This window comes from Carcharodon carcharias, chromosome 16 (genome assembly GCF_017639515.1).
Source record: "Carcharodon carcharias isolate sCarCar2 chromosome 16, sCarCar2.pri, whole genome shotgun sequence".
Classification (NCBI taxonomy): Eukaryota; Metazoa; Chordata; class Chondrichthyes; order Lamniformes; family Lamnidae; genus Carcharodon; species Carcharodon carcharias.
The window spans coordinates 81,420,501-81,561,555 of NC_054482.1; the positions used below are offsets into that span (position 1 = coordinate 81,420,501).

General features: G+C 41.8%; 2 protein-coding genes across 3 annotated transcripts; one reads left to right on the top strand and one right to left on the bottom strand.

Moving 5' to 3' along the window:
- Window positions 1-1,528: 1,528 nt before the first annotated feature.
- On the bottom strand, window positions 1,529-46,267 carry zte38 (zebrafish testis-expressed 38). The gene is made up of 11 exons (XM_041207823.1): window positions 46,220-46,267; window positions 42,220-42,364; window positions 38,283-38,346; window positions 29,695-29,731; window positions 29,428-29,448; window positions 25,627-25,653; window positions 25,448-25,515; window positions 22,952-22,971; window positions 14,368-14,496; window positions 9,196-9,431; window positions 1,529-2,023 (listed from the first exon to the last, which is right to left on the bottom strand). Exons 1-11 carry the CDS (start codon window positions 46,265-46,267, stop codon window positions 1,529-1,531), a joined length of 1,290 nt encoding a protein of 429 aa, XP_041063757.1.
- A 6,262-nt stretch (window positions 46,268-52,529) lies between these two features.
- On the top strand, window positions 52,530-109,928 carry dmap1 (DNA methyltransferase 1 associated protein 1). Of its 2 annotated transcripts, none has more exons than XM_041207529.1 (11): window positions 52,530-52,632; window positions 57,177-57,284; window positions 66,159-66,250; window positions 76,670-76,865; window positions 77,415-77,573; window positions 82,221-82,388; window positions 83,911-84,096; window positions 89,956-90,027; window positions 100,238-100,310; window positions 102,442-102,737; window positions 109,345-109,928. In XM_041207529.1, exons 2-11 carry the CDS (start codon window positions 57,186-57,188, stop codon window positions 109,402-109,404), a joined length of 1,401 nt encoding a protein of 466 aa, XP_041063463.1. In that variant the 5' UTR covers window positions 52,530-52,632; window positions 57,177-57,185; the 3' UTR covers window positions 109,405-109,928. The 2 variants fall into 2 exon arrangements, with proteins under 2 accessions (XP_041063463.1, XP_041063464.1); XM_041207530.1 differs by having other exon boundaries at window positions 109,733-109,928.
- The last annotated feature ends 31,127 nt before the right edge of the window (window positions 109,929-141,055 follow it).

The following is a 141,055-nucleotide window of genomic DNA, read 5'->3' on the forward strand; positions in this document are numbered from 1 at the left end:
ACTTATGAATTTTAAAATATAAAAGACAGTTCCAGAAGCTTCCACAGGAACCACAGTCCAGGTGTAAAGATATGAATAGGGCATGCCTTCACTGGGCATGACAGATTACACATTTTCTAATTAATTGCTGGACATTAACATTTGTGTATATATTGATGTAGTAGAATATTACATAGTTATCCTTCAATGCATGTGGCTAGTCATCTAACTCAAACTATAACTTTTTATTATCATCATCCACAATCACAGTAAGTGTCAACTGTGGTTTTACTCACCAGGAGTTAGCTTGTCTTGATGCTCTTGCAAATCAGTTTGATACAGATCTTTTCCTTCTTTTACTGAAAATTACGTGCATTCATATAGACAGTGGTGTAATGTTAATGTCACTGTAGTAGTAATCTAGAGTCCCAGACTAATCCTCTGGAGACATGGGTTCAAATCCCACCACAGCAGCTGGTGGAATTTAAATTTAATAAATATATCTCGACTATAAAGCTAGAAACCATAATCAGTTGTCATAAAAAACCCATCTGGCTCGTTGATGTCCTTCAGGGAAGGAAATCTGCCATCCTTACCTGGTCTGGCCTACATGTGACACCAGACCCACGGCAATGCGGTTGACTCTTAACTGTGCTCAGAAATGGCCTAGCAAGCCGCTCAAGGGCTTGTTCAAGGGCAGTTAGGGATGGGTAATAAATGCTGGCCTTGCCAGTGACGCCCACTTCCCATATTTATAAGACAAAATTTGCTGCAGCGTATTTAATGAAAATTATTTCTTAAACAGCACCCTTCTAGAACAGCAACCATTTCAGGCTTTAAGAAAGGATAGTTGCTCATCGTTGTCGTCGGTGGTCCCTCGAAACCAAGGATGACATCTGTCAGGCTTGGTGAAACTTCAGATGACTAAGGAGCCCAATTCTGGATCCACATATTCTTCCGCAGTGGGGGCACATTGATGGGGAGAGGAAATTATAGCCCTGGAATGGCTTCCTTCTCCTTCCTCTGCTGCCGCTGTTCTGCCTCGCTGTCGAGTTGCTGAGCCTTGACGTGGATTGCGCCTTGATGGACCAGGTGGTGCCATGACGGGCGATCGGCAGCATCCTCCTCCCAGTTACCAGTGTTAATGCCTCCCATGCTTTAGGGCGATCTTGAGCATATCCGTATACCTTTTCCTTTGGCTGCCATTTGAGTGTTGGCCAATGGAGAGCTGTGAAAAGAGGACCTGCTGAAGGAGGGAGTTTTCGGATATCCGGATGCAATGGCCCGTCCATCAGAGTTGGTTCCGCAGGAGCAAGGCTTCAATGATGGTAGATGCAGCTTCACAGAGGATACTCGTGTTAGTCTGGCGGTCCTTCCATTTGATCCCCAGGATTTAACGCAAGCACCGCTAATGGAAGCTCTCAAGGATCTTAATGTGGCGTCGATAGACTATTTCGCTGCAATAGAGGAGGGTGGTCAACGCAACGGCCTTATAAACCAGAACCTTTGTTGACTTCTAAAGGTCCCTGTACCTGCTGTCAAAGATATGTTAGCACAGCTTGAACAAGGCAGCACTGGCACAGTTGACTTGGTGTTGGACTTCCTCATCGATGCTAGTCCCTTGAGAGAGGTGGCTGCCAAGATAAGGGAAGAGCTGTACATATTCCAGAGCCACCCCATCTATGTGGATGGAGCAGGGGATGCTCAACTGGCCAGGGGAAGGTAGGTGAAGGAACTTCGTCCTAGCAATGCATAAGGACAGGCTAAGCCTCTTATACAAGGAGTTGAAGAGGTCAAGCATCTTTTGCATGTCCTGTACAGAGTGAGCCATCACGCAGTGGTCATCTGCAAACTGAAGGTCACGGATGTCCATGGTGGTGAGTTTTGTTTTTGTCCAGAAGCAACCAAGGTTGAAGAGCTTCTCGTCCAGACGATACTGAATGCTGACACCAGGTAGTAGGTAATCTCGGATGAGGTGGACGATGACGGTCAGGAAAATGGTGAACAAGGTGGAGGTGATCACACAGCCTTGTTTGACCCCCGTCTGGAGTGAAAGGTGTCAGTTCCAGATCATCCAGTGAGGAATATGCAGACTTAGAACCAAAGTAGGGTACAGATGACAATTATTCTGCAGTTGGCCATAAAGAACTAAATAAGCTGAATGACCATTACTCACTCCTAAGAATGCTGATCTCGAAATCACACTGTTGTTTTCTCTGACTGCCTGCCTGCCCTACATCAAGTTTCGGAAGGGTGACCCAAGATTTATTTTTGTTCAAAATCACCAAACTGATGTCTTGGGCCTAGATATTTGAAAACAGGCATACAAAAGGGGTAGGGCACATACTGCACACACCTATTCATGTTAAATTCACGCTGGAACCTCATTGTAATCAGTTAGAAGTGCAGCCATTCTTACCCATTGGCTGAACTACTTTTTGGGCAGGGGGTGCAAATTAGACATCTTTGATGATACAATGGCATCCTGCACCTCTTAATTGGAAGGTGCATTCTGGATGCAAACTCAAGGGAAACATATCTAAAACTGGAAATTGTGCCCTCAGATGTTGCTTTGAAAACCCTGGTCCAGGCAGTAGAAAGAGGAGGGAGATCCTGTTACTGCCAGAGGGAAGAAAACCCTCCAGACAATATTTGCATTACCAGTGGGAACAGGTTTTAGAGGGGGTCAATTCCTAGAGCTTGGCTCCAAGGACATGATTTCAATGCTACAAAAAGTTCAATGACCTCATCAAAGTTGTCAAGGTAAGAAGACTCTTTGCTCACATCTCCACCACTTCCATCCTCACTACACTCACTTCGGGCGCAATTGTCCCAGATTTGCAGTAGCGGACGGGAAAAATAATGTTTTACCCACTGGTAACAATGGAGGCTTTTCATGCCATATCGTCCCAATTCTGCCTCATTAATTATTCATTCCCGGGAAACATGCCGGGTCACTGGTGGGGTGTCTTCACATTCCACCACCCCACCGTCACATCAGGCCATCATTTAACTTGGCACCATATTTAAAGGTCACCCCTGCCAATCTTCAAAGGGTAGGAAGCTGCTGCAAAGTAATGGCTGCCAAAGGGAGGAAACGTGCTGCCCCCAGATTTAGTGATGCCTTCCACGAGCGCCTACTGGATAGTGGAGGCACACCACAAAGTCCTCTACCGTCGTTCTGGGCAAAGGCCAACAAGCAAGGTCACCAATCTAGCATGGGAGGCGGTGACAGTGATGGTCAGCACTACATGTCCTGCTCTCACACTTTCCATCTGTTTTCATGCAGGAGGAGCTGGCTCACAACAGCAGGGAGAGGTCCCAGATGAGGGGTGGAGTGGCCCACATTAGGCCTCTCACTCACTTTGAGGAGTGTGCCATCGTGCTGACTGATGAGGATGTAGACCATGCCTGCGACAGTGGGGATGGCGGCAAACGTGAGGATCCTGAACCAAATCATCCCTCTCTGTGGTCAAGGGGGTGGAGAGGAAAGTCCAGCTGTGTTTGGGAGAGGAAGATGTACCACAGGGTGGGAGAGGAATGTTTAGGATCGACTGAGAGAGGAAGAGGTGTTAGGATGGGGTGAGGTTGGGAGGGGGGGAATGAAATTGTCAGGATGGGAAAGTTCAGAGGGATGAGGGAGTACTGGGGTGGAAGAGGGGGTAACAAGGGAGAAGTTGGCAACTGGGGAGGTAAGCGTAAGGGGGGTGGGAAGGTGTAAGAGAAGAGTTCGGATAAGGGGAGTGTGGAGAGCAGAGGGTGTCCTGGAGGAGGAAGGAGTGCGGAGAGGGGCAGGACTAAGGATGGTGGAAGAAGTAAGGCTACAGGAAAGAGTTGGGGGGTAGGTGGGGGCGGGGGGAGAGAAGGACCAAGGGTGGCGGAAGGAGCAAGGGTGTCCGAAGGAGTCAGGAAGGGGGAAGGGCTAAGCAAGGGTGAAGTCCGGGGTGGGGGGGGGGCACCAAGGGTGTGGAGGTGGAGCGCGGGGGTGGGAAAGGGGTACCAAGGCATGAATGGTTTCAAGGGATGAAGGAGTTGCAATGGGGAAATGGGTCTTTGGTGGGGGGGGCGCGAATGTCCAGGTGAATGTGCAAGGCAGGGCTCTGATGAATCCATGACTGGCTCCTGGGGTGCGAGCTTGAGGGTGGGTGTGGAATGAGGGAATAGTGAGAATGCCTGAGGGCGGAGTGAGGTGGTAGGGTGAGGGTGCGACAGTTGCAGTAGAAAGGATGGCAAGGGTGGTTGGTGAGTACTTGGAGGCAGACACGAACCCCGGGGGGTGGGAAGGAGGTGGTCAGGGAGATGAATGTGGATGGGGGTGGGATTTTTGGGAAGGGAATGTGCACGTCCATCTGGACATCCTCGAAGGAAAACAGTTGTGGCTGGTTGGTCATGGAGGGGAGGTGGAAGATGATGCCAGGGAGGCCAGCAGTGATGGGAGAAAATAAATGGGTGACTGTGGAGGGGAAAAGACTGGGGAACGCACGAAAAACCGAATCAAGGCACGCTGTCTAAATCGAAAGTGAAACAACAGTCGTGGTGAACTCAAGTGCTGCATGAAAGTGTGATCATTGGGTGAGTGGAGATGTAGGTCAGCTCAGATGGACAACTGAAAGCAAACCCCGGCAGACAGCATTGAAAATGTTCAGGACATTGAGGTGAGTGTGATATGTGGAGGATTGTGCATGGGAAAGTATTTGCACGAGGCTCCGAAAGGCCATGCCACACACACACTTCTCCAGAATCACTTGTTGGCCAGCTGCTCCCTCTGCAGCGACAGAGGACGAGGCTGATGGGCTCACAGGCAAAGGGGACTTGAAGGGAGAGAACGGCCTCTGAGATTCCTGAGGGGATAATCGAGGGGCGTCCAGATGCTGCTCCTTCTCCTTCCGGGTGCCCAGGGGCCCCGGCCTGATTTCTTGAAGGGATGGAACATCTGGAGGGATGTCGAGGTGCCCCGTTTCCCTCTCATGTTGCCACTGCAGGAGCTCATCCTTGTCTCCCATGATGGAGTGCAGGTCTGCACACATCTTCAAATTCTGCTGGACCAAGATCTCCATGGCATCTGCCATCCTCCCCATGGAGACCTCCTTACACGCACATGGGGGCATCACTTCATCAGAGAGTCTGACTCACATGCCACTCTGTTAAGGGCTTCCAATAGCTCTGCGTGACGTTCCCTTGCCTTCTGCTGAAGCTCCAGGATAAATTGGAAGGCCAAATACAGAGGTGCGTCATCTGACTTGGACCTCACAAATGCCTCTTCTCCAGCAGTCCTCTGAGGGCTGGGGAGCTCAGCCAAACCTGCCTCCTTCTGCGGACATGTGTCCATACACTCACCACCAGATTGTAAAAACTCGAGCCTGCTGTAGATCTAGGTCCCATCGAAGCGTGTCTCTCTGTGTGCTGGTGTAGGGTGTGGGTAAGCATTGTATGGGTCTTCCAGGCTGCTTATTTCCAGCTCTTCAATGGAGGAAGTGTCCTCTTGGCTAGGAGTGAGGACCTGGGTAGAGCTGAGGGACTGGCTGGCTTAGGGTGTTGGTTGCTTGGCAGAGCTCCCTGTGAACCAAAGTAGAGATAATTAGTGCATGTCAGCAGAGTCAAAAGCAGGAGAGCATTCACATTTTCATTGAGAGAGAGATGATGTGGTGCAGGATCCTCATGAGGGTGTTCGCCAGTGACCTCACCGGCACAGCTGGCACAGTCCATGTCCTCAGCAGTCAGTGCAATGGCACATTCCTCAAAGTCAGTGATGTGAGCAGGTTTCTCCTGTGTGGAAACAGATGAAGAGTGTGTCAGCAGGACACATGTCACTGCGTGGAATGTTTGAGATCCCTGTGGATATGTGATGGGTTTGTGATTGTGTGAGTTGAGAGTGATGAGAAGAGTGAGCTACTCTGGCAGAACAGATAAGGTCATTCATCCTGAAGTTGCACCAGGTTGCTGTCCTCTTTTGCAGGGCATTGGCGCTGACCATCGCTACCACTGCCTCCCATGCTGGATTGGTGATTAAGCTGCCCATCCTGTAGCCAGAGCTGGGGTAGACGACATCATGGTGAGTCTCCATGGCATTCAAAAGGTGCTCAAGGGACGTGTCACTGAAATGTGGAGGCTGCAGTTTTTTTGCCTCTTGGGGCCGTCCTCTCTTCCATGCGGCAGTCCTGGGCTGGAAGCACTGAGAGGTATGCGCGCAGCTGCACTTTAAATGTGGTGCCCTGCATGTTGAAGCAGCAAGGTGATGGAGTGGCGGGTGAAGCGACATGTTTCCTGGGAATGTATAATTAATGCGGTGAGTTTGGGACGAAACGGCGTGAGAAGCCGTCGGGTAAAGTGTTATTTTACCCACCCACTACCGAACTTAGTGCAAATCTGTGACGATTTCGTCCAGTGTCTTCCAGCTTCAGTGACAAGCTTTCTGAGTCCTCCCACTGCATTCCCCACCATGAGCAGTTCAGCTGCACAGAGCCAGCCCACGAGTGATTCAGGAGGGAGAAGTGTGTCTGTGGCAGGATCTTTCGGAGCCTTTTGCAAACATTCTCCCATACACATGGATCCTTCTTCCATCACATTCATCTCAATGTCCTGAGCATTTTCAATGCTGCCTACTCTTTCAGCTGTCCATCTGAGCTGACCTGCATCTGTGCCCACCCACTGATCACATTCCCATGCATGCTCCCACCCAACATGAGTCTCACTTCACTTTCGGTTATAGAAGCATGATGCTGGTAAAATTTGTCTTCAGCTGCCCTGTCCTTTCCCCTCCCCAATCACCCGTGCCCTTTCCCTCATCACTGTCGACTCCCCTGGCATCACCTTCCATTTCCCCACCATCACCTACCAGCCAGAATCCTTTTCTTTTGGAGATGTCCAGGTGAACATGCACGTTCCCTACCTTCCCAAGAATCCCATCCCCATTGACCTCCCCAACCTCCTCCTCCCCGTCCCCAGGGTCCACGTCTATCTCCAAGTCCCCACCAATCACCCTCGCCATCCCTTTTACCACTACTGTTGCACCCTCACCCTCCCACCCTACTGGCTCACTCAGCCCTCTCTCATTCTCACCATTCCTTCCTACCATGCCCACCCTCATTTCGCTCCCCAGGAGGTAGTCATCGACTCCACAGACCCCTCCCTTGCACGTTCACCTGGACGTTCCACCCTGGCTCCTTCCTCCCCCCTTACCCCTTCCTCCCCTGGACTCCTTCCTCCCCCTGCACTCCTTCCTCTTGGGGATTCCCTCTCCCCTCCAAACTCCTTCCTCCACCCGAAGTCCTGCCCCCTTCCGAACTCCATCTTCCACCTGAAGTCCTGCCCCCCCCCACCCCCCGAACTTCTTCCCTGAAACCTTGCTCCCCAGTTGCAGTAATCTCCTTCATTACACCCTCTTCCCCAGTACTTCCTCCCCCCACAACCTCACACTGCCCCGACCCCATTGTTGCCCCCTCTCAACATCATCTCCCCTAACATCATCGTTTGCCTCCCTCCTAACCCCAGCCCCCTGACACTATCATTCACCCCCTCCCAACCTTGCCTCCAGACATCATCGTTCCACCCTTCCCAACCTCACCTCCCCCAACACAGCTTCCCTTCCCAGTCCAACTTACAGCTTTCTCTCCAGCCCCTTGATGATCACCTGTAGCAGCCTATGGCCAAGATACTGATGTCCTGGAGCAGACCCTCAACGGTGACATTTCACCTTCTGTGAGCTGCTTAGTGGCAGAGCCACGTCCATATATATCCACCCAGCATGCGATGCATGTTCCTCCAGGGTCTCGATGCTGTAGGGCTCCAGCATCTTCTGTTCCTCCGATGTCTGCGATGTGGGCACGGCCCTGACATTAAATCCCGATTTCTGCACGTCAACATGTGTTTTCCCGTCGACATGGGCGGTAAATTTGATGTTTGGGGGGATGATTCCGGTAAGCTAGGCTTATAATGATACGGAGATGTATTAAAATGAAATTCCCAACACGGCAGCAGGAAACGCGACCCGCCATTGACAGGTAGAGCAGATGATTGCAAACTGGTTTCACAACGTTGTGAAACCGATTTTTGGCCTTCCTGTTATGTTGTCCGATCACACCTGCCATGATGCCCGATGCCAATGGGCACAGAAAATTCTGCCCACTGTCTCATAATCACAAGCTGATCATTTTGCATTCTTCATTTCCCCACACCTCCAAGATGGTTACTAGTACACTTCCTTCTTTCATGCAACAGAAGGTTGCACACGATTGCAGGCAGGAGACAGCCATTGAAGGAGGCTGAGAACACCTGCACATCCTCTTTCCCATCAAAGAAAGCATGCTGGCCACTCTGGTTAGGGGGAGAATCATGGCCATTGTGACTTACAATGCTGCAGAATACTTTATGCAGGGTTTCTTCACACTTTATCCTCTTTTCCTCCTTCTTGATTCTATCTTACCATACACACTATGCATGACAATCTGAAGATTCTTTCATCAACAGTTCAATTCCCTCTTCATACTAAAAGTTAACTTACATCCCTTTCGAGACAAGATGTAGTGATACCTGTTACTTAAAGCAGAGAAGCGCAACCTTCCTGATGATGTACCATCACTCAATTTGGCAAGCCTAGTTAAATAGATTAATTTGACATTTAAATAGTTCTGAGTGCATCCTGGATACCTATGGAGCAGCCTCATCATTTTGGTGCACTTACAGCTCCAAATGAGTGTGTGCACTATGCTTGCCATATTGATGTTTAGCACTCATTTTGCATCTGGAAAGCAGATGTGCCACCAATGATTTTCTAGGCCATCTTCTTTAATTCCTACTTGCACTCACAGTTGTTGCTCGCACTAAACAACAAACCTTATGAAATTTTCTGCAGCTCGGGTAGTTGGATATTGCAACCACTGCTCATTTGTTCATATGCTAGAAATGATCATACCTGTAATAGTTTGGTAGAATGGAGTATCTTCCTTTACAGTAGTTCTGTCCTGCACCAAAATAAACAAAACGCTATTAAGACACAGATTGCAACATATCAAAACATGTTAGCAATAATATATGCTTGTAGAACCGTGAACACCATCCCTGCAAGCTAGAAGGGTCTAATGTTTCTCTTGCTCTGGAGAAGCCATAGAATCAATTTTTATGAGACATCTTTCTTGTTATATTTGTTTCTAGTAGAAACTCATTGTTGTACAGATAAGTAACATTCCAAAATAAACAGTAGTAAGCGTTGGCACTCACATTTGGGGCAGATTTGACTTCCTCCATTCCCTGCAGTGAAGTTTCAGTTTCCTCATTCAGCATGTTCTCTTTCTCAAGCTGTTCCATTGTCTCTTTCTCTGTGGTGACTCGCACTTTCATCATATGGAATGGAGTGGGCACATCACCAACTTTAAAATGGACTGGGGTTCCTTCAAACCACACAGCATCGCACTCGCCTTGTTTAAACCCTGGTGGCTGGTAATCAGGAGGTGTCACTGTGAAGTGGAAAATAGATGGATTCTGATTTTTTTAAACCACTATTTATTTAATAAAATTTAAAATAAAAATTAAAATGTAGGGCAGTACTTCATAAATTCTAATGTTAACCTATTTACCAGATCAGTCATATTCTGATTGGATTGCAAAACAGGGTCAATGGATTACACCTGCTCTTATTTCTCACCAAATACAGATGCTCATCCTACCATTTGAATTGACACAGAATTTTATAATTATTTACTGCATTTACTGAGAACAAAAACAGTGTAAGGCCTTAAGTCTGTTTCCCAGTTAAAATAAGGAAACAGGATAGAAATTAGGGAAAATGAAAGAAATAACGTAAATCTGAAATAAACACAGAAAATGGTGGAATGTACATTAGGTCAGTCAGCAAATGTTAAGAGAAATACAGGTTATGATGTTTTAGCTTTGTGATCGGAATTGAACCACTGATTAATGGTGATTAAATAAGTTAAACAGAATTTTTACTGCATGGTATTCTGGGATTTTTTTGGGATTGAAGTCCCCACAAGGGCGACAAGATAACTCAATGTTCTGGCATCAATATACATCATCAAATACTCAAACAACCTCACTCACCACCTTAGCTCTCTTATTCTCTCATAGTACCTGGGTGCTGGCAACATTTGAAAACACTCAAAATTTTTCTTTACTTAAAGCCACTTATTTTTCCTGTTATTCTGCTTGTCTTCAAGGGCGCTTCTTTTAAAGGCACCTCTCATCACCACAGGATGCATGACTTTATACTGCAGAGATCTCAATTACACTCACAGGCCGGTAAAATTGTTTTTATCAGCCTTCTCGCCATTGTTCAACATTGGTGAAAATCCTGAGTCTTCAGGAAGAGGAGGCATTAGATTTAATAGGCAGATAGACAGAAGAATCTATAGGAGTGTCTAAGGTTGGAGATTGGCAAAGGCTGGACAAGGCTCATTATATGTCGTGCAAAAGCAAAATAATGCAGATGCTGTAAACGTGAAATAAAAACAAAAAATGCTGGAATAACTCAGCAGGTCAAACAGCATTTGTGGAGACAAACAGAATTAATGTTTCAGGTCAATGACCATTCATCAGAACAGCCATTACACGTCATATTTGCTTCCTGTGCTTTTAAAATATTGAAATTCTCCATGGAAAACTGGCAGCTGAAGTGAGGCAAGGAGAGCTCTGGAGAGAAGGCAAGTGTCTTCACAGGTTTGCTTGTGGGCCAGGAGCTCCCCTCCCACCGTCCCTCATCAGACTCCATGCCCATCATACGTGACCCCCGGGGGTCAAGGACTGGACAGGGTTGGGGATCAGATACCCCCGCCTCCACTTCCGGGATCGTGGATCAGACTGATCTGATCCTGCAGACTGCTCCAGAATGCTCCCTGTCTGATTGAAAGCCAAGTTAATCAGGCTGACTTCCGGGCAAACAGAGAACCTGTTTTACAGAGAAATTATTCCTTACATGCTAATTTCCATTCTGGGCAGAAAACCTATCAGGCCGAAAAAACACAAGGGGCTGAATTTTCCCCCTGTCAGAGGGAAGTTGATGGGCGGGCACGTACAGGCGGGCTTCCGATCGGCTTGCCCGGTCGGAGGCATGGCACCATTTTACGTGGGCGGGCCAATAAAGGCCCAGCATGACATCCGCAGGTAAGCGCTATGCACTCCTTGAGTGGGCTGGGGGGGGGTTCCTAAAATTGAGAGTGCGCTCTTTCACGTATGCGCACGAAAGAGCGCACTCATCTCCCTGAGGCTAAGTGCAGCCTCAGGGAGATCGGCTCTACATGTAAAAAAGATAAAATTAGAAAAATAAAAATTCCCTTACATGTCCCCTCATGTGACAATGTCACATGAGTTGGGACATGTCCATAATTTTTACACAATCTTTATTAAAATTTTTTAAAGCTTACATGAAATCTCATCCCGCCCGTGGGTGAGGTTTCATGTTTTTTCTAGTTCCTGCTGGAGCTCCTGGCCTGCCTGCCAATCTTACAGTTGGATGGGCAGGTCCTTTAATTGCTTAATTGATCCTGTCAATGGCCTCATTTGGCCATTGACAGGTCAGTGGGCACGCAGCTGATTGTGCTGCGCTCCTGCCTTCCTGAAAATTTAAATCAGTCGTGGTGACATCGGGAGTTCCCCCCGACGTCACCACGCATCATTTTACGCATCGGCGAGTGGGCCCCGCCCCCGCTCGCCGACTCGTAAAATTCAGCCCATGAAGTTAAAATTAAATGGTATATAGGGAAACCCGGACTTCCCGCTTTCCCCTCCAAAACTACACTTACATATCCTGCCCCTGTTAATAATTAGGCCACATTTCATGCTTTTCATGACGCATTTTTCATGACCTTTCATACTGCCAGATCAGCTGAGTATTTCTAACGTTTTTATTTCAGGTTTCTAGTATCCACAGTATTATGTTTTTATGTATGTAAAATTAGCAATGTCCCTGAACAAGAATGGCATGCAAAGAAAGAATGTGGAAATCCTGTAAGGCAATGGAGGAAAGGAAAAACACAACTTTAGCAAATACCATTGGGGGACAACTCCCACATCATGTTATTGTTCGACTGCAGTTGATCCAAACACCATAAGTGGGTGCTATGGATTCAGTAAGAACTGAATGAACGGGGGCACTGATAGGGCAATGAACAGGATCCCAAATGAATGGTGCCAGTTGTACTGATGAAGCATCCTCATGGATATAGGCTGGAAAGTTCAGGTAAATATTACAGGAGCCAATGCCATCTCAGACGACAAACAATGAAATACACGTGCAATGATAAGGACCCACAAAACTGTTTTGAAATCAAGGTGGTTGATAGCTATTGTTGAAGAATTTTGTGAGAAGAGTTTTGAAGATAATTATCTTCTTTGGAGAAACTGCATGAGCCAGGCAAAATGTGGGAGAAACTTGATGAAATAAGTAATAATGAACAGTGAGGAAGTTGAAGGAAAAAAAGCCTACCATAGCAAACTTGTCCAAAAATTATTTTGTAACTGAAATTTCAATGTTCATTCACTCCTGGAAGAAATAAATGAACACTGCAGGATGGGACAAGCCTTTTTATACTGTTTGGGAGTTGGGATGGCGACATAGGAATACTTCTAATGCTAAACAACATCTTACAGAGAAATTATCATTACATGCTAGTTTCCAAGAGGTGCAAGCCCATATAAGTATCACATGAGGGATGTCATATTCATAATTTGTGTCCCTGACTGCTGAGGGAGGCAAATAAGGAGATCGCAGGGGCTCTGACCCAAATTTTTAATTCTTCTCTGGCCATGGGGGAGGTGCCAGAGGACTGGAGAACAGCTAATGTGGTTCCGTTATTTAAGAAGGGTTGTAGAGAGAAGCCAGGGAACTACAGGCCAATGAGTTTCACGTCAGTGGTAGGGAAACGATTGGAGAAAATTCTGAAGGCGAGAATCTATCTCCACTTGGAGAGGCAAGGTTTGATCAGGGATAGTCAGCATGGCTTTGTCAGAGGGAGGTCATGCCTAACAAATTTAATTGAATTTTTTGAGGAGGTGACCAGGTGTGTAGATGAGGGTAATGCAGGTGATGTAATTTAAAAGGATTTGAGCAAACCCTTCGACAAAGTCCCACATGGGAGACTTATAAAGAAGGCAAATGAGCATGGGATACAGGATAATTTGATAAGGTGGATTCAAAATGGGCTTAGTTGTAGGAGACAGAGGGTGATGACAGAAGGCTGCTTTAGTGACTGGAAGCCAGTGTCCAGTGGAGTACCACAGGGATCTGTGCTGGGTCCCCTATTATTTGTCATTTATATAAATGACATAGATGACTAAGAGGGGGGTAGGATTAGTAAGTTTGCAGATGACACAAAGATTGGCCGGGTGGTTAACAGTGAGGTTGAGTGTCTTGGGCTACAGGAAGATGTGGACGGGATGGTCAAATGGGCAGATAAGTGGGAGATGGAATTTAACCCTGAAAAGTGTGAGGTGATACACTTTGGAAGGAGTAATTTGACAAAGAAGTATTCTATGAACGGCATGACACTAGGAAGTTCTGAGGAACAAAGGGACCTTGGCGTGTGTGTCCATAGATCTCTGAAGGCAGAGGAGCATGTTAGTGGGGTGGTGAAAAAAGCATATGGAACACTTGCCTTTATCAATCAAGGCATAGATTACAAAAGTAGGGAGGTCATGTTGGAGTTGTATAGAACCTTGGTGAGGCCACAGCTAGAGTACTGTGTGCAGTTCTGGTCGCCACATTATAGGAAGAATGTGATTGCACTGGAGGGGGTGCAGAGGAGATTCACCAGGATGTTGCCTGGGATGAAACATTTAAGTTATGAAGAGAGGTTGGATAGACTTCGGTGGTTTTCGTTGGAGCAGAGAAGACTGAGGAGGCGACCAGATCAAGGTGCACAAGATTATGAGGGGCACGAACAGGGTGGATAGAGTGCAGCTGTTTCCCTTGGTTGAAGGGTCAGTATTGAGGGGACATAAGTTCAAGGTGAGGGGCAGGAGATTTAGGGGGGATATGAGGAAAACCATTATTACCCAGAGGGTGGTGACGGTCTGGAATGCGCTGCATGGGAGGGTGGTGGAAGCGGGTTGCCTCACATCCTTTAAAAAGTACTTGGATGAGCACTTGGCATGTCATAACATTCAAAGCTATGGGCCAAGTGCTGGCGAATGGGATTAGGTAGGTAGGTCAGTTGTTTCTCACGTGTCGGTGCAGACCCAATTGGCCGAAGGGCCTCTTCTGCACTGTGAGATTCTGCGATAAGGATATTAATGAAACAAATATAAACCAAAACACTGCAAACAATGCATCAGTTAAAACCTTCATAAGGGAAGTTAACTGCATAAGTGCATGAAGCAGTCAGGAAGAAATAAATGCGTGGGAGTCAAACAATTCTTAAAATAATAAATGAAATTTACCTTCATCATAATAGAAGAGTTTCATTGTCAGAGACACATCATTAGGAAGAATTTCAAGGCTCTGCATCAAGACAAACAGCTTACGGATGAGCAGAATGGAAGCTTTCTTTGTATCTTGAAGGCTTACTTGTTTGTTTTTGCTGTACAAATTTAAATAAATTTGGGGTGAATGCCCTTGCAATTTTTTAGTGTATTTCTGGTGCACAAACTTTTTCTGGCAGAAGAATTGTACATAAGCCTACTGTGCTGGTTTTCTACCATTAAACCACCCTCCCCTTATATTCCATCTTATTACAGAATCACAGCGTGCAGAAGAGGCCTTTCGGCTCATCGAGTCTGCACCATCACATGAGAAACACCTGACCTACCTACCTAATCCCATTTACCAGCACTTGGCCCATAGCCTTGAATGTTATGATGTGCCAGGTGCTCATCCAGGTACTTTTTAAAGGATGTGAGGCAACCCACCTCCTCCACCTTCCCATGCAGCGCATTCCAGACTGTCACCACCCTCTGGGTAAAAAAGTTTTTCTTCATATCCCCCCTAAACTTCCAGCCCCTCACCTTGAACTTATGTCCCCTCGTGATTGACCCTTCAACTAAGGGGAACAGCTGCTCCCTATCCACCCTGTTCGTGCCCCTCATAATCTTGTACAACTCGATCAGGTCGCTCCTCAGTCTTCTCTGCTCCAGCGAAAATGACCCAAGTCTATCCAACCTCTCTTCATAATTTAAATGTTTCATCCCAGGCAACATCCTGGTGGATCTTCTCTAGACCCCCTCCAGTGCAATCACATCCTTCCTATAACGTGGCAACCAGAACTGCACACAGTACTCCAGCTGTGGCCTCACCAAGGTTCTACACAACTCCAACATGACCTCCCTACTTATGTAATCTATGCCTTGATTGATAAAGGCAAGTGTTCCATATGCTTTTTTCACCACCCCACCAACATGCTCCTCTGCCTTCAGAGATCTATGGACACACACACCAAAGTACCTTTGTTCCTCAGAACTTCCTAGTGTCATGCCGTTGATTGAATACTTCTTTGTCAAATTACTCCTTCCAAAGTGTATCATCTCACACTTTTCAGGGTTAAATTCCATCTCCCACTTATCTGCCCATTTGACCGTCTACTCAACCTCACTGTTAACCACCCGGCCAATCTTTGTGTCAGTCGCAAACTCACTAATCCTACCTCCCCTTAGTCATCTATATCGTTTATATAAATGACAAATAATAGGGGACTCAGCACAGATCCCTGTGGTACGCCACTGAACACTGGCTTCCAGTCACTAAAGCAGCCTTCTGTCATCACCCTCTGTCTCCTACAACTAAGCCCATTTTGAATCCACTTTATCAAATTACCCTGTATCCCATGTTCATTTGCCTTTTTTATAAGTCTCCCATGTGGGACTTTGTCAAAGGCTTTGCTGAAATCAATATAAACCACATCAACTGCACTACCCTTATCTACACACCTGGTTACCTCCTCAAAAAATTCAATCAAATTTGTTAGGCATGACCTCCCTCTGACAAAGCCATGCTAACTATACCAGATCAAACCTTGCCTCTCCAAGTGGAGATAGATTCTCTCCTTCAGAATTTTCTCCAATCGTTTCCCTACCACTGACGTGAGACTCACGGGCCTGAAGTTCCCTGGCTTCTCTCTACAACCCTTCTTAAATAACGGAACCACATTAGCTGTTCTCCAGTCCTCTGGCACCTCCCCTGTGGCCAGAGAGGAATTAAAAATTTGGGTCAGAGCTGCCAATGATCTCCTCTCTTACATCCCTCAGCAGTCTGGGACACAAATCATCCGGACCTGGAGATTTGTCCACTTTTAAGCCTGCCAACAACTCCAATACCTAGTCACTCCCTATATCAATTTGCTCAAGAACCTCGCAGTATCTCTCCCCTAGTTCGATACCTTCATCCTCATTCTCTTGGGTGAAGACAGATGTGAAGTATTCGTTCAACACTCTGCTGATGTCCCCTGGCTCCACCCATGGATTGCCCCCTTGGTCCCTAATGGGCCCTACTCTTTCCCTGGTTATCCTCTTCCCGTTGATATATTTAGAGAATATCTTGGGATTTTCCCTACTTTTACAAGCCAGAGCTTTCTCATATCCCCCTTTGTTCGCCGAACTGCTTTCTTAAGCTCCATCCTGCATTTCTGTGCTCCACTAATGCCTCCGCTGATTTGCTTCCGTTGTACCTGCTAAAAGTCTCTCTTTTCCTTCTCATCATATCCTGAATATCTCTGGTCATCCATGGTTCTCTGGGCTTGATACTCCTTCCTATCACCCTACAGGGAACATGTTGAGCCTGTACCCTCCCCATTTCCTTTTTGAATGCCCCCCACTGCTCCTCTGTAGATTTCCCCACAAGTAGCTGTTCCCAGTCTACCGTGGCCAGATTCTGCCTTATTTTACTAAAATCCACTCTCCCCCAATCTAAAACATTTTTTTGCAACTTGTCTATTTCTTTGTCCATAACAAGCTTAAATTGTACCATATTGTGGTTGCTATCACTAAAATGCTCCTCCACCACCACCTCAGCCACCTGCCCGGCTTCATTCCCCAGAATTAGGTCCAGCTCTGCGCCGTCCCTTGTTGGACCCTCTACATATTGACCTAAAAAGTTCTCCTGTACACATTTCAAGACATCTACTCCATCCAAGCCCTTAATGCTTCGTCTATCCCAATTAATGTTGGGAAAGTTGAAATCACCTAATATAATTGCCCTATTGTTGCTGTTTTTACACACCTCCCCAAATTGTGCACATATTTGCTCCTCAAATTCCTGCTGACTATCTGGGGGTCTATAATAAACACCTAACAACGTGGCTGCCCCTTTTTTATTCCTTAGCTCTACCCACAAAACTTCATTCGATGCTCCCTCCAAGGTATCATCTCTCCTTACTGCAGTAACTGACTCCTTAACTAACAATGCAATGCCTCCTCCTCTTCTACTCCCTCCCCTGTCTCGCCTGAAGATTCTATATCCTGGAATATTGAGGTGCCAATCCTGCCCCTTCCTCTTACTTGTGCCCTTTTCTGTATTTCTCCTACGAGTCTTGTGTGCCTTTATTTAAATCTATCAACCTTGAAATTACACCACATATGTACTTAAAAACACCCAGAATCTGGGCCCAAAGCAATTACATGGTTTAAACACTTGCGGAATTTTGGGCGTAAATGAATTACTTGTCCAACTACAATATTCTAAAGTCTCTTTGATCATTTACACTGGTCCATCGAACCCTGCACCCAAATGAATCTAGTCCAACAAATCTGGCTAAGTCCCCAACTCTCAAATGTGAGTAACTGCCAAATGTGGTTGTTTGGGGAATCTCTTAAATCAGAATCTCTGAAATCAGATTTTTAGGTGCAGCAGGAAATAAATTAATTTTCTGGTCTTTTAAATGCAATTTAAAAAAGTCCTCACCTGTGACCTACTCTGATTTTTCTGTTTCTTTGAATACATTTGTATGGCATCAGTGCTTTTCATATTGAAAATTAAAAAGTTTCCTCAATTGTAGGTTCTTAAACATGCTGAACCTGATGTGCATGAGTGATGATCAAATGAGTTGAAACTCAAATTTTAAGACTCAAGGAACTCATATCCTAACTAACCAGGACATTCTCCAACGCTACTAGCAACAGCTTGATATAGTCATACTTATTGAATCATACCTTAAAGACAATGTCCCAGACACCATCACCCTCATCATCCCTGGGTATGTCCTGTCCAACCGGCAGGACAGACCCACCAGAGATGGTGGCACAGTGATATACAGTCGGGAGGGACTTGCCCTGGGAGTCTTCAACATTGACTCCAAGTCCTATGAAGCCTCATGGCATCAAGTCAAACATGGGCAAGGAAACCTTTTGCTGATTACCACTTACCACAACACCCCCTACCTCAGCTAATGAATCAGTACTCTTCCATTTGGAACACCAACTGGTAGAAGTACTGGGGGTGGCAAAGGCATAGAATGCACTCTGGATAGGGGACTTCAATGTTCAACACCAAGAGTGGCAAGGCAGCACCACCACTGACTGACCTGACCAAGTCCTAAAGGACATAGCTGCTGACTTGGTCTGTGGCAGGTGTTGAGGGAACCAATAAGAGGGAATAGCCTGCTTGACCTCGTCCTCACCAATCTACTGTCACAGATGCATATGTCCATGACAGTATTGGCAAGAGTAACCACTGGACAGTCCTTGTGGAGATGAAGTCCTGTCTTCAAATTGAGGATACCTTTCACCGTGTTGTATGGCAGTGTGCTAAATGGGATAGATTCAGAAAGGTCTAGCAACTCAAAACTGGGCACCCAGGAGGTGCTGTGGGCCATCAGCAGCAGCAGAGCTATATTCAACCACAATCTGTAGCCTCATGGCTTGTCATATCCTCCAGTCTATCATTACCATCAAGCCAGGGGATCAATTCTGGTTCACTGAAGCTTGCAGGGTGGCATGTCAGAAGTAGCACCAGGCATACCTAAAAATGACATGTTAGCATGAAGCTACAACACAGGACTACTTGCATGCCAAATAGCGAAAGCAGCACGCAACAGACAGAGCTAAATGATCTCACAACCAACAGATCAGATCTAAGCTCTGCAGCCCTGCCACAACCAGTCATGAATGATGGCTGACAATTAAACAGCTAACGGGAGGAGTAGGTTCCACAAATATCTCTATCCTCACTAACGGGGGAGACCAGCATATCAGTGCAAAAGACAAGGCTGAAGCATTTGCAAATATCATCAGCTAGAAGTGCTGAGTAGATGATCCATCTCGGCCTCCTCCTGTGGTCCCCAGTATCACAGATGCCAGTCTTCAGCTAATTTGATTCACTGCACAAGATATCAAGAAACTGCTGAAGGCACTGGGTACTGCAAAGGCTATGGGCCCTGGCAACAGTGCTGAAGACATGTGCTCCAGAACTAGCCGTGTCCCTAGTCAGGCTCTTCCAGTACAGCTACAATATTGGCATCTACCCGGTAATGTGGAAAATTGCCAGGTTTGTCCTGTACACAAAAAGCTGGACAAGTCCAAGCAGCCAATTACCACCCCATCAGTCTACTTGTGATCATCAACAAAGTGATGGAAGGGGTCATTGACAGTGCTATTAAGCGGCAACTACTCAGCAATAACCTCTTCACTGATGCTCAGTCTGGGTTCTGCCAGGACCACTTCACTCCTGTCCTCATTACCTTGGTCCAAACATTGACAAAAGAGCTGAACTCAAGAAGTGAGGTGAGAGTGACTGCCCTTGACATCAAAGCAGCATTCAACAGAGTGTGGCATCAAGGAGCCTCACCAAAACTGAAGGCAATGGGAATCAAGGGAAAAACTCTCCACTGGTTGGAGTCCTAACTAGCACAAAGGAAGATGGTTGTGGTTGTTGGAGGTCAATCATCTCAGTCCCAGGACATCTCTGCAGGAGTTCTCAGGATAGTGTCCTAAGCCCAACCATCTTCAGCTGCTTCATCAATGACCTTCCCTCTGTCATAAGGTCAGGGGTGCTGATGATTGCATAATGTTCAGCACCATTTGCGAATCCTCAGGTATTGAAGCAATAGTGTCCATATGCAGCAACGCCTGAGCATTATTCAGGCTTCGGCTGATAAGTGGCAAGTAACATTCGCGCCAAACAAGTGCCAGGTAATGACCATCTCCAACAAGAGAGAATCTAATCATCTCCCCATGACATTCAATGGCATTACCCCACTGAATTGCTAATACCCCACTATCAACATCCTGAGAGGATTACCATTGACCAGAAGTGGAACTGGACCAGCCATGTAAATACTGTGGCTACAAGAGCAAATCAGAGGCTGGGAAACCTGCAGTGAGTTACTCACCTCCTGACGCCCCAAAGCCTGTCCACCATCTACAAGGTATTATTCAGGAGTGTGATAGAATACTCTCCTCTTGCCTGGATAAGTGTAGTCCAAAAACACTCAAGAAAGTTGTCACCATCTAGGACAAAGCAGCCCACTTGACTGATAGCTTTTACATCAACTATAGTGTTCAATCCCTCCAATACCAATCCTCAGTGGTAGCGGTGTGTAACATCTACAAGATGCACTGTAGGAATTCACCAAGACTTTTTCTAGGGTTGCCAACCCTCCAGGGTTGGCCTGGAGTCTTCAGGAATTGAAAGTCAATCTCCAGGACATTGCTGTGTGCAATGCTAGAGAAAAATCATCGGGACATTGAAAAATATTGTTTTTATGTCATTTTCTTTGAACATTTCTCTTTACCAGATATAAAAATATTGAAAATGGGGAATAAAAAGGCGGTTTAACTGACAGTCAAGCATCATCCAATTGGATAATGAGTCTTTTTGCTTTCCAATTGGCTTAGGAAAGTAGTATGTCACAAGGGTGAATGTGTTGGCCAATGAACCGCTACAGTCATGTGATGAAACTTCCAGGAATGCATTTAATTACAGTTGGCGACCCTTACTTTTTCAACAACACTTTCCAAACCTGTGACCTCTACCAGATGCATGGGAACACCACCTGCAAGTTCCCCTCCAAGTTACACAACGTCCTGACTTGGAACTTTATTGCCATTCCTTCACTGTCGCTGGGTCAAGATCCTGGAACTTCTTTCGCAATAGCATTGTGGGTGTACCTATACACATGGACTGCAGCGGTTCAAGGTGGCAGCTCACCACCACCTTCTCAGGGGCAACTAGGGATGGGCAATAAATGCTAGCCCAGCCAGTGAAGCCCACATCCTGTGAATGAATTTTTAAAAAAATCCCCAGTTTCAGTTGGGATGCAGCTGACATATTATTTGAATTCAAAATGTTTAAATAGTGTACAGATCTATGGTTTCTTGATTCAGATGTGTCTTAACCAGATAAACAAGCCATAAAAAATTGTCTCGAAATTGGGAACAAAGGTCTACATAGGCTGAACACATCAGGATTAACAGAAGAAGAGCTAAAGGATCCCAAAAGATATGGACTACATTGGAAGACCTGTTCAGAATCAGGTTAAACTTCCATAATCATCAACTAGAGTTTATGTCATTTCAACAACAGCCTACAGAATCCATAGACCACTTCGTCAGCAGATGCTGACTGCATGTGCTGTGATTTCTCAGACACAGAACTAGCAGACAGAATTGTTGAGTTGGTCATCCCAGCCATTCCCATGGAAGCGTTCCAGAAAGATCTGCTAGACAATCCCAAAACATATATCATTGAAGAACTACTCAAGGATGGAGTAGATGTGAAGCGAGCCTTGCAGGTCGACAAGCTTACAGGTCCACCAATTGTTGACACACTCGCTAGAACATCTAAGCCCAGCAAGCCATGTGGAAGGTGTGGTCTTGTGCATGCACCATGGGAATGCTCAGCTTTCTACTAGTTCTGTAAAACATGTGGCAGAAAGGGCCAGTGGCAGCAGCAGTGCACTAGAGCAAAGGCTGATGCAGCTACAAAGAGCCATGCACTGATCCAAACAGACCGTACACAACAGGTATCTTCAAGCAATAAGAATGACTACCCGGTATCCTGTCAGAAACATATACATAAGGTGACTGACAAACCAGAAAATGACGGTGATGTGAATGACGAGACGAAGAACAGTGAACACATATTTCAAACCGTCAATCTCCCGGAAAACACAGATACCATCTCACTGTCTGAAGTGTTTGCCAAGATTCTAATTATCTGCCCGAAGAAAATTGGTAACTACTTGATATTGGCCAAGATTGACATGGTGACAAGTACCAGTATACTACCCCTACGAATTCTAAAAGACATGTATCTACAGACATGGAAGGCCATGGCGAAACCTACTACTTTCAATGTGTAACGGTTCACTAATTCCATGTGCAGAATTGATCATCCTGGAGTGCAAGTACAATCAATCCTCCTGGCTGCCACAGATGTTCTACATTGTAGATACTAAAGACATAGTGATCACAGGTCTACCAGCATGCCTTGACCTCCTACTACTAACAATCTATGGAATTAATCAGACTTTACAGGGCAGATCTATCACCTCAGTTCAGGACCTAACATTGGAATATCCAGAATGTTTCAGCAAAATTAGCAGTTTCAAGGGAGCTGTAGCATTACACTTGCAGGAGAATGCAAGTCTGTCCATTGATCCATCACGTAAGTGTAGCATCCACTTACAAGATAAATTTAAGGCTGAACTAGGCAAAATGGGGAAAGACAGAATCATTAGAAGAGTATAAGAACACAGTCTGGTGCAGCTCAATTACATGTGCCATAAAGAAAGACAGATCATTGAGAGTATGCCTCAATCCACGACGTTTAAACGCAGCTTTGAAACATCGCCCTTACAAAATACCCACATTATGAGTTAAATCCAAGATTTGCAGGTGCAAAATTCTTCTCGAAGCTTGATGCCAAACAACGCTATTGGTTGGTGCATCTCGTGGAGAAGTCCCAAGAGCTTACTACATTTCGTACCCATACTCATACCCAGATGATACTGTTTTAAACTACTTCCTTTCGGGCTGTTAGCCAGGATCTCTTTCAAGCTCACATAGGCCGCATTACATGCACTATGCCAGGCTGCATCTGTATCGCCGATGACATTGCTGTTGTGGGCAGAGTAAAGCAAAAACGTGACCATAATCTGCATTTATTGATGCAAGTGGTATGTATTGAAGAACTGGTGTTCAACATTCTGAAGTGTGCCGTCAACATGCAGATCAATTTCTTCGGTTCTATTTACTCCATTGCTGGCAAACGTCCTGATGCAAGTAAAATAGAGGATATTAAAGCCACGCCAACTCCTCAAGATAAGGACGATCTTCAAAGATGTCTGATCTCTTTAATATCTTGTCTCTATATATTCCCAATTTCACTGAAAAATTTTAATCGCTAAGGAAATTGTTGAGAAAGGACGTGCCTTTCCTGTGGCACAAAAACTTCTTCAAAGCATTGAAACAGGCATTATCAGAAGCACTGACTTTGCAATTTTGTGATCCTAGGGAGGTAGATGCTTCATAGAAAGGTTTGCGAGCATGCATACCACAAGAAGGAAACCCAATTTCATTTGCTTTAAAATCTCTTTCTGTAACGCAATCCAACTACTCCAACATGGAGCGAGCAACATTAGCTTTGATGTATGGAATCATGTATTTTCGTATCTATCTGTTTGGCAAAAGACTTGTGGTAGAGGCCGACCACAAGCCACTGAAGATGATTTGGCAAAAGCAATTGACCAGTGTACCACCAAGATTGCAACGTCTCTTGTTAAAGACTCATGGTTACGAATATGAGATTAATTACAAGCCATGTAACTTGATGGCCACATCAGATACACTTAGCAGACTGCCTAACCCAGCGAAAACAGAAGATGTATCCTTGGATCTACAAGTTGACTTCACTGACATCAAACTTGAAGATGTTCTCCAAAGTCATCTGATACATTTTGAACAACTCAAATGACAGCAGCTACAACGGCAAAAGATTCTACACTATAGAAACTGTGGAAAACCATCATTGAAGGATGGCCTGATTCAAATCAGCATATCCACAAAGACGTGAAACTATTTTGGCCTTACTGGGACAGGCTAGGCATCTTCCGGGGAGTCATTTTTAAAGGCAGGCAGACCATCATGCCGGAATCTTTGTAACCTGATATTCTTCAACAACTTCATCACTCACACATGGGCATAGATCAGATGAGAAGACTCGCAAGAGAGAGACAGTCTATTGGCCAGGTATGACATTGAAGTCGTTGTCAAGAAGTATGAGGCATGTCAAGAGCATATGCCAAGTCAGCACAAAGCATCATTGATTCCTCATGAAGTTCCTACCCATCTTTGGTCCAAAGTCGCATCCGAACTCTTTCATGTCCATGGCACTGACGTCATCGTCATCGTCGTCTACTTTACCAAGTACCTAATTAGTCGCCAAGTGCACAATATGTCAAGCACAACTATTGCGCACGCTTTAAATGCTATCTTCAGTTTAAATGGTGTGCCTAAAGAGATCATTACGGAAAATGGTCTGCAATTTATTGGTAAGGCATTTCAAGATATGTGCGTGAAGTGGAATATTGATCACACTACTTCTTCTCCTCACTACCCTAAATTTAACTGAATGAATGATTCCCATGGTGAAATCCCTACATCTCAAATGTAGCCAGACCAAGCAAGATCTACACATTGCAATATTACATCTGAGAGCAACACCTTTTAAGTGCAACTATTCCATCACCGGCAGAGCTCATGTTTCACAGACCAGTGCATACCAGTCTACCTACTCTTACCCATTCTACTCTCCAGAAACTAGAGAGCAACTTTTAAAACTGCAAGAGAAGATGACCAACAAGCACAATAAAAATGCGGGTCCAGAATTGCCAAGTTTACAGTTGGGACAACAAGTTCGCATCCAGGATCCCACAGAAGGTATGTGACAACCAGCTGAGGTGACAAGGATTTGCTCAGAATCAAGATCTTCTGAAGTAACTATACTTCAAGGCGCAACAGTGAGACATAACCAAGGACAAATCAGATCCATTCCAGCTCAACTATTGTGCAGCTGCATAGAGGACTAGATCCCAAATGCAACAAGGAACAACATTCAAGATTAACAATCCTACAGATCACTGAGCAATTAAAGACAAGGTTATCATTACAAGATCTGGGCATATTAGCAGATCACCTCTATGCTTTAGAGACTCATAGATCCATCAGTTCTATACGTTTATGTTATGGTAACTAAATATGAAGATATATTATAAATAGTTCTACTTCTCTGGAAGGGGGAAAATATCTTTAAAAAAAAGGGGGTGTTGCAATATGCCTTTAAGGGATTGTAGCATGACATCACTAGGTCTTGAGATCCAGTTTAGTTTCACTTTTGCTTAGAGCAGAGACAGCTCGGTTGATGTTTTCAAGCTTTGTGCCTCTGTATAAATGTTCCCATGTGCCTAGTCTCAATAAATAAACCCACTGCATTTTTACATAATCCCTCATGAGCGATTGGTGCCTTTATAACATCATAAAATCATGACAATAGGATAGATAGAAACATTTACTCACATGAAGTGCAGTTAATTACCTTAAAATATCCAGCTTTGGTCCATCTGCAGTGTATTTGAATTTAAACTGGTAAGACTCAATTATGCTCTGTAGATAGACATGGGATTAAATCCAATTATAGTTATCTGTTGTTTGTACTCATAGGCAAAAATAAAAAATTGTATTATATAAACATTTTCACAAAGTATAAATGCTTACATTTGGATCCTCGGGATCTCTATGAACCTAAAAATTCAAATTCACAAAATTTGTACTTCAAGGAGAGCATATTCTTAAAAAAATGAACATTTAAATAATTGTTATAGCTACAATATACAGATAAATATATTCATATATATGTCAAGAATATTAAATAATCAATGAGGAATGACCAATTTTCAGTCAATATTCAAGCCTTTTCCCCCTTTTTGATCCATGTATGACTAGAACTGTCATGAATTTTCCCTTTTTTGTATCATTTTCCTCTCTCTTCAATGTAGTAGTTTGACAGGAACTAGTAACCTACCAATACCTTGTCCAAGTGATTATTCTTCACAGGTGAGCCAAGACAATGGCCGTGAAATTCATGGGGCTGTTAATTCAGAGCAGAGGGGAGGAGTTAGGGATGGAAAGCCCCAAGATACGGGTTTCCTTAAAGTCCTGTGGGTTTTTATTGAAGGAGATCCTTTAGATTTTTTTCTCCAGATTCCCTGTTCGACAGCCAGCCAAGTTGGGTGGGAAATTAAAGGCATTTTGATATCTTGTGTATTTCTGTGATGCTGTAAGGCTTCCCTTTGTTTCTTTTTAATATGTATTATCTTTATACTTGAATCAAAATGCAGCCAGTTGTGAGGTGGACCAACGTCCTGAGCTCAGAACCGGGTAGCAGGAACATGTAGTACGGAATTCAGCAGAAGAGAGAAGATTTTTGACTGAAGACATTGATTCTGAGGCTTATATGGAGCTTAAAAAAAAGACATGCACATGGACACAGATGTGTCAGAAAATGTCACCGGACACCCTGATTACAGAAACTGACCTGATAAAGGCCCCTCAGATATGTGTGAATGGCTTTCTTCCTGCCTTACCAAGATACATGAATCACATCCATTGCCGGAAGGTACCTGGAGACGCCACCTGCTGAGAACAGGAAATGGCCATGTGCAGGCCGCCTTTGCATGGCCAGGGTGGGATTGATAATCCAATTAGATGACTCGATCTAAAAAATTGGGTCGTAACTTCCAACTAGCATCAGCTGTCCCGCAGGAATTAGAAGAAATAAATGCACAGTTAACAGGTCTTGAAAATTACGCTGACCCTTCCGTTCGCAGGAGCTGCTTGGAGCCTGCATCAAAAAGCTCCTCGCAGGCCACAGCGAAGTGCAGCTCCGGCAGATTCAAGGAAGCCATGCCCTCTTTTATTTTTACAGCATTTGCTGCTGTAAAGCAGGTAGGTTTAAAGGGCCAGTGAAATTGACGGGCCAGGGAGAAGGTAAGCGTCTAAGGTAAATGGGTAGGATTTGAGGGATGGGGGTGGAGTCCAAGGTCAAGGGCAGGGTGGGTGGGTTGGAGGGTGGGGAGCATTGGAGGTTGGGGGTTCAGAGGTTGGGGTAGTGGAGGGAGAGGTCGGAGATTGGGGGAGTCAGAGGTCAGAGCGGTAGGGTTGGAGAGGTCGGGGGGATGGGGGCTGTGTGTTCAGGAAGGTGGGGGTTGGAGGGGTCAAGGTGGGTGGGTGTCGGGGGAGTGGGGGAGTCCTGTGGTGGGGGTGGGGGAGTTTGGGGTAGGGTGGGGTGGAGTCTCATGGGGTTGGTCTGGGTCTTTACAATAGTTATCCAGAAGTTAGAAGAGGTTTGTTTTAATTCTTCTAACTTCTTTTGAGTAACTATTGGGAACCCTGGCGGAACCATCAGAAGTTTGCGATTTAAACTGCATTTTCGGATGTTCTCAGCACAGGGCATTTATCTAGGGGAAGTGTGCACTTCTAGACAATTGCCGTGCAAATCCTTATCTGGGAACTTGTAAGAGGGATTCCCCAGTGCATGTTTGGGGTACCCCCCAAATCCGATGCTGGGGAGCTCGGAGGTTACTGTCCATTACCTTATATGCCAAGAGACCAGGGTCAGAAAGGGATATAAAGCCATAGCTCCAAAGGACATTGTGGCTGCGAGGAAGTGTGATTTCACTGTAAGTCATGTGGAGGAATTGTTCAGCGGGCCAACCACCAAGAGATGAGCTCCTGCATGCAGGTCTTACTAAGCAACTGGTGTCATAAGTATATAGTATTGCTTAGTGAGTTAATAAAGGCTTTTCACATAATGTGGAAATTGCGTCCATAGTTTGTTTCTTGTCATTGATACCAAAGTACGCGGTGAGGACCTTAGATGGTAGTGAGAATCCCTGGTTAACAGTCTTTCTGAAAGCCTGCAGTACAAGTATGCAACTGAAGAGCAGGTGGGTCTAGTTTTGGCTTAGGGAGGGAGGGGTGGAGAGGACTCTGTGTTCAGGAGTTATAGGGTGAGTTGGATATTGTGATAGAAGGGATCAGGGGAAGGTTAAGGATCAGAGATTTTGGAGGTAGGGGGTAGTACAGATCGCAGGGTGTGTTTACAGGGTAACTTTTTGATATGGGAGGTAACATTCTCATTTGTCTTGGCCCACAAGTAATGTTGTAAAGGCCCTTACCTAATGGATTCAAACACTTCCTGCCATCTTTTGGTTTAAAGAGAGGAATATCAACTATGACTTCCAATCAGGATCTGTTGTCCTCTGCTGGAGCTGCATTTGTGGTCATTGGATGAAGGTGGAATTAGGCATTATTGTGATGTCTCCGTGGTTGAGTGGCCTACCATCATGCACTGACTTGTCTCACACATAAAGAATGGCCACTTGGGGGTAACAAAGCCAGGAATCAACACCATCAAGATAGGAGGAAGGGAGAAAAAAATTGGAAAAGAGGAGAAAAAATAGAGAGACTTCGTACTCACAACCTGAAAAAAAAGCCTACAATTGTAGTTGAAACCTTAGGAGTTAAAAATTGCCATACGTACAGCCTACAATACGTACAGCCAACAATTGTAGTCATACATACAGCCTACAATTGTAGCCATACGTACAACTCCTTACGTACAGCCTGCAATGTGTACAGCCTACAATTGCAGTTGAAACTTTAGGAGTTAAAAGTTGCCATACCTACAACTCCTCCAGTGTAATGAATATTTAGAAATTAGACAATTTGTTGACATAACAATTGCACCTTAGTGCCTTCTTAATGCCCCACTAATGCTAGCACTTTTTTTTTTAAAAAATAAATACAGCAGTGCATCAAATACTATTTATAAATAAAATCAGAAAAAAATTGGAAATCAGCATTAGGTTCGCCAGCATCTGTAAAGAAAAAGTGAAGGAACTTGCACTATATTTTGCCTCTCATGACATCAAGGTGTCCCAAAATGCTTACAGCCGATGCATTACTTAGTTATAATCTGTAGACAATGTTGTTTTGTAGGCAAACGTGGCAGCCAATTTATTCACATGAGAGTCTCAAAAAAGCAATGAGATAATTAACGATATAATATGCTACTGATGGTGGTTCAGGGATAAGTGTCAGCCAGGATATGAGGAGAAATTCTCCACTCTTCTCTGAATAGTGCCATGGAATCTTATACGTCCACGTGAGAAGGCAGACAGGACCTTGATGTCTGATTTGAAAGATTTTGAACAAAACTTTAAACCATTTTCTCCTTTTACAGTTACTGACAAACCTGCTGTGCACTTCCAAAATATTCTATTTGCACTTCATTTTCCAACATGCACATTTTTTCATTTTCATCCTTATTTAGAAATTATCTTATTAATAGTTTCAGGAGTATAATATCATTACATTACTGTATCAAATTTCATTCACTTTGTCTTGTTGAATAATACCAGACAGCAAAATACTAGTCTTAGAAATCTGAATTAATTTGTAGTTTCAAAATCTTATGTCTAATAACGAACATATAATTTTTTGAAATGTACTTACTCCCAGAATAATTGTGCGCAACTATCAATGAAAAAAAACACAAAAATCTTGTTTTTTATATAATCTAAGGAATAAATAATTACTGTGCACATAAATTTGTGAGATTTAAATAGACATAATAAACTATAACTTCATATTTATGTTACTGACACCCTTCAAAATTAACATATTAAAAATTGTGAACCTAAAATAGCTGGAACCTATGCTCTAAATTCACAAAATGAAGAATTAAAAGATAATTTTGTGTCAAATGCAAAATTAACTTACAAATCTTTTCTCCAAAGCATCAAAGCATCCCATCATCCTGGAAAGAAGCATTTAAGTAATTATATTCAGCAAAGTGAATGAAGATGTTAAGTAAAATTTGAATATTCCAGGTCTATATTTCATATAATATGGAGAGTTGATCTCCTAACCCAATAAATTGTGCCCAAAGCATCATTGAGATACATTACATTTATTTCACAGAATTATAATGGGGGAATAGTAATCTGCCAGGCTAGGCGGTTACCTGTACCTGCGGCAGGTTGGAAGTGTAGAAAATGTCACATGTTAGGGAGTCGGCAGGAATCATCAACATCCTCATTTAACTTAAGCATATTTGGTAGTGTGCAGGAAACTCCCATGGAACTGGTGCATATGCTATTAACATAAGCTAAAGCAACTGAATGCATTTTGAACACTGGATTCTGTCTTTAACTGTCAGCGAACTGGTTTCCAGGGCTTCCTGAAAATTGCCAGGTTGAACAAGACAAGAAGACAGCAGGTTTGACAAGCCTGAGCAATTAACAAGCTGGAAAGCTTCAAAATACTTAGGTTATAGCTGTTTCTCTGCCTAAGTGAAAGGCTTTTCTCACAGGACTTGTTCTTTGAGTGTTTTCATTCCTTTGAACATCACTTCTGCTACTTTTGAGTTTTTTCCCCATTGATTTTCATTCCCAGCAGTCAGCCTTCTCAGCAGCATGCAGCTCTACCTCAGACCTCTGATGAGGACCAAGAGGAGCAGTACCCGCAACAGCAGCAGTAGGAGCAGCTCCTCAACGGCTCAACGGGGGACAAAAAGGATGGAAGTTTGTGCAAGATACCCAAGAAGCTGCCATAATGCCTTCTGCACCAGATCACCCACAGATATTTGCACCTCCAAGTAAAGTCAGCGGATGGCTCTTTGGAGATAAGGGCTGCCCTTTAAAGAAGTGGCTTATAAAATCTATGAGCAGCCCTACCACTGACACCCAGGAAAGGTATAGTCAAAGTCACATGAGCACAAGAGTGGTCACTGAGCAAGCCATCAGATGCTGAAAATGCAGTACAGATGCTTGGACAGATGTCTTTTGCTATACACCAATGTCCAGAGTGTTTGTGTTCTGCTGCGCCTTGCACAACAGGAAGGACTGGATTTGCAGGAAAAACAAGTTGAAACCATGCTGCATCTTTGGCGGAGGAGGAAGAAAATGAGGAGCAACAGAGGGAGGAGGGACAGCCTGATGTGGTGAGGTTACCTGCAGCTTCTTACTTAGCTGCTAGGGATGCCTGGGACAGACATATTCAGGCATGCTTCAGCCAACTTACCCCCTGACTCCTCAAACCCTGTCCACCATCTATAAGGACAAGTTAAGATAATGGAATACTCACAGCTGCCTGGATGAGTGCACCATTCAAGAGGTTCGACACCATCCAGGACAAAGCAACCCTCTTGACTGGCACCCCATCCACCGCCTTAAACATTCACTTCCTCCATCACAGGCACATAATGGCTGTACCATCTACAACATGCATTGCAGCAACTTGCCAAAGTTCCTTTGATACCACATTCCAAACCTGTGACCTCTACCACCAAGAAGAACAAGGGCAGCAGGCACATAGGAACACCACCACCTACAAGTTCCCCTTCAAGTCACATACCATCCTTACTTGCAATTATACTGTTCTTTCACTGTTGCTAGGTCACAATCCTGGAACTCCCTCCCTAACACCACATGGACTACAGCGGTTCAAGAAGGTGGCTCACCATCATCTTTTCAATGCCAATTAGGAATGGACAATAAATGCTGGCCTTTGCTAGCAATGTCCACATCCTATGAACAAATAAAAAAAAATTGATTCAGTGCAACCATGTGGTACACCAATGTTGAACCCAATGTGCCTACGCCCCCACCCCCCAACACAAAGCAGTCCCACATCTCTCTCACTGACATCCACTGCTCCTCTTATACTCTTGTCATACCATTTTCCTTAAGGTTGAGGGCACCTGGCAATAATTGGAAGGATGAGACAATGAAGCTTTTAAATAAAGTTTATTATTTGTGAACACTGAATATAAAAGTGACAATTTAATCGTGTTAAACATCCAAGTGATTAAACATCCAAGCGATTACCCTTGTGCAACTACGATTTCTTTCTCTTCTTTTTCCTAATACTTTTTTGTACACTTACTGCTGTGGCTTTAGCAGGGCTCAAAGCATGTTGCTCATTCCGCTGTTCTGACTGCTGAGAAGTTTGTGCCCGCCATCCTTGGGGTTTTGGAGTCCACCAGGGCCCTGGAAAGATTACCTCACCCACATATGTGCAAGGGCAGACTTGGCTATGAAATAAAAATCAAATCAGGAGGCAGCATGTGGGACCCTGACTGTGGATGAAATCAAGGAGGAAGGAGAGGAAGCACTTTGAGTCCCCACTTCCATGTCTCCTTCTCCATTTTAATTCTCATGGCCCTCACCTGCACTTTCCTGCTAGCCAAGAGCTGAAGAGCACTTTGCTGCACTTCAGTGAGGCATTGAATGGCCAAGATGAGGCTGTCCTCATGATTTTGCAGGCCATTGGTCAGGGCCAGCATGCACTTAGTTACCTGCTGTGCCTGAAGCTCCTCCCAAACTAGATATCAGTGCAAAGGTCTGAGACATGATGGCACTCATGGTGGAGATGGTCTTCTCTAATTTTTCTCCAAATTTACACAATGACTCTGGAAATGCTGACAGAACCTCACACATTTCCTGTTACTGCACCAGAACAGTCCTCTTTGTCAATAATCCTTGAGGCTCAGCATCTGCCTCCTGCTGACACACAGTCTGGTGGGTCTCCACCAAAGATTCTTCACTGCTGTCCCTCTCTTCAAAATCTGCTCATGCTCACTTTTAATGCGTGCCTCACTATGTAAGTCCAACTATGTGATTTGATGCCCCACTGACGCTGATGGAGGATGCACACGAGGCTTGTGGTACTAACACATCTTTTGAGGACACTTTGTCCTTCTCTGGCACCAGCTCCTGAGGAATGCTTGCAGGACATGTGGGGGGTGAAAAACATAGGGAGGAAGTTAATGTTTGTGAAGGGGGTTTCAGGCTCCGGCTGGAGAACCAGCAGGAGTTCTGCATCGCTTCCACTGTGGAAGGCCTGCTATATTAAGTGTCCACCAGGCACTCAATTGGCCCATGTCAGGCCTTCCACAGGATTAAGGACCCCAGTAGCCCTCCATGGCCATCGGTGCCACCAAGAGCGGTGTCCTGCTAATGCACCCAGCAGCGGCCCAGGATAAACAAGTGACCCCAGGCCAAAGTTGTGAGGGCGGAATGGGGTCACAGGGTGAGGGTCATGGGAGGCACGTCAGAGGCAAGAACAGGGGGTGACTTTCTGCAGTCCCCCACTTCTCGATGCTGGGTATCTTAAACAGGCACTTGAACAAGGAATTCCCCCCAAGAGCCTGCAAGCAAACCCTTGGTTTACTTTTTAGGCTTCCCATGTGGCGACTTCCCTGGCCACCGCATTAATTGCCCACTTAAGGACTTCAAATGGTGTACAGGTAGCAGGCATTCCACAAGCCTTCCTACCACAATCTTCAATTGGGTGGAGGTGGGAAGGCAAGTGGTGTCCCAAAACCACACCATCTTGTCCGATTAAATGACCCACGCTTCCGGGGAGATGGGGGGAGGGGCATTAATTTCCGGCCATGATTTAGAACTGACAAGATGAGAGGTTTCTCAGTTCTCATTATCTAGACCATTTTCCATTGCCTGCTGACATCAAGTCAACACATCACAGAATTGCTGAAAAAAGACATGTGTAAGCTTTTCATCTTGCACTGATCAGGACATTCACAAGAATACCAATATATGGGGAAAACAACAATTTATACTGTATATGAAGAGATTGCTGATTGGTTGGCAAATAGCATTGCCATGGAGAATGCACCAGTGATGGTGACTGACAGTGCACTGCCAAGCAATGTTTGAAATTTAAACCAGGCAGCTTGACCCTCATTGATCAAGGGATTGCCCTGAGGAATGAGTCAGCGAATGGCTGTCACTTATTTTGTTTAGCTGAAACAAACGCAATGTACGTACATGTTTTTCTGTCTGCAAAAAACGTGGCCCTGTGTACTAATATAAGTAGCTTCCAGTACACGCAAATGCGCCACATTGCAAGCCTGGCTGACAATCTTAAATTTGCTGTCAGTGTAATTCGTAACGCACTTGAGAATTATTTAGCAAATGTTGTCTAATCATGGAATCACAACTAATGTTGGACACTGTGTTTTGAGTTTTGTAAGCAAGGGCTGTTTGGGTACAGCCTGTACATTGCCCATTCTGAGGGCATGCTGTTTGATACAATCTGCCAGTCTTTGGGACGTACGGCCTACATATCTAGCATCACACTGGCACTTAAATTCATATACCACATTTGGGTGATGGCAGAATGTAATTTTTGGCTGTTAGTGACGAATACCACTCGTGTTGCTACTGCGTTGTAGCAGCGTGAAGCAGCTGGCTTCACCTGTTGCCCAGATTTTTGAGACACCTTGCCCTTCCAGGGTAATCTGAGATAGACTGGGCACTTTTCAGGGCCAAAAGTGATGGCCTTAGGCCTGTTCATGAGTTTGTGTGACATACAGCGTGAAATGATTTGATCAGGGTAGCCATTATGTTGCAGGATGCCTTTGATGCGCTCTTTTTCAGCATCAAGCTTGCATGGTGAGCAAATAGCTTGGGCCCCACTTACAAGGTTGCCGATAAGACCAAAAGTGAGACACAGCCCTACGATCGAGTGAGTGTTTATGCAAGGTGAGATTGAACAGACTGGTAATAGGGTTACTAATTTCCACCTTGCCCTACACTGCGCTCGGTCTGAGATTCACAAACTTCTTTCATTTTTCGATTTGATCCATTTATACCGCTATATTGCTTCAATAGATGATCACACCATACACAGTATCTGTTTGAAACACCAAAAACTCATCCAAGCAGTTTTGCAATGCAATTAATGATGCCACTAAATACTTAACAAATCTCTCTGACCATGTACTCTCAGAAAGTGAGGAGTTTGTTCTTGCAAATGGTTTCAATTTTGGTGTGCCTTCATCCCAAATCAAACTGGAAGAGGTATTAGCTGAGTTTGAACTCCTCTACACCCAACTATCCTGATACAAACCAGCATCCACTGAAGACGCTGAATCCTTGAAAGCGTGCCTAGCTGATCTATTGCACACATATTGCGGGATTCCAAATGACCTATCCGACTTTCACAAGTAACGCGAATGTCTGACAGCATGATGAAACCTTAAGAGCAACCTGGGCATACACATCAGTAAACCTGACAAAGGGATGGGAATAGTCATCCTTAACAAGTGTTACTATATCAACAAAATGCATTCCATTCTTAATGGCAGGTGCAAATTCGAATCCATTGGAGCTTTCACTCAACATGATTGGACAGCCTTTCTTGAAAGGAAGCAAAAACACACTTGCTGGACTTGTGTAAGATCGATGGGCTACCGTGTGATATATATGATAGAATTCGTCCTCATGGTTCGCTACGTCCGTGTATGTATGGGCTGCCCAAGACACATAAAAGTAATGTCCCTCTACGCCCCATCTTATCTATGACCAATTCTGCACAACATGAATTGGCCAAATGGTTGGGCAAATTGTTAGAGCCAGTTTTGACCAAGTTTTCCACATGCTTGGTGAAGGACTCCTTCACATTTGCGAAGGCCATACAGGACTTGCATATTGATAGCAATGCTGTGTCCATGTGCTCATTCATTGCTAGCCTATTCACCAATGTTCCAGTTAAGGAAGCCATAGATATTTGCGCTACAGCACCATCTCATGGTGATCTAGACCTGCCAACATTGCGTGAATCAGTATTCATTGAACTTATGAACTGGGCAACTCACGCAATTGAGTTCAGTTTTAATGACACCATTTATGCCCAAATAGATGGTGTTCCCATGGGATCCCCTCTAGGCCCAGCTCTCGCAAACACCTTTGTTGGGTTACATGAGAAACATGTCTTTGATGGAATGACACCTAACCTCCTACCCCTTGCATACTTCCGATTTGTGGATGATACTTCTGCTACATTTAAATCTGTAGCTGCATGTAATAATTTCCTTACATGTCTTAATGGGCTCCATCCTGTGCTCAAATTCACCTACGAAATGGAGCAATCAAATGAACTGCCCTTCCTTGACATACCAGTTGAGAAATGTGCCAGAGGGTTCTCTACCATGTTCTACTGCAAGCCTTCCTTCACTGGGTCAATTTATACCTTGGGATTCTCACAATTCCACACGCTATAAGATTGGTCTTATTGGCAAACTTGTAAATAGGGTCCAAACTATTTGCTCACCATGTAAGCTTGATGCTGAAGTAGGGTGAATCAAAGGCAGGATAATGGCTATGGTTACCTTGATCAGATGATTTCATGCTGTATATCACACAAACTCATGAATGTGCCTAAGGCCATCACTTTTGGCCCTGAAAAGTGCCCAGTCTACCTCGGATTAACTGGGAAGGGCAAGGAATCTCAAAGAATTTGAGCAACATGTGAAGCCAGCTGTTTCACACTGCTACTGTGCAGTAGCAACACAAGTAGTATTCACCACTAACAGGATGCTGCCGTCAAGCCAAAAAGACATTCTGCCTATCACCCAAATGAGTAATGTGGAATTTCAATGCCAGTGTGATGCTATGTAAGTAGGCCGTACATCCCAAAGACTGGCAGATCGTATCAAACAGAATGTTCCAGCCGCCGTTCGCAATGGGCAGTGTACAGGCTGTACCCAAACAGCCCATGCTCGTAAAACTCAAAACACAGTGTCCAACATTAGCTGTGATTCCACGGTTGGACGACATTTTCTAAATAATCCTCAATGTCCTAAGAATTACACTGACAACCAATTTAAGATTGTCAGTCGGGCTCGCAGTGTGGCATATTTGTGTGCTGGAAGCTACTTATATTGGTACACAGGGCCCTATTCTTTGCCGACAGAAAGAACATGTACGTACATTGCACCTGTTTCAGCCAAACAAACAAAGTGACAGCCATTCACTGACTCACCTCAGGGCAATGCCTTGATCAATGAGGGTCAAGCTGCCTGGTTTAAATTTCAAACAATGCTTGGCAGTTCACTGTCAATCACCATCACTGGTGCATTCTCCATGGCAATGCCACTTGCCAATCAATCAGCACTCTCTTCACATACAGTATAAATTGTTGTTTTCCTCTTATATTGGTATTCTTGTCAGTGTCCTGATGAGTGCAAGACGAAAAGCTTGGAAATGTCTCTTTTTTCAGCAATACTCAAGTTCTGTACTACCAAACAACTATTTGTATATCACAGAATTGTTACAGCACAGGGGGCTGTTGTATTTGTGCATTGCTCTCCGAATGAGCAATTCACTTGGTACCATTCCCCTGCCTTCATCCCATAACTCTGCATACTCTTCCTTTTCAGATAATAATTCAACTCCCTCTTGATCAGTGAGTGTTTTATACCATGTGGCTAAGTGATATCTCCTTATTTCACTAGGTAGCTGGGAGGCCCTTGTTCCGCCATCACTGTGCATGTAAGCCTCTGCTTATCTCCAGTGCGTCCTCCTTTGCAGCAAACAGGATTGCGATGACTAGTGGACCACCTCTGCTCTCCCTTGTTATGTGCACTCTCTTCTGCAAAGACAGAAAGATAAGAGCTATGAGTGTGAGAAATGGAATATGTTGTGAGGATGGAAGGGCAATATTTTGGGAGGGTCACTGTAATAGAAGGGTGTGATGTAACAACAAGATGAAAGTGAGTGTCTTTGGTGGGTGGTCAAATGGGGTTGTGAGCAGGTGCTTTGAAAGAGAGGGATGGCTTCACCTATAAGGTGTGTTGGATTGAGGAATGCTATGTAATAGAATGCTAGGGAAGTCAGACTTTGGGGATTTGCACTTGAAACTGGCATTCCACTCACCTTTCCTGCCCTGGTGAAGTTATTACGGCACTGTATCCAGGAGCGGGGCACCACACTCCCACTGTGACCTCTTCTGCCACTTCCAGCCACACCTACTTGGTTTTTGAGGTAGGCTTCTTCCTCCTATCTGCTGATTACAGAACATTCCTGCGGGACCCACAGCATGATATACAGGAATGCATCTGAGAACTGTGGTGAAGAAACCAATTATTGATGCACCATCTGTCAAATGGCTGGCTCTCTCTTGACAGTTGTAGAATGCTTCCAGTCTGACTCTTGCAGGGTCCCTTTAAATAGTGAAGCTTCACTAATCAAGCTTGGGTTGTCATGACACCTGCCCACTCTAATTGGTCAAGAAACCTGGAAGTAGAATGGTAATGCTGTGGCTCATTTAAAAAGCCTCTGAAAAGGCTGCTGCTCAAACTTCTAGGATCCTGATGCACTACCTAACTATGAGGGGATCAAAACATTAAAATGCAGCCCAATGATTTATAATGAATCAACTGAGCTGAATACTGAACAAGTGATTGAAATGTAAAAAGATAATTTAACTCATCTAGTTTTTAAAATTTAATTTAATTATGTTTCATTGGTATGCTGACGATAAGTAAGATAACGTGTACTGACCATTTTACTACTTTAGATGCACCAGGAAACCGACTGTCTTCACGCAGAATTTTTACACACATGCCTGAGAAATAAAGTTACTGTTGTCAAAGTTAACAGTTTGAAAAACTCCAGGGGCAGAATTTTGCCGTCGGTAAGCAGGGGAGCGGGGCCTGCTCTCCAACGCATAAACTGACGTGGGATGACGTCAGGCGGAACCGCCAAAGTCATTCCAGTCCATTTAAATTTTCAGGAAGGCGGGCCCACAACAAAATCAGCTGCGGGTCCACCAACCTGTCAATGGCCAATTGAGGTCATTGACAGGATCATTAAAACAATTAAAGGACCTGCCCGTTGGCTAATAGAAAAAAACATGAAACCTCATCCAGCGGCGGGATGAGGTTTTATGGGTTTTAAACGTTTTAATAAAGTTAGTATGTAAATTATAAACATGTCCCATCTATGGGGGGGACATGTTTGGGAATTTTTTTTCTTTTTTTAACATTTTTCAGAGTGTAATTGATCTCCCAGTGGCAGCACCTTGCCTAAGGGAGATGTGCACTCTTTCGAGCGCAGGCGCGAAAGAGCATACTCTTGCTTTTGGGGAATACCCCCCTTGCCCATACAGGGAGCGCTGGACGTCACGCTGGGCAGGCCTTAATTGGCCCACCCAAGTAAAATGGCGGCGGGGCCCGCTTCTCTGGCAGGGATCGGCTCCCAGCCCGCCAGAGATTGGGTCGGGCCCACCCGCCCGACAGGCAGAAAATTCTGCCCCATGTGTTTACAATATTCAAAATATAATGAATCAGGCCTTTTTAAATTGATGCATTTGGTTAGGGCCAAAATGCATTGAAATTGTCATGGTATAAATAAACCTTTGTAATTACAGGAGCCAATTAACACTATTGCAAGTTAATTGAAGACATGTAACAACAGTTTTAATCAGGCAAAAATTGATGCTGTTAAAAACGGAAGTATTTGGATGGATGACAAAAGTTTATTAAAGAGGTAGGTTTTAAAAAGGGTGTTAAAGGAGAAAAGGGCAATGGGGAGGCAAAGGGGTTTGGAGAGGTAATAGAGAACAAAGGGCCTTGGCGGCTGAAGGCACATTGATCAACTGCGAGATGAAAAGACTGCAGATGTACATTAAGTTTGATTTGGAGTAACTAAGAGTACTAGGAGGTTTGTATGGTTGGTGGAGGCTACAAAAATGTGGAGGAATAAGACCATGAAGAGATTTTAAGAAAGGGATGAGAATTCTGAATTTGATGCACTGGGGGGCCAGGAATCAATGTCTGCTTTCAAGGGCAGTAGTGATAGGGGAGCAGGACCTGATGCACACGAGCATTGAAATCAGTGAGTCTGTATCATTTTTACTTCAATCTGCACCTGATTTTAGAAGAAATCTGAGTGCAAAGCCTCCAGATATTTATTTGAATGAAATTAACATTGCTACACCCTCTTCAGATGCAGACACTAAAAAAACCATACAGGTGTTCAGTATACTGTATTCTTCAGGAGGAAAATAGGAGCAAAGGAATAGCACCCATTTTTTGATTTGCAATGCAACCATTTTTTAGGGGCCTTTTGGGAGCAGGACTTTCCACACTATGGAAAATAAAGGCCATTAAATTAACTATAAATTAATTTAAATGCTCTAAAGGAAAATGTGGCATAAATATTACAAAATAAACACGACACATTAACTGAACAATTTAACAGTAATTTACATCCATCCTGATAACCATCCTGTAACGGTATTACAGTTGAATAAAGGCAACCACAGAGGCATGAGGGAAGAGCTGGCCAGAATTGACTGAGGAAGGAGCTGGCCAGAATTGACTAAGAGATGAGCCTAGCAGGAAAGACAGTGGAACAGCAATGGCAGTTTCTGGGAGTAATTTGGGAGACACAGCAAAAATTTATCCCTAGGAAGAAGAAGCATACCAAAGGGAAGACGAGGCAACCCCAAAGTTCAAGAGAGTCAGGGGGCAGAGGTGAGTATGGTGGCCATTACCAAGGAGAAGGTGCTAGGAAAACTGAAAGGTCTGAAGTTGGATAAATCACCTGGGCCAGATGGATTACACCCCAGAGTTCTGAAGGAGATAGCTGAAGAGATAGTGGAGGCGTTGGTGGTGATCTTTCAGGAATCACTGGAGTCAGGGAGGGTCCCAGAGGACTGGAAAATCGCTAATGTAACCCCCCTGTTTAAGAAGGGAGTGAGGCAAAAGACAGGAAATTACAGGCCGATTAGTCTGACCTCGGTCATTGGTAAGATTTTAGAGTCCATTATTAAGGATGAGATTTCAGAGTACTTGGAAGTGCATGGTAAAATAGGGCAAAGTCAGCATGGTTTCATCAAGGGGAGGTCATGCCTGACAAATCTGTTAGAATTCTTTGAGGAGGTAACGAGTAGGTTAGACAAAGGAGAGCCAATGGATGTTATCTACTTGGACTTCCAGAAGGCCTTTGACAAAGTGCCGCACAGGAGGCTGCTCAGTATGGTGTTAGAGGCAAGGTACTAGCATGGATAGAAGATTGGCTGTCTGGCAGGAGGCAGAGAGTGGGGATAAGGGGGCCCTTCTCAGGATGGCGGCCGGTGACTAGTGGAGTTCCGCAGGGGTCAGTGTTGGGACCACAACTTTTCACTTTATACATTAATGATCTAAATGAAGGAACTGAGGGCATCCTGGCTAAGTTTGCAGATGATACAAAGAGATGGAGGGACAGGGGGTATTGAGGAGGCTGGGAGGCTGCAGAAGGATTTGGACAGGTTAGGAGAATGGGCAAAGAAGTGGCAGATGGAATACAACGTGGGGAAGTGTGAGGTCATGCACTTTTCGAAGGAAGAATAGAGGCATAGACTATTTTCTAAATGGGGAGAGAATTCAGAAATCTGGAGTGCAAAGGGACTCGGGAGTCCTATCCAGAATTCTCTTAAGGTTAACTTGCAGGTCGAGTCGGTAGTTAGGAAGGCAAATGCAATGTTGGCATTTATTTCGAGAGGACTAGAATATAAAAGCAGGGATGTGCTGCTGAGGCTTTATAAGGCTCTGGTCAGACCACATTTAGAATATTGTGAGCAATTTTGGGCCTCCTATCTCAGGAAGGATGTGCTGGTCCTGGAGAGAGTCCAGAGGAGGTTCACGAGAATGATCCCAGGAATGAAAGGCTTAACATATGAGGAACGTTTGAGGACTCTGGGTCTATACTCGATGGAGTTTAGAAGGATGAGGGGGGATCTGACTGAAACTTACAGAATACTGAAAGGCCTGGATAGAGTGGATGTCGGGAAGATGTTTCTGTTAGTAGGAGAGACTAGGACCCGAGGGCACAGCCTCAGAGTAAAGGGAAGACCTTTTAGAACAGAGATGAGGAGAAACTTCTTTAGCCAGAGAGTGGTGAATCTATGGAATTCATTGCCACAGCAGGTTGTGGAGGCCAGGTCATTGAGTGTATTTAAGGCCGAGATAGATAGGTTCTTGATTGGTAAGGGGAACAAAGGTTACGGGGAGAAGGCGGGAGAATGGGGTTGAGAATCTTATCAGCCATGACTGAATGACGGAGCAGACTCGATGGGCCAAATGGCCTAATTTCTGCTCCTATGTCTTATGGTCTTATAATAATGGCTTGAAAAATATTCATTGGCAACTTTGTGGAGGCTTAACACATTAAGCAAAAAGCAGTTGATTAAAACAAGATGTGTTGGATATTATTTTACATTGCCATATAACTTGAGGAAATAAATCTCTGGTTCACCGCAAGTAACTTTAGAAGGTTTCTAATTTACTTTTATTTAGCAAACTAAATTTCCAAATAACATTTGGAACATTTCTATTTTAGCTCCGTGTTCTTCAAATTATCACCTTCAAATATGTGTTACATGTTTAAGTTTTGTACTCTTGGTGTGACATCTCAAGGATAACAAAACGTTATCTTAAATCAGTAACATGTTTACCTTCCAAATATCGTGTTCTATAGGCATCTTCGGGAAATATCCCACGCAAATATGTAATGCATGATACTCCCACAGCCATCATTCTCTTAATGAAAACAAGGGATTGGTGTTGTGTTGTCACATCATTGGGAAATATTGCACTCCACTAGCAACACAAAAGGAGCAAACATTAGTGGAAAAATAGAGTAAACCATCTTGGAACCATTCCATTTCTGAGAAAAACTTAACAAACCTCTCCTTCACAAATTAAATAAATTAGACATTCCAATGTTAGCTTAATATTTATGATAGCCCAGAAATTTTTGTTTCTTCTTGAACAAAAGGAGAAGGAACAACCTGAAGCTGGGGCAAAACACGTCTCTGCTGGGTTTCTTTTCCATCAGAACAGCAATAGTAAATTCTAAAGGATGGGATGAGGGGTGGGAGGATGCCTCTTCCTCCTCCCCATTGCAATCCAGACTTCAGCTTGAGGGCATTCTTGGGCTCCTCCAGAAATCCTGCTAACTAGATGCCATAAGGCCCAGCTTAGGTGCCTTTCTGAGCCACAAGTGGGCCCAAGTGAACAGGAACTGAACAGCAATCAACTGCCATTTGAAACAAAAACAGAATTACCTGGAAAAACTCAGCAGGTTTGGCAGCATCGGCGGAGAAGAAAAGAGTTGACGTATCGAGTCCTCATTACCCTTCAACAGACTGCCATTTGATTCTGGGCCAGCTATCAATACTTTTACAGACTGACCCAATCTTTGGTTGAATCAGTCTGTAGTTATCCTGGTCTAACATTCAGAAATTCCAACTGCTTTACCGGGTGAGCAGTTCAATTGTGCTGTTACTAGCATAGGATGGGGATGGGGACATGCCAGTATTTCTGCCCTAAAGAATTTTTTGTTGGTACAATGGTACTAGTGGGATTTATGCTCTTTGCATATCTACAAGAATAGAATATCAATATATTTTTTGAAACATTATTAAATGTTGCATGATTATAAGATGGAGCTCAAAACTCACAGACAAATGCTAATGTGCAAAGTTCCCTGACAAAACAATTAAGGTCTCAATGACCTGGGACTGTTTACTTTAAAATTAAGAATTAACGCTTAAAAGGGCACAGCACCAACTTACCTGCAAACATATTCTGCATTATGTTAACACTCCTGTCTTAAAAATAATCGCCCAATTTATCAGCCCTGATTTTGCAAGTCAAGGAGAAATGGGATTGCACAGGCTCAAGTGTATAAATTGTGTCAGTAACGCAAACCACAATCATGCCAAATTTTATGTTGAGAGTCTTGCCTCATAACTTGGATAGGTTACTACCACAGGAATAGTTTTACCAAAGCTTTTGACTGTTAGCACACTTGCTGGGAACACAAAATTGAGTGAGGCAGCAGCTGTCAAAGGCTGAAGCTCACCACAAAAAGGGAAGTTGTGTTGGTGCAGGAGCATGCACTCATTATTCACAATAGTATAACTGAAACATGGGAACAACACTGGGCCCTTTAGTGTGGCAGAGTTTCAGGTGCTGCTGCAGAAATATATTTCCCTGCACTGAATTTTTATGATCAAGGGACAATTACGAAGAAGATTTAACAATCTGCAATTGCAACAGGGCCTTGTAAAATTCCAGCTTTTCTGAGCAAAGCCACAGGATATCCCCAATAATAAACGCTATGATTAAAAATCCTGCACAGTATACATACTTCAACTTCAAAAATTGTTGTCATGATTTATAAGTAACACTTTGTCAACATTTGCAATTTTAAATGGTATACAATTATCCAGAAAAAGTACTATGTTCAGTTATGGTCATGGTGCGAGCCTCCCAACAGTGATAGCTCTGTGGTACAAGATGCCCTCTTCGCTACACTGACTTTGTTTTGCCTCCCACTTAATGGTCACACAAATCAACTGTTAAAATCTCTTGTAATCTGCCTCAATTGCCTACAAAACTGATGACTTAAAACAAATATAAATCGTAAGTATTAAAACTTGACTGTTGTTTATATATCCAAAAAGAATTATCTAAATAAATGATTTTGCTCTGGTCTCCACTCCTGTGTCTGAGAGAGGATGGTAAAGGGAGTGGGGGGTGGGACCATGATGTGGAAATATACTTAGCTGAGAAGCCTTGTGTTTCAACGAGATTGAGGGTTAGCAAGATTGAGGAGTAGAATTCGAGCTACAAATACAGCCAGCTAGGGTAGTATTGATGGGGCCAGAATCTGGTAGTATTGGAGATTTGCTGGTATAGGAACATAAATACAAGAGTAAGCCATTCAGCCCTTCAAAGCTGTTCTGCCATTCAACAGGGTCACAGCTGATCTGTATCTTATCTACCCACCTGTCTTGGCTCAACGTCTCTTTGTAATTCTATATACCTATCCGCCAATCTTTATGTCAAGATAAATAGCTCCCTCTTCTGTTATTCAAATTGCCACAAGGCTTTGCCCCTTTATTTTTGAATATTGATTTTTCATCTTTCAACTGACTGGAAGTTTTGTCATTTAAACTGAGACAAAGCAAACTGCTTAAAAATGCAAGGCCACATTCCAAAGTGAAGGTGAGAAACAAACAAATCACCATCAGAGGAATGTGAAGAGAGAGCCATTTCCTGTAATCCAGACACCCATCGAAACTCGTAACTGTCTAACAGGTACTTGAAACTCACTTCCTCCAAGTCTCCACCCATAATCTTTACACCATTCCTCTAATTCTCTTCCCTTAACTTCCCTAATGGGGTCAATGGTGGTAGAAGGTGGGGATATGGAAATGGAAATTAAGCAATGGATTAAATTTGGTTGGAATAATTGGAAGAAGTGCAGTGGAGTGTTATGTGATGGAAAAGAATCACTGAAATTGAAAGGTCTAACCTACAAGACAATTGTGAGACCGGCCTTGTGCAGACACTTGGGCAACATCATGAAGAGAGGAACAATGACTGGATACTAATGAGATGCAGATGCTGAGATGGATGTGTGGAGTAATGAGAAAAGACAAAATCAGGAACCAGCACATCAGGGGTCAGTGAAGATTGTGAGAGTATTGAAGAGAATAGCTGAGAAGAGATTGAAATGATATGGTCATCTGTTGCAGAGAGAGAATGAGGAAATGTGGTGAAGATAGTTTTGGGGGTGGGACTGCCAGGATGAAGAAGAGGAAGACCTAAGGCCAGATGGAAAGATGCTGTGGCAAGAGACTTAAATGCAGTGGGATTGAAAGAGGAATGGTGACTGACAGAAGATAGTGAAGGGTGATCAGCCAGCAATGTGGTGACCTTAAGCCAAAAGAAGAAGAGGATTGCCATTAATGAACAAATCTTTCCATAACAAACATAAATTAACTCAAAAACATTCAAATTTTCATACTTTAACACATAGTTTATAAATTTTTACATAAAAGATTACTATTAATCCCATAAATGGCTTAGAAGAGAGTCTTTAACTGAAATAAAAGCAAAATATTGTGGATGCTGGAAATCTGAAATAAAAACAGAAAGTGCTGGAAATACTCAACAGGTCTGGCTGCATCTGTGGAGAGAGAAACAGAGTTAATATTTCGAGTTAAATATGACTCTTCTTCAGAACTCTTTTAACTGAATATGTAATCATAATGAAGCGAACAGGGCTTGCTACGATTGGCAGGGATAGCAGCTAATTCAAGTTAACTCAGCCAGCTAATTCAAATTTGCATTACAGTTGGACTTAAGATGGGAATAATAATGTGAAATGCTCTTCAATTTTTTCAGAAAGGAGGTACATATAAGATTTTTAATATAAAGAAATATATTTGCATTTTATGTGAATTGTATAAAAATCCACTTTTATGTCTTCTAACTATAAGGAAATGTTTGTTTTTCTTCCTAACAAAATGACAAAAACAGTAACTGATACACAAAACATAACATGAATTTAATTTGAGTGTCTAGCATCCTGTAATATATTGAGCTCCATGCAACATACTATGCAGTAATATCTATTCTTAGTCTGAATGAAAACATTACCCCAGATATTTGTTTCTCAGAAGCCCGCATTTGTTGTGCCGTTGCCATGGAAACAGGAAGATTTTTTTTCTCTATTGTTTCCAATGATGTGTAATCCTATAGTAGAAAGATACAACAAATGTGGAACATAAAAACTTGGATCAGTAACTGATTCTGCGTGAGCAGAGTGAGTGTGGCTATATCATTTATACTCTTAGTGCTTCAAAGTTTTGTTTACTGTACAAATGTTTTTGAATTACATAGCAATTACAATATGGAAAGGGCCATCGGGCTCAACTAGTATGGGTTGGTGTTTAACCTTATAAACAGCAGTCCTAATCCCATGTGTCCATCACCCCAGATCCTTTTCCCTTCAACTAACAAAGTAACCTTGTTCTTAAATGCTAACATGAACTCTGCTTCTGTCATGTTTCTATTCCACAGCCTCATGACACCATAAAAAGGGCTTAACTGCTCCGTCCTTAAGATTTTGGATTAAATCTTATATTTATGATGCAAAAATGTTACATGCATTTGATATGTGCAGACATCTTGTTTAAAACTTCTTGAATTAAATAGTAAAAAGGATCAGGTAGTATAATGGCCTATAATGCTAGAGATCAACCATGTGACACTTCTTCCAAAGCTTGAATGATTCCCTTGTGTCTTGGTGACCAGAAATAGAAACAGTATTCAAGAAGCAGTCCACCAGAACATTGTATAATTTGATCATTTTCTGTGACTTAAATGCTACTGTTTTTAGAAGCATAGTTCAGCATTTTATTGGCTTTGCTGGTTGTTGCTCAGCATAGGTTGAATATATACAAAATTCTTCTTCCTTTTTTATTCTCTTGAAAGCAGGGGTTAATGCTGGATTTATTTCTACAGGCACCATCAAGAAGTTCCTTCTCCAAGTGAATTTTCTGCCTGTCATGGTGAATTCAATAAGATGGGGCAAACTAAATCCCAACCTTATTTAAACACTCTATTTCAGTTGACTGAATATAACACAGAAGTGGTAAAACAAAAACAAAAACAGAATTACCTGGAAAAACTCAGCAGGTCTGGCAGCATCGGCGGAGAAGAAAAGAGTTGACGTTTCGAGTCCTCATGACCCTTCGACAGAACTCGAGTTCGAGTCCAAGAAAGAGTTGAAATATAAGCTGGTTTAAGGTGTTTGTGTTGGGGGGCGGAGAGAGAGAGAGAGAGAGAGTGAGGTGGGGTAGGAGGTGTGGTTGTTGGGACAAACAAGCAGTGATAGAAGCAGATCATCAAAAGATGTCAACAATAATGGTACAAAAGAACACATAGGTGTTAAAGTTAAAGTTGGTGATATTATCTAAACGAATGTGCTAATTAAGAATGGATGGTAGGGCACTCAAGGTATAGCTCTAGTGGGGGTGTTTTTTTTAAATAATGGAAATAGGTGGGAAAAGGAAAATCTTTATAACTTATTGGAAAAAAAAGGAAGGGGGAAACAGAAAGGGGGTGGGGATGGGGGAGGGAGCTCACGACCTAAAGTTGTTGAATTCACTATTCAGTCCGGAAGGCTGTAAAGTGCCTAGTCGGAAGATGAGGTGTTGTTCCTCCAGTTTGCGTTGGGCTTCACTGGAACAAGGCAGCAAGCCAAGGACAGACATGTGGGCAAGAGAGCAGGGTGGAGTGTTAAAATGGCAAGCGACAGGGAGGTTTGGGTCATTCTTGCGGACAGACCGCAGGTGTTCTGCAAAGCGGTCGCCCAGTTTACGTTTGGTCTCTCCAATGTAGAGGAGACCACATTGGGAGCAACGAATGTAGTAGACTAAGTTGGGGGAAATGCAAGTGAAATGCTGCTTCACTTGAAAGGAGTGTTTGGGTCCTTGGACGGTGAGGAGGGAGGAAGTGAAGGGGCAGGTGTTGCATCTTTTGCGTGGGCATGGGGTGGTGCCACAGGAGGGGGTTGAGGAGTAGGGGGTGATGGAGGAGTGGACCAGGGTGTCCCGGAGGGAGCGATCCCTACGGAATGCCGATGGGGGGGGTGAAGGGAAGATGTGTTTGGTGGTGGCATCATGCTGGAGTTGGCGGAAATGGCGGAGGATGATCCTTTGAATGCGGAGGCTGGTGGTAACCCTGGCCATTTTTCTTCTCTTGAGGCCAGCCCAGGACACTTTAGTTAAGTGTGGGGCCTCATTCCCCCCATATAAGATCCAAAAGAAGGGCCTGAATTTTACAACGGTTGTCAGGACACCAAAGTAGGGGTGAAAAGCAGTTCCTGGGCTTGCATTTGCTGGCAGCAGGAACATCTTGGCAATTTTACCACACGTGGCCTCCTAATTGGCCATCTGCGAGCCCACTGTCCAATTGCAGATGGCGGGCAAGCTCCTGATGCTGCAGCCCCAAACAGAGGGCTGAGGTTCCGAGGGGAAACCATTCTGGGGAGACCTGTGGGGCCAGGGACTGCCTTCCCTGCCTGTGGCCCCCTATTTGGGATAGCGAGCCTCCGGCTCCAATGGTCTCCCAGGCTGCTACAGGGAGGCTGCCTCCATTAAACTAGTGGCCTCCCCACGTGGTGAGGGGGTTGCCCCGCCATCTGCAAAATGTGAGCAGCCCCATAAAACAGTCTTTAATATACCCTTAGAATGGGCAGCCGCTCCACATCCAGTCCCACTGCTGGGAAAATAGCTTGGCAACAGGACTGCCTTGAGGAGCTAACCTGATGCGGCTCTCTGCTATTTTACTTACCCTCCCCCACTGCAATCTCCCAGTCCACCACCTGGGAGTTGGTAAAATTCTGCCCAATAATTCTAAGCAATTTTTAAGTTTATATACTCTATGGGAAATTCAACTCAACATAATTGTTTATTTCTTAAGTTGCATTTTGTTCTCCTCTTACCTAGGGCTTTTTGTCCATAATCAATAATAATTTACCTCACTGATATTAAACATTCAAACTTGTGCACTTCCACTCCTTCTCATGGTCCTTTAATGTCTTCACATTCATCCTCAAGTAATTTCCATCCCTCCATCATGGTCTCCTTGCACCCCTACCTATCTTTTCCCTTTCATGTCCTCTCATTCTAGTGCTGTTATGCTTACTTTACCCTCTATCCCTGTTCTTTCCCTTTCATACTATCTGACACTGTTACCTGCTCTTGCACTGTTAATGCTCTCCCATTACATTCTTTATCTATTCTTTTCCTCTCAAATCTTCTGCTGCTTCATACCTGTTTATTCACTCTTTCATGCTGTATTATTTATTCTCCCACTCTTATATTTTCTCACATTATTATTTATTCCTGTTTACTTGCTCTCGTGCTCTATTACCTGTTCTCTCACTCCTAACGCTTGCTTTATGCACTTTATCAGTTCTCTTCCTCTTGAAATCTTCTCTGCTCTATATTTGTTCTCTCAGTATTTCATGCTCTATTCCCTGTCTCTTATGCTCCACTTGCATGCACAATTTGCTCTCTTCATCATGTCCCCTGCTCTATTTCCCATACTCACTCTTGTGGTTTCACACTCCATTTTTGCTCTACAACCTGATCTCTCATGCTTTTTTACACCGTTCTCACATTCTACATACATTGTTTCCCTCTCATTGGGCCGGGTCCTGATTCCAGAATTCCCAACCCCATTTCTGGGGTTTCTGATTTTCAGGGAAGCCTTTGAAGAGTGTGGGCTGGTTCTGATTGTAAGCCCACACCCTGCACTCCTGATCTGGCCAGCTCTATTGTGGGTTAGGCATGTCCTGATCCTCAGAAAATTTCATGGAGCCGGGCCAACTTTTCAAAGAGTCGTGGTTCTTCAAGGTGTCATGGTCTGTAGTCAGCATGAGAGAACCTTCTGAAAGTTAATTTCAAAAGGTCCTCCTCATGCCCCCCATGCCAAGGTATGCCCCCCAAACAATCCCTATGGCCTCTCATACCCACAATGCCAATGTATGTCCCCCATGCCAAGATATGGCACTTCTATGTCCATTCACTCATTATATACTGTATAGAAGCAATGAAACCTATAGTGAAAGAAGGATGCATACAAAAAGCTTTAAAAGTCATTAATTGATAACTTTCCACTTTCTTAAAAAAACTTTTTACTACAGCACAATAAAAGTATTAATCATCCAGACCCTTTAAAGTATGAACAGCTGAAGCTCCAAGCACTTGAAAACTCTTTATCTTGTTAAATAAACATTGTGAAATTGTTGAAGAGATCAGAGAGCCAGAGCTGTCAATGGTGCAATGTTTTTACTGGGACAGGTATTTCAACAGGCTAATGGATTTCTGGGCTCTCAGCCAAGCCTCATTATGTACTATTGGATGAGAGGGGGACATACCTTGGCATGGGTTGAGTGGGGAGGCATACCTTGGCCTGGGGGACATGAAGGGCAAAAAGAGTTGTTTGGGGGCATACCTTGGCATACGGAGCATGAGGGGCTATATGTAGTGCGTGGGGGGCATGAGGTGGTGCGAGGAATGTTTGGCGAGTGGGGGGTGTGAGGGCTGGAGGGCTTTTCTGTTTTTGTTATGTCTCACAGGACCAAGGTATACCTTTTAAACAGCCCACCTCTGCACCCAGCAGCCCTTGTGGCTGCCTCTGAACTTTTTTTCCCAGGTCAGCCGGCCTGACTGCAGCCCACATCGTCCACCCACAATGAAAATCCTATCCTTGCAGGCACCTTCTCCACTGAAGGGCGGGTCAAGATGGGAATTTTCCCGATTTCAGCTACCTACCTTGAGAATAGCCCATAATCCCATGCTCTATAGCTATTCTGTTCCTCTCTCACACATTATTACCTATACTTTCCCTCCCCAGTTATATTACCTGCTCCCTACTTCTGTACTCCCTTGTGTACTATTCTTGTTCTTTCTCTCTGGTGCTCTCCCTTACTGATTATTTATATTCTCATGCTCTCCATGTGCTCTATTAGATGTTCTCTCTCTCTCTCTTACTTTTTCTCTCACTCCCTATTACCTGATCTATATTACCTATATGTACACTCTCTATCACCTGTTCTCTGTTACCCGTTTTCCCCAAGTCTCTATTAAAGTTTTTCTATAATCTGTTCTCCCGCTCCCCATCACCTGTTCTCTCACTCTCTATTACCTGTTCTCCATTATCTATTCCCTTACTCTCTATTACCTGTTCTCTATTACTCATTCTTGACTACTTGTACTCTCATTCTCAATGACTGATTCTCTTACACCCTATTAACTGTTCCCCCTTAACTGTTCTCTCACTCTCTATTACCTGTTCCCTTACTCTCTTACCTGTTCTCTCATTGTCTTACTTGTTCTCTATTACCTGTTCTCTCACTCTATATTGCCTGTTGTCTCAGTCTATCACCTGTTCTCTCACATTTTTGCCTGTTTTCTATTAACCGTTGTCTCACTCCCTATTATCTGTTCTCTCTCTATTTTACCCATTCTCTAACTCTCTATTACCTGTTCCCTCACTCTCTATTACCTGTGCTCTCGCTATTGTCTGTTCTCTCACTCTCGATTACGTGTTCTCTCATTTTCTATTGCCTGTTCCCTATTACCTGTTCTCCCATTTCTGTTGCCTGTTCTCTGTCTTTTACCTGTTCTCTATTACCTATTCTCTCACTCTCTTACCTGTTCTCTATTACCTATTCTCTCACTCTTTTACCCGTTCTCTATTACCTGTTCTCTCACTATCACCTGTTCCCTATTACTCTGTTCTCTCACTCTCTATCACCTGTTCTCTCTTAGCCTATTCTCACACTCTCTATCAGCTGTCCTCTCACTCTCCATTCCGATATCTCTCTATTGCCTGTTCTCTCACTTTCGATTACCTGTTCTCTATTACCCGTTGTCCTACTCCCTGTTACCTGTTCTCTATTACCCGTTGTCTCACTCCATATTACCCTGTTCCCTTGTTCTCTCACTCTCTATTACCTGTTGGCTTCTCGAGCTGTCACCGAGTCCCTCGCGCTGCTTCAAACCTGCTCACCCTCCCTTGCGCCCTATCACGTGGCTGTTCTCGTGCTTTCGAACCGGCTCCCCTCGCGCGCTTTCCACGCCTGGCGTTCCCGCTCCTGTCACTGTCTCCGCTCCTTCCCCGCCAGTCACATCGGCTCTATTTCCTTGCGAAAACTCTCGCGCAAATTCGGTCGTTGCTTTCAAATGTATCCCAGTCATAATCTGTACAAAGCTGTCAGTATTAAGCTGTGATTTATTTTTTTTTAAAAAGGACGTGACAGCACAGCTCAACCCGAATTTATTAACTATTTCTAACTATTTTTTAACTGTTCTTCGGACCAACTGCCGGGACTACAATTCCTGAGGAGCTTTGCGGTCTACACATGCGCAGTCTGGTCAGGGGAGGGGGTTTCCCACCATGCAGTTGGGTCAGTGCCGGTGTTGGCCAGGAAGCAGCAGAGGCAGTAGCATTTTGAAAGAGGATAGTAAAGCTTGTGTTTGGGGTGAATAATCGAGGTATTTGTTTTATTATTTATAATCGGGCGATGTAGTCTTCGTAATTATATATTCATTTTGAATGTTTTCATTGCAGAACTGGGAATGAAGTGCTTGGGCCTAGCTGTAAAGAGGAGTCCCCATACAAAAGTCATATTATTGCCGTCTGTCCTGCTGCTGCTGTTGGAATGAAATGTCCAGCAGGTGGAAGCATATTTCAGTTCTGAACTAAGTCTGCACTTAAATGCACTTTAAGTCAAAGCATTGAAATAATTTATATATTATCACCAACATAATAAAAAATGCCAGCATATCCAATGGATAGCACTTTTGATGTCATGGGTACTCGATTCATTTGGTGCCTTGGACTAAACAAAAGCATGTTGTCAGGTGACTTTCCAGTGGTTGCTATTTTTGCAATCTTGATCGTCTTTGAAACTACTTTTTGCAGTATAATATTTTCTTACTTAAATTACACAGTCAGAATTCAAGTGATTTTTGTGACAATTTTTTGCCCGTTGTACTACTAATGTGATTGGAAACTGTGTTTCTGATTATGTGATATTAGTGAGGAGTTTATGCCTTAACTTTAAATTGTAAGTGCAGGTTAGTATATTGATAATTTTCAGAGGTTGGAAAGCAAGTTCTTATTTTGATTTTAAATTGATCCATTTTAAAATTGTGTCTAAACTGTAACTAGAAACTTAAGAAAATAGGTTTTTACATTGGGGAATTTGGGATACCTATAAGGGATTCTCAAACAGTGAAGGTACTATGGGCAGCATGCAACTCCTAAGACTTTATGTAGTGTTACAGTGAAACTGAATTATCCTGAGTATCTGCATAGCGGTAATTTAATAAGAAACATGTGCAACGAATTTGGAGAGAAGAGGTCCTTCCTGACCAAAAAAACACCTTGACTTCTTTTGAGGACGTTAGAGATTAAATAGCAAGTGGCATTCGAAAGCTTAGTTTCACATGAAAGACTTCTAATTAAACTAAGCTTTACACAAATCTGGTTTTAAAAATAGAAAGCTGAATACCATTGCTGTATACTAACAATAACCTCCACTAATGGTTCTACAATCCCTAAATCCAGTTGAACTGTGAAAACTGAGGCAAAGTGCTTGGAATAATGTCAGTTTTTCACTATCCACTACAAGATTGCCTCCTTCATCTCGTACAAGTCTACCCCTTTTTTTTATATCCATTTATTACAAATGTGTTTATAATATTCTAGAATTCTCTACCTAACACCATTGTGAGAGGATTATTATGACAAGGATTGCAGAAGTTCAAGGAGAAGGCCCAACATCATCATCTCAAGACAAATAGAGATAGGCATAAAAAAGCCCTTCTATTGCCCTCTGCTTTTTGCTAATCCTATCTCTTAGCTTTTCTAATCTCCTCCTTTGTACCCTTCTATAATTTTTGTATTTATCTGGCTTTCATTTTTATGACAGAAGGATATAGGCACAGGCTGGTGAAATAGATATGATAGATAAAATTTAATGCAGAGTAGTGTGAAGTGGTGCATTTAGGTGGGAAGAATGAGGAGAGGCATTACAAACTAAATAAAACAAATTTAAAGGAGATACCGTAACAAAGAGGCCCTGGGGTATATGTGCACAAGTTTTTAAATCTGGCAGAACAAGCAGATAAGGCTATAAAAAACATACTACATTGTGAGCTTTATAAACAGAGGCATAGAGTAGAAAAGCATGGAAGTGATACTAACCCTTTATAAATCACTGACCAGTCCTCACCTGGAGCATTGTGCCTAATTCGAGGTGTCACTTTTTAGAAAGAATGTCAAGACCTTGGAAAGGGTGCACAGGAGAGTTAGAATGAGCTATGAGGGATTTTGGTAAGGTTGAGAAATTAAAAGCTGGAGTTATTCCCCTTGGAGCAGAGAACACTATTGGTAGATTTAATTTAATTGTTTCAAATTACGAAGGGTTTTGTTAGAGTAAATAACAAGAAAGTATTTCCAATGGCAGTTGGTCAGGAACCAGAGGAGTCAGTTAAGGCAATTGACAAAAGATCCTGAGGGGAGGTGAGCAGTGGTTTCTTTCCACAGCAGTTTGTATGATCTGAAATGTAAAATCAGAATACTGTGGATGCTGGAGATCTGAAATAAAAACAAAATAAAAAAGTGCTGGTAAAACTCAGCAGGTCTGGCAGCATCTGTGGAGAAAGAAACAGAGTTTTGAGTCCGATATAATTCTTCGGAATGTATTACCTAAAAGGTTGGCGGAAACCAATTCAATAGCAATCTTCAAAGGGAAAGTAGATAAATATGTGTAGGAACAAATTTGCAGGATATTGGGGGAAAGAACAGGGGAATGGGACTAATTGGACAGTTTTTCCTTTCAATTGTTTCCTTCTGGGAGTCTGACTCTGATTCTAATATCCAGCACAAAAGCACTAAACGTTATTGCTTTAGTTGTAACTTAACCTAGTCTCCATGTTCATCCCTGCAGCCCCAGTTTTCGCTACTTATTCTATACCCTTGTGGTTCTGTTCACAATTGTTTGTTCCTGTTTTAATCTGAGAAATGTTTATCTTTATCTGACTATGATTTATTTATTTTCCAGTCATGTTCCCTTGTTCTCATTTTCTTTTCAGGTTCATTTCTTAAGAAGAAAGTCTTTCATTAATATGTGCTTTTCATGACCATTGGAAGTCTCAAAGTATTTTTTGAAGTGCAGTCACTGTTGTAGGAAATGCAGCAGCCAACAGAGCAAACTCCCATAAACAGCAATGTGACATTGACAAGATTTGATTGAGGGATAAATATTAGCCAGGATACCAAGAATAGCACTCTCTCTCTCACTACTGTATTGGACTATCAGTCTTGATTTTTTTTCTTTTGCTGAAGCCCTGGAGTGGGACATGAACCTGAAACTTTGTGACTCAGAGGCGCAAGTGTACCAAGTAAGCCACAGCTAATACTCTGCTACACTTGACTACAGCTTATACTCAAACTAATTATATTCTCTAATGCAAATGCAAAATACTGTAGAGGCTGGAAATCTGAAATAGAAACAAAGATGCTGAAAAAAGTTGGGGGGAGTTGCCCTGGGAGTCCTCAACATTGACTTTGGACCTCATGAAGTCTCCTGTCGTCGAGTCAAACATGGGCAAGGAAACCTGCTAATTACCACCTACTGCAAGCTCCCCACCACGTCCCCATTACCTCAGTTGATGAATCAGTACTCCTTGTTGAATAGCAGTTGGAAGAAGCACTGAGGGTGGCAAGGGCACAGAAGTAACCCTGGCTGGGGGACTTCAATGTCCATCACCAACAGTGGCTCGGTAGCATCACTACTGACTGAGCTGGCCCAGTCCTAAAGAATATAGCTGCTAGACTGAACCTTCAGCAAGTGGTGAGGGAACAAACAAGATGGAAAAACCTACTTGATCTTGTTCTCATCAATCTATCTGTTGCAGATGCATCTATCCATGACGGTATTGGTAGGAATGACCACTGCACAAGTCCTTGTGGAGACAAAGCCCTGTCTTCGCATTTAGGATAGCCTCCATCGTGTTGTGTGGCACTACCACCGTGCTAAATTGAATAGATTTAGAACAAATCTAGCAACTCAAAACTAGGCATCCTTGAGGCACAATGGGCCATCAGCAGCAGCAGCAGAGTTGTATACAACTACAGGCTGTAATCTCAGGGCCTGGCATATCTCCCCACTCTACCATTAACATCAAGATGAGGGATCAACCCTCATTCAATATAGAGTGCAGGAGGGTAGGCATACCTAAAAATGAGGTGTCAACCTGGTCATCATGCATGCCAAACAGCGGAAGCAATATGTGATAGACAGAGCTAAGTGAGACCAGAACCAACGGATCAGACCTAAGCTCTGCAATCCTTCCACATCCAGTCATGAATGGTGGTGGACAATTAAACACAGCTGGTCAACAGAGTGGAGAAGGCTGTGTGTTCTCTGTCAGCTACCAGGTGGAATGCAGGAGGAAGGATGGTCTCTGGTCGAAGAAATGCACTCCGTGGCACTCTAAAGACTCCGGGAGATTTGCCCTGGCAAGGCCTGGAAGAAAAATAACTGGAGTGGGCATTATTGCTAGTAATGGGTTTGGAAATTCTCTGAAAGCTGAAGGAAGTGTCTTTAAACAGTCAATCAACATTATGACTCAGCAAAACAGGGACACCTGAATCCATTGGAAACTGGGAGTGACAGTAGACTGTTTTCTATAAAAACTGTAATCCTGTGGAAAGCGTGCTGTATTGTACATGTATGCAGCGTAGGGTTATTAAGGCTATCTTTTCTATAGTTTAGAGGATTAATTGCCTCCTGGGTAATGTTTCTAATAACTGATATCCCATGTTTGGACACAGTGAATTTAATTAATGACACCACAGGTTCCCAACACAAAAGCATCCAGGATATTAAGATTCTGAAGTTTGCACAGAATGGCAGAGTTCAACAGTTACTCAGCATTAGTATTTAAACCCAGGCCCAAGGGAGGAAACAATAATGTAATTTTTAATTGTAACTGAATTTCCTCCTTAAATTTCTACTTCTCTACAGGTTTAAAAAATGGCTACAGGAGCAGATGTTCGTGATATCTTGGAGCTGGGGGGTGGTGACTCTGAAAACACACCAATCAGTAAAAAAGATATCATCAATTCAGATAAGGTAACATAAATCTTTTTGTAAACTACATTGTTAATACTTTCAAAGTTAATATATACCAGCCATATTACTTATTGCTAATTGACTATTGATTGACATTCAATAAATTCATAGTGCCTACATCATTGTGTCAATGTGATAACACAGGAAGAAGGTGAATTGAAGATGAATACACATCAAAGTAAGGACCCAAAGTGCAATAACTTTGCTGTTGGAATTTGTAGTAGATAAAATTTGTTTAACTTGCAGCCCTAAAATAATTTCAAAGATATAATCTCATCTCTGGGTTTCTATTATTGATATAAATCCTTTGAGTTTTGTTGTCACAATTTGTGGTTATTTGAGTTCATCAGTGATGTCACTGGTTTGCAATCAGTACCAAATATACATTGTTTAATTTTTAAATAAACTTTTGGGCCAATTTGTTTGTATTGCCTTAGAATATCTTTGTATTGTGAGAGAAAATTGGCCAAAATCTGTAAACTTATATTTGTGTTTAACTTAAATTAGCATTTTCCACTTCTCCACTGAATGCTGTGCATTGGGATCATTTGAGCTGATTATCAGTGTTAAAGTACTCAGAAATTATGCAGCACAATGTAGAAAATGAATAAATATTGAATTCCAGTTCTCTTTAACTTCAGAGATGGTGCTTAATTAAAAAGAATATGCTGCCCAGTCATTTTAGGGTTGAATTTTTATGGGATTAGATTTTTCTTTGAATAAGATCTAGGTGTATTTTTGAAGTCAGAAATTGGGCTAAGCATTCTACACTTCAATATCCCACATAGTTTTTAATGGCTGGTAATTAATTCAGAATAATTCATATAGCAGCACCAATTAGGACATGTGGGCAGATGTTGGAGAAACAAAGTAAGTAAAACTGTAGACTTATCTACCAAACTAGTGATTAGGTTAAGGCAACAGATGATTGTGAGCCTTGCTTGGAAATTCCTTCTTTTCTTGCCAATTTGCTCCTCTTCCTAGATTGAAATTGTTGACTCTAGTTCAACTGTACCACCCATCTTCCAGAATCTTGTTCAACTGGTCACATTTGAGCCTTAAGTGTCCATGGACAATTGAACTGCTGGGGCATCACAGTTACATCCAAAACAGAAACAGAAATACCTGGAAAAACTCAGCAAGTCTGGCAGCATCGGTGGAGAAGAGCTCAGTTGACGTTTAGAGTCCTCATGACCCTTCAACAGAACTAAGTAAAAATAGGAAAGGGGCGAAATATAAGCTGGTTTAAGGTGGGGTTTGGGGAGGGGGGTGGTGGTGGTGGTGGTTGTTAGGACAAGCAGTCAGTAATAGGTGGAGATAACCAAAAGATGTCACAGACAAAAGAGCAAAGAGGTGTTGAAGGTGGTGATATTATCTAAAGGAATGTGCTAATTAAGAGTAGAGAGCAGGACAGACAAGGTACAGATAGCTCTAGTGGGGGTGGGGTGAAATAATACTGAAAGGGCATAAAAGGTAGAGATAAACAATGGGTGAAAATACATTTAAAAATAATGGAAATAGGTGGGAAAAGAAAAATCTATATAAATTATTGGAAAAAACAAAAAGGGGGAAGAAACAGAAAGGGGGTGGGGATGGAGGAGAGAATTCAAGATCTAAAATTGTTGAACTCAGTATTCAGTCTGGAAGGCTGTAAAGTGCCGAGTCGGAAGATGAGGTGCTGTTCCTCCAGTTTGCGTTGATCTTCACTGGAACAATGCAGCAAGCCAAGGACAGACATGTGGGCATGAGAGCAGGATGGAGTGTTGAAATGGCAAGTGACAGGGAGGTCTGGGTAATGCTTGCGGACAGACCGAAAGTGTTCTGCAAAGCGGTCACCCAGTCTGCGTTTGGTCTCTCCAATGTAGAGGAAACCGCATTGGGAGCAATGAATGCAGTAGACTAAGTTGAAGGAAGTGCAAGTGAAATGCTGCTTCACTTGAAAGGAGTGTTTGGGCCCTTGGACGGTGAGGAGAGAGGAAGTGAAGGGGCAGGTGTTGCATCTTCTGCTTTTGCATGGGAAGGTGCCGTGGGAGGGGGTTGAGGAGTAGGAGGTGATGGAGGAGTGGACCAGGGTGTCATGGAGGGAACGATCCCTATGGAATGCCGCCGGGAGGGTGAAGGGAAGATGTGTTTGGTGGTGGCATCATGCTGAAGTTGGCGGAAATGGCGGAGGATGATCCTTTGAATGCGGAGGCTGGTGGGATGATAATTGAGGACAAGGGGACTCTATCATGTTTCTGGGAGGGAGGAGAAGGCGTGAGGGCGGATGCGCGGGAGATGGGTCGGACACGGTTGAGGGCCCTGTCAACTACTGCGGGTGGAAAATCTCGGTTAAGGAAGAAGAAGGACATGTCAGAGGAACTGTTTTTGAAAATGGCATCATCAGAACAGATGCGACGGAGGCGTAAGAACTGAGAGAATGGGATGGAGTCCTTACAGGAAGTGGGGTGTGAGGAGCTGTAGTCATGGTAGCTCTGGAAGTCAGTAGGCTTGTAATGGATATTGGTGGACAGTGTAATCACCAGAAATTGAGACAGAGAGGTCAAGGAAGGGAAGTGTCAGTGATGGACCATGTGGAAATGATGGAGGGGTGGAGATTGGAAGCAAAATTAATAAATTTTTCCAGGTCCCGACGAGAGCATGGAGCAGCACCGAAGTAATCATTGATGTACTGGAGAAAGAGTTGTTGGAGGGGGCCGGAGTAGGACTGGAACAAGGAATGTTCCACATACCGCATAAAGAGATGGGCATAACTGGGGCCCATGCGGGTACCCATTGCCACACCCTTTATTTGGAGGAAGTGAGAGAAGTTAAAGGAGAAATTGTTCAGTGTAAGAACAAGTTCAGCCAGACAGAGGAGAGTAGTGGTGGATGGGGATTGTTCGGGCCTCTGTTCGAGGAAGAAGCAGAGAGCCCTCAGACCATCCTGGTGTGGAATGGAGGCGTAGAGGGATTGGACGTCCATGGTGAAGAGGAGGCAGTTGGGGCCAGGGAACTGGAAATTGTTGATGTGAGGAATCACGGATGTAGGTGGAAAAGGACTGGACAAGGGGAGAGAGAAGGGAGTCAAGATAGTGAGAAATGAGTTCTGTGGGGCAGGAACAGGCTGACACGATCGGTCTGCGGGGACAGTCCTGTTTGTGGATTTTGGGTAGGAGGTAGAAGCGGGCTTTGGGTCATGAGGACTCGAAACGTCAACTATGCTCTTCTCTGCCGATGCTGCCAGACCTGCTGAGTTTTTCCAGGTATTTCTGTTTCTGTTTTTGTTTTGGATTTCCAGCATCCGCAGTTTTTTGCTTTTATTACCGTCACATCCAACCCTGTCCACACTGAATTTATGTGTACGCTCTTCTAGCCAGTTTCATTGGGCATTAATCCTTGAAAATTTTTCAGTCCCAAATCCAGGTATGCTAAGGCCAGTTGTACCCCCATAATTGACTGACTGAGATCAACTAATTCAGCACTGAGTGAATATTAAATATATGATGCAGCTAATCAACGTGCAAATACACTGGGCTGGGAAGAAAGTCGTGGAATATTCCCTTTTTTTTTTGGAAAAAAAGCCTTGGTTGAAATATTGTGCAATTGTCTGAACAATTTTCAGCTTGTATCTTAGGTTTTGGAAAACTATGTGAGGGCCGCCAATTTATTGCTGTTTCATAATAGTCTTGAGATAGAGTATATTTCAACTTTGTTAATTCAAGAAAAAAAACTAAATAATTTTAAAAACTGGCCGGGAATAAAAGCCAACTGTATCTTTCAATATTCCTTTGACTTGGAGGGGTGGAGGAAGAGGTGAACTTTTGTGAGCCAGGGATCAGTGGTCAACTGTAAGGAGGAGGTCCAGAACGATTAATCTGGTCTTTGTAGTTGTTCACAAAACAAATAAATTACTGTAGTTTTGAGCTCCACAAAGATGGTAACTTACTGCAATGATGTTGGAAACTGAAATGCTGCAGCACTAACTTGCACTATACATCATAAATATGCCTGCTATTTATAATGAGGTAATATCTGGGAAAATATATTTCCTAGTTCTCGGTCTGTTTCTTATGGTGTTTCCTTTTTGCATTATCTTTTCCACATGATTTATGATTTGTTTATTTTATGTAGAGTTTTAGCTTCTTCAATTTTCCCCTCTGCTGGGTTCCTTAATAAGACCATAAGACATAGGAACAGAAATTAGGCCAATCAGCCCATCGCGTCTGCTCCTCCATTCACTCATGGCTGATAAGTTTCTCAACCCCATTCTCCCGCCTTTTCTCCATAACCTTTGATCCCCTTACCAATCAAGAACCTATCTGTCTTGGTCTTAAATACACTCAATGACCTGACCTCCACAGCCTTCTGTGGCAATGAATTCCATAGATTCACCACTCTCTGGCTAAAGAAGTTTCTCCTCATCTCTGTTCTAAAAGGTCTTCCCTTTACTCTGAGGCTGTGCCCTCGGGTCCTAGTCTCTCCTACTAATGGAAACATCTTCCCCACGTCCACTCTATCCAGGCCTTTCAGTATTCTGTAAGTTTCAATCAGATCCCCCCTTATCCTTCTAAACTCCATCAAGTATAGACCCAGAGTTCTCAAACGTTCCTCATATGTTAAGCCTTTCATTCCTGGGATCATTCTCGTGAACCTCCTCTGGACCCTCTCCAGGGCCAGCACGTCCTTCCTGAGATAGGGGGCCCAAAATTGCTCACAATATTCTAAATGTGGTCTGACCAGAACCTTTTAAAGCCTCAGCAGCACATCCCTGCTTTTATATTCTAGTCCTCTCGAAATAAATACCAACATTGCATTTGCCTTCCTAACTACCGACTCGACCTGCAAGTTAACCTTAAGACAATCCTGGACTAGGACTTCCAAGTCCCTTTGCACTCCAGATTTTTGAATTCTCTCCCCATTTAGAAAATAGCCCATGCCTCTATTCTTCCTACCAACGTGCATGACCTCACACTTCCCCACGTTGTATTCCATCTGCCACTTCTTTGCCCATTCTCCTAACCTGTCCAAATCCTTCTGCAGCCTCCCTGCCTCCTCAATACTACCTGTGCCTCCACCTATCTTTGTATCATTTGCAAACTTAGCCAGGATGCCCTCAGTTCCTTCATCTAGATCATTAATGTATAAAGTGAAAAGTTGTGGTCCCAACACTGACCCCTGCGGAACTCCACTAGTCACCGGCCGCCATCCTGAGAAGGACCCCCTTGTCCCCACTCTCTGCCTCCTGCCAGACAGCCAATCTTCTATCCATGCTAGTACCTTGCCTCTAACACCATGGGCTCTTATTTTACTGAGCAGCTTCCTGTGAAGCACCTTGTCAAAGGCCTTCTGGAAGTCCAAGTAGATAACATCCATTGGCTCTCCTTTGTCTAACCTACTCGTTACCTCCTCAAAGAATTCTAACAGATTTGTCAGGCATGACCTCCCCTTGATGAAACCATGCTGACTTTGCCCTATTTTGCCATGCACTTCCAAGTATTCTGAAATCTCTTAATAATGGACTCTAAAATCTTACCAACGATCGAGGTCAGGCTAATCGGCCTGTAATTTCTTGTCTTTTGCCTCACTCCCTTCTTAAACAGGGGGGTTACATTAGCGATTTTCCAGTCCTCTGGGACCCTCCCTGACTCCAGTGATTCCTGAAAGATCACCACTAACACCTCCACTATCTCTTCAGAACTCTGGGGTGTAATCCATCTGGTCCAGGTAATTTATCCACCTTCAGACTTTTCAATTTTCCTAGCACATTCTCCTTGGTAATGGCCACCATACTCACCTCTGCCCCCCGACTCTCTTGAACTTTGGGGATGTCACTCGTGTCTTCCACTGTGAAGACTGACGCAATGTACCTATTCATTTCTTTGTTCCCCACTACTACTTCTCCAGCATCATTTTCCAGCAGCCCATTGTCCACTTTTGCCTTTCTCTTACCCTTTATATATCTAAAAAAACTCTTGCAATCTTCTTTTATATTACTGGCTAGTTTACCCTCATATTTAATCTTCTCCCTCCTTATTTCTTTTTTAGTTGTCCTCTGTTGGTCTTTGTAGGCTTCCCAATCCCCTGGTTTCCCACTGCTCTTCGCCGCATTGTATGCTTTCTCTTTAGCTTTTATGCTGTCCCTGACTTCCCTTGTCAGCCATGGTTGCCTCGTCCTCCCTTTGGTATGCTTCTTCTTCCTAGGGATGCATTTTTGCTGTGTCTCCCAAATTACTTCCAGAAACTGCCATTGCTGTTCCACTGTCTTTCCTGCTAGGCTCATCTCCCAGTCAATTCTGGCCAGCTCCTCCCTCGTGCCTCTGTAGTTGCCTTTATTCAACTATAATACCGTTACATTTGATTCCAACTTTTTCCTCTCAAATTGCAGGGTAAATTCTATCATATTATGGTCACTTCCTCCTAAGGGCTCCTTTACCTTAAGCTCCCTTATCAAATCTGCCTCATTACATATTGCTAAATCTAGAATTGCCTGTTCCCTAGTGGGCTCTACCATAAGCTGCTCCAAAAAGCCATCTCATCGACATTCCACAAATTCCTTTTCTTGGGATCCACTACCAACCTGATTTTCCCAGTCTACCTGCATATTGAAATCCCGCATGATCACTGTAACCTTGCCTTTCTTACACACCTTTTCAATCTCCTGGTGTATCTTGTGCCCCACATACTGACTGCTGTTCGGAGGCCTGTACATAACTTCTATTATGGTTTTTTTTACCTTTGCGGTTCCTCAACTCTACCCACACAGATTCTACGTCATCTGACCCTACATCATTTCTTGCTATCGATTTAATTTCATTTCTTACTAACAAAGCAACCCCACCCCCTCTGCCAACCTGCCTATCTTTTCGATAGGATGTATATCCTTGGATATTTAGCTCCCAGTCCTGATCCCCTTGCAGCCATGTCTCCGTAATGCCCACCACATCATACCTGCCAATTTCAATCTGCGCCACAAGCTCATTTACCTTATTTCGTATACTGCGTGCATTTAGATACAACACCTTAAGTCCTGTATTTCCTGTCCCCTTTCTCATTGTCATCCCTTTATCTGATGTGCTTGAAGTTAGATTCCTAGCCCTTTCCAAACACTGTCCTCTTTTGTGTTCTGGAGACTTTAATAGCCTCTCCTGGGCTCTCCTTTCTTTTCAGTTTTTTCATAATTTTCCATGAAGTTGAATCCACCTCCCTACACGTTAACCTGCTGCTTTGTTTCCCATTAGTCATACTTCCTGGAGTTTTACCCTCCTCCTCCTCCGCAGCCACCCCCCCAACTTAAAGTCCTGTTGACCACCCTATTTACCCTTTTCATTAGAACATTGGTCCCAAATTGGTTCAGGTGGGATTGGTTCATTCCTTTAGCCATGTGTTTACTTTCCTTATTCTCGCGTCCCTATGCCAATATGTACATGGCTCGGGTAGTAATCCGGAAATTATAACCCTTGAGGACCTGTTCTTTAATTTAGTTCCTAGTTCCTGATAATCCCCAAACAGGTCCTCTTTCCTAGTCTTACCTATGTTATTTCTCTCAACGTGGACCACAACAACTGGACTCTCCTCCTCCCTCTCCAATATCCTTTCAAGCTGGTCAGAGATGTCCCTCACCCTGGCACCGGGCAGGCAACATACCATGCGGGACTCTCGATCCTGCTTACATAGGAAGCTATCAAATCCCCTAATTATGGAATACCCTACAACTACCACTTGTCTTTTTGCTCCCCCCTCTAGAATGGCCTCCTGTGCCACGGTGCCGTGGTCAGCTGGCTCATCCTCCCTACAGCCCTTTTCCTCATCCATACAGGGAGCAAGTACCTCATACCTGTTGGACAAGGTCAAGAGCTGAGGCTCCTTTGTTCCTGAACACAGGATCCCTCTACCTGCCTCACTTGCAGTCACACCCTGCTGACCCTGACCGGACTTGAGGTACTTAATCTACCGGGTGTGACTGCCTCCTGATACAAAGCGTCCAGGTAATTCTCCCCCTCCCGGATGTGCAGCAGTGTCCGGAGCTCAGTCTCCAGCTCATCAACTCTGAGCCGGAATTCCTCCAGCAACCATCAATTGCTGCAGATGTGGTCACTGCAGCTCGCAATGGGATCTGCCAGCTCCCACATCATACAGCTACAGCACATCACCTGCCCAGCCATCTCTACTTAGATAATTAATTTATTAATTAGCTTTGCAGTGTTTTTTTTTTCAAATTTGGTGCAGATTTCCTACTAGCCAATCAGGTCACATCTTTCCTGTGATATCACTTTTCCAGTTTTGGCTTCAGTTACTCTGTGCCCCGAGGTCACCACTCCGGTGCTCCTCCCTCCAAGTCTGCTCCCTAGGGACAAGGCCGCGAATGCTTGAGGTAAGCTAGATTTATACTCACCGCTCCGGTGCTCGTCCCTCCGAGTCTGCTCCCTGGAGACAAGGCTGCGAATCCCCGAGGTAATCTAGATTTATACTCACTGCTCCGGTGCTCCTCCTTCCGAGTCTGCTCCCAGGATTTACTCACCAATCAGTTGCTTTTTCTTTAAGATCCACTTTCAGAAGTGTCCCTCGCAGGTCTGGTGCACTCCTGAAGGCACTGCCTCTTCCTCTCTCTCCTTTTTTAGGTTTGAGGAGGAGGGAGGGTTGGAAACACTACAGCAATGTAATGTTTGGGGCTATTCTGTTCTTTGACAGTGGGTCCTCCTCGATTCCCTCCTGAGTCGCAGTGTCTGCGATGACTTCTCCCAGAATGCTTCACTCACTTCTCACCTTTGTTGGATGCCCTTCCTCCTGTTGAGTGCAAGAGTCCTTCTCCTTGGTTCCCTCCTAAGTTGCAGTGGCTGCGATGACTTCTAATGGTGCAGCTAATTTTGAATAATGAATTTCTATTTCTTTTAGAAAAAATCAAAGAAGTCTACAGAAACACTCACATTTAAGAGACCAGAAGGAATGCACAGAGAAGTTTATGCTCTACTGTATTCTGACAAAAAGTAAGTTAGAGCAAATGAAATGTAACTTTTTAATAATTGCTCACTTTTGAATGGTTTATCAAGTCAGCTCGTAAATTCAACAGTTTTGTAAGTGTTATAGCAGCCTCCAGTGGCAGCAATGGAATAATGCAATCTAATGTTACTCCATATTGCACTGTCCCTGGATTCTACTGAAATTTTAAATAGATCTTGTGCTTCAGAACAATGGAGATTTCAGCGTCTGCCTCTGAAGAAAGAAATGAAATGAAAATTAGACAGGTTTTCACTGATATGCTGGTCAAGTTTTCAGAATAATGCCGTTCACGTTTATTAATGTGTATAATGCTATATAAAAGTCTGTTTAAATATTGTCCATAACAGCATTGAGGGTTCTGTTAACCATAGTGAAAGGGAATCCTTGGTTGAGCAAAGAGACTGACATATCCAAAGAACTAGTTTGGAAGGTGGCATCATCAGAACAGATGCGATGGAAACAGGGAGAATTGAATGGAGTCCTTGCAGAAGCAGGGTTTGAGGAAAAATAGTCAAGGTAGCTGTGGGAGTCAGTGGGTTTACAGTGGTTATTGGTCAATAGCCTATTCTAGAAATTGAGACACAAAAGTCGAGGAAGAGAAGTAAAGAGGTGGCGATTGAACGATATGATGAAAGTGAGGGGAGGGTGTAAGTTGGAAATAAAGTTGATAAAACTTTCCAATTCAGGAAACAGCATTGATGAGGCACTCAATATACAGTTTAAATAAAAGTTAGGGAATTAGGCAGGGGATCTGAATATAAATGGAACCAAGAATGTTCCTCTTAGCCCACAAAAACCTAGGAACTATACAGGTTGCTATAGCAATACCTTTATTTGCAGCAAGTGAGTTGTGCCAAAGGAGAAATTGCTCGATATGAGAACAAGTTCAGCAATGAGATGGTAGTTGTGAATGGGATTTTTGGGCCTCCATTCAAGGAAGAAGTGGCGAGCCCTCAGGCCAACCTGGTGGAGGATGGAGAGGTAGCAGGATTGGACCTCCTGGGGGGAAAAAGGAGATGGTTAATGCCAGGAAACTGTAAAAGAGAAGGGCATCAGAAGACTCTTGGATTTAGGTGGGAAAAGACTGGACAAGGGAAAAATTGTGCGCAAATTGTTTTCATTTGGAACTACAATATTCAGAGGACACAGACAGCCCATGTCATATGACAATCAGATAGAAATGGACAGAGTTCTGCATCATGTGAGGAAACTCTGTTTTTTATATATATATATATATATATACACAATATATATAATAAATATATATATAATATAGTTCGTTATGTTGCTGTGGTACTACAGTCTCCAGCGTATATGGTGACCCAGGCAAAAAATTTACAAATAACTGTTACTAGCTTAAAAAGCATTTTATACAATTTAAGGCAATAACTAAAAACATTTTGTGGAAGGGAGTTGATAGTTGCACCATGATGAGAGGGAGGATGCTTTCATACAAACCTTGGATATTGTAGCTAAGGCCATGTGCTCATGTGGTCTATTGCTTCAATAAATCTGCTGTGCTACTTTGACTGACAAACATTTGTCATGTTTCAGCTAGGCTACAATAAACCTCAAAAGTTGCACTCAGGACCTGGGCTACATGTGCCAAATGTCAGAGTTGACCTGCTGCTTTGGATACTTTATTAAAAGAAAACAAAGTGTTTCACAAATGGTTAACTCCCAGTGACAGATTTGATAGGTCACAAAATATTTTGTTTCACATATCTTTCACCTTACAGTACAGTATAATTTATTTTGAGCTAGAAGTTACAGATAACTTTATTTTCTTCACTTCCTTTAGCTTTCCCCTTTATGGTGTGTGTGTCTGTTTGCATGTTTGTATATATGTGGTGGAGATCTTAACTCTTGCAAATACTCCTTATAAACAATTAACAAATTTGCCATAGTAAAGCCACTAAAGTTACCTATAAAATAGTGTAATTTTGACCTTCTGGTTTTTTTTCATTCATAATCCCCGAATCATACCTAAAGGTAAAATCCCAGACTCCTCCATCACCATAATAAAATCAAAATACTGTGGATGCTGGAAATCTGAAATAAAAACTGAAAGTGCTGGAAATACTCAGGTAAGAACATAAGAAATAGGAGCATGAGTAGGCCATTTGGCCCCTCAAGCATGCCCCACCATTCAATAAGATCATGGCTGATCTGCCAGGCCCCCACTCCTCTTTCGTGTCAGCTCCTCATAGCCCTCAACTCCCTGATATTTCAAAAATCTGTCTACCTCCTCTTTAAATACTTTCAGTGATCTAGCCTCTACAACTCTGTGAGGTAGAAAATTCCAGACATTTACTACCCTCTGAGAGAGGAAATTCCTTCGCATCTCAGTTTTAAATGAGTGCCCCCTAGTTCAAGACTCCCACACCAGTGGAAACATCTTCTCAACATCTACCCTGTCAAGCTCCCTCAGAATCTTGTATGTTTCAATAAGATCATCCCTCATTCCTCTAAACTCTAATGAATAAAGGTTTAACCTGTTTAGCTGTTCTTGATAAGCCAGCCCCTTCGTCCCAGGAATCAGCCTAGTGAATCTCTTTTGAACTGCCCCCAATACCAGTATATTCTTTCTTAAATACGGGGACCAAAACTGTACACAGTACTCCAGGTGCAGCCTCATCACAAATGCCCTGTACAGTTGTAACAAGACTTCCTTATTTTTAAACTCCAGCCCCCTAGCAATACAGGCCAAAATTCCATTTGCCTTCTTAATTACTAGCTGCAACTGCATGCTAACTTTTTGTGTTTCATGCACAAGAACACCCAGGTTCCTCTGTGCTGCACTTTTTTGGAATCTCTCTCCATTTAAATGATAGCCTGACTTTTGATTCTTCCTACCGAAGTGCACGACCTCACACTTTCCTACATTAAACTCCATCTGCCAAATTTTTGCCCATTCACTCAACCTATCAATATTCCCTTGCAGATTCCTTATGTCGTCATCACTACATGCCCTCCCACCTATTTTTGTATCGGCAGCAAATTTGGATACATTACACTCTGCCCCCCTCCTCCTAATCATTAATATAGATAGTAAATAATTGCGGCCCTAGGACTGATCCTTGTGGCACTCCACTAGTTGCGTCTTTCCAACCTGAAAAAGACCCATTAATCCTGACTCTGTCTTCTGTGTGTTAACCAATCCTCAATCCATGCTAATACATTACCCCCAATACCGTGATTCCTATCTTGTGCAATAACCTCTCATGTGGCACCTTATCAAATGCCTTCTGAAAATCCAAAAACATTATATCTACAGATGCTGCCAGACCTGCTATGGAGAGAGAAATAGTTAGTTGCGATGTTCTGAATGTTGCAGTTCCAAAGAAGAGTCATATTCAACTTGTAATGTTAACTCCGTTTCTCTCTGCAAAGATGCTGCCGGACCTGCTGCGTATTTCCAGCATTTTTATCTTTATTACCTCCATCACCATCCCTGGGTATGTCCAGACCCACTGACTGGACAGATGCAGCAGAGGTGGCGGGACAGTGGTATGCAGCCAGGAGGGTTTTACCCTGGGAGTCCTCAGACTCCCCAGACCCATGAAGTCTCATGGCATCAGGCCAAACATGGGCAAGTAAACATCCTGCTGGTACCACCTACTGTCTGCCCTCAGCTGATGAATCAGCACTCCTCCATGATGAACACCACTTAGAAGAAGTACTGAGGGTGACTAGGGACTTTGGTGCCCATCACCAAGAGTGGTTCAGTAGCACCATTGCTGACTAATCTGGATGAGTCCTGAAGCACATATCAGCCAAACTGCAACAGGTGGTGAGGGAAACCAACAAGAGGGAAGAACCTACTTGACCTTGCCCTCTCTAATCTACCTGTCGCAGAATTATCTACCCATGATAGTATTAGTAGAAGTGACCACCACACTCTCTGTGGCGACACAGTCCTTTGGTCACACTGAGGAGATTCCATCATTTTGAAGGGCACTACCACCTATGGGATAGATTCAGAACAGATCTAGCAACCCAAAACTGGACATCCATGAGGGGCTATGGACTATTAGCAGCAGCAGAATTATATTCAATCCCAATCATTAACCTCATGGTCCATCATACCCCTCACCCTACCATAACCATCAAGCCAGGGGATCAACCCTGGTTGAACAAAGAGTACAGGAGCAGCATCAGGCTTACCTAAAAATGAGATGCCAACCTGGTGAAGCTACAGCCCAAGACTATGTGCATGCCAAACAGCACAAGCAGCAAACAAAAGACAGCTGAGCAATCTTACAACCAATGGATCAGGTCAAAGTTCTGCAGTCCTGCCATATCCAGCAAAAATGATCAAGGGGTCATCATCAGTGCTATCAAGTGACACTTACACAGCAATAACTGCTCACTGATGCTTCATTTGGATTCCAGCAGGACCACTAAGTTCTTGACCTTATTACAGCCTTGGTCTAAACATGAACTCAAGAGGTGAGGTTGAGCACCTTTGACATCAAGGCAGCATTTCACTGTGACATCAAGGAGCCCTATCAAAATTGAAATCAATATGTATTAGGGTGTACTGTGGCTACAAGAGCAGGACAGAAGTTGGGAATTCTGTAGTGAGTAACTCATCACCTGACTCCCCAAAGTCCACCATTTACAAGGCATAAGTCAGGAAAGTGATGGAATTGGGAAAAAACTCTCTGCTGGTTGAAGTCACAGCTTGCACAAAGGAAGATGGTTGCTGTTGTTGGGGTCAATTATCTCAGTTCCACAAAATCACTGCAGGAGTTCCTCAAGGTAGTGTCCAAGGCCCAATCACGTTCAGCTGCGCCATCAATGACCTTCCTTCCATCATAAGGCCAGAGTGGGGATGTTTTCTGATTGTACAATGTTCAGCACCATTCGTGACTCCTCAGATACTGAAGCAGTCCTTTTCCAAATGCAGCAAGACCTGGACATTATCCAGGGTTGGGCTGACAAGTGGCAAGTAACATTCATACAACACAAGTGCCAAGCAATGACCATCTCCAAAAAGAGAGAATCTGATCATCGTCCGTTGACATTCAATGGTATTGCCATTGTGAATTCCCCACTATCAACATCCTGGGGGGGTTACCTTTGACCAGAAACTGAACTGGACTAGCTATATAAATACTGTGGTTACAAGAGCAGATGAAAGGCTAGGAATCCTGTGGCGTCCTCTTGACTCCCCAAAGCCTGTCCACCCATCTACAAGACGCAAGTCAGGAGTGTGATGGAATACTCTCCACTTGCCTAGATGAGTGCAGTTCCAACAGTACTCAAGAAGTTTTACACCATCCAGGACAAAGCAAATCACTTGATTGGCACCCCATCCACAAACATTCACTCCCTCCACCATCAACACACAGTAGAAGCAGTGTGTGCCATCTACATGATTCACTACAGGAACTCGCCAAAGCTCCTTAGATAGCATCTTCCAAACCTATACCCGCTACCATCGAGAAGGACAAGGGCAGCAGATACATGGGAACACCACCATGTGGTACCACCCTGACTTGGAAGTATATCTCTGTTCCTTCACTGTTGCTGGATCAAACTCCTGGAACTCCCTTCCTAACAGTACTGTGTGTGTGGCTAAACCACATGGACTGCAGTGGTTCAAGAAGGCAGTTCACCACCACCTCAAGGACAAATAAGGATGGACAATAAATGCTGGCCTAGCCAGCGACACCGGCATCCCATGAATGAATAAATAAAATCTCTCCACTTGCCTGGATGAGTGCGACTCCCAAAATACACAAGAAGCTGACATCACCCAGGACAATCAACCCTCTTGATTGGTCTCCTCTGCCACTGGCGCATAGTGGCAGCAGTGTATCCCATTAAAAGATGCACTGCAGCAATTTGCCAACCCTATATTGACAGCATCTTCCAAACCCGTGACCTATGCTACCTAGAAGGACAAGGACAGTGGACACAGGGAATACCACCACCTGCAAGTTCCTCGCGAAGCCGCAACCACCCTGACTTAGAACTATATGACCATTGCTTCAGTGTTGCCAGATCAAAAACTTGCAACTCTTTTTCTAACAGCCCTGTGGATGTACCTATGCCAAATAGACTGCAGCAGTTAAAGGAGACCTCTCGCCAGTACCTTCTTGGGGCAATTGGGGATAGACAAAAATGCTGCCCTTGCCATTGACTTGAAAGAAAAATGCTGTTTTGTTACAATGAGTTTTTAGGGCCAGCCTGAGATTGCACCTTTGCATTTTTAAGATAGTGAAAATGTTGACAAGTTGCAAGAAGGATGATCTGGTTAAATTGCTCAAATGGTTATTACTGCTGAAAGTGGAGTGATTCCGAAGTAGAAATTGTGTGTTTCTGGAATATGATGGACAGAGATAAAGTAAAAACACAAAACTCTTGATTGTTGAGCTCAGTTTGCCTTGTGTTACCTTCTTGAAAAAAATTCAAAATCGCTCATGGCCTTACTGGTTCCAGATAATCTTTAGCTTTTCTAACTTTTTTGTCAGAATTATTTTTAAAATTACATGTTCTTTCCAAATGAATGCAGCCACTGATGTGGAGATCTGCATTGCCGCCTGGTTATTCATTTCAACCTTTTAAATATAAAACTTAGCTATAGGAAAACACGATCGGGCCTAAACTTCCCCTCCCCTGAGTGGCAAGCAGCATTGGATTGCCATTCTGTGCCCAATTACTTACCTCAATTTTTCTTTGATCCTATCTCGCCCGACATTCTGCATCAGACTGGGTGAGATCCAGGCAATGCAGAGTGTCCCCAGGGCCCAGCATTGAAGTGTAGGAGAGTCAAAGTGAAGGAGGCCATGCCCCCTTTACGACACTTGCTGCTATAAGCCATGTTAGTTTAAAGGTCCGGTGAAATTTAAACATCCTTGGAGCAGGTAGGCGCCTACGGTAAGTTGGAGATCGGGCCTTGGATCAGGGTGTCAAGGTGAGGGTGTCGGGTCACATGGGGGTGGGTGAGTTGTCAGGCCCGTATGGGAGGAGAGTAGGATGTTGGGCCCACTGGGGGTGGGTGGAGGACCCCCATGCGGGTGAAGGGAACCCTGTGGAGGGGTATTGGGAGAACCCTGGGAAGTAGGTGTGGGAGTCCCCTGGGGGTTGGTCTGAGTCTGTATGGTAGTTACAAAGAAGTTAGAAGTGATTCTAATTCTTCTAACTTTTTCTGGTTAACTATTGATGTAACCCAGTTGGAACCATCCACAGTTTGCGATTTAAGTCGCATATTCAGATTGTTCACAGCGCTGGGCAGTTGCCCAGGGGAATTTTGCACTTGGGCAATTGCCATGGGGACCTTAACTGTGAACTTCTGGAGGGGGATTTCCTCCCCACCCCCCCATTTTGATGCTGGGAAATTGGGAAGTTAAGGCCTTGTATTTGATGTCCTACATGGGTCTTTTTGATGGAACATACAACACGAGCTATAAACCCAGCTCAACTATTATGACGGTCCAATTCATTGATAAAAGTTGAGGTAACTTGGCAATTCTTAAAGATTAAATTAGAAAGGAATGTGGATCAACTGGTACCATTATTAATTATAGAATCTTGTAGCATTGAAGGACGATGTTCAAGCATTTGTGCTTGCGCTGATTTGTTTCTCCAAACGAGCTATCCAATTAGTCCCAAGTCTCTGTTCTTTCCCCATGTCCCTGCAAATTTCCTTTTCAAGTATATATTCAATTCCCTTTTGAAATTTACTATTGAATCTGCTTCCACCCTTTCAGGCAGTGCATTGTAGATCAAAATGCTTTGAATGCAAAAGAGAAAATTCTCCCTTTTACCCTTTGCCTTTATTTGCCAGTTATCTGAAATCATTTTCCTTGAGTTACTAACCCTCCTGGAAACAGTTTCTCCCTGTCTTTTCTATCACAACCCCTCATCATTTTGAGTGTGCCTATTAAATCTTCCCTGAAACCCTCTGTTCTAAGGAGAACAACCTCAACTTCTCTAATCCCTCCGCATAACTGAAGACCCCCATTTTTGGTATCATTCTCATAAATCACAGTACCCTTTCCAAGTCCTTGACTGACTTCCTTCTGAAATTGTGGTACCCAGAATTGGACATAATACTCCAGCTGAGGCCTAATTATTGATTTGTAATGGCAGTAACTCCCTCCTTTTTGTACTCCTATGTCTCTATTTATATAGCCAAAGATTTTTAACAGCCATAACAACTTGTCTTGCTACCTTCAAAGATTTGAGTATGTGACACCCCCCCCCCCCCCCACAATCTCTGTGTTCTTGTATCCCCTTTTAAAATTGCACCATTTTATTTATATAGCTTCTCCTCATTCTTCCTTCCAGATGCATCATTTCACAATGCATTAAATATTATGTTATGTGGCTGCCCATTTCACCAGTCTGTCTATGTCCCCCTGCAGTCCAGTACTATCCTTCTCATTGTTTACTACCTTTCTAAACTTTGTTGTCCTTTGCAGTATGAAAGTATGGACTAGATCTTACATTGCCTTGCCAGTAAGTTTGAAGATGAGGGGCATGTAAAAACAAGTGGGCACCATGCCTGCCTCCTACCTACCCAACCCTGCCCCTCTGCAATTATATGTGATGTCAGGGAACAATGGGTGGCCCACCCACCCTTGGGCCATTTAAGACCCTTAAGTAGCTAACTGGGCCTTATCCTGCCAGTGTGGGGAGGGGAGGCCCACGCCATGTGTGCAACCTAGCACTTTTAACTGCGTGTATGTTGACAGACAAGGCAGCGTGAATCTCATTTCCATCAGAGGCTGGACTACCTCTCCAGATGGTGGCAGGAGTCCTGTCGTAGGCCAGTTAATGCTTCCCACTGCTTTAAATGCCTGCAGGGCAGCCAATTATGAGTGGTTGCGGGCTGCCCCTTCCCCCAACCATTAAATTCAGTCTCTGATCTTCAGCTCCCCTTGCCCCCATCCTTCTAAAATATTTCCTTTCTCCAAAAACCTAGTCTCAGATCTACATCTGCCCCCCTTCCCCAACCTGGGCATTTCCGTTCCCTCCTAGTTTCGCGATCTGTCTAGCTGCAGCGGGGAATTGGAGACAAAAAATTTTAATCAGATCCTGCCATTAAGCTTGACAGGATCGGGGGGAAACCTGTTGGAGACAGGTTTTCTTTTTGGAAATAATAGAACAAACTCGGTGGTTTGCCACAAAGGACTTCATACCATTAATCCTTGGTTCAGGAGCATTTTTTTTTTGCAGATGTAGTTTATCTTGTGGCCACAGGATGGTGATACATACTGAGCTATTTATCCACATGGAAGTTTGTTAAAATTGTGGGCTGTCTTAAAGAATTTCATCCATTTAAGTTTGTTTCTACTGATGTGTTTGCTTGATAGTTACAATTTTCAATCTCTTAACCACATTAATTGTATAAAAATACCTAAACAAATGAACGTTTGTAGCTGGAATACATGAACTGTTAAATGCAGGAAGTTCAGGATTTGCTATCTCAGTAACTTATGCTATATTTGTAACTTAGCAGTCTTGCCCAGATCGTGCTGAATATTAGCAGTAGACTGACTACTATGCAGATAAGCTGCAACTAGGTTGCTATTTGCAGTCTTACTGAGGCATGTGTATCTAAGACATATTTTCCAATATTTTGTACTTGAAATGAAACATGGGTATATATGAACAAAACAACTTATTTATTGACGTAGATAGTGAAGCAGTAATGGAACTGGAATATTGAATGTTTATTTTCCTTTTGTCTAACCAAACACATTTTAAAGCTACAAATTTCCCACAAGTCCATGTTTGAATCTCTCCAAGCAGATCCCCCACAAAACTGAAATAGCCCAAATCAAAGTCTCAAATGGCATACTCTTTGGCAGTGTGCATTATCCTCATTGCATTGTCAACCAAACCACCCTCTTCAATGCCAATCCTTTGTTGTCCAGCTCTGAGAGACTGTCCTTCATTAATTCCACTTTTAGCTATCCAATTGTAGTCATTAGCTTTTGAGTCCACAAAGGTTGTATCTTTGGCCTCGTTCTTCCTCATCTTCTTTCTTTTGAGTGCACAAAGGTTGCATCCTTGGCCTCGTTCTTTCTCATCTACTTTCTGCCACTTGGTGACATTTTCCAAAAAAAAGGGTTCAGCTTCCACATGTGGACTGGTGACATCCAGCTGTACACCTTCACCACTGTTGAATCTTCCACTGCCGCTGTGTTTTGACATTTGGTATTTCAGCAACAATCTGATGATGAAAGGTGACATAGCAATATTGAATGAAAATCGTTGACATACCAATTTATAGTAGGAAAGTTTATATAGAAGTCTAACTAGAAATTGTGACAACTGGAAATAAGAAAGTTGGTATCCTATGTAAATCTTTTTAATAAGATTTCTTTGAAGATAAATGTGTTTGTGTGCTTGTTAACTACAGTTTAAAATCTTTATGTTTTGAAAAGGGATGCCCCTCCATTACTTCCAAGTGACACAACACAAGGGTACAGGACTGTTAAAGCAAAGTTGGGATGTAAGAAGGTCCGACCATGGAAGTGGATGCCTTTCACCAACCCAGCCAGGAAGGATGGTGCAATATTTTTCCACTGGAGACGTCTGGCAGATGAAGGCAAAGACTACCCTTTCGCTAGGTTTAATAAGGTACAACATACCAATGTTGACCAAAAAAACCCAAAAGAAATCATAGCTGTTCTTTTGGGGGAGCAGAAAGAGAGAGGAAACATTACTGAGAAAAAGAAGCTATGATATAAGGCCATAATTTTTCCTGGAAAGATTACCAGATTAACTAGATTTTTGTGCAAAAAATAGTTAGAGTATGATTTGCTGACTCTTGTATTCTGGCTTACTACGTGTTTGGCTGTGCTATAATATTAAAACAAAATTGAACCACCTTTAGCCCTTTGGCTGCTCTATGGTATTTTGTTAAATTGATGCATGTAAGCTGTTAGTTGTGCTGCTGCCATTTCACACAAGCTCTTGTGATTGTGAATAGCGTCAGTAAAGACCACGCACAATGGCCACTGACATTTGAGAGATGGTATAAAAATGAGCCTTTCCTTTTACCCAGCAATCAATGAGAGAATTGGAATAACTGAAGTCAGCAGCAATTCTTCAAATTATATCAAGCTTACTATTTTCTTTAAAAAAGTTCTAAATAAAAGCAAAATAAATTTTGTTTTGATTTTAAAGACAGTTCAGGTGCCTGTGTACTCAGAGCAAGAATACCAAATGTATCTACATGATGATGGATGGACCAAAGCAGAAACAGACCATCTCTTCGACCTCTGCAAACGCTTTGACCTCCGGTTCATTGTCATCCATGACCGCTATGACCACCAGCAGTTCAGGGTGAGTGGTGGAAAAAAAAATGAATAAATATAACCCAAGTGAATGCGGGATAATTTGGACAGTTGTGAAAATTTGAACGTGTTTCTTTTCTACTGAGTAAGTACAATAGAATACCAAAATTTCTCTCAGATTTATTTCATAGAACTTTATAGTACCACCTACTGTCCAAAATATTTATCTTCTCTTATTTCTTCACTGATTTATTCTATAATTAACAATTACTATGCTATTTTAAGCTTCCTAACCTCTACAATATATGCTGTTTCTTGACAGCGGATGGTCGGATAACCTCCATCAAGGCCCTAACCAACACTGAGTTAACAATTAGGTGACATATAAAAATAGTAGAACTCGACTTGTTTTCTGATTTTTATATGAATATAATTTGTTTGTTGCTTCTGGGTGTGGAATTGCCCCTCCTGGAGGTGCTGACTTGGATCTGGAACTTGGCACAAAGATGCAACTTCTCATACTGTGGCCTGAGTTGTCTGTGTCTTAATATAAAACCATTCAAGTTGGAGAAGGCCTCCTGGAAACTATGTTTTCCAAAATCCACGAACTTTTGAAATACTTTGGAAGAAGAAATATATTTGCAAGAGTAAGTTTATTGAATTTTCCACAATACTATCCCCTGAAATTCAGGCAAAAAAAAGGTGGTTGGACAACAAACTGCTAGCGCTGGGGCTGAAATTTGGAATAGAAAACTAGAGTCACAGAATTCCAACCCTTTTTGGCCCTTTTAGAAAACCCTACATTTTCACCGGTCAGCCCTGGCATGTAAATTAGGAAAATAAGTTTTGCAATATGTTTTCCTAATTAATGTCCTAAGCAACGCTGTACATCAGTAATACTTGAGAGTCATACTTTTGGAAAGGGAGTTTTTGGTAGTTTTACAGACTGTGGCCTTGCTGACACTGCAGCAGAGTGCCACAGTTAATTAGTTCCCTGCCCCACTGATGGTTAGGCAGGCACCCCTCTCCCCCCATATTTGCTGTAGATGACATGAACATCTGCCTGGAATATTCCAAGTAGCTTGACCCTGGAATTTTCCATGGGAAAATTGTTCTTCACCCAGATTTACCCTTTGCCTAGGCCTGCTCAGGAATTTCTGGGTCCTAATGTTTTGGAAGAAATTTTGTACAGCATGTTGGAATCGTAACATAAAATGTTATAGAATGGTGAGGTACAGATTTGATTTCTCCCCTGTTAATTTCCTAAACTCAGCTGCATTACCATAGGGAGGCACCAAACAAAGGCCATTTGGTTTCACGATAGGTGTGGGAGAAAAAGGACTTGTGTGAAATCTTTGACTTTTTGATATCTCCTAATAGCTAGTTTAAAATGGCATTGAGCTAGATCTGGTTGTGGGTCCTTATACTTCACAGTGGCTGATGTTTAGCTAAGAAGATCATGGAAATAAAAAAAAATTAACTAAATATTCCGGATGCACACGAATGGGTTGGGGGGGGGTGCTGTAGGACAGACAGGATAGTGAAGTCAAGACCACAACTAGATCAGGTATAATCTTATCGAATGGCGGAGCAGGCTCAAAGGGCTGAAAGCTCTACTTCTGCTTCTATTTCGCTATGATTTATTTCTTAAGTGTAGGATGTATGTTGGAATTTTTTTTCACAAGAAAACCCACTTTGTTATATGAGACTAAGCAGTTAAGTTCAGCATTGAGTCAGGTGATCATGGTTCAAGTGCCACTGCAGCACATAGGGCAGAATTTTACGAGTGGGCGAGCTGGGGAGGGGCACCTTCGCTGACGCATACAATGATGCGCGGTGACGTCAGGAGGAACTCCCGATGTCACTGCGCCCTATTTAAATTTAAATGGCCAGGCCAATTGAGGCCATTGACAGGGTCAATGGCCAGGAGCCCCGGCAGAAACTAGAAAAAACATGAAATCTCATCCACGGGCAGGATGAGGTTTCATGTCGGCTTTAAAAATTTTTAATAAAAATTTTGTGCAAATTATGGACATGTCCCAACTCATGTAACATTGTCACATGAGGGGACGTTGTCACATGAGGGGACATGTAAGGAAAATTTTAGTTTTTGTCTTTTTTACATGTACAGCTGATCCCCCTGAGGCAGCACTTAGCCTCAGGGAGATGAGTGCGCTCTTTCGTGCGCATGCGCAGAAGAGCACATTCTCGATTTTGGGATTCACCCCTCACCTGCACAGGGAGCGCTTCTGTGTGGACGTCACACTGGGGGGGGCCTTAATTGGCCCACCCATGTAAAATGGCGGTGCACCTCCGATCGGGGGTGCCGATCAGAAGCATGCCCGTATACGCCTGCCCATCAACTCCCCCCCCGGACAGGAAAATTCAGCCCATAATCTTGGCTCACCCTTCAGTAAAACACAGTTAGAGTTGCTAACTTTCAGATGTATCATGACACTTGGGTCCTGTCTGCCCTCTCAGAAGGACATAAAAGGTGCTTTGGAACTATTCGGCAAAAAGCAGGTGAGTCCTCCTGATGTCTCGTCAACATTTATCCGTTCACTAACATCACAAAAAAGAAGCAGATTATTCGGCCTTTTATCTCATTGCTGTTTGCAGGACCTTGCTTTGCACAAATTGAATGTCATGTTTCCCTACAATGCAAGTACTTGAGATATTTGAGACATCCTGGGCTCATGAAAAACATTTTAGAAATGTAAGCTCCTTTAATTATTCTTTTTACAGATCTTTCAATGTAAATTTTGCTTTGCAACTGTACTTAAGCAATGTTTAATTGAGATTGATAAAAGATTGAGGTCTGAGAAGGCAGCAGAAAATGCACACTTTCAAAAATGTTATGGTTTTTACTGAGTAAGAAGTCAACTCCCCTACTCCTCCTCAACCCTGCCAAATTCAACCAAAACCAGTTACGTGATAACGTTCCAAGTCAACAGTACATATCCCCCAAATCGCATTGTTACAGATGAGTGCTCGGGATGGACACAGTGCAATGAACTTCTATTAAACATGTACTGTTTTGGACAGACAAAATCTGGAAACCCAAACCGTAGAGTTCAATAGTAAATCTATTGCTTACAATTGGTACTAATGCAGTTTTAATCGAACAGTTAGCATCTGCTGTAAGCAATTTGTATGGATTCAGCTTATTTTTATTTTCTGGGACTTGGTGATGCTGAGGTGTAGTATGCTAGGTCAGCTGAATAGGAGCTGTAAATGACAGCTGTTTTGTGTTAGATAGCTGAATATCAAGATTCAGTATTGGCAAAAGTACACCAGGATCTTCCCGGTTACCTACATTGATCTCGAATTCCAATCCTGGTCTAACTCGGCTGAACTGGATCCCTGTAGCTCAACAACTATATGTCAAACGGACACGAATGTTGGGAACAGTTGAAGCATCCAGTGTAGACATAGTATCATGAATCTAAGTCTGATAACATTATTCCTTCCTAGCACTCAAATTTTAATTTTTTATGTTAATTTGCTTTGTTTGATAGCTGTTCTTTGTGGACAAAGCATCTATTATTGGACTAGCTTGATGGAAGCAGCTCACACTCTATGGCCTTATTGTATATTTCTGTTTTGTATTTATTAAATGCCATCGACCTTGTAGCAACATCTATATATTTTGTTTAGGATCTTTTAACATAACTCCAAGTTTTGTAAGGCAGGAGTCAGCATCAGCAAGTGTTCACATACCCAAACCAGTTAGATGGTGTTTATTAACATGTAGGGTCAATGAAGCACTTGCATAATCGGCAGGTTGTTTCTTCCACAACTACTTGATAAAATGGAGATGCCCTTGCTCTTGTAGCAAGAAAGAGATTCAAGCATTTAGGGGGTGTCACGTCCTACCTAATGTTCTTCAGGCTTTGAAACTGAACTGTTAGCTATTGTTGTTCTTGGCTATAGATATTGTGGGTTTGGAAGGTGCTGTCGAAGGGACCTTGGTGAGTTGCTGCTGTGCAATGTCCAGGTGATAAAGGGAGTAAATGTTTAAGGTGATGGATGGGGTGCCAATCAAGTGAGCAACTTTATCCTAGACGATATTGAGGCTCTTGGAACTGCAGTCACCTCGACAAGCAAAATATTCCATCACACTACTGGCTTGTGCCTTGTAGATTGTGGACAGACTTTGGGGAGTTAATCGCCTCATAATACTCATCCTCTGACCTGCTCTTGTAGCCACTATATTTATGTGGATGGTCCAGTTAAGTTTCTGGTCCATGTTGACTCCCAGATATTGAAGGTAGGAAATTTAGGTGATAATGCTGTTGAATGTTCGGAGGACGGGTTAGATTCTGTCTTATCAGAGATGGTCATTGTCTGACATTTGCATGGCGCAAATGTTACTTGCAACTTACTAGACCAAGCCTAATGTTGTCCTAGTCTTGCTGCATGCAGGCATGGACTGCTTTGTGGTGTATCTAGGAGTAGGGAATGCTGTCTGGTTCATAATTTATTGCCTGGAGGAGGAAATAATGGCCAGAATAAAGACCATCAGGCCTATCATTGCTTGCTCAATCCATGATATTGGTCTTTTGAGCTGCCTCCCCAACTGCTAGTAATGCTAATTTCTGGCTGTTCGCTCATGCCAGGTAATCATTTGGTGCATTTAGTACATATGTAACTGTTGCTTATTGTTTCCATAATCTTCTAATGTCGTGTTTTACAGAAACGTTCAGTGGAAGACCTGAAAGAACGGTATTATAGTATTTGTGCCAAATTAACAAAGATCCGTGCCCCACCTGGTTCTGATCCCAAACTCTCCGTGTTTGATGCTGGACATGAGAGACGAAGAAAAGAACAGCTTGAAAGACTGTACAACAGAACACCAGAGCAGGTAGGAATATTTCTGCTCAAGGTAGAATAGTTGGAAAGAAAAAAATCTGCTGAACCTGAAACAGGAACAGAAAGTCTTGAAAATATAAAGCAGGTCTGCCAGCAGCTGAACCAGGAAAATGGGTGAATGTTTCAAGTGTCAATTGTTACAAATAGACTTTTACCTAATCAAAGCATATGAGTGCACTTGTGTAGTGAATTTGTATGTCTGTCTATACTGTAAGATGCTTTCTTAAAAAGCACGTTTTACAGACACTGATAGATATTATTGCATTTAATTTTTTTGTTTTGATCAAACATCTCCATTCTTACTCACCCAGCTGTGGTGATGAAGCACTCTAACTCAAGAAAGGAATGTTGACAAGTTTGTTCCAACTGACATTTCTATATATGTGCCCAGTTAACCTAAACAAAATGTATTACCTCAGCCACCATATTTCAAAAACCAACAGCAGAACAATATAATTGTTGCTCACAAATTGGATAACATGCAAGAAATCAGTAAAAGGTGTAGCCAGGTTTTGAGGAGACTTGAGGGAAGGGATGTGGTAAGATGAAGTAGTTTAGAAAGAGTATTTCAGAGTGCAGGGCTGACTACTCTCAGCAACGGTCAAATAAGAGAGGGGTGGTGCATAATAGCACAGCATTAGAAGAGCATTGGGTATGACCTGAGATGTGTAGAGAGGTGAGATTGCAGAAAAAGTGGAGCAAAGTGACAGATATTGTTAGATAAGTTTTGAAGTCAAATATGTGTGTATGAGGATACACACACAGTTGCTCACTTCAAGCAACTTCAAATATATATATATATGTGTGTATTGTGTTGCAGCACATTTATGTACAACACATATAGAAACATAGAATACTGAATTGCCCCAGAGCACAGAAATGATTAGGGATAGATCAGTCATTTCAAGTTAAACATTGCTTTAGAAAGGGTCAGCACTGGGTAATATTTTTGAGTTTTCAAAGTAGCTGTTAGATAGTTCGAATTATAAATTTTCTTTTGACGGTGTGGCACACAGGAGCACTAACACATGGCCAAGATCATCCAAAGTACTCAGTTTTTGTGCTGAGTTAGTCAGTGTCCACTGGACAGAATTAAAAGTGAGAGTTGCATTCATCTTTGGACCAGGAAGTCTGATCACTAAATGTAATTGGGTAATTGCTGGATGAGGGCAAGGTTATGCTCATTTGTGATACTCCCATAAATAGTCCACCAGTACCCACTGTTCAAGTGCACATGCAGAACTGTCATGTGTGTGGGTCACCATGGAGGAGTTGTTTGCTGTGGAACTCTATACCCCACCCTCCAAATAAGTCCACTCCCTTAAGGAGATGACATCTAAGGGGGTAATAGAAAAACTAGTGTGTGAAAATGAGCTCCTTTTCTCACATTCCAGCAAACAACACTCTGCAGTAAAAGAGAAATTGACGGCACTTGATCTATAAGGCAATATGCACCTTTTTCACTAGGTGTCAGCATTGTTTGCTCTAATATTCAACTGTTTTTTTGCTTATAGGTGGCTGAAGAGGAGTACTTAATACAAGAATTAAGAAAAATTGAAATGAGGAAAAAAGAAAGAGAAAAGAAAACACAAGATTTGCAGAAACTGATCACAGCTGCAGACAATACCACAGAAATGCGTCGGGCAGAACGCAAGGCAGCAAAAAAGAAACTGCCGCAGAAAAAAGAAACAGAAAAACCGGTAAGCACCTATATGCGTGTTGGATTTTGTTTAGAGAAAGAACATGCTAGAATAGAATGTTTGGCCATTTTGTGTTGCGCTTCTTTAGGCTTTATAACTTTCTTGTGCCAGTACAAACCTGTATTGACGTAGAAAAAATGCAAAGCCAAAGGAATTTAACTGAAACCCTTGTACTTTTTAGCGCAATTGTTCAAATTTGATACTGATCCGCTTCTCCCAGCACCTACTTTTAATACGCCAGTCCACTGGCATGGTTCCAGGTAATTCAGTGGCATTTAATGTCTTCAGATAGGACTGCTACAAGTCTAAATGACTGATTCATGGCTGTTATGTCTAAAATTGCAGCACTACTTTCAACAGTGCTGCTTCAGTCAGTATTGAACGCTTGTATAAGAGCACCACTGCGTTTTTAGGAATCAAAATCAAATTAAGTTCAAGTCCTGTAATTTTGCTGTATTCCAGTATTCCATCAGGTACATGGCCAATCTGGCCTTATATTCTGATATATAGATCAGCAGACACCTAAGTGAACAGGGTTAAAAGATCAAAATGAAAGCAAAATACTGTGAATGCTGGAAATCTAGAACAAAAAAATAAATACTGGAAAAACTCAGCAGGTCTGACAGCATCTACAGAGAGGGATACAGTTGACGTTTCGAGTCTGTATGACCCTTCATCAGAACTAAGACATAGAAAAAGGGTAAAAAGATCACAAGCTCTCCTCAACAGAGGATGGCACCATGAAGGCAGATTCATGCCCAGAGATCAGCAGAAAGGCAGACCTGACTGGATCAGATAGAGCCTTCAAATCCTGAGAGATGGCACCCTAAAGCTTTTGGAAGTCAGTTGTCATTATTCTCTCAAAGCTGGCCCCATGGCTTTTTATGGTCAGTGGTCAAAACTTTGAATGCATTGACTGGTCTGGATGCCTCTCTGTCAGCGAGTACAACTGAAAATTTTCATGATTGGGTAATACAGCATTGTTTTGAATCTATCTTGGTCCCTTGTGCCAGAACTACATGCATTTTTGCATCATAAGCACTCAAATTTCAGGCCCTAAGTCTCTATTGTATTTTGATAATCTAGCTCACGTTTTCAACTTTAGAACATGGCTGACTTCTGGAGTAAATTCAAAATTCTAACTCTGTATTTAACAGTAAGTCATTATTTCACAAAATCCTTCTGAAATTATATTACTACTATAATTAGTCTTCCTAAAAAAAAATCTGGCCATGATTTTGTATTCTAAATGGAACTAAGGAAGAATTGAGAGCTGAGTTAGATGAAAGAGAAGCGTTTAATAATCACAATGATAATCTATTGATTAAACTGTCTAAGCAGAAGAAATTAGCAGGTTTAAAATGGAACTACTGACCAACCCCTTACTTACATTCCAATGTTGTTGACTGCATCCACCACCTATAATTGAGCTGCTGGCTTCCAAAATCCATTGATGTTTTTGGGCATTTAGCCAACATTGCAAGTGAAAATCAGAAGTTCACCTTTATATAATCAAAAGTTCACAAAATAAAATTAAGTTGTCTGATTTGCAAGCCATCTATGGCAAAGGTGTCATAGTCATTCTGTATGGTTGCCCTGATCCATTGTGCTGGCACTTAGCACATTCATCTAAAGTTATCTAAATAAATAAAACTAAACATATTGGTACTTACTTATATTTAGATTGTATTTGCTACTACTGCTGCTCTGCAACATCTGTTATCTCTCAATGTGAATAATTGTATCAACATTTGGAGCAAATTAATGCGCTGAGTCTATATTGAGCTTTGAGTTCAGGTTTTTGTCACAAGCTTGAGAGCATTAGAGCATTGTTTAGACTTGTTTTTATTCACAATGGAGAATACCTGATTCCAGCTAATACTTGTAAACCTTCTGAACCATTAAAGTGCAACTAATTTTTTTAAGAATAAACTGAGGCGTGAAATGGTTCATTGATTCTACTTGAAATGGTTAATACATTCCTAGGAGGCACAAGCCCATAGAAAGTAAAACTGCCTATGATCATCCATATATTGCATTTAATGTTACATTGCATTAACTTAAGAATGTTATATTTCTACTTTATATGTTTTAAAATGGATTGAGTTGTAATATTGAATTAACTCTAGAAATGGATTGTACATAAGTGAGTAAGCAGTCCAAGTTCTCCACTGTTTCAATGCTGCATTGAAAATCCTGCAAGTTATTTTCCACAGGTTACAGTGAGCTGCAGTATTTGCATATTTTAGTAAGCTAGATGTTTTGTACTCTGCCTGTAAAAAAAATCTTTCTTGTATTTGTAATAAAGGTTTTTGCAAGATGGGGGTTTTTTATTAGACTATATGTGTGCCATGAAACATGTAGCATTTTAACATGTAAGAGCAATTGTAGGTCTGAATAGAATTGCTGCTGGAGATTTTTTTGGCTAACTAATCAAAAACTAATTAGTGGTTGCCATATTGACTAGAAGTTTCAGTTGACTGTGTGTTTCTGTATAATACTTTTTCTGCTTTTATAACCAAAAGATAATTAACTGATACTCTAATAAACTCTAAGAGAGATGAGATACTTTCTTACACAAAAGTCTTCTTTACAGTTAATTAATAGCTACAGATCAGACTTAACTTCCTAGCCTTGACTGTCCTGTCTTAGCATGTGGTGTGGTATCCAGAAGCAGCTTTCCTTATTTTTTTTATATTCATTCACGGGATGTGGGCTTCGCTGACTGGGCCAAAATTTATTGCCCACCCTAGTTTCACTTGAGAAGGTGATGGTGAGTTGCCTTCTTGAACCGCTGCAGTCCATGTGGGGTGTAGGTACACCCACAGTGCTGTTAGGAAGGGAGTTTCAGGATTTTGACCCAGCGACAGTGAAGGAATGGCGATATATTTCCAAGTCAGGGTGGGAGTGATTCGGAGGGGAACTTCCAGGTGATGGTGCTCCCATTTATCTGCTGCCCTTGTCCTTCTAGATGGTAGTGGGCGTGGGTTTGAAGGAGCTGTCTAAAGAGCCTTGGTGAATTCTTGCAGTGCATCTTGTAGATCGTGTACACTGCTGCAACTGTACATTATTGGTGGAGGGAGCGAATATTTGTGGATATGGTGCCAATCAAGCATGCTGCATTGTCCTGGACAGTGTGGAACTTCTTGAATGTTGTGGGAGCTGCACTCATGCAGGCAAGTGGGGAGTATTCCATCACACTCCTGATCTGTGCCTTGTGGTCAGGCTTTGGGGAGTCAGGAGACGAGTTACTCATTGCAGGATTCCTAGCCTCTGACCTGCTCTTGTAGCCACAATATTTATATGGCTAGTCTAGTTCAGATTCTGGTTAATGGTAACCCTCAAGGATGTTGATAGTGGAGGATTCAGTGATGGTAATGCCATTGAACATCATGGGGCAATAGTTAGATTCTCCCTTGTTGGAGGTGGTCATTGCCTGGCACTTGTGTTACTTGCCACTTGTCAGCCCAAGCCTGGATATTGTCCAGATCTTGCCGCATTTGAACATGGACTGCCTCAGTATCTGAGGAGTTACGAATAGTGCTGAACATGGTGCAATCATCAGCGAACATCCCCACTTCTGACCTTATGATGGAAGGAAGGTCATTGATGATGCAGTTGAGGATGGCTGGACTGAGGACACTACCCTGAGGAATTCCTGCAGTGGTATCCTGGAGCTGAGATGACTGACCTCCAACAATCACAACCATCTTTCTTTGTGCTAGGTATGACTGCAACCAGCAGAGAATTTTCTCCCTGATTCCCATTGACTCCAGTTTTGCTAAGGCTCCTTGATGCCACACTCTGTCAAATGCAGCCTTGATGTCAAGGGCATTCACTCTCGCCTCACCTCAGGAGTTCAACTCTTTTGCCCATGTTTGAACCAAGGCTGTGATGAGGGCAGGTGCTGAGTGGTCCTGGCAGAACCCAAACTGGGCGTCAGTGAGCAGGTTATTGCTAAGCAAGTGCCGCTTGCTAGCACTGTTGATAACCTCTTCCATTGCTTTACTGATAATGGAGAGTAGACTGATGGGGCAGTAATTGACTGGGTTGGATTTGTCCTGCTTTTTGTGTACAGGACATACCTGGGCAATTTTCCACATAACTGGGTAGTTGCCAGTGTTGTAGCTATACTGGAACAGCTTGGCTACGGGTGCGGCAATATCTGGAGCACAAGTTTTCAGTACTATTGCTGGAATATTGTCAGGGCCAATAGCCTTTGCACTATCCAGTGCTTTCACCTGTTTCTTGATATCACACGAAGTGATATCAAATTGGCTGAAGACTGGCATCTGATGCTGGGGACCCCCGGAGGAGGACAAGATGGATTATCCACTCGGCACTTCTGGCTGGAGGTTGTAGCAAATGCAGTAAGCGAATGTAACAAATGCAATTTGCACTGATGTGCTGGACACCTCCATCATTGAGGATGGAGATATTTGTGCAACCTCCTCCTTTAGTGAGTTGTTTAATTGTCCTCCACCATTCACGACTGGATGTGGCAGGACTGCAGAGCTTAAATCTGATCTGTTGGTTATAGGATCACTTAACTCTGTCTGTCACTTGCTGCTTATGCTGTTTGCCACACAAGTAGTCCTGTGTTATAGCTTCACCAGGATGACACCTCATTTTTAGGTATGCCTGGTGCTGCTCCTGGCATGCTCTCCTGCACTCTTCATTGAACAGGGTTGATCCCCTGGCTTGATGGTAATGGTAGAGTGGGGTATATGCCAGGCCATGAGGTTACAGATTGTGTTCGGGTACAATTCTGCTGCTGATGGCCCACAGCACCCCATGGATGCCCAGTCTTGAATTGCTGGATCTGTTCGAAATCTATCCCATTTAGCACAGTGATGCCACACAACATGATGGAGTTCGTCTCCACAACGACTGTGCTATGGTCACCCCTACTGATACTGCCGTGGACAGATGTATCTGCGGCAGGCAGGTTGGTGAGGATGAGGTCAAGTACATTTTTCCCTCTTGTTGGTTCCCTCACCACCTGCCGCAGTCCCAGCCTAGCAGCTATATCATTTAGGACTTGGCCAGCTCAGTCAGTAGTGGTGCTACCGAGCCACTGTTGGTAATAGACATTGAAGACCCCCACCCAGAGTACATACTGCGCCCTTGCCACCCTCAGTGCTTCCTCCAAGTGGTGTTCAATATGGAGAAGCACTGATTCATCAACTGAGGGAGGGCAGCAGGAAGTTTCCTTGCCCATGTTTGACCTGATGCCATGAGACTTCATGTAAAGTTGACGTTGAGGACTCCCAGGGCAACTCCATCCCAATTGAATACCATTGTACTCCCACCTCTGCTGGGTCCGTCCTGCCAAAGGGACAGGACTTATCCAGGGATGGTGATATTGGTGTCTGGGACATTATCTGTAAGATATAATTCCAACTGTGTCACTCTGCTGTAGCTTGATTAGTCTGTGAGATTGCTCTCCCAATTTTGGGTCTAGCCCCCAGCTGTTAGTAAGGAGGATTTTGAAGGGTGGACAGGGCTGAGTTTGCCATTGTCGTTTTCGGTGCTTAGGTCGATGTCGGGCGGTCCGTCTGGTTTCATTCCTTTTTTTGGACTTTGCAGCGGTTTGATACAACTGAGTGGCTTGCTCGGCCATTTCAGAGAGTCAACCACATTGCCATGAGTCTGGAGTATAGGGATGGCAGATTTCCTTCCCTAAAAGGCATTAGTGAACCAGATGAGTTTTTAAAACAATAGACAATGGTTCGAACCCAGGCCCCTGGGTCTCTGGATTACTAGTCCAGCAACAGTGCCACTATGCTATCACCTCCACATAATTCTCTAGTTGTCATGCATTTATATCAATGTATTCTGCCTGCTCCTGTTTTACAGGCTGTACCAGAGACAGCAGGCATCAAATTTCCAGACTTCAAATCCGCAGGTGTCACGTTACGAAGTCAAAGGGTAAGATTTTTAAAAATTTTGTTTAATTTGAAATTGACGAAGAGGAATAAACGTGAGAGCGGTAGTGTACAATGCATCATTTTTTAAAATGATTTGGTGTTGAGAGTTCAAATGATTAGCTTCTGGGATTTGTATGAATGTTTGGTCTCCTTCCTTAACCACGTTCAGTTTTTTCAGAGAATGGTTATAAAGCTGCTTAAAATGATTGTGTTAATTCATCAAAAACTTACTGATTATTGTAAACTTAAAACATGCTTACACCTATTTGACAATATCGCATAAAGTTTGAAGATGATACAGACATTTACCGAAACATTGCTTTTTGAAAGTTGTTTGGCAAAATATTTCTTGTTTGAGGAGTGAAAAAAGGCAGAGTATACATCAGTGTTGTTGTGTTCAACCAGAGTTCAAATGATGCGATGTATTTTGACATAGTTCCTGTAATTGCATTGCATGAAGTTAGAGTTTGCTTAACGTTGTCTTGAATGTATTGTACTTTTAAGGTGAGACAATTTACACATCAATCTTACCTCTAGATTTATTTGTAGTATACTACAGAAATTATCTAAATGTTTAGATTTCTCCCAAATTTCAGCTGCACAATTCCAACCGCTAATCATGATTTTAAATCTTTAGCTAAAATCTGAGAAAAAAGTAGCTGAAGCCTGCAGTTTACTGTCATGGTAAAAGGATACAATTTGTTGGTTAGAACCATTTTTTACTTCCTTCATGTGCTTAACCTTGAATCAAGATGGTACATATATGAATTGAACTAGAGATGCAATGTTAAGTTAAAACAGACTAAGTTTGGGTCCTACTTTTATATCTTTTTCCTTTATATCTTTCTTTTTAATTTGTAATTAAATTAAAAAAAAACACAAATTGAATAATTGCAGTATTATGGTAACCTGACTCTAATATTAGACCAAGTTTTATGACACTGTGGGAAAAATGGACAACAAAATCTGAGAGAATTTGAAATAGAATTGTATTTAAATGTTGGGCTTTTAAAGGAATGTGTTCACAGAAATTATTTTTTTTTAAAAAGCAGTGCTGGTTTCAGTGTATTGAAGTGTTTTCCCCAAAAGACCAAAAACAGCAAGCAGGTCACTACCTGTCCCAATAATCAATGAACACCTCATTTGCACTGTGTTGAGAAGACCCCAGTCTCAGGCATTCAGCAGGCATCATTTAGTGTCCATTCTGTTTGGTGTCTGTTCTGTCCATCAGCACGATGACAAAATAGGAACAAAAACACAATTTTAAACAAAGTTTTCTTGAGCATGTTTTCTAGACTCAAAAATTGAGATGTTGGAACGTAGTTATTTAAGTCAGGCATGATGCCCCATTGACACAGGGAAGAGTAGTATATTCATTATTTTGTATTATTTGTAAAGACAAATTTTACTGATTCGAATTCCGTGAATTTGACCGCAACTGTTGCACTGTATATTTGACATTTGATAACATACGAACATATGAATTGGGAGCAGGAGTAGACCATTTGGCCCATCGAGCCTATTCCACCATAAAATTAGATCATAGCTCATCTGATTTTAATCTCTTATTTTGAAAAAGTGATAAATAAAATAACTTCCATGTTTCATTCTGGCCTCACCTCATTAAAATATCCTGAAAAGTTGGGAAATACATAAAGACATGAGGCTTCATGTAAAACAAGTGATATCAAGTTCAAGTGTCATGAGAAACACCTTGTTACATCTTGGTTATATTATTGTGCAAGTAGATATTGGGCAGTATGAGCTATCTCCAGAATACAAGGGATATGGGATCCACTTTCAACTGTGACCGAAGTCATTAAAACTGAAAATGTATCTAAGACAGACCCAAAACTTGCAATAACCACGCAATCATTTTTCCTTTTTGGTGAGTACTGTGGATGCTTTGTATCTTCAAATGAAGAGGAAGTTTGGCTATTTCAGAAAGTGTTCCTCTGTGGTTAAGAGTATGGCAGCCAAGGGTTTATGGTACTCGATTAGCAACCCAGAGGGTGTAACTTCAAATCCCTTTGTGAAGTTGACAAATAAACCTGATAATTTGTGGGCTAAAACCAGAAAGATGTTAGATTTAAGGCCTCAATGGGTTCACTGATAGCCTCAGTAAAGGATATCTTACACATTATTCAGTCTGGCCCACATGCAACTCAAGTCCTACTCTATATGCCCTAATTGATGACAGTTGGAGTCAGGTAATAAATGTCGGAATGCCAGCACTGCCCATGTCCCAAGAACGTTTTCTTTCTAAATCACTTCTTTTCAAAAGGACCTATTAACCATAGCAACCCTAAGTTGGAAATTGCTGTATCTTCTGTGAGGTGCTATTTAAAGTATTGTAAATAACTATTCCTTTGTCCATACCTTATTAAGGTGCCAAAGCTACATGGAACACTTCTTGAAGGTGACTTACAGCTGCGGATCAACAGATATGATGAGGCGCACAGGCTTGAGTGCTCCTTTACTGTTGCAGGATTTTTCAGTCCAGTCAGCAGCAATAGTTGCAGAAGATAACACTGTTTTCTTATGAGCTAATAAGCCACTATTATTCTCCTGTCACGTAATGAAGATAGCAAGGCTGCTTCTTAGATAATTGCCACTGATACACCATCTGATCAATATTGATTGCAAACCCTTTCTCTTTCTGTAGGCCATGAGATCGATGCAAGCAGCCATGGTGCTCACATGGGTACTATGTATAGGTCCACTGATGCCTTCTTTCCACAACATATGTGAAGACATTCCCCCTTGCAAATGTAGTGCATTGCAAACTGCCACATATAGAATATGGCCTGGACTTTCATGCCTCTGTTTGTGTTGGAATGGAGGCTGGCCAAAATAAAAAATGGTGGATGAGATGCAGTTGCAGACGTCCCACCCCATTTCCGGTTTTGTGTATTTTGATCGGCATGGGAATAGGTGCAGGTAGCGAACCTGCACGTTGAACTCCTGTCCTGGCCCACTCTGTTGTGATGGTAGACATCTCATATCTCTTGCCACCACCACCACAATTTTTGTGGAGTCGACCCAGCTTCTGGATGGTCCCTCAGCAGAATATTGAGGGAAAAAAATATTTATTCAGAAATTTGCTTTGAAAAAATCTTCTGTTCTTAGAAAAGTGCCAGTCAAACGGAGCCAGTCAGAGTATCTGTAACAGAAGCTTTCCCTCCACTTCACACCTCTTAATCTTATCCAAATAAACATAGACATTGACAAAACAGAACAAAGAGAAACTTATTATAACCTCATAAATGTGTGAATCAATCAAAGTAAACAATCCACTTTGACCTGGCAAAACAGAACCCTTGCTGAACTAATCCATTTGTAACTCTTGGAGCTCATCCACTTTGAGAAACCAATGTCTGGCCATCTGTCTCTGTTGATACAATTCCCAGATGGCCTCATTATGAATGTTTGCCTGAGCTCCAAGACTTAAAAATTGATTAGCACAGCAGTATTCTATTTTGACAGATGGAAGTGGAGTGTTTGCTTTGATCAACTGACATTTTTATGAGATTATAAGAAGTTTTTCTTTGTTCTGTTTCATCAATGTATGTTTATTTGGACAGGCCCTAATAACTTTCAAAACAACTGGGTCAAAGTCTCAGAGAACTGAGGCTGGCCATCTAACCAGCCTGCCCCTGCACTCACCTGCCTCTGTGGCCACTTCCTATCTGTTTCTGGAGTCAGTGGGCTTGATTCGATCCCGCCCCCATCTCCCATGAGCAAAAGTTGTGTGTGATGGGGTGCTTTATATCGAGGTAGGCCTGCCAAGTCAGGAAATTTCCTGCATTGAGCTACCTGATTTGGTAGTGAAAATCCGGCCCGATGTCTCCTGTGATGGAAAGATGCAGTAATTGAATGCTTTGTTATGATAGCCTATTCTATTCAAAAAAGTGCCCCAGTTCAAAAAATAAATAGTTTATCCTGCAGCAGTTTGTACAGCTCTGGCAGTTGCTCTTCTGAAGTTGAGCTGATGATTTCTTCTTTTCTCTGACACACCCAGGTACAGAGGGAAATTTTAATGAATGAGGGCATTGATAAGTGTGAACCAAATACCTCAGGTGACATTTCAACTGCTTTTATTCCATGATTTCAATGATGAAGTTGGTTTGAAATCACAAATGATCGTCCATCCACACCAATTCACAGTTGCAATTAAATGTCAACAGAAACCAAGGATAACAAACAAACTATTGCATTGAAAAGGTGCATAAATGGTGGACTACTCAGAGGAATCATTTGATTCACAGTCAAATGTAGTTAAACACAAGCTTTGTCAGGAAATAAAGCTTCCATTCTCTTTTAAAAGAAAATTGCTTGAGCAGAACAAGCCCCACCCCATGCACCTATTTTATGTGCCCAGTGTATCTAATACAATGCTAGAGATTTCTAGCAAAATAAATTTATTCTAACACAGTTGCTTTTATGGAAACTTTAATATTTAATTGCAATTTCTGGAGTTAGAAAACTGGGAAATGATTTAATAATCCAGGACTTAACCACATCAAAAAAAAAACTGAAAAATTATATGTACTTGAATTGCACCAAGCAAAAGTGGTGATTATCCAAGGCTCTACTTAGTTCATGTTATGGTTGGATTCGCAAGGAAGGTCAGAAGATTCAGCATGGTTTTCTTTTAATGAGGCCCACAAGTGCCAATAGTCTCAATTCAGTTTTGCCCCAGTTCACCCATCGGTGAGTCAGGTATAGAGCTTGTGACTAGATTTTCTAACAAGTCGACCAGACTGATGCAGGTGGAACCTCTAGTAATCACATTCTGCATTCCTTGTTCATAACTTCTACTGCTATCAAGGACAATAGTACTATGCATTTTGTCAGATTTTTTTGTGATTAAATCTGACTGTGTGGTTGGACTCTTTGTTAATAAATCAAAGTTTGAACCTAGTCTTCACAAGATACTATGGTTTTTTTTTAATTCTAGTTTTGGCTGTGTTGGGGCTAGGGGTAATGAGGGAATATTGTTCAGTGAATTCTTTATTAGTAACAATCAGCGTTTGTCCATGGAACATGATTGGTTACAATATGACTGCCCTAGTGTCCGATTCCCTTCTTCCCTTTTTCCTAAAGTAAACTGACATCTTACTGGCATCTTTAAAGTGCATTACCTAACTACTTGAAATGTGATGGTGGGATGGAAGCATTTAGTGAGGTAGGTAAACTGTGATTATCAAAGGCTTAGTTTGACAGTCATGTGTTAGAAAATCAAGCCCCCAACCTCGTCATCTGATTTATTGTGGAAAAAAATAAGTCTTCTATTCATGCAGGTGAGATTATTGGATTGTAATGTCATACAGCATGAAATTATAATTTACATCAACTCCTACAATGCTGAATGCATATAATTCTGAATGGTTTCCTTGGTGGTCCAACAAAAAAAGTGCCTATTTAAGCTAAAGTTGTTCCATGCATCAATAATCTTGAGGACTAATTTATTAAAGGCTTCATAGTATCAACAGCCAAAGTGTATTTTAATTTACTATCATTACCAACATTTTATGATTTATATCACCGACATAAAACTCATATCTGAAAACTCACCCATGTCAGTTTATTTGTCTTCAAGACTGATGAGCGCAGACCGGTCTGTATGCAAAATTTATTTCATCAAAATGAGAAGTATATTACTCAAGTACTTTTAATAATGCATTAGCTCTTATAGGTTAACATGTTGCAATTTGTTTATTGGGATGACTAAAGAAACGATCATCCAGTTAAAATATCAAATGTTCTGAGGAATAATTCTCAAAAGGACTCCTTAAATAGCCAAATTTTTTTTTTCCAAATTCAAAATTTTTCCCAGTTTATTTTTACTTTTCAGGCTATCCAATTATGACCTTTTTTGGATTATTTAAGGGGATTTTTGATTACCTTATTTTTCTCGATTAGCAATGATCAAACCAGCAAATTATAAACAATTGGAAAATGACATAAGAAGTCCACAAAGGTAAATATTCATTTGCTGGATAGTCTTGCAGAAAAATTATCTTTGTTAATGACTAATGAGTAATTATCATGGAAGAATGATTGTAGATGACTTTCCTAATCTAGCCCCTGGTGCTGCCATTACATGTACTGATCTTGAACCTGTTCTAGCAACCAAAGTTTCTAAGAAATAGTTGATGGATTATATGACTCTTCTGTTTTAATTGTCAGATGACAGCATTATCTGTACCTTTTACCCAAAAGGTGTACTTTAACATAAAATTTGTAAAAATATATTCCAAAACATTTAAAATTAAAAATTACAGAGAGTGCAATAGAATTTAACTTTTCTCCAAACAGCATGTTGGTTACCCTCTTTCTCTTCTGTACTCCCTTTAGGGAAGGGAAGAATAACTATGGCTAATGAGGTTTAAAAGCCATCAAGCAGTTGAGCATTTTTAATGAGTTGCTCCCTCTCTCTTGGATCTTGGCAGACTGCCTGTGTCTGAGAGTTTCGGGGATATCTTAGAAACGTTTCCCCTCTCAAAGCCCATCTCCATGGCAAGTTGAATCTCATGTATCCAGGCAGAAATGTTGATTACCTATCCTTGAGATTCCGATTCTCATTTTAGCTTGGAAGTAAATGGACATTACTGTTTACAACGAGATGTTCTCAGCACCTTCCTGAGTCTTTGGAGACCTTTGTAAACGCAGATGTTGCTGCCATTGTCTCCAAGTGTGAACATCTTGCACCTTCTTTCCAGCAAAACAATCCGGTCCTCCCTTTCATTTTAACACATCACCCAACCTATTAGGCAGACTTCAGAAAAGGTTACCTAACTTTCTTTATTTTGCCCTAAATTAAAAACACAGTCCCAAAACATCGCAATCTTGTAAAACCTCATGTTTGTAAAGAAGTAAGTATAAATAATGCTAGCTGTGGAATCTAAAAACAGTGGAGAAAAATCATTAACTTACTACATAAGTTGAATGTGAGCCTGAAACAGGATTTCTTATGAATGTAAATGAATAGTGACAGTGGTATTTTTTAACATATAATATATAAAATGAATTGCTAGTAAAATGTCATGCAGTGTTAGTGACTATGGTAAATCAGTCACTGCTTTGAAAATCAGTCTTGCTGCTTCAAAATTACTTTTTAATGTGCATCTGTTTTTCGTTTCTCTCAAAGCTATATTTTTGAGACAGATCAGTTCCATAACAATGACAAATTCTCTGTTCGTTGTCTAAACCAGCAGTTTTGTAGTTATATCAAAGATGCAAAAGAACTTAATGAAGTTTATTTTAAACTTTCTTGGCTTTGTTCTTTGGTGCAGTTCAACTAGATTTTAACCAAAGCTGGTAAATGCTATGACAAAGGACATGATTAATATTCAGTCCCTTAATAACGCAGGAAGATGGTTGTCTTGACTGCCTGTATTGTGGCTAAAACTTAGCTGTAACAGTATAATTCATAGAGCTGTTACAATATTTCAAAACTTGTGTATTGTGTAATTAACATAGTAACTATGCATTCTTATGTGCTCTGAATATTCTAATAATATCTACTGTTATTCTTGACATTTTATATATTTATATATTTAGTGGCCAATAGGCATCCAAACTATATATCACAAAACCAAATTTAGATTAAAAAGGGGAAATTTCTAAACAACACTAGTATTAGTATTTCACTAGTATTTCATTTTCTGATCTGTACCTTCATATTTTTATTCTTATGTAATTGTCAGTTACTGCCTACTGTCAGTTTTCTGCTGTAAAAAAGAATGTGGGAACGGAACTTTAAAAAAAAGTCATCCAGCCACTGAAAGTTGTTTTGGGTGCTAAATGGTGGGTTAGCATATCATCCTTCCATAACTGGACCTGGATTCAAATCCAATCTTGACTGATAAAACAAAAATAATCTTCCTCTGAAATTAATTTGGTACACATAAGCCCATATAAAAATAACACTGCCTGTGATTACCCCACATTGGCACTTAAGTTGAAAATCTTATTTAGAGAAGTCATAAAGTAGTCGAACCTGGGGAAAAAATAAATTCACAGTGGTGCAGAACTGGTGCTTTTCTGAAGTTGGATACTTTTGCTGCAAACTTTTGTCCACACAAGAATCTTGATGCTGATGTCAGGTACGCAAATCAAATTGTTCTTTTGATGTACCTTGCCATCATGCTTTTGCATGAAGGTGGTCCTCAGTCTTGATTAGGGCCACCTTTCTTTGGGGTATCTGCTAGAACTTGTAAACCTTTAATATCAAAGATCATTATATAACATTCACAACAGTACAGTTGAAATTAGAAATTTATTGACATATATGAAGGGGAAGAGCATTATAAATGCAAACCCAGCAGCAGCTTACATTTAGGTAGCATATTTAATGTAGAAAAACATCCCATGGTGTTTCACAGAGAGATAATCAGACAAAATTGGACACTGAACCAAAGGAAGGGGACCAAAATCTCTTGGTGAAAGAGGTGGCTTTAAGGAGAATTTTAAAGGGGGAGAGGGAGGTGTAAGTGGGGGGGGGGGTGGAATTCTGAAGTTTGGAATCTGAGTAGTTGAAGGCACAGCTGCCCATGGTAGGACAAAGGGAGGATGGGATGTACAAGAAGCTAGAGTCATGAACGGAAAATTCTTGGCAAAGTGAGATGTGGGGTTACAGAGGTAGGGAAGACTGAATCTATGAAGGAATTTACACACAAGGATGAGAATTTTAAATTGGAGATGTTGTGAGACAGGAGCCAATATAAATCAGCAAGAACTTCAGTAGTATAAACAGGTCTAACATGTCTAAGATATGAAGAAGTATCAGGTGAACTGAACTTTGCGACGCTTAGAGGATCACAGTCTATCCAGTAAAGAATAGTAGAGACGACATGCCAGAAACATGGATGAAGGTTTCGGTATCAGTTATGTTGAGATGAGGTGGAATTAATGTGATGTTGCAGACTTAGAAGTAGATGATCTTTGTATAATGGAGACAATATGGGTTGAAAGCTCTGCGTGGAATCAAATAGCCCCAGTAGTTGGGATCCATTAACTTAAGCAGTCACGTTAAACCTGAGAAAGTATCTTGAGATGGATCATTGGGAATGTGATGAAATTGCTGACAGGGTCAAGAGCAATGACTTTCTCAATGCTGAACTGGAGGAAACCACACATTCCAATGCACTTCTGCAGCAATGAGTTCTTTTAGTGCATTCACTGAATTTACTAAAGTTAGCAGCATTCTAAATTGCAACTAAAAGAGAAAATGCTGTTCAGGACTAAAAGCAAAACTGGATTGGCTCTTGAAGGTTTGAAAGAGCTCAAGTCTCATATGTGGCTGACAGAAATATTCATGTTTACAGATTTAACTCTTTGGTAGAAATACTACTACTCTGAGGGGGGAAGGCAGAGTTGCTTTGTGCAATTCTCATGTACCTTTTAGTACCAATGGTCTTCCCTGACTCTTTGGTTAAAAACAGATCCACCAGACTGCCCTGAAAGAGATTGGGAAGGGAGAATACAAATGCACGGCAAGGGAGATCATGAAATAAGGCTGAAATCAAATACTTCATTTAAAAAACAAAATGGGATATTTTTCACTTCAGCACTGCTGATACATATTAGGGGCATGTTAAGAAACTGTGATTTCCCCCCCAATCCCATCTGTTCATTTTAATGGATCTAAAATGATGGTCGTGTCAAATTTCCTAATACATATTTCTGGGGTATGCTGAAAGGGACTATCTCCACTTAAGTACAAAGGGCAAAACATTTCCATGTGTTTGCTCAAAACATTCAAGTTTTACCAGGGTTAGGATGGAAAAAGCAAAACAGTAGCAAGCAAGATAACATTATCCCAATCTTTAATTAGTAAAGTGCCAGAATAGTTGAAGTATTGGAGTCTTTCAATTGCCAAGGGATTAAAATTTTTTTTAAAATCATTTTTGCATTTGTGTGTGATTATCTGCGTGCAATTTGGTTTGAAATCTCTTTCCAAAAAAACCCATCATACTTCATGCATTGATTGTTGTGAATGTAAATCACTATTATTTAGACCAGATTTAAAGCTGTTTGCTAGGATTAAAATAGCTATATTTTTGAATGGGGGAAAAAAAATCAAGTTTAAAGGAAACTTTAATCCTATGCCAATGGAATAACTGGAGTGCTTGTATTGCATTATTTCAGCAAGCTCATTTTAATGAACCTGCTGTCGGATTGTTAATTTCTCTTGTTTTGTTTAGATGAAACTGCCCAGCTCAGTTGGACAGAAGAAAATCAAAGCCATTGAACAGATGCTGACAGAGTTGGGAGTTGGTGAGCAAAGAAATTGATATCTTGATTATTTTATTGATTACTTTTATAGCAGGATGTAATGTGCAGATTGATCACACTATCACTATGAATTTTGAACAGTATATGACTAATGAAATTGTTAGTGACTATTTCATGTATAGGAAAGGGACACTGAAACAAGTTAATGCACTTTGAGATGTTTGCCAAAAATAAGATGTTGGAGCTGTTATGTTCAGCATTTTTTGAAGCTGCAGTAATATATTTAACATCAAAAACTGGGTGAGAGGTTAGGTGGTAAGCAACTTATCTTTTCACATTTGGAATCTGGGTTAAATATAGTGCAGGTTGATTGGGTGAAAGTCTTCTCCCTGCACCTTTTTGTGTTCGATGTAAAACCAGCACAAGTGATGTCATTTCGGTTTCTAGTGGCCATGGGTTAACAGCACAAAACTGGATAGTTTGACAATTCAATCAGTCAGAAAGATGTAAGCAATGGAGAAATGTACACTAACAAAGTAGCAGATTTTGTAACGTTAAGATTATGTTGCTATGCTGGGATGCAACTGAAGGAAATGACTTGCTTTATATAGCATTTTTCATATCCTCAAAACATACCAAAGCATTTCATAATCAATGTATTGCTTTCATAGTGCAAATGTTATATTGGCAAATACGGTTTGCATATAGAAAGCACCCCACATCAACTGAATGAATGAATCACTGAAAGAATTACCTGGTCTTCTTTCGAGTAGTGCATTGGGATATTTTAAGTCCTTTCAAAACATGCCATCTTCAATTTGGCAGTCCTTCAATATTGCATTGAAGTATCAGCCTGGGTTATGAGCTCAAATTTGCCCTGTATCTTATATTAAATCTGATACAAGGTGACAAAAATGTTCTGAAAACTTTTGAGCAATTCAATGGTTTTCTACACTCAGCATTATCTTTTAAGTGATTCTAGACCATTTGAAGCACGTGTGTAGAATTGTGTAGTCAAATATCCATTGTTCGTTACACAATTAGTGTAAAAAAAACAATTACTCGTATGGCCTTAAGGGCAGTCACTAGCAACACTTGCATCTTTGAGGTGTTCTATAGATAAATCTTCAATTCCTAAAATATATTAAAAATGCAATAACATCATTTTATCTCAAGAGAGTCTTCACCAATAAGTGGCTTCCATTCTTTGATTAAATTGCTTCAATCTGTGACCTCTGCATTTAATCAGTAGGGCAGGCCTATTTGCTGCCAAGCTATATAATTTTTTTTTATTGTAGAATATGATTTGAGAAAAATGTGATGGAGGAAAAAAATCATTTAAGAAACTTTTTAAAAAGGCTGTCAATACTAAAGGTTAGTATGGACATACTGACTATTAAAATACAGCACTCTATTGGTTGTGTTATAGGAAATTAAGATGTAAAATCCACATTTGGACCAGGGTTGCTAGCTCAGAATGATAGAAAGTTGGTGCTAATAAATCTATTCAGTAAGCAGTTTAATTGGAGGTCAAAAGTTCTGACAACTTATCTGCTTGCATGTCTTCAGACTTTTGTAACAAGTCATGGATATTTTTGTAATTCTGTTATGAAATAATCTGAGCTGTTTCAGCCTGAAGTGTTTGATAGTTTTAGAGAAATTAATGATTAAACTGTAGCAATTTATTTTCCTTCTAAAGGACGCCCAGGTAGACATTGAACCACTGCAGTAATACAAAAACAAACTTACTTAACATCACTGTGGTGATTGCTACACCACTGTTGCTAAGGAATGATAATTCTAATGTACTAGCCATTTTACGAGGATTCTTTAATAGTGATATTTATATTGGGAGGAAGCTCATATATCAAGGGCACTACTACACTCATTAAGTCAACTGAGGAGAAATGATAAGGGAGTTATGGATGGCTTCCGCAGTTCGGTGTGACTGCAGTTCTGAAGGATAACGCTACCAGAACTGGATCTGCATTAAGACACAGATACGGGTCTAATGTAAGAGTATTGTAAGTCTGACATAGAGCATCAGACTCACCTGCTCTTTCCAATCTTACAATAACCTTTTAACTGATGTCTTTAATTGTATTTAGGTGGATGGTTACTGTTTTAAAGCTTATGAAAATATTTACATAATTTGGTTAATAATGATTTGCAGATCTAAACCCAATGCCCACTGAAGAGATTGTACACATGTTCAATGAACTCCGCAGTGATCTGGTGCTGTTGTATGAACTGAAGCAGGCTTATGCCAATTGTGAATATGAGCTTCAGATGCTACGGCATCGATACGAGGCATTGGCAAAGGCGGGGACAAACAGCTTGGTGTCAGGAGAAGGTTTTGGCATTGATGGACAGATGGGAACTGTGGGAACCAGTTCTGAAGAAATTAAGGGGGAAGGAAAAGATCAATTCATTGATGTTGTTGGAGCTGCACCTCTCACACCAAACTCGGTAAGCACTGATTGAAAGTATCCAGCAAATTTTTGATTTATAGTGGCAAATCAAGTAATAATGTCTACTACAGAAATTACAAATTGCAGTTCACATCTTTATTGCATGAAATCAGGCTTTCTAAATCTCGAGTGCATTATTAGATCAGTCTTTAGGTAAGATATTTATAAACTATATAAAACTAGTTGATATACATTCTGTTTATACAAATGTGCTTTGTGTCATTATTATGATAAATATTTGAATCCAGCTGTTAATGTTAATGGATATTATGACTGACAATCTGTCTTTTCAATCATGAGTTGCCATTCTTCACAAATATCTGCTACGCAGTATTTTGTTTAATTTCAGCAACATCTGATCAATATTTACTAACCAGGTGTTAGACAAAGGAAGAGTCTACCTTTGATTAGACAAACACTATCATAACCTGTTAAAAAAGCAATAATTTATTTCAGAACAATCTCTACTATTGCATGTAAGACGACTCATGAAAGCGCCTGATATCGTGAGGTGGTTGTGCTACAAATGACAAATTTACTTATGTAATACCAGTTCTCTCCAGTGTGAAGACAATTACATACCAGAATAACACCTGGGCTTAAACAATTAAATTATAAGGATAGGCTGCCTAAACTTGGCTTGTTTTTTCCTTGACTTTAGATAATTAAGGGGTGATTTATTTGAGATATTTAAAATAAAAAGATTTAATAGAATAGATAAAGAGAAACTGTTTTCTCTGATCAAACTTGAGGGATTGAATGGCTCACTCTATGGAAGATAACCATTGAAGCCTGAATAACAGAACTTATAGAATGTTCTAATGTGATGAAAAAGTGCAAATAACAGGAGCTTAGTTTTGGTTGTAAATTGCTAATGAAATATGATTTTTTTTTAATAATATAAACTTCAACAGAAAGGTCTCTACTGTTTTATGGAACAAGACTTAAATGCCTGACACCTTATGAGACAGTTGTGACAGAGTTTGCAATGCATTTATTTGCATATTGCTTCCCTAGAGTGAATAGACAATTATGTGCCATAAAAAGTCTTAGAAAGGTGATCCTTAAAGTCTGAATAACTGAATTGCTGTGGAATGTTGTAATATGGTTTTAAGTGCAAGGAACAGAAGTTGAAAATAAATTGCTAATTGCTAACCAGTCTTCAAAGAGACTTCCTGGTTTCCACCTCCATCACCCCAACCAGCCCCACCCAGTGAGAATCTTAGTTCTGTTTATATGTCCTGTATGTATTTGAGAGTACACATATTTGGTGACACTAGAATTTCAGGCTTGTAGTGGGTAGACTTTCTGATTTGTACTTAATTGGCACTTCTGATGAGAAATACAATCAAAATTGTGCTCAGTTTGAGAAATGCTTTCTTTCCTCCAAGTTTCTGCTCAAACTCATTTCCATATCGCCAAATGCAAAATCTGCCAATACAATCAGATGGCATTTTAAAACGTTATGCTTTTATTAAGTTTTTGTTTTAATAAATATTCCTTGATCTATTAAGAGTGATAACATGGTAAACTTCAATTATTACAGCTGAAAATAGGTTTATCACAGAAAAATAAGCACTTTAAATCAGTGTCAGTTCATCACCTGTGAATAAAACTATTTTAAATTACTGATGATTTTTTTAAATAAACAAGACTATTTTCTAGTTAGATTGGGGTACAGTAATCAGTTCCCTAGTAAGTTTTTAAAATAATTCAAAATTTACCTATTAATGTCCTCATTCCCAAAAGATCCAAATTAATTTGTGGAACCTTCTCAAAGGCCTGCAAATGAGTACAATTAGCAGTAACTCCCAATGGTGATTAATTCACCATGCGGGCATGGCCAGTTTGTGGAGCCTGCTACTAGTGTGATGTTTTTAAAACTCATGCAAAAGATTGGAGAAACGCAGATTGTGCTTAACATTTCACAATTGTTTGCTTTGGTTATGCTGATTTGGGGCGAATTACGCGAAAAAACCAGCTCAATCGAGTGGAAATTTCAGGGCATAGAAATCATGTTTAATCTTCATAAACTGACACTATTCCAGAAATAGTTAAAGTTGTGTTTGTGCTGGTCAGTCAAACTTAATAAGATTCTCATTTTCTGATTGCTCTACTATTTGATAAATAAAAATTATCTGCTATCATAGACTACCCTATATAGACTGCATTACCGTGCAGGACATCACAAGATTTATATTGTACTTTTGTGATTGCCTATTAAACTAACTGCTATTTTTGTTCAATATTCTGTTAACTACATGTGAAACAGTAAAACACAACTTCTATTCCCTACATAGGGAGGAAAGGCTTAATCAACGACCAGCGAAATGCCTGATTTTTTTTTCTCCAAATACAACTCTACACAGCTTAAAATAACATTTACAGCATGTTTTAAAAGAAAAAAATTCTTGGGAGAAGAAACAACTTATCCATAAAATTAGGCATTGTATGTTAGCAGCATCTCCCAGAATATCCCTCTACATGGCCTTACATCTTGCTGTGTCACCTGAACTTGAGTTCACCTGTATTTTTTGAACTTGTGTTATGTATCTTTGGCCTGCCTGAATGAATCAATTCAACTAGTTATTGGATGATAACTCCTAGAATGCACCATTGTCATTCAGGTGGACTGTAATTCCCAAAATGCATCTTGGGACACCATATTCAAATGAAGAGAACTGGACTCTGACAAGTTGTATTGGACTCCCTTCCAAATGCTCTTTAGTACTTATAATATCCACAAATCTCCCAGAGATAAATCTTTTTGGCTTGAAAGATGGAATTAAAGTATGCTTCTTAATGCTGGAAAAAGTGTACCACATAAAGTGACAAAATCTAAATTTTATAAGGTTTATGCCCAAAGATCCTTTTGTGAAATCAATTTATGCTTTTGTTACTTAATCAGTTTCACTGTGCCACTGCTCCAATAAACTACTCTTTTGTCTACCTCAGATTTTGCCCCTTACAATAGAAGTGATTGAATGATAAATATAACTGCATAACTCCGTGTCTGCAATGCACTTTCTGTCTTTATATGACCCAAAGCACAATTCAGATCTGTTTTTTCAGTTTTCTGCTTTCTTTGAAGCATTTGGCTAGCTTTTGTCAATTTTCTAGGTTGACATGTGCTGCCATGGAAAAGGTTCAAAAACTAGGATTGATTCAGTATGCTGTCCTGCTTCAATGAGCTGTTCTGTGGAGTGTTAACAAGTTTATGTTCGTAATTTGTTATACAGGAGAGCTTTAAGATCTTGAGAAGGTTCTGAGTGAAAGCCAAAAATTAAATCTGAGTTGCTAAGTAATTGTACACTTAACAATGGTGTTGGTAGAGAACATGCTGGTGTTTAAACACACACATTACAGAAAATGTAGGCATTTTTTGGAGGGAAATATAAATTTTCAAAGCTCAAAAGACCAGACCTTTTCAGAAAGCTTGCATTCCTTTCACCAGCTGTAACAACTTCTGCTATTGCCAACTGTTCTCCACCACAGAATGGAGTAACTTCTGTTCCTTGTCTGTCACTTTTGCTATTTTCAAAAGGGTCAGATTCAACTTAACTCCATCTTTGCTCTCAATCTTATGTGGTTCATTTGAGAGAACTAGTACTGGTAAGAGTTACTGTGTGTAGCAGGACATTTAATGTGTACTTTTTTTTTGTTGGTAACCTTTGCTATGTGCACTAAGTAGATTTCATCCAATTAGTTTGCAACCAGTGCAAAACAGTCATATATGTTTTCTCAAAATTGCCTCGTTACCATTCATGATTTGGACACTCATCCTCCTTTAGTGAAGCCATATGTGCAATGAGAATGGATAAGGAGTCCACATTATACCTGATTCAAATATAAAGTTTCATAGTTAAGTCTTTTGATATATTTAAAGAATATTAATGGATCCCTATTATATACTTTTTATCAATCAGCATAAAATCATACAGAATGTCACTTTTGAAAATTGGGATTGGAGATTTCCTGCAGGGCATTTTCTGTGGTGTACAAAATAGTTAAAATGTTAAATACAGCTCTGACCTTTACTGGCTGATTAAACAACGAGGATGGCATTAGATTAGAATAAGACTGAAGGTCAAACCAATTCACTGTACAACCATTTTAGAGTGCTTTTAAAATTGTTTTTAACATTACCTCCTTTCCCCCCACAAAAATGTAATTTTGCTAGTACTTTGAAAATACAAGAATTAACCTAATAGCGGTAGCTTGGTAATTTCTTAACTATTTCAGAACTGAAGGTACTTTTGAAATGCCGTATGTCGGACTTTAATCCTCTTTGTGAATGCCTGGAAAGCTGAATTGGAGTGGGGTGGCCCAGTAGTAAGGATCTGCTAAGGGACATGAGTTTGGATCAATGTCTGTGCCTTCACAATTGGGCTTTCTTGCTGGATGGGAGAAAGGAGATGGTAGCTACTTAGAGAGTGGTGCAAGCAGAAATCACCAAGTTGTTCCATCCCAAATGCACCACTGTTAGACTAGGGAAATTAGAACTCTGCACGTTTAAACTCACCAGTATCTGATTGCCAGTTAGAGAATATCTGACAGACTATTGAGGTCTTCGAGAGATACATAAAGACGATAAACCTCAAAAAACCCCACCCTTGACTCTTCCTTTCAAACTACAGCCCCATCTCCAACTTCTCTTTCCTTTTCAAAGTCCTTGAAGGTGTGAGCGCCTTCCAAATTCATGTCCATCTCTCCTGCAGATACATATTTGAATCTCAGATTTCTGCCCCTTCCACAGCACTAAAATCCAAAGTTACAAATGACATCCTATGTGACTGTTCATGGTAAACTATTCTTCCTCATCCTTTTCAACCTGTCTGTGGCATTTGACACAGTTGATCTTATCCATTATCCAGCTGAGTGTGACTGGCTTTGCCCGGTTCTATTCCTGTCTGACCTGTCATAGCCAGAGAACCTCCTCCAATGGCTTCTCTTTCGGCTCCCATATCCTTGCCTCTGGAGTCACTTAAGCTCTCGACAACATCATCGGAGAATACAACATCAGATTCCACATGTACACTGGCGACCACACCACCACCTCTCCTGACCCTTCCACTGCATCTGACTTGGCACAATGCTTGTCTAACACCCAGTATTGAATTGTAAAAATATATGAAATAAAAGCAGGAGTAGGCCATTAAAGTCCCTGAAACTGCTCCATCATTCAATAAAATCATGGCTGATCTGATCTTGGCCTTAACTCTACTTTCCTGCCAGTTCCCCATTGACTCCCCTATTGCTCAAAAATCTGTCTATCTCAACCTATATTCATTATCTCAGCCTCCACAGCTCTCTGGGGCACAGAATTCCAAAAATTCACAACTGTCTGAGAAAAGAAATTCATCCTCACCTCTATCTTAGATGGACGATCCCTTATTCTGAAACAGTGCCCCCAGTTCTAGATTTCCCCCATGACAGGAAACATCCTCAGCATGTACCCATGTCAAGCCTCCTCAAAACTTAAATCTTTCGATATGATCACCTCTTATTTTTCTAAACTCTAATGAGGCTGACTGACCTATAGTTTTCTGTTTTTTGTCTTCCTCCATTCTTGAATAGGAGCATTACGTTCACAGTTTCTAATCGGCTGGGGCCTCTCCAGAACCTGCAGTCATCATGGACTCAGGCCATCAGATCCGCAGGATTTGTTAACCTTTAGGCCCATTAGTTTGCCCAGCAATTTTTCTCCAGTGATAATTGTTTTAAGTTCCTCCTTCCCTTTTGTCACCTTGATTTTTCCACTGGCTTGTAGTGTCTTCTATTGTGAAGACGGTTACAAAATATTTACTAAGAGACTCTCCTATTTCTTTGTTTCCCATTATTAATTCCCAGTCTCATCCTCAATGGGACCAACTTTTACTTCAGCTATTCTTTTCCTTTTCATATACTTGTTGAAACTCTGGTCTGTTTCTATAGTTCGTACTAGTTTACTTTCATAATCTATTTTCTCCCTCTGTTTTTTTAAGTCTGGGAAAGTATGTTGCTTTGAAAGGCTCAAAGATGGGAAGCTATGCTGTGTATGGTAGAATCGCCTGCAGAAATCCATGTCAAGCAAGGGCCTATCTTGTTTCCCAAATAATGAAGTCTTGCAGTATATGGTCCAGTCATTAGCCTTTCCAAGTAGGCAAAGGTCATGAAATAAAATCTTTCTGGGGAAAAATAATAATTGCAACAGTGCAGTAAATGATCTTTTTGACTGTTTAAGGTGTCAGCAATGTAATACTGTAGATGAAATACAAACAAGCTCATGATAACCATCATGCATCCCAGATGAATTGACACTTGAATTGAGATTTCCTTTAATTATCATTTAAGTCCGCAGTCACATTCTCACCTTCATTGTTTGATCCACACTGGCAATCCAATTAGTGCACGCCTCTGTTGTTCAACATGTCAGTGTTGATGGATCTTCACCTTTCTTAGAAAATAGTGATTTGTATAGCAACATAGCCATTTTACTTGCTACTGTTTTTAAGATCGCAAGTTTCTAGCTGCTGTCTGAATTTCAAGAGTTAATCTGGAGACGTTGCCGACCATGCAAATGGTTTGATGCATGCTGTCTTACATCCTGATTTTTGATTTTACAGAGGAAGCGAAGAGAATCTGCATCAAGCTGTTCTTCAGTAAAGAAATTGAAGAAACCCTGAACTGGTTTGAAAGGCTAGGAAGTGGACAAAATGTGGTTAAACGGATCTTTCACCACATAGCAGCTATGCTCCTACATTTTATTCAGAAAAGACCAACAAAACTCCAGGAAATCAGGAGCAGTGAGCACTGTTGATAAATTATCTGGCAGTGGCATAGTTAGGAAGTAACAAATGCTGTGTCCCATCATATCAAACAAAAACTGCTAGGCCATTTCCTGTAGAAGTTCTACCAATACCCTAACTGACCCAGAATTTCATTAATGAGGCATATTTACACATGAAATGGATCACAGTGCTTTTAATATTTGTATGATTGTTTTCTTTGTAGGGTTTTGTTCTCTTTGGTACAGGGCAGTGAAACCATCACTCGCATGACTTTATTTTTATGAATTTTCATCGTGAAGAAAAGAAGGCTGCGGTTGTATGCAGTATCCAGTTACTAGGAACAGTGTTCAAAAGAAATTGCAAACATTTATTGTAGTGGAGAAAATGTCAACATAGAATAAAGGATTTTTTAAAAAATGTTTGCAGTATCTCACCGTTATTTGAAGTCAGTGCTGGAATTCCCTGTTATGATACGTAATCATTTGTTTAGAGCAATACTGGAAGGAATACTATATACATCTTGTGCACTTCGTCAAATTTATAATATAAGTCTTTCTTGGGTCACTCTGCCTGACGCACTGCTTCCATCATGTTTTCCCATTGATTTAATGAATTCCTCCATGCTTGGCCGTCAAGGTATTTGAGGCTGTATTTGAACCTCCCACATTTGTTTCCAGAATACACAATATATTTAATTGTTTAAAAATGTTTAAACTTAATGTTTAAAATATTAATGGGATTCTTGTAATTAAAAACAAGAAATGCTGGAAAAACTCAACAGTTTTGGCAGCATCTGTGGAGAGAGAAACAGAGTTAATGTTTCGAGTCTGTATAACTTCTTCAGAGCTGAAGAGAGGTAGAAATGTGATGGGTTTTATGCTGTTGAAAAAGTCTGGGGGGAACAAAACAGAAGGTCAGGGATAAATTGAAGCCCAGGAGGGGTTAAATGACAAAGATGTCATGGACACAAGGCAAAGGGAGTGATAAGGATAGTGTTAAAGACAAATGCAGGTGTTAATTGTGGCATAATGGTCAAATAGCAGAATATGTTAATAGCAGAACAAGGGTCAGCACTTTCTGAAAGCAAAACATGGAAACAAATTACAGACTGGGCAAAGTGTTGAGTCTCCTAGCGCAGACTGGGTGACTGCCTTGCAGAACACATTCGCTCAGTTCGTACGCATATCCCCTACCTTTCTGTCCTTGGCCTGCTACAATGTTCCAGTGAAGTCCAACGCAAACTGGAGGAACAGCATATCATCTTCCAATTAGGCACTTCATAGCCTTCCAGACTTAACGTTGAGTTCAACAATTTTAGACCTAGAACTCTGACCTCCATTTTGATTTTTTTTTTCCCTGCGCCCCCCAAGTCTCTAACTTCTTGTCATGTTTTGCTTTCAGAAAGTGCTGGCCCATGTTCTGCTATTAAAACATTCTGCTATTCGACCTTTATGCCACTATTAACACCTGCCTTCATCTTTAAAACTATTACCATTCTCTTACGTCCATGACATCTTTGTCATTTAACTTCTCCTGAGCTCCAACCTATTCCTGACTTTGTTTTGCTTCACCTGCTCCACCCCTGCCCCCATCCTCATTTTATTGACAACAGGATCTGTCAACATGGTCACTGAAAACCCAATATTAGCACCCTGACCCAAGAATCTCCTTATTGCGTCCATCACATTTGCTCCATCTTCCCCAATACCTTCACACTGCATGCCCTCACACTTTCATATCCCACAATCTCTTTTGGATATATTCTTCCCATCACTTAGTCTGTTTTACATATCTCTTAATTTTTGACCAGCATTACCTAAAGTACATTAGCAACATAATACTGATGCCATTACAATATATGTTCCTCTTTGTTTAAATAATAAATAGTGTACAAATAGGCAGACAATCATAGTATCCAAATCTGAAAATATTACTCCAAATGTTATTCTGTGTGATAGAAATGCAGTTTGTTATTTAATCAAGTTAAATCAATCATCATCATAATGTACGTAACGTGGAATCTAGCAACACATCCTTACACTCAGTGGGAATAATCCAAGAGATCTGCTTGTTATTTTATAGACAACTAACTAGAACAGATTTCTCATGAAATTGACTATGAGCAGGATTTCCCAGTTGGCGTGCAGGGGGTGGGACGCATAAAATGGCGCGGGATGACGACGGGCGGTTCTCCCAATGTCACCCTGCGTTGTTTCAATTTACAGATCAGGGCACAGCTGAATCAGTGCTTCCTGGCGGATGTCACACTGGGTGACCCTTAATTGGCCTCACCACGTAAAATGGTAGCGCTCCTGAACTGCCCCACCACCAAACCCTCCCCTCCGGCCACATCCCCCAACAGGGAGAAAATTCTGCCCTATGGTTTTTGGGAGTATGAAAGAATTCTAAGTATTTTCACCAAGAATCCAGCTTCGACAAGTATTGGTCAACTGTGTTTAAATTGAAACATACAATGAACACAGTTCTAGGCAATGACATTAGAGCCAGGGCAGCAGTTCCACAGGTGAGAAAAGTTGTGTGTTAACCTTTGCTGCTGACACTTTTTGTAGACAATATTAAGATGCAGCTGTTGAACACTCCTGTTGTAAACCTGGAGGCCTGGACTAAAAGTTAGTTGTGGAGCTGCTTCAATCATTACCCATGTGTAGAATTTCTATTTTTACAGAATTTGCTCGAGTGTCTTGTCACTAAAAAGACTATTGTATTACGTTTATTATGAATATTTTAATAAGGAATTTGTGCTTTAGTATAAAACTGGAAAGCAATGGGCTGTTAAAACATCAAAGGCAAACACGTAAGGAAGGGTTAGTGATAGAGGATCATACACAGTTACGTTAAATGTGAGATATGCAGCATAGTCAAACTGGAAACTCGCCTTAATTAGTGTTTTTTTTATTTTGACAAGGATTCACTTCAAGGAATCTTGTTTCTGTTTCCCCAACCCCATTTTTGTTGAAGTATATCATAAATAGTAATTTTTATTTTCATAATTTCAGTGTAGAAAAGTTTACAGTTACATACCTTTGTTTTTATGTTGCTGCTGTCACCCACATGATAATGACTGTTGTTTCTGTCCCATCACCTTACTCTGCAGCAGGGAAGTTGGATCGGTCTGCTATGGAGATTGGGTGAGGTGGTGGGGGGGAGCACAGGGGTGATGATGATGGGTTTTGGAAGTAGAATAATGATGGAGCTATATTTCCCCTAGTGCAGATTAAACATTGTGTTGCTCTGTATTTTAGTGTGTTGAAGTAATTTTTCACTGGATTGGTTTTTGCCCCAAAGTAGTGTTCTTTTGCATTATGGTTATCATAGTTTTATTTTCCTGATGAATTGTAACTGATGAATTGAATTATAAATTCCATAGCTAATAATTTGGTGCTGGCAGAGGGAAAGTTTGAACCTTGCCACTGGAAGGTGCTATAGTACAAGAACTTTCATATGTTGCATATTATAGTAATGTTTGCAATGGGGAATCAGTGACTTAATGGAATGATTATGATGTTTTAATTTTATAATTATGCCTAACGGTTTGAAAACCTACAGATGTGTGGTTTAAAGTTTGTCAAGATTACTTAATCCACTGCTACCAATGAGTTGATTATGCTGTGATTTTATCCATGCTATTCCTCACATCTAATGAACTTGTGACATCAATCTATTAGAACATACAAAAAGAAAAGCAACAATTGTGCCAATAACATTTTAGTACTGTAGATGATGGCAAGTAAGTTGATCTTGGAAGGATTTTTGAAGGCTTCAAAGAACATGAGCCAACTGTTACGGTCTGAGATGGAAGGAATGTGCAGTTAATTCTAGCCCCACTTCTCCACAGGTTGTAAAAATGGTTTAAATGTTTAATTCACCCACAAAACTGGCCAACTATTTACCTTTGACACTTATTCCCAGCATAAAAAGACTCTAACCAGGCTTCTTCCAGTAAACACACAAAAAAAATGATTCATGATGAAACAAACCTTTTTAATAAAAACAAGATAATAAACTGGCTAACATACAAGTTGTAGTTTAGAAGTGTAACGATTTTTCCTCCTTTTTGAAAAAAAGATATTCGACCCCCCTTCCCCATATACTCACACACAGACACAAAACAGGACAAAACATACACAGTCCCCTGCAGAGGCTACAGTATGTGAGAGTTTCTTTTAAAATAAACTAAAATTTGAAGAGATCGCGATGCTGTTAATCTAACAGAATTCTGGTCACAATAGGTCTATAAGTTCCTTCAGACAGTTTTTTTTTGGTGAAATTTCTTGTCTCTTGTCACAACTTTGCAGATTTAAAAAAAACAATGATTTATTCCAATGAGACATCTCTGAAGAAGGCTTAACACAAAGGTGGGGCAGAGGGAAAGAGTCTTTTTCTTGCAGCCTGCTTCTAAGGCGCACACACACACATGCACTGTCTGAGAATTTTAGAGACTAAGATTTTCAAAGAATACTTCTCTTAGGCTAGGTGTTTTTAATCATTCACAAGAATCTTTAGCCTGGCAACAGCAGTACTTTGTTAACTTAGATTTGCAAAGTATCTCTCCCCTCTCTAGGTGTTCCCACTGGACATCTGTGACCCATGGTTTCTTGAAGAATAGCATATTCACAGCCCCAAATTATTTTAAAGGTTTACAAGATTAACTCAGGAGGAACAATGTCCAAAAGTCAGTGTCCTTCAAATTTTTCAAAAACTGGTTCCTCTCACAAAACTTACGTCAAGTATAAAATGTGAACAGATGTTGTGGGTAGTCGCAATTTTGAAATGTGGGGAAAAAAATAACACCATTAATTCATAGATTATGGTCAATGGCCCTGCAATTTTTCAGTTTTCCCTAGACTCGTGAGGTGCCAGAGGACTGGAGAATTGCAAACATTACGCCCTTGTTCAAAAAAATTTGTAAGGATTAGCCCAGCAATCACAGACCACTCAGTTTAATTTCAGTGGTGGGGAAGCTCTAGAGGCAATTATTGGGGATTGAATTAGTAGCCATCTGGAAAAATGTGGGTTGATTCGGAAGAGCTAGCATAGATTTCTAAAGGGAAAGTCGTGTTTAATAACTTGGAGTTTTTGAAGAGGTAACAGAGAAGGTTGATGAGGGTAATGCTGTTGATGTGGTGTACATGGACTTCCAAAAGACATTTGATACAGTGCCACACAACAGACTTGTGAGAAAAGTTATAACTCCTGGAATAAAAGGGACAGTAGCAATGTGGATACAAAAATGGCTGAATAATAGGAAACAGAGGGTAATGGTCAATGGATATTTTTCGAGCTGAAGGAAGGTTTGTGGTGGAGTTCCCTGGGGTTGGTCTTGGGACCCTTTCTTTTCATGATATATATTAATGATCAAGACCTTGGTGTGCAGGGAAAATTTCAGTTTGTGGATGATACAAAACTTGGAAGCATTGTAAACTGAGGAGGACATTCTAGAACTTCAAAAGGACAAGTTGGTGGAGTGGGCAGATGAGTGGCAGATGAAATTCAATGCGGAGAAGTGTGAGGCGATACATTTTAGTAGGAAGGACATTGAGCGAAAACAGAAAATAAGGGTACAATTCTAACGGGTGTGCAGGAGTAGAGGGAATTGAGTGTTTATGTGCATAGATCATTGAAGGTGGCAGAAAAGGTGGAGACAGCAGTTAATAAAGCATGCAGCATCCTGGGCCTTATTAATAGGGGCATGGAGTACAAGAGTGGGGGGTTATGCTGAGCTTATATAAAACACTAGTTAGATCTCAGCTGGAGTATTGTGCACAGTTCTGGGCGCCACACTATAGGAAGGATGTGAACGCATTGGAGAGAGTACAGGAGAGGTTTACAAGAATGGTTCCAGGGATGAGAAACTTGAGTTATGAAGATAAATTAGAGGGGTTGGGACTGTTCTCCTTGGAGAGGAGAAGAGGAGATTTGATAGAGATATTCAAAATCACGAGGGCACTGGATAGAGTAGATAGAGAGAAATGATCCTGCTCATAAAAGGATCGAGAACGAGAGGGCACAGATTTAAAGTGATTTGCAAAGCAGCAAATGTGATGAGAGAAAAAACTTTTTCACACAGAGTGGTTCAAGTCTGGAATGCACTGCCTGGGAGTGTGGTGGAGGCAGGTTCAATTGAGGCATTCAAGAGGGCATAAGATGACTATTTGAATAGAAACAATGTGCAAAGGTACAGGTGGAAAAGCAGAAGACTGGCACTAAGTCATGATGCATATTTGGAGAACTGGTGCAGACATGATAGGCCGAACAGCTGCCTTCTGCGCTGTAACAATTCTGTGATTAAATTAATGCAGCATAGTTTACTGAATTAATTACCTTTAACCATAATCGAAGCATTTTAAAACCATCAAATTCATTGTCTCCTGCATCTGATGCAAAGTACATCGAATTTATTCTGAGTCACTGGTGCGGCATCATCGTTCGAATCCCACTTTGGAGCAGATCTGGCGCTTTTACTTTCCAAATTATTCCTCCACAACAAATCATCTTCCTCTCCATTGAATTAGATTATCTACATATTTTTGAATGATCTGTTGACACTTGGTGGCATCCCACGATTTGATAATGAAACCACACAAAACATTAAGTGGAGCAACACACACATTTCCACTCTTTGTGAAAGTGTTTTTCTCTGTCAATCATTTACCTATTCCATTCGGCGCGAACATAATCCTTGAATGGTTTGTGGAGGCTTGCATCCAAAAGTTGAACTACGGACATCAAACCTGCAATGTGGGTGTTATTTCTTTGCATGCCCACCTCATCAGTTATATGGGATCTGAACATGTCCCATACTAATAAGCTGCATTCTTCACTTAGGCTACCTGGACACATTATGGATCCATCCAATTTAGTCATGCACAAAAACTCCTGCAGAGTACATGGTGGTTGGCATAATTTTAAGTTTGGAAAATTATTGTATCTTTAATCAGCCATGCAGGCTAGTAACACCATGAATTTTGTCTTCTCATGTCCTGTTGTTTTCACTTATGATTGTTGCTTTAAGGCTAGCCTTATGAGTAAGGGTCACCTGGTCAGAACAGCCAATCAACACAGCATAGGGAAGCTTCCAGGGGAAGGAGTTTTCCTAGTCTGGAGGGTGTATTGTAGCCTTATTAGAGGCTTGCAGCTAATTCAGCAGCTCTGTAAATAAAGCTTGTTGTTCAACTAAAGAAGCCTCTCGGTGGTACATCTCTACATCCAGTGACGAGGATAAATGATCCTGGTGCTAACTCTCACCCTACAACTGTGAGTATCTTGTTTTAAAGAAGGAAAGAAAGAAAAAAAATATACTCACCAGGATGCCTCTATTTGGGATGATTGACCCATTTGGCTCCTCCACGGAGGACTGGAGTCAATACATCGAGCGTCTCAGGTTTTATTTCCAGGCCAATGAAATAGGAGAGGAGGCAAAGCGCAATGCAATTCTCTTGAGCATCTATCGAATTCAAACCTACAACACTATTCTCAGTCTCACAGCCCAAATCGTTCAGTGAGCTCGTGGATTTGGTGAAGGGCTAATTTCAGCCCAAACCATCAGTGATCATGCAAAGATTCAAATTTAATACAAGGATGAGGACCCCAGGCAAATTGATCACGATTTATGTTGCTCCGTGGAAGCAATTGTTAGAGCATTGTGATTTCGGAATGACCTTGAACGACATGCTATGGGATTGGCTAATTTGTGGCATGCGCAACAACGCCACTCAGCGTTGATTGCCTGTAGAAGCCGATATACATTTTAAACGAGCAATGGAGATGGTGTAGGCCATGGAAGGCGCTGAAAAAGATTTGCAGGAGCTAACAGAGCTTGCAGAATGGCACCGTTTACCAGTTAGGGTGGGAACCTGGTGTAGCGCCAAAACTGCAGGAGCAGCTGTGAAGCAGGAATGATTCCCAATCACCCAGAATCAAAAAAATATACTGGAGGCAATCAGACAGCGATCCTGAGGTTGAAATGTTACCTATGTGGGGGTAACCACACTCATGAAACATGTAGATTTAAGGAGGCCGAGTGCTATTACTGTGGCAAAAGAAGACATTTGATAAAGCAGTGCAGAGCTAAGACCAGACTGCCAAGTAACCAGCCAGCAAAGATGTTAGAAGTACATAATGTGAAAGAGCCTGAAGTAACCGATTCTGACATTCACTCTCTTTTTAATCTTAAAGCAGTCAAGGCAAACCCTATTACTGTCACACTCCACGTGAATGGGAAGCCTCTAGTTATGGAGGTGGATACAGGGGCATCAGCCACAGTGATGGATGAGCGCACATTTCAGTACCTGAGAGAACGTATCCAACCTTTGAGCCTGGAGAGAACTTTTGCCCAGTTGAAGACTTACATGGTAAAAGGCACTGTCATGGTACCTGTGAGCTCTGGGCAGCAGTCAGCCCAGATCCCAGTAGTAATAGTTACTGGGGAAGGACCAAGTCTTCTGGGCTGTGATTGGCTAAACAAAATCAAGTTAAATTGGTTTGAGATTTTTCAGGTGCGGGCAGGAGGACTGCTAGAATTAAAAAAAAATACAACAGCATCTTTTGCAAAGAATTAGGAAAAATCAAAGGTTTGCATGCCAAGATTTATGCTGATCCAGAGGCAACTCCCTGATTTTTTTTAAGGTAAGACAGGTACCATATTCCTTAAGAGAAAAAAGTGGATGCTGAGTTAAACAGGTGGGAGGAACGAGGCATCATACAGCCGGGTTCAATTTTCAGAATGGGCAGCAACTATTGTCCCCATACTGAAACTGGATAAGACCATCCGCATTTGCAGTGATTATAAGCTAACAGTTAATTGGACCGCCAAGTTGGATAAATATCCAATCCAAGAATTGAAAACTTGTATGCAAAGCTGGGAGCCGGTCGATCCTACACTAAATTGGATATGAGCCACATGTAGCAGCAATTCAATTTAGTTTACAAATCCAGGGGGTATGTCACAATAAACACCCACATTGGCTTATTCCAGTATACGCACCTATCTTTTGGCATGACCTTGGCATGTGCAGTATTTCAAAGGACGATGGGGAGTTTGCTACAGGGATTACCATGGGTTGTAGTATACCTTGACGATATCCTCAGAACTAGATTGACACAGGCCAAGAGCATTTAGCAAATTTAGAGGAGGTATTAAAAAGTTACCTATCTGGACCACTGTGTACACTGTGGAAGAAAAGGTTAAAGCGATAAAGGAGGCACCTTCCCCCACCAATATCACCAAACTCAAATCATTTTTAGGGATGGTAAACTATTACTGGCAGTTTTTACGCAACTTATAGACTGTACTGGCCCTCTTGCACATAACGATGCAGAAACACCCTCATTGGGAGAACCCTTCAACAGAGTAAAGTAACTGCTGCACTCCTCAACTTTGTTAGTGCATTTCGACCATCTAAAGAATTAATATTGACTTGCAACAACCCTCCATATGGTGCTGGTGCAGTGTAGCCCCATGAAATGGACAACTGCTCTGAGAAGCCAACAGTTACGTATCAAGAACTCTGGCCATAAAGGTTATTTGCAGATCGCGAAGGAACGACTGTCAATAGTCTTCAGAGTTAGAAAATTCCACCAGTACTTACATGGCAGGCACTTTACTATTGTTTCTGATCCTAAACCGCTTTTGGGCCTTTTCAAAGAAGACAAAGCGTTCCTGCCGATAACTTTGGCAAAAATTCAGCAATGGGCATTAATTCTGTCTGCCTACGAATACACTTTCAAGCACTGACCTGGGATACACATAGCGAACGTAGACGCTCTTAGCTGCCGACCCTTGCAAGAAAGCATTGTGTGTACTCCTGTACCCTAAGATATCATCTTTGCATTGAATTTTTTAGACACATCGCCTGTCTGCATGAAGCAGATCAGAAACTGGACCAATTGAGATCTGCTTCTGTCCAAAGTGAGAGACCAGATACTTACAGGATGGTTAAATGAGCCAGTCTCCGGGGAAATGAAACCATATTTTTACTTGCAAATACGAATCAAGTTGTCAAGATGCCATCATACTCAGGGGAACAATAGTAGTCATTCACCTATCCTAACCGAATTACACAGCACACATCCTGGCATTTCTAAGATGAAAATGCTCACCGGGTGTTACTTGTGGTGGCCTGGTATAGATGCAGATATCGAGAAGCTAGTCAAGCATTGTCAACAGTGCCAACTGCAGCAAAAATTGCCAGCCGCAGCCCCCCTTCACCCTTGGGAATGACCTGGCCAGCTATTGGTGTGAATCCATATAGACTATGTGGGTCCATTCTTGGGCACAATGGTTTTGCTTATAACATGCACGCGCAAAATGGATGGAGATTTTTTAAGTGAAATTGCCTACATCGCGTGCTACCATCGAAAGGTTACACCAATCCTTTTCAACTCACAATTGTCCAAAGTCATTGTATCAGACAATGGAGCCATATTTACAAGTGCTGAATTTCAGAACTTCACCAATTTAAACGGCATTAAACACATCCAAACTGTGCCTTACCACCCAGCATCAAACAGACCAGCTGAGAGGGCCATCCAAAATTCCAAGTCAGAACTAAAAAAATTGTCGGGGGGAACCTTGGAAACTAAAATCACATGCAACAATGGGAGTTCCACCAGCATAACTGCTTATGAAGCGTCATCTCAGAACGAGACTGAACCTTGTATTTCCAAATTTGGCAGGGAGGCTAGAGAAGAACCAAGGTAATCAGAAAACAAGCCACGATTTACATAGTGGAGCCCGAAAATTTATAGTAGATGAAGGCATATATGTGAGAAAAGTCTGTAATTGTCCAAGCTGGATCCCAGGGATTATTGTCCAAGAGATTGGACCCCTTTCATACCAAATAGGCATGGAAATCTGGATCGTTTGTAAACATGTGTTTCTTACCTGAGAAGCAGGGAGATACTTCCACAGTCAGTGTTGCCACTAAGGAATGTTATCGAATCCGTAAGCAACGAAGTACCTGATCGACCTGTTATGGACATAACTGATGCCTCCATTGAATCAAATAGTGATGAACTGCTTGTGCCAAAAGAGGTACCCATTATCACAGTTCCTGTCAGTGTTGATTCTTGAGGAGAGCCTCAGGCTATAGAGTTACGTCACTCTACCCAGAACAGCTCCCTCAACGACTTGATTTGTAATTACTGAACCTATGTATTATAAGTGCATAATCTGAATTCATGGCAAAGTGCCAGTGTGATTATTTCTAACATTTTTGATATTGTTTTCTATTTATCTGTATAAGGTAATTTATGTAAAACAGGGAATTAAAGAGGGAGGGATGTGATGATTGTTGCTTTAAGGCCAGCCTTACTGAGTATGGGTCACGTGGTCAGAATAGCAAATCAACACTGAGTGCGGGGAAGCTCATAAGGGGCAGAGTTTTCTAGAAGGTGTATTGTAGCCTTGCTGAAGGCCTGCAGCTAATCCAGCAGCTCTGGAAATAAAACTTGTTGTTCAACTAAAGAAGCCTCTCGGTAGTACATCTCTACATCACTAGAATAGTTTTTCGAACCTTTCCATTCCACCATTTGGCTGCTGGGCATACTGAAATTCATGGACGTTTCATCTATGTTGCTTATGTGACTTAATGGGTGCAGGTGTTTTTGCCACTTTCTGCTGATGAACTGCTGGAAACTGGTAGTTTTAGCATCGAGGTCTTTTAATGGTCTCTGAACAATTTTGATTTTCTGTTGCAACACTAGACTGTTTTGTTCTATAAAGCTGGACTCTATGGTTTAGGGTTTGATTTGGCTCACTAAAGTGCAGACATAAATGTTGGATTTCTAGTGATGATGTAACCATTCTGATGATTTTTGAGGACCCATTCCGATACGTGCTTCTAGGCCAGTGGCCGGTCCCTGTTCTGATGTTGCATTTGGTCTTGGGCCTCTTCTTCAGGGTGGATTCCTCCTTCCATTCTCGCACCAGTTCTTTCCACTAACATCAAATTCCCTCGCTGTAGTACAGTTACTTCACGAGTTAGCAAATATTACGACTTATAGCTTGAAAATTAGCTTCGTACTTAACTTATTTTTCTGGAGGATCACTTTCTATTCATCACTCGCTATACCATGCACGGTCTGCTTTGTGTGGTTGTGTCTTAAACTCCTGGGCATCATCTTCGCAACTCAGCCCATATTGCCTGCTTGATTCTATGTGTCAAATTACAGTACAAGTAAGTAAAACATGAGTTTCTGGGGTGAAAAATTGAGGCTGACTACGAATACAAGTATAGAATTTTGCAGTGGAAAAGGGGTTGACTTATGCCGAGTATATACAAAAGCATGAATTTTGGGCTGGAAAAATGGGATGGTCTTATACCCCAAGTCAACTTATACACTGTGGTCTATGGTAATTCTTTCAAGATTTTGAATGTTTCAACATTAGCTTTGAATAAGGGATAGAATAGCTCTTGGTCAGGTTTGCTTTAGTAGAACAAAAACAAAAACAGAATTACCTGGAAAAACTCAGCAGGTCTGGCAGCATCGGCGAAGAAGAAAAGAGTTGACGTTTCGAGTCCTCATGACCCTTCGACAGAACTTGAGTTCGAGTCCAAGAAAGAGTTGAAATATAAGCTGGTTTAAGGTGTGTGTGTGGGGGGCGGAGAGAGAGAGAGAGAGAGAGGTGGAGTGGGGGTGTGGTTGTAGGGACAAACAAGCAGTGATAGAAGCAGATCATCAAAAGATGTCAACAACAATAATACAAAAGAACACAAAGGTGTTAAAGTTAAAGTTGGTGATATTATCTAAACGAATGTGCTAATTAAGAATGGATGGTAGGGCACTCAAGGTATAGCTCTAGTGGGGGTGGGGAGAGCATAAAAGATGTAAAAAATAAATAAATAAATATTTTTTTTTTCTTTTTCTCTTTTTATAATGGAAATAGGTGGGAAAAGGAAAATCTATATAATTTATTGGAAAAAAAAGAGAAAAGGAAGGGGGAAACAGAAAGGGGGTAGGGATGGGGGAGGGAGCTCACGACCTAAAGTTGTTGAATTCAATATTCAGTCCGGATGGCTGTAAAGTGCCTAGTCGGAAGATAAGGTGTTGTTCCTCCAGTTTGCGTTGGGCAAACTGGAGGAACAACACCTCATCTTCCGACTAGGCACTTTACAGCCATCCGGACTGAATATTGAATTCAACAACTTTAGGTCGTGAGCTCCCTCCCCCATCCCCACCCCCTTTCTGTTTCCCCCTTCCTTTTCTCTTTTTTTTCCAATAAATTATATAGATTTTCCTTTTCCCACCTATTTCCATTATAAAAAGAGAAAAAGAAAAAAAAAATATTTATTTATTTATTTTTACATCTTTTATGCTCTCCCCACCCCCACTAGAGCTATACCTTGAGTGCCCTACCATCCATTCTTAATTAGCACATTCGTTTAGATAATATCACCAACTTTAACACCTATGTGTTCTTTTGTATTATTGTTGTTGACATCTTTTGATGATCTGCTTCTATCACTGCTTGTTTGTCCCTACAACCACACCCCCACTCCACCTCTCTCTCTCTCTCTCTCTGCCCCCCACACACACACCTTAAACCAGCTTATATTTCAACTCTTTCTTGGACTCGAACTCAAGTTCTGTCGAAGGGTCATGAGGACTCGAAACGTCAACTCTTTTCTTCTCCGCCGATGCTGCCAGACCTGCTGAGTTTTTCCAGGTAATTCTGTTTTTGTTTTGGATTTCCAGCATCCGCAGTTTTTTTGTTTTTATTGCTTTAGTAGAATATGGATTTGAATTTCCCCAGTTGTCAAGACAAGACAAACTGCAGACATGCAAAATTATCTGGGATTCAAAATTTGAATAGCTTGTCTTGTTTAGCTTTTTTCTGCTTTTGTGAAAATGACCTTGAAAATTTTGCCACTAAGCTATTACGAAGGATCTTCATTCCTGGTTTAAACTGTAACTGTCATAAAACTGTCTTCTGTTATACACCTGATTTCAAATTAACATTTGTAATTTGCAGTTGTTTTGCACAAGTGTCCCCAGTGAAATCACTAATAATTTATAAGTAAGATTTTCTGTCTAGCATTTGTTTTGCAATCTCCAAGAAGCATCGGGGATATTCCAACCAGCCGAGGCTATTTCTTTAGCTTCGATGCTGATTTTCCTTCCCTTGTAATATCGCTGAATCCTTTGGAGGTCCAATCGGTGAAATCCCCGTGTAGGCATTGATCCCCTAAACACGATTTTATGCTGCTTTTTGTTGCAATTAGCAGACCATTAAAGCTATCAACAAAAATGCAAACTTCATGCCTTAAATTCTGAACAATAGAACATAAAATCTCTCCTTGCCTGACAAATCAAAAGCCTGCTAAATCAGCCAAAATGAATTTTGAGCTTTTCTAAGGATCTAGAAATTTTGGGATATTGCGTTTAAGTGGCTACCCTTTAAATTTCTGCTAAAGTGTGATTTTTGTCACCCACCAACCCCCACCCCACCAACCCCACCTCACCAACCCCCCCCCACCCCCACCCCCCACTCCACCAACCCCACCTCACCACCCCCCCCCCACCCCCCACCGCCCTCTTCAATTAAACTACCTCCCTATATAAGGCAGGCAGCTCTGAATTATTATGCAAATAAGCTCACCCTGTAAAATTGAAAGCAGTCAGCACTCTGCAGTAAGTTAGGTTTACACAAGCAACCAGGCGTTCAAGCCTAGTTATCCCGGACTGCAAAATTGTCTCTGACTACAAAGAAAGGCAGTTTTTTTAAAACAACTCCTTAACCCTGCAGTCGTGCTTTGGACAATTTCTGGGATGTCCATCGATAATACAAAAACACACCATCAGTAGGGTGAGCTGAGCTTGAAAGGAATCAATGGGCTTTCAGTGCATGGAAAGCAACTGCTGGAATCTAGGTTGGGGTGTCATTGACTGGTGTTGATGGGGGGTTTTGGTGAGGAAACCGCTATTATTAAAGTATTGCTGCCTAATTTTACATATTAAATACCTGAATTTTGATAGAATCTGCAATGGGACAATACGGAGAGAAGAAACTTCAGAAGGAAACATTGGTGATGCTTATGTAGGAAATACAGCAAGGGAAGTCGGTGTTTTTTCACAGTGGAAATCCACTCTTCAGGAAAAACAGGTGAAAGCTGTGTAGTTGGAGGTAGCGGAGTGAATTAGGTCTGCTGCATGGAACCTGGACATAAATAAGGAATAAGTTTGGAGGAACCAGGAGTTTCAAATGTATGTGTCCTCTTAATATTCAGGCATAATATGCTTAACACAAAGCAACTCTACATCCTGTCATTATGTATGCAAGGACCATTCAAATATATAAATAAACTTTTCCTTTATCTTTACAATTGTGGCAAAGCTGCAGAACACAATTATCGTAGAGCATGCATCTAGTTTACAACATCACAGCCAAACAAAAGGTTTACTTCTAACTTCATTCAGACCAGGGCCTACCTGCATTGTATTGTTGTGATACAAGGAGTGGCAGCAGCTCTCTGGATGTTCTGCCAATTTCGAACAGTTGGTACTTCCAAGAAAAGACTTATTGCAAACACTGAGTATGACTGCACAGGCTGAGGGGGTGGGGGTCATCATGATTGAAGCAATCAACCAAAAAGAAGGAGGTGGCACTCCACTTCTTCCTTTAACAGAGAAGAGATCCAACCAGATTCCATCCTTCACCAACCTCCTCTGCCTGGGTGAACTTGTTTTCACATCGAACATCTCCTTTAACTTATCTCACTTCCAGTAAATAAAGGGTGCTGCAATAGGTACATGCATGGGTCCTAACTATGCTTTAATTTTGTGGGATAGGTGGAACATTCCTCATTCCAGTCCAATTTGGGGTGTGGAGGGCTCCTCTTCTGTATAGCTGATCTGACTGTAGCCTTCCACCTTCCCCAATAACCTTTCGCCCCCTTGTTTATCAAGAATCTATCCACCCCTGCCTTGAAAACTCTGCTTCCACTGCCTTTTGAGGAAGGGAGTTCCAAAGAGTCACTGCCCTCTGAGAGAAAAAAATTCTTCCCATCTCTGTCTTAAATGGGTGATCCCTTATTTTTAAACAGTGACCCCCTAGTTCTAGATTCTCCCACAAGAGGAAACATCCACTCCATGTCCACCCTGTCAAGACCCCTTGGGATATGTTTCAGTCAAGTTGCCTCTTACTCCTCTAAACTCTAATGGATACAAGCCTAGTCTGTCCAATTCCACTCATTCCTGGTATTAGTTTAATAAACCTTCTCTGAACTGCTTCTAATACATTTACATCCTTCCTTAAATAAGGAGACCAATACTTTACACAGTGGAATATCTACGAGATGGCTTTTTGGAGCAGCTTGAGGTGGAGCCCACTAGGGAACAGGCAATTCTAGATTTAGTGATGTGTAATGAGGCAGATTTGATAAAGGAGCTTAAGGTGAAGGAACCCTTAGGAGGAAGTGACCATAATATGATAGAATTTACCCTGCAATTTGAGAGGAAAAAGCTGGAATCAGATGTAATGGTATTACAGTTGAATAAAGGCAACTACAGAAGCATGAGGGAGGAGCTGGCCAGAATTGACTGGGAGATGAGCCTAGCAGGAAAGACAGTGGAACAGCAATGGCAGGAGTTTCTGGGAGTAATTTGGGAGACACAGCAAAAATTCATCCCTAGGAAGAAGAAGCATACGAAAGGGAGGACGAGGCAACCATGGCTGACAAGGGAAGTTACGGACAGCATAAAAGCTAAAGAGAAAGCATACAATGGGGTGAAGAGCAGTGGGAGACCAGGGGATTGGGAAGCCTACAAAGACCAACAGTGGACAACTAAAAAAGAAATAAGGAGGGAGAAGATTAAATATGAGGGTAAACTAACCAGTAATATAAAAGAAGATTGCAAGAGTTTTTTTAGATATACAAAGGGTAAGAGAGAGGTAAAAGTGGACATTGGGCCACTGGAAAATGACGCTGGAGAAGTAGTAGTGGAGAACAAAGAAATGGCGGAGGAACTGAATAGGTACTTTGCGTCAGTTTTCACGGTGAAAGACACAAGTAACATCCCTAAAGTTCAAGAGAGTCGGGGGGCAGAGGTGAGTATGGTGGCCATTACCAAGGAGAAGGTGCTAGGAAAACTGAAAGGTCTGAAGGTGGATAAATCACCTGGACCAGATGGATTACACCCCAGAGTTCTGAAGGAGATAGCTAAAGAGATGTTGGAGGCGTTAGTGGTGATCTTTCAAGAATCACTGGAGTCAGGGAGGGTCCCAGAGGACTGGAAAATCGCTAATGTAACCCCCGTGTTTAAGAAGGGAATGAGGCAAAAGACGGGAAATTGCAGGCCAATTAGCCTGACCTCGGTCGTTGGTAAGATTTTAGAGTCCATTATTAAGGATGAGATTTCAGAATACTTGAACGTGCATGGTAAAATAGGGCAAAGTCAGCATGGTTTCATCAAGGGGAGGTCATGCCTGACAAATCTGTTAGAATTCTTTGAGGAGGTAACGAGTAGGTTAGACAAAGGAGAGCCATGGGATGTTATCTACTTGGACTTCCAGAGGCCTTTGACAAGGTGCCACACAGGAAGCTGCTCAGTAAGGTAAGAGCCCATGGTGTTAGAGGCAAGGTACTAGCATGGATAGAAGATTGGTTGTCTGGCAGGAGGCAGAGAGTGGGGATAAGGGGGTCCTTCTCAGGATGGCGGCCAGTAAATAGTGGAATTCCGCAGGGGTCAGTGTTGGGGCCACAACTTTTCACTTTATACATTAATGATCTAGATCAAGGAACTGAAGGCATTCTGGCTAAGTTTGCAGATGATACAAAGATAGGTGGAGGGACAGGTAGTATTGAGGAGGCAGGGAGGCTGCAGAAGGATTTGGACAAAGAAGTAGCAGATGGAATACAAAGTGGGGAAGTGTGAGGTCATGCCCTTTGGTAGGAAGAATAGAGGCATGGGCTATTTTCTAAATGGGGAGAGAATTCAGAAATCTGGAGTGCAAAGGGACTTGGAAGTCCTAGTCCAGGATTCCCTTAAGGTTAACTTGCAGGTTGAGTCGGTAGTTAGGAAGGCAAATGCAATGTTGGTATTTATTTCGAGAGGACTAGAATATAAAAGCAGGGATGTGCCGCTGAGGCTTTATAAGGCTCTGGTCAGACCACATTTAGAATATTGTGAGCAATTTTGGGCCCCGTATCTCAGGAAGGACGTGCTGGCCCTGGAGAGGGTCCAGAGGAGATTCACGAGAATGATCCCAGGAATGAAAGGCTTAACATATGAGGAACATTTGAGGACTCTGGGTCTATACTCGATGGAGTTTAGAAGGATGAGGGGGGATCTGATTGAAACTTACAGAATACTGAAAGGACTGGATAGAGTGGATGTGGGGAAGATGTTTCCATTAGTAGGAGAGACTAGGACCTGAGGGCACAGCCTCAGAGTAAAGGGAAGACCTTTCAGAACAGAGATGAGGAGAAACTTCTTTAGCCAGGGAGTGGTGAATCTATGGAATTCATTGCCACAGAAGGCTGTGGAGGCCAGGTCATTGAGTGTACTTAAGACCGAGATAGATAGGTTCTTGATTGGTAAGGGGATCAAAGGTTACGGGGAGAAGGCGGGAGAATGGGTTTGAGAAACTTATCAGCCATGATTGAATGGCGGAGCAGACTTGATGGGCCGAATGGCCTAATTTCTGCTCCTATGTCTCATGGTCTACTCCAGATTTGGTCTCACCTGTGTGCTGTACTCATGCATAACCTCTCTACTTTTATGTTCAATTCCCCTCACAATAAATGATAACATTCTATTAGCTTTCCTAATTGCTTGCTGCACCTACATACTAGCCTCTTGTAATTCATGCACTAGGGCACCCAGATCCCTCAGAATCTCAAAGGTCTGCAATCTCTCACCATTTATATAATATGCTTCTATTGATTTTTCCTTCCAAAATGGATAATTTCACATTTTCCCACATGTACTCCATTTACCAGATCTTTGCCCACTTGCTTAATCTATCCGTTTCCCCCTGTAGCCTCCTTATGTCCTCTTCATGACTTACTTTCCTACCTATCTTTGTATCATCAGCAAATTCAGCAACCATACCTTCTGTCCCTTCAACCAAGTCATTTATATAAGTGTAAGAAGTTGAAGCCCCAGCACGAATCCCTGTGGCACACCACTTGTTACATCCCGCCAACCAGAAAAAAAGATCCATTCATGGCTACCCTCTGATTCCTGTTAAAAACATAGAAAATAGAAGCAGGAGTAGGCCATTCAGCCCTTCAAGCCTGCACGCCATTCATTATGATCATGGCTGATCATCCAACTCGATAGCCTGCTGCCGCTTTCTCCCCATATCCTTTGATCCTTTTCACCCCCAGGAGCTATATCCAACACTTTCTTGAAAACATACAATGTTTTGGCCTCAACTACTTTCTGTGGTAGCGAATTCCACAGGCTCACCACTCTCTGGGTGAAGAAATTTCTCCTCACCTCAGTCCTAAATGGTCTACCCCGTATGCTCAGACTGTGACCCCTGGTTCTGGACTCCCCCACCATTGGGAACATTCTTCCTGCATCCACCCTGTCTAGTCCTGTTAGAATTTTAAAGGTTTCTATGAGATCCCCCCCTCATTCTTCTGAACTCCAGCAAATATAATCCTAATCGACTCAATCTCTCCTCATATGTCAGTCTTGCCATCCCAGGAATTAGTCTGGTAAACCTTTGCTGCATTCCCTCTATAGCAAGAACATCCTTCCTCAGATAAGGAGACCAAAACTGCACACAATATTCCAGGTGTGGTCTCACCAAGGCCCTGTATAATTGCAGCGAGACATCCCTACTCCTGTTTTCGAATCCTCTCGCCATGAAGGCCAACATACAATTTGCCTTCTTTACCGCCTACTGCAGCTGCATACTTACCTTCAGCGACTGGTGTACAAGGACACCCAGGTCTCATTGCACTTTCTCCTCAATTTATAGCCATTCAGATGATAACCTGCCTTCCTGTTTTTGCTACCAAACATTTATCCACTGCATCTGCCATGCATTTTCCCACTCATTCAGCTTCTCCAAATCACACTGAAGCATCTCTGCATCCTCCTCACAGCTCACCCTCCCACCCAGCTTTGTGTCATCTGAAAATTTGGATATATAACATTTAGTTCCCTCATCTAAATCATTAATATATATTGTGAATAGCTGGGGTCCCAGCACCGATCCCTGCGGTATCCCGCTAGTCACTGCCTGCCATTTGGAAAAAGGCCTATTTATTCCTACTCTTTGTTTCTTATCTGCCAACCAGTTCTCTATCCATCTCAATACACTACCCCCAATCCCATGCTTTACTTTTACATACAAATCTCTTATGTGGCTAGCCAACCTTCTATCCATGCCAATATGTTACCCCCTATACCATGAGCTTTTATTTTCCACAATAACTTTGATGTGGCACCTTATCAAAAGCCTTCTGGAAATCTAAAGTACATTGCGAGCAGTCTGAAACATAGCAGCTTAAAATATTGAGAAGAAATAAGGTTAAAGAAACCCAAAAACTGTACATATGTCTGCCCCAGCCCAGTTCACCCACTCAAAATATTGTAGGCAAATGATGACAGCCACTGTGGAGTGCATGGCAATTCAAGGCCTCTGCAGCAAGTCTCCTGTTACAGATTCTTTGCACAGTGGGAATATCTTATGAATGCTCGAATGTTCAGCAGGTTCCCATGCCTGGCTCCAGCATGCTGAGGGAGCTCACAGAGTCAATGCACGGCTTAACAAAGGTCATTGGTGTCCAGAGGTCTACTCCCACACTGATCAGTATGAGATACTGAGGGAATGTATAGTAGCAAGGTGATGATGGAGTAGGCATGGATGAAGCTGGTTCCTGTCAAGGCAATATTGCATTGAGTTCATCCAGTCCAACCTACTTCCCACCCTCCCAAATGCCAAAAGATATGCTGAGAAGCAACCAGGACCAGCTCACTACCACAACATTGGACATGGTGATACCAGGTATGAAATCAGCATGTGTCTCTGCACAAGAAGGTACGGGGCTACCTCAAATGCATGAGTCTGTCTGTGATACCATCTCACTGCTTCTGCGGAAGCATCTAGGGAGGGCTAGGTGAAGGTACAGAAGACAAGATATGCTCAAACAAACGCTGAAATTAAATACACCATGGAATATACAGAACACTTTCCCGGTATTAAAATTGCTTGCACATTATTTCAACTTTGTTCAAAGCATTTTGTTCTGCTGTGCAAAATAAACTAGCAGCAGAGCAAGGGATGGGCATTCGAGGTTGCTACTTGTACCACCTAAAGAATGACCACCATACTACAAATTGCATAAACTGCCTTCCCAAGATTTTTATTTCTTTTAAGCTGACTTCCACTATTCTTTCCTTTAGTATAATAGGGAAGATTTATTGATTTCATGCATTGCGAGAGAAGACATGCACTAATTTTGAGCCAGTTGCAGAATTGGTAGAACAGATTGTGCACCAATTTTACTGGACTGCTAGTTAGGGCGTCTGTATTTAGGGTGCTTATTTCAAGGCTTGGACTTTTAAATTCCCAAATCTCATGCAAACATATCTAAACAACCATCTCTGTAGAATGCAGCAATATTTAGTGCACACCCATTATTCTTTCTAGAATTCTTTTTCAATGTTTGCAGTATACTTATAGCACAGTGTTAGATTTTTTTCTATATTTCTAACTGCACTGTGGGGGGAAAATTGGGTGATGTTTATTACCGGCAAGTTCATTTTTAAAATGGCTCAGATGCAATATTTCAAGGTGGAGGTGGTACAATAAAAGAACAGATTGGGGACATCAACTTGCACAAGACCATACTTTAGACCTTGGCACTCCCATTCTAATTGAGGAGAATTACACCAACATGCTATTGGTTAATAGGACAGAGCTTTGCAAGGACCTGCAGCCAATCTGAAACATCAGGATGTTACTGCCAGTGGGCGAGGTCACCACTATTCTCAACTGTGGCTTATTCCATATCTAGCTTGAAAAATCAGCTAATGAATTGCCTGGATATAAATCAACAGGTGACAAATACTTCAGTTAGCATAGCCAGCAATTTAATCTCCTTTCCCATTAAATATGTTAACATAGTTGTTTACTATATTTTTATATATATATATATATATAAAGTTGGCATCCCTGCACAGATGCATTTCCCAATCTACCAAGGATCATATGGTGACTGATGTGTGCTGAGCCTGAAGCCCATCTATTTACAAAAGTAATTGACCAGGTTTATATTTCAAAACTTTGATGTGTGAAATCTATGGAAGATGCAAGTGTGGCAAAGTTTTCAGTTGACTGTGTGGCCCTTTGAGATATGGGATTGCATGGGGCATTCTTTTTCTTCTGTCCTGCGTAAGGCTCAAGTTGTGTACACTGTGTGATAATGATATTCATTAGCTTGCTCTGCATCTGGTGAGGCCAGCTGATCATTCATTGCTCTGCTGGCACACGATCTGTGCCTTATGCTTTTTAACCTGGAATGCTGAATTGGCCGTGATCTTCCAGCTCTGCTTAGAAACATGAGAATGTTCAGGATTATGACAGAGTGCCAGTGATATTGCAGATTCATTCATAAATCTTTCAGTTGCAGTTGAGTAATAAGTAATTATTTTATCCACTTGGCCCCCCCCCCCACTAAATATGTCCTTCAGACTGTGAAAGAAAGTAGCCCGTTACAATTGATTATTCATTTGCTTTTTCCTTTGAATGAGAAAGCAAAACAGTGTAGATTTTCTTCACATACATGTATTCTTTTGATTCATTTACAGAAAAGGCTTTGATCTTGAAACTCCTTGGGACCCACTTCTCCACACTACAATTATCTCAAAGCCAGGTGGTTGCATGGTCCCTGCAGTCAAATGTCTTTGGAAAATAACCCAGAAGTGGTCTGCCTGGGTGCCCCTTTGGGTCTAAGATATAACTTAAAAAAACTCTTCTACAACCAGCAGAGCCATTGTCCCTGTCAATTAAAGGTAATTGATCCCCTCCAATATCTAGGAAAAGTTAATCTAGTAATGGTTTGTGGCCTTTCTAAAGGCCAAAGCAGTTGTTACCACTACAGCTCCAAAAAGATTATTTCATGGAATGGACCCACATTTTAATGGGCCATGTCAGTGAACTGCTGAGACATAACTGCTACTGTTTTGCTCATTCCATAGCTAGCCTAATCGTGTTTATACTAGTTAATACTGTCACGCCACTTGAAAAATTAGAAATGAGAAATATTCCAGATCTGTCATAATTGGCCAGGATTCCCTGACACCCTAATAGAAATGTGTTTTACAAAATCACCCAGCTAAAAACTGAATGAAAGGACGTATTAGATTTACCTTTTGTACCCATTTTATTCAACAAGAAAACAAGATGAGAATAATACTTTCCTCACCAAAAACAGAACATATTACCCCGGATCTTAGTCTTCCCCCAAAATAACATTTCATTATACAAATAAGTTTCATGACACTTATTTAATGCAACACGAGCCACCCCATTATTGTTGCCAGCTGGATGCTGTAAATTGCAGTCCATGCAGTTAGCCAAACTGGTCCAAGAACAAATTTTGTTTATTACAATCAGCCTGCTATTGAAAAGCCCAGAGGAGAAAAAGAAACTGTACATCACAAGTGATATGTATGCCAAAGGACACAAGCTCAACAGCGAAAGCAATGTTGGTGTTTTGACATTTCACTCTTTAGTTTTCTTTATTTGGAAAAGATAAAGTACAAAACTGGATTATGTTGCTGTGAAACAGTTGGTCTCACTGAAAGGGCCGAGACCCAAGCATTGGTTTTTCCTCTGGTATGCTTTTAAAACCATAGAGAGGAACATAAAACTATCTCAGCTAAATAATTGAGATCAGTCAGCTACTAGTGACCTTCATGACAAATTGCCCTCTTCTGCTGTGCAGGTTGTGACGATGTGTGTTCTACTACAGCTGTAAACATAAGTTCACAATAATGTAATTTTAAGAAGAATAGAGTAAGGTTTTAACTGAAAGCAATGATAACTAATTAACAACAGCTTCAGCAGGCTGAATATCACAGAAGCTGTATATTTTGCCTACTATCCCATGGGTATCCCTACTTATTAACCATTACAGATGATGCAGTGCTATTTTTATACTGAAAAATAATGTTTATGCATTTTACTACCATCCTACCTGTCATCTTACCTTACCCAAGTGTACAATAAATGATACTAAGTAAACTTTGCAGTATATTCACAAAGCTCATTAGCTTCATTATTGTTTGTAAATTATTTGTTCAAGCTTGCACTTTCTTACAGCCAACACCTTGTATTTGAGCAAGACTGTTTTAGGGCAAGTCGGCAGTCACTGCTGTGATCTAATGTATTCTGTTACAATTGCCACTTCTAACACTAAGTGGGGACCTATTTTGTTGCACAATTATGGACATGTACATAAGATACTGGGCAGGTAAATAATATTATAGCAAACCAGTTTTCAAATTGCTTATTGCTCCAACAACTTTTCCAACCACTTATTGTACTGGAAGAATACGATTCATCCTCTGAGTTGATTAAGTACAGTGATTTTGGAGTTCAACAATCAAGTTTAGTTGGCTTAAAACTAGTTTCAATTATTTGAGGTTCTGAATTCTTTGAATTATAATGGAACCTCCTCTACTCTGCGGTCTCCTCTACATTGGAGAGACCAAACGCAAACTGGGCGACCGCTTTGCAGAACATCTTCAGTCTGTCCGCAAGAATGACCCAAACCTCCCTGTCGCTTGCCATTTTAACACTCCACCGTGCTCTCTTGCCCACATGTCTGTCCTTAGCTTACTGCATTGTTCCAGTGAAGCTCAACGCAAACTGAAGGAACAGCACCTCATCTTCCGACTAGGCACTTTACAGCCTTCCGGAATGAATATTGAATTCAACAACTTTAGATCTTGAACTCCCTCCCCCTTCTCCACCCCCTTTCCGTTTCCTCCCCCTCCCTTTTGTTTTTTTCCAATAATTTATATAGATTTTTCTTTTCTCACCTATTTCCATTATTTTTAAATCTATACCTTTTATGCCCTGTTAATCTTATTTCACCCCACCCCCACTAGAGCTGTACCTTGAGTGTCCTGCCATCCATTCTTAATTCGCACATTCTTTTGGATAATATCACCACCTTCAACACCTCTTTGTTCTTTTGTCTGTGACATCTTTTGATTATCTGCTCCTATCACTGCTTGCTTGTCCCTACAACCACCACCAACCCCCTCACTTCTCTCCCTCCCACCTTAAATCAGCTTATATTTCACCCCTCTCCTATTTTTACTCAGTTCTGTTGAAGGGTCATAAGGACTCAAAACGTCAACTTTGTTCTTCTCCGCCGATGCTGCCAGACCTGCTGAGTTTTTCCAGGTAATTCTGTTCTTGTAGTGAAAATCAGTGTTGTGCAGATCTGGCATGACAAGCCTACTCTTACATCCCTTCTTTTCTTTTTTGAACTCTTTTCTTCTCTCTCATCCCTTTCTTATTAATCATTTGATTTCTCTCCTCATTTGCCCCTTACCCCAATTCATCACTACTCCTTTGCCTTCCTACTTTCCTACTGCCATTGCAGCTTTGAAAGCTCCTGGAATAAGTCCAATTACCCCTTCAGCCTCTCTTGTCATCCCCCAAAGAATCCGTCCAAGCACCAGACTCCTTACCTAAACCACCCCATTCTCTTTTCTTGTCAACCTAATGGCCAAGTGCACCTTCTAGGAACTAGCCATGCCAAACTCTTTCCTGTTCTGCTCACTCTACCCAACATTATTTCCTTGGACTCTGCCAGTGAATTAATCATCAGTCTCCTCTGCAATTCTCCCCAGAATATCTGTTCACTCAAGAACAGGGCCTTTACCATCCACAGACTTTTTATGGGTGATTGCATTGACATCCTGCCTCTTGACCCTCTAAACTATTCCAATGCTATCCTGACTGACCTGTCATCCTTCATCCTTTGTAAAGTTAAGCTCATCGAAAACTCTGCAGCTTGTATGCTATCCCTCACCAAGTCCTGTTCACCCATTACCCCCATCCTCTCTGATCTCCATGGGCTCCTAATGCACTAAAGCCTAAAATTTAAAAAGTCTCAACCTGTATTTAAGTCCCTTCATGGATTTGTTCATCATTTCTCTGTAACCTCCTCTAGGCCTACTCACCATTCCTTTGACCTAGCCTCTTGTGCTTCCTCGCCTATTTTTACTTCACCATTGATGCCCATGCTATTAAGCATCTAGGCCTCACACTCTGGAATTCTCTCCCTAAACTGTCTGCCTCACAGTCTTCTTTTAAGACTATTATGTTTTCTAGTTCCTGTTACACTTCAGGCTGAAAGAACAACACTTGAAGTTACAGATTTAACTGTAAGGGCAACATCATTTAATCTGCCATGCTGGCTAACTCCCTAACGTGCTATCTGGCCTGCCACCTGAACTAGGGGGTGGCAGAACTGCCATTCTGTCACCTTCACATTGCCTTTCTCTGTGTTTAGCTCGATCCCAATTTTCCTGGCTCCCTCCATGGCATCAGGTAGATGGTAGTCATGATGCTTTCCATCTACACCATTTATCTGGATTTCAACAGCTATGCCGACTGCTCCTTAACATCCTCTGTATTTCTTGTCTATTTTCTGCTGGAACACAGCCTGGCTCACTTTAAGTCCAAAAGATAGATGCAGGAATTTGTACTGACCAAAGGGTGTGTTGAATATTGTCAACAATGAAGATTCCTCATCAAGCTACACATTTCAGTAGCCATTTCTGACATCAAGCTTCCTGAAAACTTTTTCTCCTGCCAGTGCTGGCGTGATCTCTTCCAGTGTTGGAATAGGATAATGGATCCTCTTTATTGCTTGATTAAGACCTTCAGGATCCAAACAATTCTTGGCTGTCAATTTAGCTTCTCTTATTACCATGATGGAATTTATCTCATCTGTAGGCTTGTGACTCTGATGATCACTTTCTTTTCTTTCATCTCTTGGTGCTCTCTTCCAAACTTTTCTTTTAGTTTTATTGATACTTTATGTGGGGGATGAATAACTGGTTTCTTTGTTGGATCGATAGTGATGGTGATAGTCAAATTCTTTGAAACATCCAACCGTCTCATTAAAACACTATGGATACATTTGTACGAGATCTTCCTTGCTTCTGATCAGAGGGCACTTTTCAATGAGCGTTGCTATGGTGTTGCCGCATTCACCTCATGGTTTACTGAGACAAGCTGCGGATCCTCACAGTTGCTGGACCCCAGGTTAGCAGGACCATCTGTTTCAGTCATGGAAAACATACAGTTAACATCATTTCCTTTGTGTGTCCCACTGATCTGGATTATTCCTAGCTGTTGAATCTCAGTACTCTATATGTCATTAGCATGATGTTGCTTAGTTTCAGAGTATCTTTCCTTGGGTAACTATTTTTTTTCACATTTTCAGGAAAAATCTTCTGGCATAGTCTGAGGGGACAATGTTACTCTGTGCTCCAGTATCAAGCTTCAGCTTAAAATTTATGGTTGTGGGTTTATTTCTCACTCTCTTCCTTATCTGAATGGTTGTGAGAATTTCTTTTCTCTGGTAGTGTTGCATCCTGCCATTTCATACAGTTGTAGGCTTCTATGTCTATTGTATTCTCAAACTCATCATTACCTTTGGTTTCTTGTCCTTTTCATTCGCCATGTTGCTCTGCCTCCGATAATTCCTTTACTGTTTTCTTTCTATGTTCTTTACATCTTTTCCCAGTGATTGGGCTTTCTGCAAGTTCTGCAGTTTGATCCACATGTGGGATATTTCCTTCTGTCTGTGAACTGATGTGGTCATCCACAGTTCCTGCCCATCTGTCTGGTGTGCATTCTTTCGTTACTGTTTCACTGTGTCAACCCTGCTGCCTCCCAGGCTGAAGGCTAACTATCTGGGTAGTCAGCATCTTCATCTGTCTAATCGTGGCTTCACATGCTCTGACAGTGTCCACAGCCTGCTATATTGTGAGCTTATCCTTTCCAATTAAATCGTTTTGTACTTTAGGGTGTGCAGAACCTCAACTGAGCTGATCTACCAGCCTTTCATCTGTTTTCTTTGTTAGGAAATAGAGACCATTTAAGTTATTTTTGTATTTGTGGGTGTTAGGAATGAGTTTTAGCTTTATAGTTTAAGTTGATATGTATTTCTGCATTTGTGTGTTAAGAAAAGGTCAAGTTGAGTTTTAGTTGATGAAACCTAGGATTTAATTTCATTTTTGAAAAAGCTGTTTGTTTACCTACATTTCTAATGAGTTTTACAACTGTTGGGAAGAAGTTAAAGCAAACACAAGTAGAAAAAAACCATGCTCTCGCCTAGCAACAGGGGTCTAGAGAGGGAGACCCACCACCCCCCGCCCGCGCCACCCCTCCATCTCACTCACACACACACACATACACACAGAAAAATTTAAAGAGAAAGCAGTTTGAGTTCAGTTGAAAGTAGCTGCCAGAGAGAGACTGGAGCAAAGGAATAGTTAGCAAGTCCCAAGCTAAAGAAGAAAGTCCCTAAAATCTGGGGGAGTGGAACAGGAGAAAGCCCCAAGAAAGACCTTCTAGTCGACGGAAGGACAGGAACCTGGAAAAGGTTCTGTTAAGTGAAGTTAAGAGTGAGGAGCAGAGGAAGCCTCCAAGTTTCAAGCTTAAAGGAAGAAAAGCTGGAGGAAGCAGACTTAAAGCAAGAGGCCAGAAGGTCAAAAAGATGGCTGAAGGTCTGTAACTCTTTGCTATGGACATATGAACCAGTGGTGTACTGTTGATGGCTGAGTCAGAGAGAGAGAGGGTGCATGGAAGAAAGTTTGAATGCACATGGTGACCCAGGGGAGAGGAACATCGGAAGGAATTCTAAACCCTGAAGGTGGACCCTTGCGGAAGGCGTCTGCGAGAAAGCGTCAGTTTGGGAGAAGATTCTAAAGCAAGTTCTTGAAGAGTGGATATTGGAAACCCTTCTGTGAAAGATGGAGTTCAGTGAGACTGGTTTGCTCACAGTGTGACAAGGTCTGGGGGGAGTTGATGAGAGATCCATAGTATCTGATTGAGATGACATCTGTCACTTGGTTTCAGAGTGTAGTGTGTCTGACTACAGGTCGCCTATTGGTTTACGTGGACTGTGTACTTACTGTGAATATTGTGAGTATAAGATAGCTTTTGTAGCTTGTGCTTTTCTTACAAATCTGTATATATCTATAAAGGTATAGTTGTGGCCGAAGGAGTATTGTAATATAGTTCATCTTTTCTTGTTAAATAAATATTATTTTTTGTTTAAAGTTCATCAACTGACTCCTGTAACTCTGTTCAGCACTCTCCATGTATCTAAACAAAAAATAAAACTTAGGAGCTATCAAGCCAGGTTCCACCTTGGGATAAGGCTTGTCCAGTTGTAACATCATATGGGATCATAACGCTTTGAATTGACATTTTCTGGCTGAATTTTTAAATCTTGTTAAGAAATTGTCAATAGGCTCACCCGGTTCCTGTTTCAGGCTTTGAAATTCATATCGGTGGATCCGATGATTTAACTTTGAAAATTCAGCACACATCTCCAGCCAAAACTTTTGCCTGGGTTTTTACCATTGTGCTCACTCATTCCCCAGCTATTAGACAAATTAACCCTTTCTCTCCTGTTCTTAAAATGATGTAGTTGCCCCTTTCTTCTTCACTATTGTCTTTTAGAAAGCTATTGAATGTCAGTCTTCACTTCTGTTTAAACTCCTCAAATGCCTTTACAACAGCTTCCCAATTCATTATGGGCTGTAGCTGTGAACTTATTGCTGCGGCAGCAGTCATTTTGTTCTCACACAATTCACTCAGTTTTTCTCTCTGGCATTAATTCGGGTTGATTTTTTTCAATCCAATTCAACATTAATTCAATTTAAATGTTCAGGTCTTACTCACTGACACCAGTTGCCACCATGTTATGTCTTCTAGTTCCCAGAAGTTCAAAATAATTACACTTTTAGATTCAACGCTGGAGTTTCATTGAGTGTATTTCTTACCAGCTTTCCATGTGGCTGGATTGATATTGTTGTTCGGCACCTGACTGCAATACAGCAGTAAATGTGGCAACCTGGATGTACATTCTTAAAACATTAATTTCTATTTCTTTACAAATAATAACATTATAATAAATACCTTTCTTAAAACCCATCTTTTTGACCAAGCATTTGGTCACCCATTTTTTCTTGTATTTCCCTGAAGCGTGTTAGGATTTATTTTTCACCTTAAAAGCATTAGCTGTTGCTTTTGTTGGAAACAAAAGGTAATGAAGGAAGCCGTCTGATTGATATACAGTGCTAGATGGCCATGAGGAAGATGAGATTGATGATTCGGGGAGGGAAGTTGTGAACAGCACCATGGAGAGATGGGGAAAATTAGTTGCAGTGAGTTAGTGAAAGGATTGAATTGTTGCATCTGTAAGCATAAATACAATTCCTGAACGCTGAGTTGCTTCCCAAGTGTCAGGAATATGACATAAGAAGGCTGCAGATGATTTTGGCTCTGACCTTGGCAGCCATTCTTGTTCTGGCAATATTCTCGAGCCTGCAGCATTGGTGGAACATTCTACTCGCTTTCTAGTGCAAGGCCCTAGGAAATGACCTGTCAACTGTGGCTATTCCAAAGCCTAAGAAGGCATTGCGCACCTTGGATAGAAAAGCAGCTTTGATAAATTATAGCTTTTTTTTAAAATTGGAGCTGTGAAGTTTATGGAATGATCTAATAGAGATTTTGAATTGTGAAGGGGTATGAGATGGTAACAAATTAGCACTAATGTAACATTCAGGAAGTTTGAAAAATGCTTTTATACAGAGAGTGACCAACATTTGGAATCTTTGTTGAAGCAGAGTGCATAAATTTTCATAAAAGGGAATTAAATAATTATTTGAGAAAGGAAAATATTAAAAAGTACAGGGATCAAGAAGGAAAGTGGCATTAGACTAGTTCACTTGTGAAGAAAAGCACTGGTGTAGACTTTGTGGGCAGGTGGGATATAATCAGCTGTATTATTTATGGTAACAATGCAAGATCTTTTTTGAGCATTCCATAACTCCCCCTTGCATTGAAAGTCATATGGAATTTCATAAGGCTAGCTTCCTTGAAAATTTAAATAACTGAGCTAACCTTTCTCCAACTTCAATAACTTAATGATATTTCAGGCCAGCTTAGTTGTACAATATGTCACACATATGTCCTTCTCTCTCTCTATGTATTTTATTTCTCTCAGTATATTGTTTAACTGTCTTACTTTCCAAAATAAACTGACAGGTGCGTCCATAAGTGATGTATCAAGGCTGCACATGTGGGAGCTCCTGGATGCCAGTGTGATCCAGGGCAACCACGTCTGCAGTAAGTGTTTGTGAGAAGCTTCAGCTCAGAGTCATTGAGCTGGAGGCTGAGCTGTAGACACTGCAACACATTAAGGGAGGGAGAAAGTTACCTGGATGCTTTGTACTAGGCGGCAGTCACACCACTTAGGATAGGGTCATCTGATGTGGTCAGTGGTCAAGGACAGGAGGG

Bases quoted from the DNA above. Each gene is read 5' to 3' on its own strand.
- dmap1 (XM_041207529.1), top strand. From the start codon at position 57,186: ATGGCTACAGGAGCAGATGTTCGTGATATCTTGGAGCTGGGGGGTGGT. The intron at 77,574-82,220 runs GTGAGTGGTGGA...CGTGTTTTACAG, and splicing joins ATGACCACCAGCAGTTCAGG to AAACGTTCAGTGGAAGACCT. The intron at 82,389-83,910 runs GTAGGAATATTT...TTTTGCTTATAG, and splicing joins ACAACAGAACACCAGAGCAG to GTGGCTGAAGAGGAGTACTT.
- zte38 (XM_041207823.1), bottom strand. From the start codon at position 46,267: ATGGCAACGGCACAACAAATGCGGGCTTCTGAGAAACAAATATCTGGG. The intron at 25,516-25,626 runs GTAAGCATTTAT...GTCTATCTACAG, and splicing joins GAGATCCCGAGGATCCAAAT to AGCATAATTGAGTCTTACCA. The intron at 2,024-9,195 runs GTGAGTGCCAAC...CTTTCACTCCAG, and splicing joins AAGTCAAATCTGCCCCAAAT to ACGGGGGTCAAACAAGGCTG.